This window comes from Hyperoodon ampullatus, assembly GCF_949752795.1.
Source record: "Hyperoodon ampullatus genome assembly, chromosome: 19".
NCBI classification, from domain to species: Eukaryota; Metazoa; Chordata; class Mammalia; order Artiodactyla; family Ziphiidae; genus Hyperoodon; species Hyperoodon ampullatus.
In genome coordinates, this window is record NC_136932.1 from 24,002,091 (window position 1) to 24,146,064 (window position 143,974).

Here is a 143,974-nt window from a genome sequence, read left to right on the forward strand (position 1 = left end):
CCTTCCCCTGTCAGGCTGGGCAAATCGTTTCCCGGGTCTCATTTTATTTCAGCATGAATAGATTGCACACCTGTTGGCGACCTGGCCTTTTGCTCTCCACGCTGATGAAAGTTTTTAAGTAGTAGATATTCTCTCTCCACTCAGGAGATTGCAGTCTGCTTGGAAAAGCCAGCATATATACCTGGAATTATTAGAAGTCACAAGACCCTATCGGATCAGTGGAAGACTGTATAAAATCAGTTGGGAGTAAAGAGGCACCTAGAGAATGGACAGGTGGATGGATGGGTGGATGGGTGGATGGATGGATGGGTGGATGGATGGGTGGATGGATGGATGGATGGGTGGATGGATGGATGGATGGTTGGGTGGGTACATCGATGAATGAGTAGATGGATGGACAACTGAATATTCTCTGGACCGAGAATTGCTTTAAGTTAATCAGATACGTGAGAAAATTTTAGTGCTTCAAGGTGCCAGTCTTTCAACGCTCCAAGTTAACACAACGGTTTAGCCCAATTTAAAATAGTCTATATTACCTTAAGGAGTGACACTGATGAGTGTGAGATGTGAGAATTTTTGGAAAGTTGCAGGTATTGACATTTTTTTTGGTCCCCAAATGACACCTAATTTGCCTGCAGAAAATGCTAGTCCTGTCAGGAAGTCCCAGCAGCTCATCACCACTTAGGAATGAAAATAAGCAGCAAACAGGAAACCACGTTTATTTTTTACTGCAAGTCAGCCAAACTCCCACACCTGTGCTTTGCATTTCCTCTGTTGGGTGTCACTAAGTGCAGCAAGAAAATGACACTTGCTGGCTCCCTTTCTCCAGGGAAGCTGTCTTACCGTCGCCCTGCTGGGTTCAGAGAGTGTGAGAGAATGCAGGGGAGCACAGCTGGGGACAGAACAGGGGAAAATGCTCTGTCCTCCAGCCAGGATTCCTCAAGAGAGTCATTTTGCAACTCTCCCTCCCAGGGAAGCATGTAGCTCCTTAGCGATGGCTGTGCTTCTGAGTACAAGGTAGCATTTGATAAACCGGCCCCTCCCACCGACAACATGAAAATTATTCTGTAATGAAATGATTTGGAAGGAAACAATCGACCCTGACAGCCATGGGCCATGCTCCATGTTTCTTGCTCACCAGGACAGGGAAAATTTGCCTTCGAACGATTATCTTGCCCACAATGATTCCTTCAGTCAATGTACTTTATCCCAGGGAGTCTCTTCCTGACGTGAATACCTTTTCTAAGTTAGACTGCTCTTTCAACTCCGTCTAAATTACTGTTATCATGCCTCGTCTTCCATAATGATGCACCTCGGGAGGCCAAAATGTCTCTGAGGTGCAGGCCTTCAATGAGGATCTTCATCCAAGAGATATAATTTGACCCGTCGGCTGTGCAGCAATCACCAGCTCAGCTGGGCCTTGTCCCCACTTGCCCTGAACTTCTCTTGCCCTCTTAAGAGGCCTTCTGCTTGGCTCTCTCCTGTTTTCTCATGGCCTAGGCACCTGAGGTGTCTTTCTGCTTGGATCTGCCTGTGCAGTCTTCATATAGCAATAGTATCATATCTGAACACTAACAGACAGATTGGAGAAATATCCTTCTTCATATTCACAGGAGTAAAAAAATCATCATCAGGTTGTTCAGCTGAGAACAAAGTTGCTTTCTTTTTCTAATTTTAATTTTTTTATTGAAGTAGACTTGATTTACAATGTTGGATTCGTTTCTGGTGTACAGCAACGTGTTCAGTTATACATATACATACACGTATGTATATTCCTTTTCATTATGGTTTATTACAGGATATTGAATATAGTGTCCTGTGCTATACAGCAGGACCTTGTTGTTTTTCTATTTTATATATAGTAGTTTGTATCTGCTAATCCCAAACTCCTAATTTATCCCTCCCGCCTCTTCCCCTTTGGAAACTGTAAGTTTGTTCTCTATGTCTGTGAGTCTTTTTCTGCTTCATCAATAAGTTCATTTGTATCATTTTTTTAAGATTTCACACGGAATCTATCACATGGTAAATGGATATCATATGATATTTGTCTTTCTCTGTCTGACTTACTGCACTTAGTATGATAATCTCTAGGTCCATCCATGTTGCTGCAAATGGCATTATTTCATTTTTTATGACTGAGTAGTATTCCATTGTATACACGTACCACACCTTCTTTATCATTCATCTGTCGATGGACATTTAGGTGGCTTCCGTGTCTTGGCTATTGTGAAATAGTACTGCTATGAACATAGGGGTGCATATATCTTTTTGATTAGTGTTTTGTCCTGATATATGCCCAGGAGTAGGATTGCTGGATCATATGGTAGCTCTATGTCTAGTTTTTCAAGGAACCTCTATACTGTCTCCATAGTGGCTGCATCAACTTACATTCCTATCAACAGTGTAGGAGGGTTCCCTTTTCTCAGCACCCTCTCCAGAATGTGTTATTTGTAGACTTTTTAATGATGGCCATTCTGACTGGTGTGAGATGGTATGTCATTATAGCTCCAATTTGCATTTCTCTTATAATTAATGACGTTGAGCATCTTTTCCTGTGCCTATTGGCCATCTGTATGTCTTCTTTGGACACATGTCTAGTTAGGTCTTCTGCCCTTACAACAGAGTTGTTTTCAAATGTAGTTGCTCTCTACCTCACACCCATTAGGATGGCTACTACTTTAAAAAAGAAAAAACAGAAGATAACAAATGTTGGCAAAGATGTGGAGAAACTGGAACCTTTGTGCACTTTTAGTGGGAAGGTAAAATGGTACAGCGGCTGTGAAAAATAGTATGGCAGTTCCTCAAAGAATTAAAAATAGAATTACCATATCATTCAGCAATTCCACTTCTGGGTATATACCCCCAAAGAATTGAAAGCAGGGTCTTAGATGTTTGTACACCCATTTTCATAGTAGCATTATTCACCATAGCTAAAATGGGGAAGTGACCAAGTGTCCATCAGTGGATGGATGGATAAGCAAAATGTAGTCTATAAATACAGTGGAATATTATTTAGTCTTAAAAAAGAAAGAAATTCTGACATATGCTATAACACGGACGAATCTTGAGGAAATTGTGTTAATGAAATAAGCCAGTCAAAAAAAGACAAATACTATATGATTTCACTTATATGATGTACCCAGATTAGTAAAAATCAGAGACAGAAAGTAACTGGTGGTAGCCAGGGGCTGGCGGGGGGAGGAATGGGGAGTCAGTGTTTAATGGCTTTAGGGTTTCAGCTTTTCAAGACAGAGATAATTCTGGAGACGGATGGTAGCGATGGTTACACAACAGGGTAAATGTATTTAATACTACTGAGCTGTACGCTTAAAATGGTTAATGCAGTAGATGTTGTGTGTATTTTATCACACTTAAAATTTTTTTAAACTCTTTATACAATGTGTGTCTGAGTTTTTGCACATATTGAAGAATCTAGACCATTCTGACATTTTCCCAGGTACAAAAGAGTCTGAAAACTCTTCTAAGAGTTTCAGGAAAGCAAACTGCCGTTGCTTTCAGTGTAGGAAGGATCTTGTCCTGAACTTAAGCTGTGTTTCGCTGAGGACTCAGGTATGAGCAGGAATCACTAGAGGCCTCTAAGGTTGATCAAATAATGATGCCTCAATCACTGGGAAACAAGAGGCCACTTTTGGCCCTGCAGGGGGATCTGTCACTCAGAACAACCCCTCGTGGACTTAGGACTGAGTCCCGGGAAGAAAGGGGCTACAAGTAAAATGATGGAAATATTATGGGCTCATGGAGGCCATGACAGTGATGGCTTGGAACCGAGACACGGTAACACAAAATGGGAAGAGATGGGGGATCCCGAGCAACTCTGGCACCTCATAGCCACCAGCCAATCAGCAGCGCCCAAGGCTCCAGCACTGAGAGTCTGAGCCCCCAGAACCCATAGCTAATTGGGAAGCAGGAAGAAGCACTGGCAACTCTGGACCAAAGTCAGTGCCCTCGGTGGAGATGCCAGGATTTTTAATCATGGGCCCCTCCCACGGCAGTGCTGTGGCCAAGTCCTTGGGTATAGCTCCACGGACAGAAAATATCATCAAAGGAGACAAGGCAGAAGGAAAAGAACATGGCAGAGGCCAAATGAAGCACAAAGATTTACGTATGAACACATATGAGGACACCCTGAGGACACCCAGGAATAACGGGTGGGGATATAGAAGGGAGCCCTTCAGCCTTCAACAGTGAGCAGGCACATCCAAAGTCAGGATCCGTTATTACTATTTTTTTTTTTTTTTTTTTTGCAGTACGCAGGCCTCTCACTGTTGTGGCCTCTCCCGTTGCGGAGCACAGGCTCCGGACGCGCAGGCTCAGCGGCCACATCTCATGGGCCCAGCCGCTCCGCGGCATGCGGGATCCTCCCGGACCGGGGCACTAACCTGTGTTAGCCACTGCGCCACCAGGGAAGCCCGTTATTACTATTATTAATGTGAGCCCATTCTGACCCCCAGGCAGGCTGGAGATACCATGAGTTGCATTAAGGTTCTGAAATATATTTGCTAAGTGAAAAATTCTCACCAGGCTATGTGTAGAGATGGGCATGTGGACATTTGGAGTATGAACTACCTGTCCTAGGATAGGAGCCCTAGGACACAACGCTGAGGTGGAGATACCTGTGGCTGAGGCTCGCTGGTGGGTGCTCTTAGGAGCCGTACTTGTAAAGGAGTAAGGGACATGGGACGGGGAGAGGGAGGCTTGAGCTTTGAGGCAGTTGCAACTGCAGCCTCAGTCCCCACCCCATGGGGGGTCTTGAAGCAGAGATGGTCCTTCTTTCTAGAAAGCTGAGTCTTTGGACTTCTGCATCAAGCAGTCACTGGACAGGGCTACCCCGCGGGAGGACGTGCTTTGAGCAAGGATGCTCTGTTCAGTGAGGGGGGTGCTGGGGGCTCAACGCGAGCCAGGCAACACTCGGGACATCTGTAGGAACAGCCTCTGGTCCTCAAGTGGGATCTCGGTGGCATATTTCATCGTCCACTACACTCCATTTCATGTAACTTCTTTTTACTGCCGTGCACCCCTAATCCTGAGTTATTCTGAGAAGTAGAACACAAAGACCCAGCTGAGCCTTCCAGTATCCCTCCCCCAAACTCACTTGAACTAGAAGAGGGAAGTAACGGGGTAGAGGAGGGGATATTAAGCAGACACCTAACTTGTTGAGATTAGACTTTGGGAAGGAAAGGAACCAGCACCAATAACCCTTAGAGACCATCACAGCATCTGCCTTTGGTGCCATCTGACCTTCCTTTCTTCATTCTACCCCTCTTCTTCCTCTTCTTCCCTTCTCATTAACGATTGAAGTCCTTCTCTTGTACGGACGGGCAAGACCCCAGTCTTCATGGAACTTCCCGTCTAGTTGGAGACACGGGTAAATAATTACAGCAGGGTAATGAGAGGTTATGACTCTTGCAGCACAGCAGGGCGCAGGGGAGGGGAATTCAGCACCAACATCAGGCAAGCCTGGAGCTGGGAGGAGGTCAGGAAATGCGGGGTGAGCATGCAGAAGGGGAGAGCTGGAGGGCTACTCACAAGCAGACAGGACAGAGGTGCAAAGACGTCAGCGCACACCATCTATGAGCCCTCTACCTGAAAATTACTGGGATGCTGTGGGCTGTCGTATGATGAAACAACACGATAAACATGTTTTAGTTGTCATGGTCTCTGTTGTTGTTTATCACATCATTCAGACTTCCATCTAACAGCCTCCCCACCCCAGCCCTGCCTTTCAACTTCAAGTTTTTCTTTTTTCTCAATCAAAACTCCCATTCCAGGAGTGTTGCTGCCGGTAACTACGTGTGGAGTTGACGGCCAGGTTACAGCAATCGATACGAAGCTGTACCAGTGCTCACAGCAAGCAGCACTGTTTACAGCAGCCAGGACATGGAGGCAACCTAAGTGTCCATCCACAGAGGAATGGATAGAGAAGATGTGGTGTGTATATACGATGGACTACTACTCAGCCATAAAAAGGCATGAAATAATGCCATTTGCAGGAACATGGATACACCTAGAGATAATCATACTAAGTGAGGTAAGTCAGAAAGAGAAGGACAGATACCATACGATATCTCTTATTTGTGGAATCTAAAAAAAAATGATACAAATGAACTTATTTATAAAACAGACCCACAGATGTGGAAAACAAACTTACGGTTACTGAAGGAGAAAGGTGAGGGGGACGGAGAAATTAGGAGGAGGTTGGTATTAACATATACACACTGCTAGATATAAAATAGATAACTAATGCACTTCTCTGGTGGCGCAGTGGTTAAGAATCCGCCTGCCAATGCAGGGGACACGGGTTTGAGCCCTGGTCCGGGAAGATCCCACATGCCGCGGAGCAACTAAGCCTGTGCGCCACAACTACTGAGCCTGCGCTCTAGAGCCCGTGAGCCACAGCTACTGAGCCTGCATGCCACACCTACTGAAGCCCTTGCGCCTAGACCCCGTGCTCTGCAACAAAAGAAGGCACCGCAATGAGAAGCCGGCACACCACAATGAAGAGTAGCCCCCGCTCGCTGCAACTAGAGAAAGCCTGCACGCAGCAATGAAAACCCAACGCAGCCAAAAATAAATAAATTAATTAATTTTAAAAGATAGATAACTAATAAGGACCTGCTGTATAGCACAGGGAACCCTACTCAATACTCCGTAATGACCTATTTGGAAAAGAATCTGAAAAAGAGTGGATATATGTATATATATATATATATATATATATATATATATATATGTATAACTGAATCACTTTGCTGTACAGCGGAAACTAACACAACGCTGTAAATCAACTATACTCCAATAAAAATTTTTTAAAAATAAAATAAAATAAATCATAAAAAGATAAATCATAATTGTTCTGAAAAATAAATAAATGGGAGGGCAGCTTGCAGTGGATCTCCGTGGGGTCCTCTCTGGGTCTGGAATTCATTCTTTGAAAAGGTAATCAGGGACTCCAGACTCCGGAAATACCCACATGTTCCCCGGGGGCGACAGCACAGGAGGGTGTCAGGATGTCCAGAGACCCGCTGCCACATAGAAAGATGACAACCAGCTGCAGACACTGGAACAGAGACAGGCCAACCCGGGCATCATTGCAATCCACCACCTGGCTAGTTTGTCTCCCACCTGGATCCACTCTCAGGTCTGACTTCTCGAGCTTCTGTTTAAAACGGAGAATTTAGCACCTGCAAAGTGAACGACCAGAGCCTTCAGGAAGGTTTGCCAGCTGTTCTTTGCAGTTTGTCAAAATCGTACCACCTCTAACCCCTTCCCTCTGGCCAGTCTTTATCTCTTCCCATCCCCCCTGAAGTTGCAAACGCCACATCTTCAGAAGCTAAGTAACAGATCGGTCCACTGTGATGACTGAATAAGAAATAAAGCCGTTTGCCTTGAAGGGAGTGACATCAGTGTGGAATGGGTTCAGTAACAGTGAAGCCCAAAAGCAGGGACGGGTGAGTGGAAGGTCTATCCTTCCTTCATTTAATCACCTCCCATTCTTACCACTGTCCTGAGATTAAAATACACAAACATTTGTTTAGTCGAGATGACATTCACCCAAAAACAAAATCTCTCACATCTTGGTCCCCTAGATACTGACCTCATATCCAAACCAAAGGAAATGCAGGATGAGAAGACAAAGACAAGGCAGGGTTTGGACCTTAATGGCCGTTTCCTCTCGCCAGATGGGTCTGTCCTTAATTTCACTGTCCTACTAATTGGTAGGTCTCTGCTGTTATGGACTTGCTGGCATTCGGGCCCAGTCTGGTCTTGATTTAAGAGAAGGAAATAAGTCACAAATCTTTGTGGACAAAGATAATTGCCATGGGCCATGCATTTCCCAACCATAGTCTTTTCCTCATTGCCACTGGATTCACGAGGACTCCATCTCGCCAGCCTCGGCCACAGTTATTCCCCCAGAGTGGGCGTCCGGGTCCCTGCCCTCTTGGCTTTTAATGTAGCCATCAGCTAATCATTGAATTTCTCCTCTTCCACCCTCTGCTACCCATCTCCCGAGGCTTAAGAGAAGTTTCCTTGAGAGCAACAACTCTCAATTGTCCAGAGAAAGGCTTTTGTACTTGTCCATTTGCAATCTAACTGTTCGATTCATAAATTGATTAATGAAATGGTCTATTATCTCTCCGTCTACGTATGCTGTGAACTGGCCTAAGGGTCATGCATAACTTGTAAGCTGTTTAGGGAGATCATGGCAGCTGCTAAAGAAGTTTAGGGTGGGGAAAATTTAGCTATTCTCTTATAACCTTCCTGCCAGGGCGTAAGGAAAGAAAATCTCAGACCAAAGTCTTCCAACCACATGGACATTTACTCAACAAACGTTTCTTGGCAAGCAGACACAAAACAGTTCACGCAATCAGTTCTGCAGACTCAAATGAAGTCCCAACTCTCTGTCTCTTGGGAGCTTTGAACAGTTCCTTTATTAGAAAGGTTTGGTCAAGACAGACACAACAACTCCAGAAGCAGGATTCAGTTCTCTCAGCTGGATTCAGGCCACTGGAAATGTTCCAGGGTGACAAGCTGAACACAAGATTCCTCACTCTAAGAGTACCGGCTACAGGCTTGCAAGATTTTCATACCCTGGGGTTGGAAGGTACAGGTGTCTCCAAAACACTTTAGCCAACACCCAAAACCTGAATACTTTATTTTCTCCGATGAAAGCTGATTTCTAACAATCATCATGCTAGTTAACCAGGTACTATTTTCACCAATAAAAGTAATTCTAATATCACTCTGTTTCCCAGCAATGTCTGCTGTTTTCAGCCACCAGCCTGTAGTATTTGCTACAGTGGCCCCAGGAAAATAATACAGCATCAAAGGGAGACACTGAGCTGTTGGCTGGCTTCATGGATCTAGAGCTCAGAAGACTAGTACACGGGCTGCAAGTTGACAACAAATGGGTCACAAGAGGAAAAGGATGAAGCTGCCTGAGGAAAGCAGGTAGAGTGAGAAGAGAGAGTGTAATGCAGAACAATGAAGAAGACCAATCCTCCGGGTCAGAGGAAGAGCGGTCTGCAAAGCACAAGGACTTTGGAAAAGTAACAAGAGAGGAATGCATGGTCTTCAGTGTGTTAGACAAAGCTCCAGAAGGAGTCGACTTCTGGAGAACTTGCAAGGTGGAAATGAGAAATTGGGTGAGGATGAATTTTCGACACTGGTGAAATCAGGGTAGGGGCTGTGACTGGGAAGATCAGAAAAATTAATTAAGAGAATAAGATCAGGGCCGGGGTGTGATGGAGGGAGAACAACAAGATAACACAGAGGATGCAGAGAGTGCAGGGGCCAGGATGCTGCAAGTGACACACTGAGAAGACTGGCTGACAACCGAACAGCAGAGAAGCACCCTCTCAGGATGTGTGCAATCACAGCAAGCCTACATCGAGGTACATGCTCCTGAGGAACCAATCAGAGCAAGCCTGGGGCCTCCAGAATAGTCATTCTTTTGCCAGTGTAGACCTTAAACTCACGGGGGTGAATGATGCCCTAGAATTCAAACTATGTATGGACTTGCAGGAAAGGCCCCTAACTCGGATTTCCCCTCACTTCTTTTCAAAATAGAATTCCTTTGACTTGACTGAATCTAATTCACCAGTCATTTGTATTAACAAGCCCACACAGATTTGGGAGTTTTGCTTTATTCTATGACAGTGTATAAAATGCTAATGAACACAGTCTCCTAGCTACTTTTGAAAAAAAAATAGAAAAGAAAAAATTCTGTTGCAAACAATCCTCCTTGAATTTTGACGCTGCTCCTACAACTTTCCCTCCGGTAGCCAAAAGTAATTGTACTCAGTTGGAGCAAAGAAATCTTTGTTTTCTCATTATAGAACAGATGTTTTACAGAAGCCATTACCCGTATGCCACCTGTAAAAAATAATCTAACAAACTGATCTTTGATTTAGATAATAGCTGTGTGATTCTGCCAGCAAAAAAAAAAAAAAAAAAATCTTATTAGGAAAAAAAATGAGTTGTCATTTATATGGACCAGATGTATTTCAGAGCAGCTTTCCTTGATTTCCCAGGATTCTGAGAGTCCAGGAATTGGGGACAAGTGCCTGTCACTTGACAGCTGGTTCCACGGAAGTAGGTAAGGGGGGTGGAGGTTAGGGGAGGGGGTACAACACAATTTATTTTGGCAGAAGAGGTATTTCATGAACATGCTTCTGTTGGCTCTCAGGACCGAGGTCAATCTCAAGTGATACCTGCTCTGTAAAGGTAACTTTCAACAGGATCCTTGTGACCCATCATTCACGTAATATTCAACTTTACGGAGCATATACAGTCTCGGGCAGGTACCACTACCCTGTTCAAGAACTTTCAGTTGTCCCCCTCTTGCCTACTAAACTAGGCATTAGCGCTTCTCCTGGAAGCTGGAGACCCACTATGGATGCTCCTAAAATCCTTTTCCAGCCCCAGTTTCCTCTCCTCTGTGCTCCCACCAAGCTAGACCACTCACCTTTTCACCATCCCTCTCAGCTTTCCTACCCATCCCAGCTGGACCTTCCCAGCTGGAGGTGGGTCCCATTGTATGCAAGGAATGTGTTTCTTCAATTCACACATCTTAGGACCAATTAACCTGCAGCAACACACATAAAGTTTGGCGTATATATTCTCTGACCAGCCAAAGCTACAAGCAAATTTGTTCTTACAGATGTGTAGCCGTCAGTTTTTCCAATTTCCAAATCTATAAACTATTTTGGGACTTTTGTTAGCCACAAATATATTTTATAAAGCATCCATTTGAAACTGTATATTTCTAATATTACCCTTTTCTTCTAAAATGTGAAAATTACCTTGTATGTTGTCCAGTAGCCTCCTTTCTTTGCTTGTTTCCTTATCCACAAATACAGAGCCACCTTTTCATTGTTAACAGTTGTTTAGCATTTCAGTGAATGAATACACCACAATTTATTTAACTTATTTTTTCAGTCTTGCCAAATCATTTCTTCGGGTGTAGCCTGGAAATGTAACTATGTGTAATCTGGAAGGGAACTGTGGGCCAAATTTTATTACCAGATTTCCATTCATCCATTCTTTCAACAAATATTTACTGAGCATGGACTATGAATAAAACCTTGTTTAAGTACTGGAGATACAGTGGTGAAGATGGCAGGCACCGACTTTGCCTTCGTGGAGCATCCATTTCAGTAGGAAAAGACATAAATGTATAGACAAGTAAATATATAAATAAGCAAGGTAATTTTAGATGGAATTCAGTGCTTTGGAGGAAATAAATGGGGTTTTGTGATAAAGAGCAACTGGTAGGTGTGGGAAGAGGGATGTGTCTTTCAGGGTCAATCAGAGAAGAGGACCAGTACAGATATATATCACGAGATTTATTGCAAGAAACCGGCTTACACAATGGTGGGCCCTGGCTACGCAAGTCCAAAATCCATAGGGTAGCCTGTTGGGAAGAGCAGGCTGGCACTCTGGACATGGACTTAAAGGGCTAAGCACAGGTGAGATTTCTTTTTCTTTATGGAAGCCTCAGCCCTGCTTTTGAGGCCTTTCAAATGGTTGAATCAGGTTCCCCCAGATTATCTAGGAAAATCTCCCTGTGTTCACATCAACTGATTATGGACTTCAATCACATCCACAAAATATTTTCACAGCAGTGCCCAGATTTGTGTTTGGCTCTAGAACTAAAGACTGTAGCCTAGCTAAATTGACACATCAAAAAGACCATCGCAGTGTCCTGGATGGGATGGTCCCAAAGAGTGACATTTGGACAAAAACTTGTGGAAAGAGAGAAGCCAAGCAGGAGAAAAAATTACCTAGGCCCTAACACTGGAAAGATCACAGTGGGTTTAAAGTACTGCCGGGAGGCCAATGTGCCTGGACTGTTATAAGTCAGGAGGAAGAAAGAGCAAAATTAAATGGAGGATACCCAATTACGTGGGCCTTTTAGGTCACCGAAAAATGTGTGCATTTTATTCTAACTCAAATAGGAAGTCATAAAAAGTTTTAACCAGCAGAGTGATCCAAATCCACACCGTTTTAAAGAGATTACAAGGAAATACCCTGACGGTCCAGTGGTTAGGACTCCGAGCTTTCACTGTCGAAGGCCTGGGTTCGATCCCTGGTCGGGGAACTAAGATCCCACAAGCCACAAGGCACGGCCCAAAAGAAAAAAAAAAAAAAGAAAGAAATGTGAAGCCATTTAAAAAAATAAACTAAAAACTACAAAATAAATAAAAATAAAAAGATAACCAGTGGCTGTGTAGGGAGATCAGTTAGAAGGGGATGCAGGTGAGAGTGGATTGCGGTACCACTGGGCTGCTGGAGGTGAGATGCAGGAAAGCACAGAGGTTTGGGAAATATTTTGGAGGAACCCCAAGACAGACACTGCTACTTAACTATCAGGATCCATACTCCCCTTTTCACTTACGAGTCTCACTTTTGTTCGAGGCAGGAATATTGTAATGCTTATTATCCTCAGCTATGTCTACTGCTGGAGTTGTCCAGGGACCTGTAAAGGATTCTAGGAGAGCTTTTCTTAAGGACAGACTCAACTGGCTTGATTTTTGCCCTTCCACCTTCTTCCTGCCTAAATAAGAATGCAATTTTAGGTACAGATGTTATCTTGCCATGATGAATACAAAAGCCACACTCTTAGGGGTGTGCATCTGTGCGTATATCTGTATGGAGACAAGGGTGCTTATTTGCATATACATTAGCATTAAGAAATGGAATCCTTTATAAATGAACTAATTTGTTGAGTCTGGACTTGAGTTATCAGAGGTAAAAGTTCTAAGAAGTCTCTTCTCTTGTCTTGACAAACAGAGCATCCGTTTGTCTTTTCCTAACAAGACCCAATTAGGCCTTGACGTAGAGATGGCAGGTTGAAATATTATTATTCCATCCATCATATTCATAATTGATGCATTTGCATCTCTAAGGAACCAGATCAGAATAAACAAACTCCTGGCATTTTCTCAAATTTTGGTCTCTGTCATTTATCTCTTAATAATTTCCAGAAGATGCGGTGGAAAAAGAAGCAATGGTTCAGCCGGGGTCAGCTTCCAAGCAACTGACTGATGTTAGCATTGGAATCTTTCTTCAGTGACATCTTCAGAAGAGAGAGGAGTGTGGAGGCATAATGCGTAATCCCCACGTATCCTGAAAGGATTCAAGACACTCAACAGAGATGCTTACAATCTAGTGCTTTTGGATTTCTTTCTTTTTTTGGCTTTGCTGGTTACTTTTGTTAGGAAGATACCTCCACCTTGTTTCACTGAAGTAAATGTCAAAGTGGCCTTTGGAATAATGGGACCCAAGAGTTTATTTGTAGCATCTCTTGTTAGGAAACTAGAAGAGTGACCCTAGAGAATCATTTGCTGCACCAGATGTTTTGTTCTCACAGCTCTGGTTGCCCAATTGTCATCTTATTTACAAACGAGAGATTAGCCTGCAGAAAGAGCAAAGGCCTAGCTTTGTAAAGGTGCAGATTCTAGGGCTAAACCTCAAACCAATAAACTTGGGGGGGGGACCTGGGAACCTGTATGTGACCCTGATAACCTATGACTCTTCCCCACTCCTAAGATTCCAGCATATTGTGATTTCTCCTGGAAGCAAACAAGAACAAGGTTGAAAGAATAATCCAGAGGCAAAGTCTGTTGAAGGTGGCTAAATTCAGAGCTGGGGAATATGCAGGAGAAAAAGCTACCAGGCTCGCCACCATTTATTGGGGAAATCAAGCCTATTCACAAGGTCAAATGTTTCAGGAGGAACACAAAGTACCACACCAACAGAAGGAAAACCAGCCATAAATGCTAAAGGTATGAGCAGTAAAAGAATAATCAGAGGTAGAAAGGGATTGTTTCTTGCAAGAAACTTAGTTTGTTTTGATATTGGGGAAACTGCACATCTGCATAAGCAATACTGATTTGGTGACAGTTATATACTAGAATTAATTATTTTCAGCCCAGAAACAAAAGCATGACTGTGTGGGCATATAGTATAGGATGTAACATTTTCCAAGTGGAGGGGAAAAGAAACACTATGTAACAATTGTGTTGAGATTTTCCATTTTGCAAAAGGAGTTAGATCCCTCCCTCATACACAAAAATGAATTCCAGATGGATTAAATACCCAAAGATAAACCACAAGCTACAAAAGCATTGGAAAAAATAGACAAACTTTTTATAGTTATAAGGCTAAGAAAGCCTTCCTAAGCAAGACATAAAACTGAGGTCTAATTGAAAAGATCTGACAGATTTGACAACACAAAAATGGAAAATCTGCACTACAAAAGATACCATAAACAGAGTTAAAATCAAACAAACCAATAACGGCCTGAAAGAAAATATGCTCAGCAAATAAAATATAACGAAATAATATCCAGAATGTAGAGTTATTGCAAATCAATGAGAAATGGGCAAACAGCACAACAGAAGACCAACAAACAAATGAAACCAGGTGAACGGTAAGAACAGACAACAGGAAAGGAACCCAAATCATGAGCAAACATGAAAAAAATGCTAAATCTCATTGAAACTCTAGCGGGATAAAAATTATTACAGCAAATACTTTCATAATATTGATGACATCCACTGTTAGCAAAAAGGCAAGATCAAAGACACTGTCATAGGGCTTCCCTGGTGGCGCAGTGGTTGAGAGTCCACCTGCCGATGCAGGGGACACGGGTTCGTGCCCCGGTCCGGGAGGATCCCACATGCCACGGAGCGGCTGGGCCCGTGAGCTGTGGCCACTGGGCCTGCACGTCCGGAGCCTGTGCTCCACAACGGGAGAGGCCACAACAGTGAGAGGCCCGCATACCGCAAAAAAAAAAAAAAAAAAAAAAAAAAAAAAAAAAAAAAAAAAAAAGACACTGTCATACACTGTTGGTATGACTGTAAACGCACAAATATTAATTCATTAATGCCCATGTCCCGGGAATCAGAAATTCCATTTCTAAGAGTGTATCCTCAGAAAATACCAGTGCCAGTACTACAAAGATGCATGTAGAAAACAAAAAAGTTCACTTCAAAACAAAATGATGTGGCATATATACATATAGACATACACACACACAATGGAATACTACTCAGTCATCAAAAAGGACAAAACTTTGCTGTTTGCAGCAATATGGATGGACTTGGAGGGCATTATGCTAAGTGAAATAAGTCAGACAGAGAAAGACAAATACTGTATGATACCACTTATATGTGGAGTCTAATAAACACAACAAACTAGTGAATATAACAAAAAAGAAGCAGACCCACAGATACAGAGAACAAACTGGTGGGTACCAGTGGTGGTGATGGGGGCCGGGGGAAGCCACAGTACAGGGGTGGGGGAGTGAGAGGTACAGACCACTGGGCATAAGACAGGCTCAAGGATGTATGTACAACACGGGGACTATAACCAATATTTTGTAATAACTGTATATGGAGTGTAACTTTTTAAAATTGTACAAAAATTAAAAATTAAAAAATTAAAATTAAAAAATAAGTTAAACATTAGAAACGCCTGCAAATAGAATTCTTGATCAAGGGGTAGGAAGATTTTTAAGTTCTCTATTTTGTTTTTTTTGTAAATTTACTTATTTATTTTTGGCTGCATTGGGTCTTCGTTGCTGCACGTGGGCTTTCTCTAGTTGCAGTGAGCAGGGGCTGCTCTTCGTTGCAGTGCATGGGCTTCTCATTGCGGTGGCTTCTCATGTTGCAGAGCACGGGCTCTAGGCGCACAGGCTTCAGTAGTTGTGGCGCACGGGCTTAGTTGCTCCGCAGCATGTAGGATCTTCCCAGACCAGGGCTCGAACCCGTGTCCCCTGCATTGGCAGGAGGATTCTTAACCACTGACCACCAGGGACACCAAGTTCTCTATTTTTAAGAGGCATATTTCAAAATACTCTGTACATTTTCTACACAGGACTCAGGATAAAAATAATTAAACTACCCTATAATTATTTGTTCAGCAATATTACAGTTCTGCCGCTGTAAGCTACCCAAGGGCAGAGACCATGCCCAGCCTGTGCCTGATGGTCATTATGGAATGAGCGAAACTTTCCAAGCCTTGATCAAACACCAAATTCTAATGAAATAAACAACTTCAGCTATTTATGAGAGTGTGAAACTCCTAAAAGGACCCTGCTTTGTCTAATGAAGCTGGCATGAAACTAGGAATTGGATGACTTAAGTCAAATCACCTTACGCAAGCCATTTCACCTCCCTGATCTCCAATTAACATGTTTGCAAAAGAAGGATAATAACTCTCCTTCTAAAGGGTTCCTGTGAGGATTCATGAAGTAACCTAGGAGGTCAAGCTCAACGTAGATCTGGAGTTTTATCAAGACTATTTTGTGCAATAAAATGAAAATTGAAAGATACTTATGACAGGTAATTGCTTCCTTCAGGAAATGGTTTCTTCAGGGAATGGTTTCTAAGAAATACTGATTTACCCCATCCCAGCACTGGTGTTATCGGCAGAGCCAAGAGTACGCAGAATGGACAACTCATCCTGAGCTCTCAGGAAACAGGGTTATGCTTCAGGAAAAGAAACAAAAGCTTCTTGTTTTGTTTCAGTCTCAAACTGGGGTTTTGACATACATCTAATCTTCACATCACTTCCTGAGCTTGTGTGGTGGATACTTGGAAGAGGATAGGTCCAGTACCCTATGACATGTCATTGTGTCCCTTTGCAAAGTCATGAGCCCCTGGAATCCATTCTGTACACGGTGACCTCAGCCCCTGGTCACAGATGATTAGTCTAGAAAGGGGTGGCTGCCCAAGCTGGTCCAATCAGAGTATCTCTTCTAGAAACTTGCAAAAGGCCAGCCTCTCTGTTGACCAAAGCTGTTAACTTTAACCCTGAAATGGTATGGCAACTTTTCTCTTTACAGTTATTAAAAGTGGGATTTTTGTACCCCACTGACTAACCTCAGAGAATTTATCAGTAGAGGTAAGACTGAAATCACAACCTGTTATGTAGTTTTGGCTTTGATCTCTCTGTCTCTCTCCCTCCTCTCTCTCTGGTCATGCACATGCACAGGGGCGAGGCGGGGGGTAGGGAAATTCACAAAACATTAGTACTTGTCATGTAGTTCCCCCCCACCATGGTGCAAGTTTATAAAACAGTAACAATAGTAGGCTTCCTCATCCACAGCCCCACTCTCCTCCAGCTGTTGAAATCTTATAAGCCAACAAGACAAGCTTGTGGCTGGATGAAACAGCACACAGAAAACAGACGAAGCGCTTCCTAGGCCACAGCTCACTTGGATGCATCGGAGGACGTGGTGTGGCTTTTCCTGTGCACCGAGGCAGGCTTTTTGCGGCCACTAATACATGCAGCAGAAGCCATGTGATCCGGAGCACACCACTCAATATGAGAAACAACTTTGAAGAAGACCTGTGTCACCAATAGGGAAAGGCCCCAAACGAGTATTTTAAAATAATGACTTCCGCAGCCAAGTTTATACAGATATCCTCCCAAACTCCCCCTCCCCTCATAAGTAGTTTAGAAGCTGGTCTGGAGGGTGGGATGGGAGAATGAAAAAATCGGCAAGGGAAAAGTAGAACAGAAAGAAGAAATTCTTGTTCCGGGATTTCCAGTGGCTTTCCTGCTCCTGGTTTCTTTTTCTTTTCATAAGTTACATGAGATAGATACAGAAGCAGCCTTAAGATAAATTGCTGAAGTTGTTTTGGGTGAGGTTCCAATATTTGTAACAAAACAAGTCTCCGTTTTACTGATAGATGTTACTATCCCCCTTTCTCAGTGAGGAACCTGAGGGTTAAAGAAGGCAAGTGAGTTGGCCAAGGTCAAACGTTCTTGCCCCAGGTTTATCTAACCCCCAAGCCCACGGTCTTTCCATTGAGCTGATGAGGACAGGATGTGCCCCAGCCGATAGCAGCCTGAATTAGCCTGAATTATCCGGGTACACGGCCTTGTTGATTTCCTTCTTGGCTCTAGGCTACAAGTTATCTAACGAGAGAATCTCATTCACTCCCTGTTCCTATGCTTCCTATTTTCCTGGTCAGGACTAGAATTCCATCCCCACCCGCAGCCCTTGAAATCTCTAGGTCATAGCTGGTCAGGGAGAGAGGAATCTGGGAAAGAAATCTTTGTGTACCTCTCCTCTCAGACTGGAAGCTGGAAAGGGTGGCTACTGTTTACCCTTGTATTATTTGACGGTGCTCTTAAAAATTAAAAGGCAAGAGGTAAATTTAAGTCCTTTCAAAGGTCAGCTCACTCAATCTTCCTCCCACCTTGCCTTACACACAGGGATTTCTGAAGGAAGTGGGCCCTACAGTTGAACAGAATCGATGCCTTTGAATTTTCTTTATTTTGGCAAAAATTAGAGGGACAGAAACATGTATCACCCAGAATCCTACCATCCTAGCAGTACCAGTGTTAAGGGATTTGGTACCTCTTTCCCATCCTTTTTCTTATGCATCTGTTTCAAATAAAGTTGTTATGAAGGGGTCCGATTTTGTAACATGTTCTTTTTTAATAAGCATTTTCCCTGTTGCTGCATGTTCTTTACAACCATAAATTTAAGGATAGACAAATTTTAAGGATATAGCATAATTAAGATGGACATTTACAGGGGGTTCTCTGCAGGGAACTGAATCATTGTAAAAATAAACTTTACTTCAATTTTTTAAAAATTAAAAAGGTAAATAAGCATTAGGGATGTAATGCACAACAGGATGACTACAGCTACCACTGCTGTATGATATATCGGAAAGATGTTAAGATCCTAAGAGCTTTCATCACAAGGAGAAAATTTGCTTTCTTCTTTTTTTTTTTTTTTTTTTTGCGGTACGCGGGCCTCTCACTGTTGTGGCCTCTCCCGTTGCGGAGCACAGGCTCCGGACGCGCAGGCTCAGCGGCCATGGCTCACGGGCCCAGCCGCTCCGCGGCATGTGGGATCCTCCCGGACCGGGGCACGAACCCGTGTCCCCTGCATCGGCAGGCAGACTCTCAACCACTGCGCCACCAGGGAAGCCCCTTTCTTTTCTTTTTATTATCTCTACATGAGACGATAGATGTTAGCTAAACCTCTGGTGATTTCATATATTTCACCACATATGTAAATCAAACCAGCATGCTGCACGCCTTAAATTTATCCAGTGGTGTATGTCAATTATTTCTCAATAAAACTGGGAAAATATATATACAGTTAGTGAATTTTGAAAAACACACACATCTGTGTAACCACCACCACAGTTAAGATGTGGAACTTTGTCTTCATTCCAAACAGTCCTCCATGTCTACCTTCAGCCCCAGGCAACCACTAGACTGGTTTTGTCTGCTGTAGAATTTCATAGATACCATTTACTCTATTTCCTTCCACGCATCATAATGTTTTTGAGATACAGCCATGCTGATGCAGGTATAAAGTAGTTTTTGTTTCTTTTTATTGCTTTATATCCACCGAATGGATATATCACAATTTCTTTATCCATTCACTATCTGGTGAACGTCTGGGCTGCTTCCAGGGTTTTTTTTTTTTTTGTCGTTGTTGCTGTTGTTGTTATAAATAAAACTGCAATAAACATTTCTGTATAATTCTTTTTGTGGATGTATGTTTTCATTTCTTTTACGTACACACCTAGGAGTGAAATTTCTGGATCGTCTGGTAAGTGTATAAACTTTATGAGAAACTGTCAGACTTTCTCTAAAATGTGTTTCTACAACTTTCCATTCCCAGCAGTAATGAAGTCGGTTCTCATCTCCCCACATCCTCACGGGCGCTGATGTTGTCAGCCTTTTTAATTTGAAATGGGTGGAGGCAGGACCAAAATTCCAAACTCTTTCTCTGGGAAGAGGTAAAGTATTACACTACTGTGCCACACAGCCAAGTAAGCCAACTTGTGCCTTACCAGATGATACTGGTTAATTTCTGCGATGCTTGTTTTGGTGGAGAGCAGGCTAGAAAGAAAAAAGCAAAGGGGGAGGTAAGGGGTGGGGGAATATTAAAGAAGTGAAGGAGCGTGTGTAGGTGGGCAGCGGGGCTCCAAGGAGACATCCCAAAAGGATTAGCTGGGTGACATAACAGCAGCCAACCTGAGCTGGAACTCAGAGGTTGGCAGATGTCTGTCATTCCCAAGCTTAGGTTCCTGGATAGAAGGAGTCCATAAAATTGGCGCAGGAGCCCAGAAATCACACTCGTGGCAGCAGACGGAGACTCCTGCGTATGTATGAACTCTCCGATGATAAGACTCAGCTTAGAGCTCTGTGAATTTTATCAGTCCTTTGCTCACGGGCTTGTGAACACCTGTCTAGAGTTTTGCAACCTGTGAATATCCAGCCCCAATTACTGAAATGAACTGTGTGTTTAGGGTGAAAATACCCTTTCCTTTGCCAACTCCAAAGCATGTGTCTTGCTTCTTGGACATGACCAGTCATGATGTCAACAGGTACAGCCTAGTCTTCCCACCGCAAGCATCTGCGAATGTGTTACAAGAGGCCATGCTTCAAATCTTGTATAGGAAAACCAGGGTCTTAGGTTTGCTAAATCAACATATGCTCAAAATAAAATATGTTAGAGCCATAATTCCCATGGTGAAAGAAACAATGGCTAGTGTACATCAGAGGCTTTGCCTGCTTTCAGACTCATGCACAGTTAAATAAAGGTCTTGGTGCCTCTTCGGTTTTTCCATCTTCATAAACAAGGACCAAACAATGGACCTCCTTGATGCTAACTAAAAAGGGGAAATTTTCAGAAAACCAACCCTATCTGTATGATGATTATCATAAATTAACATTTATTCTGTGCTTGCCAAAGGCCAGGCATTCATTGCACTAAGCTCTTAACACGCATCTGAGTGACTCATTCAAACATTTAAACAGCCCTATCCCGTACAGCCGTCCCTTGACATCCCTGGGTGACGGGTCCCAGGATCCCCTGCCGATACCCCAGTTTGCGGATGCTCAAGTCCCTCATATAAAATGCTGTCCTAAGCGAGTGCAGTCGACCATATCCGCGGGGTTTTGCATCCGAGGATTCAACCAACCGCAGATCGTAATTTCGCGATTGGAAATCCTCCATGGGTTGAATCTGCGGATATGAAACCCGCGGATACAGAGGGCAGGTGCTGTACTCTTCTTATCCCCATTTTAAAAACTGGCGAGGTGGAGTCGCTTGCCCAAGGTCAACAATGTGAAAAGCACCAGAACCAGGAATCGAGCACGTGCTTTCTCACTCCAAAGCTGATGTCTGTAACTACCACCCAGTCACAGCACACGGTAAAATGAACTTGCCACCAGTACTATCTCAATGAATGGAACTGAGTTAATTAGTTTATCTCACCTTGCTACAAACGCACATAGGTTGGGCCATTAGTATAAGCCACGTTGTCCAAAGCGTAACCCAGCAAAGTTTCCAGGAGGGTTCTCTTATTCTCCTTCCTTCTCCAGCTCCGGAGCTCCCACCTCTCCAGGAGCCACACGTTTTTAGCAGACATCGGGTGAACCTTAAGAAAGAAGGCCAAACATGAAGAGTAGCTTCTAGGAGAATTATAGTATCATTAAAATGCCTACAGGGTGGAAAAAATCAAAACACACTTAGATCTACACAAATTACATGGCAGTTCACCTGGGGCATTAGATTTTGTAGCAAGGTAATATATTTCAAATACTATTAACTTGTGTTCTCTCCTTGTGGGCCCTTTTCTGTTTTTAACAGCAAAGATATTTCATGCTTATTGGTTCAGGGGATGATGTAAAGAAGGAAGCAAAGGGAAAAAATAATACTTTCCCGACTGTGATGTTTGAAAAGCCCAGGATGTTAGGGCCCTGGAAAGGACTCTCAGCTTAGACACAATATTTCTTGGAAAACAACCTGAGTAAGAGTGAAGCCAGGTAGGAACCGTGCAACAGGAACAAGGAAATCCCTACGGGGACATGCTTGGGGCAATGAAGGAAGACCAAGTTGGGTGGCCGTTGTCTCATCCAATGCCCTTGTAACCTCATTAAAGAGCAGATAAGCCCGTGGGACATTTGGTTCCCCCAAATTTAAATACAATCCTAGAGCAGAAAAAGAAAAAAAAACAATTAACCGAGATTAAATGTTTTCCACTCTGGTGAAATAAGGGTTTGAAATAGGAGTTAGATTGAATTTCAAAAATACATTGTAAGTTGTTTTCCTTGTACACTCAGGCTTCTGGGCTAACATTCACACCTATGACAATTTATACAATTGAATGCAAAGCAGGCGAGCATTCCTGGCAGGCTCCTGTCTCAAAGGGTATCTCAGGGAAGGATGGAAAGGAAGACTTTACAGGCCACAAGTTTGGGAAATTTCTGAACAGCAAAAGGGACAGGCCATGCTTTCCTGCCAAGTCATCTCGTATTAAAGGACAATTTGTTTCTTTATAGACGTCCCAGAGCAGGGACGTCAAACAATTTCGAAACACTTCTTCTTAGGGAAAGGGCCCAAATGTTACATAAAGTTAAATGCCAATGTGCGGCCCAAGGCCCAAGAGGATTAGCGAACCTCTCCAAATGTACTAGGGAACCCTGTTTCCCTGGCAGGGGCAGCCTCCACCTTTGTGCCCTGTGGACTTGATGCCACTGCTTGCTTTTCTCTTTGAGAGGAGATAGACAGGCTACATTTTTAGCCAAGAAATAAAGGAAGGGAGAAATCCACAGAAAAACAGGTGCTGCATCTGGTTCCCTTCTGATTGGCAAATATCCTGAGTGTGGATCCAATTTCATGCACACTTTTAACTCAGTTGCTGCTTTACAGACAGGACAGGTACAGAAATGACAAGAGAGGCACTTTCTGCAGTCACAAAGGATTCTGGGTCTTTATATGCAAAGTGTGGTCCAAGGATCCACAGGAATAGCATCACCTGGGAGCTTGTTCCAAATGGCTCTTGGGCCCCACCCGACAGTGGAGCACAGAGGACTTTTAGGGCCGTGAAGATACTCTGTGTGACATTATCATGATAGGTAAACGTCATTATACAATTGTCCAAACCCATAGAATATACAACACCAAGAGTGAACCCAAAGGTAAATGACGGATTTCAGGCAATGAGTTAATGTAAGTTCATCCGTTGTAACACACGTCTGGCTCTGGTGAGGGATGTGGATCACGGGGAGGCTGTGTGTGGGGAGGGGGCAGGGGGTATATGGGCCATCTCTGTGCCTTCCTCTCAATTTTATCTTAAACCCAAACTTCCCTAAAAAATGTATGAAGTTTTTTTTAAAAAATGAGACCCCCAACTGCTCCAGCTCACAGTGGGAGCTGTGTGAAACCCTATAATAAGCACAGAGACGAGTACAGGCCTGGAGGGAGTCGGCCTGAGATCGAACCCTGCCCTCTTTATTATCCGCTCTAGAGCCTTAAGCAAAGCGCTCTCTGGGCCTCAGTTTCCTAATCTGTAAAATGGGGACGATGATGCTAATAATGGAATTTAGCTTCCAGGATTGTCGGTCGAAAGGATTAGATGGAACAAAATACATCAAAAACATTTAGAACAACACCTGACACAGTGAGCTCTCAATAAATGTCAGCTTTTAGCATTTGTAAGAGGAGGTGTTTTGTGTGTTGATACCTAACAAAGGAGCTGAGACCATCTTGGAGATTTCTTCCCTGCTCTTCCTTTTCAATGGCAGAAGACACAGTAAATGGTTTTAACTGCTTCTGTCGGGTCCACACTAAATGGTGGGCAGTGTAGTCAACTCTAGGAAAGAATGGCTTACATCACTGTTTCTCAAACTAGTCATTCTAGAAACATCTTCATTTTTTTAAACCATTTCCATATACAACCCTTATACATTATTTTTACATAAATCAATTTACAATGAATTCGGTTTTTTTAGAAGCCGCATCCTAGGCAATAAATAAGACCTATGAAATCAGTACTTTGATGTGCTAAGTTGTATTTTTTTTCTAATCCATGTGAAAGGGAAACCATAACTATGGAAATAAAAACATTCACATATGCATAGAAGTGTGACTGAGAACTTGAGGAAGTCTCTTCATTCCTACGTGAGCATTTTATTAGCTCCCAGAGGCAGTTCTAAATGTTTTGACATTAAATCTCTCCACCCAAGTGACTTGAGCAAAACCTTCTGGCTTCCAGCTTATCCAGCTCAGCCGGGGACCAGAATCACCAATCGATTTGCCCAAGATTTACACAGCCGTTGCAGGGCGGAATAGACCACAGCTTTTCTGAAATACAGAAGGGGTGAGCATCCTTCTTTGCCCCAACAGCACTGAGACAGCAGCTGTGCCTCCAGTCCTATTCCAAGCCTCCCCACTTGGTGACTTTGTGTCCCATTCCTGTGATTGTTTAGAACGCTTTCCTTTCACATCAGGATGACTGGTGCGTTCATACTGCAGAGCTAGAAGTAATTATTTCTAAATGTCATGGCTTTCATTTTGCAGTTTTCCAACGTTCGAGGGGCCCAATTTCTTCCAGAGTCACTCATCAAAGTTTTTTTCACAGAACCAACGCAATGGCTTGGTGTTCCTGCCATCCTGCTTGTCACAAAGCATATTTCAAAGGCTGAGTCTCCTGGGTCTCAGATTCCATTCTTCTTAAACATGTAAAAAAAAAAAGCTAGTACAAAAGGAATGTGCGAGCAAACTCCCATGAGTGACAGCCGCCAGCCCAATTATTTCTTTCCCACATTTTTTCCTCTGTGAATTGCCTAGCAATATTCTAGCGATTCCTGACAACATTAATTAGGTATGAGGAATGAGGACAAATTAGTAGTGTCTCTCTGCTCTGCTTTAGAACAAGCGTGAAAACATCCTTGGACATTGTTACCATCAACATTCAGTTCAGTTCAGTAACAATTTTTTGAGGGTTCCAGGCAAGCCACACGTGCTAAGTGCTTCCCGGTGACAAGACTTCGATGTGACATCCTGCGGTCGTCACAAAAGAGGGATGTGTCTTTTCCACCCAACAAAAGATGTTTTCAGCTTGTGTTTATCTAAATCATGCATTCTCGGTGGGAGGAAAATCGGTTCTTAGAGGTGAAAATACCTTGGCCATGAGAATGGTGTGCGGCCCTCCGAAGCTCAACTGTACCCCACAAAATCTTAGTCCCTAGAATTTCTCTCATCAGAGACACATTTAATTTTAATTAATTGAAGTATTTAATTGCATTTAATAATTTAAATTTTTTTCTCAGGGGCAGTGATAATGGGGGAAGAAAAGGTCGAGAAACACTGAAAATGAAATGAAACTGTACTTCAAATGTACTTCTCCTTTGACCTAGAAATTCTGCTTCTCTTATCCTCCTAGAGAAAAGGTTCCTAAAAGAAGCACGGATACAAAGTTGCTGACAGCACCATCTTTTTTAATAGTGCAAAAGTGCAAAAACCTAAATGTCCATTAGTTGAAATGGTTAAGTAAACCAAACTCTCTGTATTATGAGAGACTATGTACTAGCTAAAAGGAATAAGGTAAGTCTAGATACAGAGAGCGAACCATGTCATATTACTGGGTAGAAAAAGCAATCTGCAGAATTCATATGCGTGATCGCATTTATATTAGAACAAAACCAGAAGATCTACATGGTTTTATATGCACATGTTATATATGTAAATACAAAAGAAAGCGAATGGTAGGATACACACAAAAGTAATAAACCCAGGTTACCTCTGGGGAGAGGAATGGATGTGATGGTCGAGGGGTGGTGGAAGAGGTCCATGGGCTGTTTATTTATCTCTTGCTTTGTGCTTTGTTTTTGCATTTTTTTCACAAGAAAGAGTCGTGAACAACTTGTAGAATTAAGAATAATAATAAATATTTACACAAAAGTAAACCCTACCTCAACCACCTGACTACTGCCCTGAAGAAAAAGTTAGTCACTTTATTTCTAATAAAACTAGAAATCAAAAGCCTGCAAGCTCCAGTTGGGTTAAAGTTGTATCTGTTTAAAAAATCAAATTATAGAAAAACATGACAAAAAGATATGCCAAGGCTTTGAAAAAAAAAATGTTTACCAAGATTTGATTAGAAGAAATCAAAAAGTAAAGAGCTCGATTTTACTACATAAAAATGAAACAACAGTGAGCAATATTTCTCCAGGGTGGCTTGGAAATATGTATCAAAGTGTAAACCAGCATACCTTTTAACCAGCAGTCACAATTCTAGGAATTACACAAGGATGTTTATCGCTGCGTGCTTTATTATGCAATAGAGAAAGATTAGAAATCACTTAAAAGTCCATTGCTAGAGGATTGATTAAGCAAAATATGGCAGATACGTACAAAGAAACACCCTGCATTCATTCCCAATGATGGTCTATTATTTACTGACATGGAAAGAAATTTCCAAGACATTACTGTATATTTTTTAAGTTGCATCTACCAAGGAGATTTAATGTTGATTTGCAGATACAATACAAATAAGGCTTTCACTAACTTGCCAGAGAGGAGAATTCTAATTGTTAAAAAAAAAAAAAAGTATTGATGGTCAACCAAAGAATTTTGGTGGCCCTCTTGCAGGTGTAATGATGACCCACTTGCAAGGTCAAACAAACAAACAGATATTCCCATCTATCAAGTTATCAGATATAAAACATACATACAATGTAAAAAAAAATTAAGAAATAATATACACATAGGAAAGGACAAAATCTTCAATGTAACAGTCAATGAATTTTGACCCCGATGTTCATACACACACGGTGAAACAAGACTTTACTGTATTTTAAAAAGTAGGTTATAGAAAAACACAAAGAGGACAATCTGATTTTCATACATAAATACTTACAGCTGTTCTGGCTCTTGGCAAGAGGACTCTGTTCCTCCCCATGTGTACCCTCTCTCAGGACTGCTCCAGTGTCTTCAGTGACAGAGTAGCTGGTTTCCCTCAGAGTGAGTGACCTATGAGTAGGACGGATGCCTCAATGTTTGAATGACCAAGCCTCAGGAGCCATGCTCTGTCACTTCTACGATATCCTCTCATCCACACATGTCAGTCCCATTCAATATGGGAGGCATGAAACCAGGAGGCAGGAAACACCGGGAAGCCTTTTGAAGGCTGGCTACCACCAGTATATATTTTTCTAAGTTTTTGTAAATCTTATGGAGGCAAAATGGGACAAAAATAACTCCATAAAGGCTATGGCACTGTGCCAAGAGGGCTACACGCATTCCTGTGTACATCAAACCTAGATGTAAATACTGCTATTCTCTATGCCACCGAAAAGGAAATAACACGCTCCAATAAAGTTATGGCGTGAAGCTTTCTTATCACTTTGAATTTTTACTGTCTACTTATTGAGAGAGCTGCTTTAGACATATGGCTTGTGATTGTTTATCATAGAGCCCTTCTGTGTGTGTCTTTTTTTTTTTTTTTTTGGCGGTACGCGGGCCTCTCACTTTTGTGGCCTCTCCCGTTGCGGAGCACAGGCTCCGAACGCACAGGCTCAGCGGCCATGGCTCATGGGCCCAGCCGCTCCACGGCACATGGGATCTTCCCGAACCGGGACACGAACCCGTGTCCCCTGCATCGGCAGGCGGACTCTCAACCACTGCGCCACCAGGGAAGCCCCGTGTGTGTCTTAATGAGAAAGAAAATATAAGACATTTAAAACGTTGACTCTGAACGTTCTAAACCGTTTTTCAATCTGAGTCATCAACATCCACATTTTTCCACACAAAATTCAGGCGACCAATGATTCTTCTCCAGGATTTTCTTCTAACACTGACACCTGTTCTCCAGCTTTTGATGTTGGTGCTTTCTTGATCATACTACAATCAATCACAACAACCTCTCATTGCTTTGAAATTTCTTCCATCTAGTCTGTGGAACTTCACAATTTCTCCTGCCTTTAATCACAGAGCTTAGCAAGGGATAAAAAAAAAATCCTTCTGTGTGTATTTCCAAAATAAATAAATAAATAACGCAGCTTTATCTACTCATCGATATCGAATGAGTCGATATCGGCTCACTTTATCGAAACCCTTCCTTAGGGTCTCATGAAACCGTCATTGTTTTGCAAGAAAAAAACATGGAACTGTGGTCATTTCTCCACTGATGAATGCTTGCTTCACAAATATCCAATTTATGTGCCACCTGTCTGGCAATAATTGTAAGATGCATCCTTGACTTCAGAGATGTTAAACTATGGACAATATACATCCTAGAATTGATGACATATGGTGTCCTATTTGAACCTCCCAACAGCCCTGTGAAATAGTTAATGTTTTTACAGATGAATATGCAGAAATGTAACTAGAGAGAAGAACTTGTCCAAGGCCACACAATCAGTGAGACAGAACAGATACTCAACTCCAGGACCTTCTGATGCTATAACCCGAGCATATGACCTCCACACTCTGCTACGTCACGAGTCAGTAGAGTCATCTTCGTCCCTAGCATCATGGATGAGATTGCCATCACCATGTCTCTGTCATGGTCATCATCACTATCAGTCATCTTTGTCATCGTCCTCATCATCACTGTCATAGTGAGACAGGCTGGGACCTGGGACCCTTTGCTGCAGCGCCCACACCTGGACAAACGTCTCCTCAAGCAACAAAATACAAAGAAATTATAAGGGACTAAAAATAACTGTGCGCATGCCCAGTTGGGGCAAATTCTGGACGACAAGATACAAAAAGGCCAAAAGAACCCAACTGCCACTTCCGAAGAGCCGGGAGCAACAGCAGGGTGCTGCGCAGGCCCCCTGCACTCAACACCACCAAGGGGTGGGAAAAGCACGTCAGCCACCACTCCTGTCTGACCCCCGGATGCACCCTTACCCTCACCCCATGTAAAGAGCCAGCTGCCCCCCGCCTCAGCCAGCGAGCAAGGGGACCTGTTACTTGTTCTCGGTCCCCCCTGCTGTAGCAGAGGCCCCAGTAAAGCCTTGCCTGAATTTCTTGTCTGGTCTCTAGTCAATTTCTATTGATTAAGGAGGCCGAGAACCCCAGTCAGTAACGACAGTAATCACCAGCATCGTCGTCATCAACACAGCTAATATTTATTGAGCATGTATTTACCCTGTGCTAGGCTCTGTGCTAAGGTTTACATGGTTTGCCTCATAACTACCCAACAGATAGGGTTTTTTATAACCTCATTCCACAAGCATTGATAGTAAGATTCAACAAGATCAAGTAACTTGTTCAAAATTATTCATCTGACACCCGAATTCAAACCCTGGCCATCTGACTATAGATACCACACTCTTAACTACTACAGGATTAAGTACAGGACGCAGCAAACTGTAGGCACTCCATCAATGACATGTATACTGTGCCTATTCCAGGGACTGGTATGCAGGAACTAAACAATTATGACAACAGTAATAGCAGCTAGCATTTACCAAGCAATTATGACATGCCAGGCGTTATGCCAAGGGCTTCATAGAGTTTATTTCTTTTAGTCTTCATATGAGCCCTAGGAGGCAGGCACTGTTTTACCCTCATTTTACAGGTGAGGAAATTGAGAACTGGAGAAATTAAGAACATGTCCAAGGTTATACAACCAGTTAGTAACCCAGCACTAAATCAAGCCCAAGAAGCCTGATTCAAAAGCCCATGTTCTCAAGTACTACACGATATTGCCTCCTACAAAGAGCATTATGAGTGAATTTGTTTCCACTGACTCACTCCACAAATACTTCCAGGGCTGTGTGTTGTGCCCAGTGCAATGGATACAGTAAAGAATAAGAGAAAGATCGACTCTGCCTTCATGGAAATTACATTCTGGATGAAACACCAATAAAAATGAGAACACTGAAGACCGAATAGAAAGATGGTGATAGAACACTCGCATTTGCACCCTACCCTTCCCAAAACTCTGCTAAGAAGATAATGAGATTATAATGAGGATAACTAAAATTTATCATGATGTGTCAGACATTGATATGAATGTTTTACAGGTATTATAACATTAAACTGTAATAGGAAAGAACAAAACTGACTCCATATTGGATCTGTTTCTTTTACTTTAACCTTTGTACTCTATTGCTTTTGCTATAAGTTAATCACTAAAAGAATGTTGCTTAAAGAGGGAAGAGATATGGGAACATATGTATATGTATAACTGATTCACTTTGTTATAAAGCAGAAACTAACACACCATTGTAAAGCAATTATACTCCAATAAAGATGTAAAAAAAAAATGTTGCTTATAGCCTGAAATATACAGGGTAGCCCATTCTCAAGGCCCTGACCTTTATAGGTATAACACTTTCCCATTCATTCATAGAGAAAGAGTTGCAGAACAGAGAATAACATTTGTCTTGTTGGAGGTTTACAGGAACATCATGACCTGCCCTATGGGGACAGCTGCAAGAACAAAGGATTCTGACACCAAGAAGTCTGCAACAACCAACCACACCCCCTCCCCTTTTAGTATAAAAGAAGCCCGAATTCTAACTCGGGGAAGAGGATTCTTTGGGGCACTAGTCCACCAGCTTCTTGGTCTGCTGGCTTTCCAAATAAAGTCACTATTCCTTGCCCCAATAACTAATTTTTCGATTTATTGTCCTTTCATGTGGCAAACAGTATGAGCTTGGACTTGGTAAAAAAAAAAAACAACCTTTTAACAACCTGTTTTACAGATGAAAAACATCTAAGGCTTGGAGCAGTCAAGGAATTTGTCCAAAGCCATACAATTAGTTTGTGGCAAAGCAAGTGTGAGAATCTAGAGCTTGTGCTTTAATGCACCTCTTTACACGGTAAAGGAACAGAAATATAAATTCTCAAGGACAGAGACTTCAGGAGAAGGGATATCCTTGAATGGATCAATAGAATCTTCAAGAATGGAAAGCAGGGCAGGAGGAGGAGCTTGTTTAGCCGGGCAGAGAACACCATGAATAAAAGCAGAGGACTGAGAAAAGAACCGCTTCTCCCCAGTGCTGGACTTCACAGAGACACATAAACTGGGGATATCTGATGTCACAGAGTGTGGGAGGGGGTCACAAGGAGTCACCCTAGAGTATGTGGTGGAAGCCAATATTCATCACCATCACCTTCACCTACTCCTGTGCAGGCAAGGACCCTCCCCGCACGCAGACATCAGCAGGGAAACGTACCAACTTCCGGTGTCTCCTTCTGAATGGAGATGTGACTCACTCTTGGCCTCTCCCAAACTCTCACCTGCTCCTCCCACAGGGCAAGAATGGTTAATCTGGGAAGATCTGGCCACGCTTAGTTCAGCGCCCCTGCCACCACCACTTCTTCTTGGGAGAGAGTCTGTCCAGGAGACAGCATGTTTCCTTCTGATCTTCCCTGATACAAGTCTCACCATGAGAGGAGGCCTGTCTGGGTCCAGCACTGCCCATGACTGGGTATCTAAGTCTACAAATTCTAGGGTTCAGGTCACAGGCCCACTTGGCTTTCACTCTAAGCCACATCTCAACCTGAGCTTTTAATAGTTTAAGAAAAGTGGTGTTTTGATCTCCCGTCTGCCTTAGGTTTTTGTCTTATTTCTCAATTTTCTCAGAACTTTGGTTGATTAAGAAAAACAGAGAAAGAAACAAAGAGACAGAAAGAGACAAAGGAAGAAGGAAGGAAGGAGGGGAGGGAGGGAGGGAGGAAAAGGAAAGGAAAACAGAAAGTGCAGGATTTTAAAAAAATGTTAAATAACATCCTTGGAGAGATATGAGGAGAATGATGTATCCATAAAACAAGAATTTATTAATCAGAGAGCAAAGAAGAGTTCTCAAAAAGTAAAGAGAAAGCTCTCAAAATAAAAATTTATCTTGATGAACTTGAAGATAAAGTTCTTCCTAGTTTCTCTCCCAGAAAGAGAACAAATAGAGAGATAAGGAGATGAAAACTATTGGGTGGAGGGGAGAGAGACATGAAAGAAAGGATCAAGCCAGAAGGTTGAACAGCCAAATAATAACAGGAGCTCTAGTTCCAAACAGAAAACAGTAGGTAGGAAATATATATATACAAGGAGAAAGGAGCCTCCAGGTTGAAAGAGCATTCTAGGAGCCCAGCATCAGAAGCAAAAAGAGACCTACATCAAAGGCACGTCATCACAGAATTTTACAAATCAGGGATAAAGAGCCAGAAAAGGCATCCCTCCAACAGTGCCCCCTGTGACAAGGTACTGTGAAAGCCACACTTTGAGGTTAAGACAGCAAACTTTCAAAATCTTCACACCTTCAAACCCCTTGATTTTCTGCCACAGCATTTTTTATTTTTTATTTTTTTAGCAATTCCTGACCCTGAATAAAGCCAACCATCCATTTTCTCTGTTCCTCTTCCCAAATGTTGCTAGAGGAAGTTCTAAAACTGTGCTGATTGTGCTACAAACAGGACTCACAGCTTCCACTAGGCACACCCTCTGGCTCACCACGCCCAGCGACAACCTTCCCATCCCTGCATGGCTGTAAGAAGACAGTTGGATGTGAGTGTATATTCACATGTGTAGATATGCTGCTTTCATATTGTAAAGTATATTACATACTATATAAAATATAAATAATGTATATAATTCTGTATTACAAACTATATTATTACATAATATATAAAATATCTAAAATATTTTACATATAAAATATCATTACATATATTACCATATATATACACATATGTATATACCATATATATACACACACATATGTATATACGTATATATATAAAAACTCAGGTCATGATAAAGGCTGTAAAATCCACGTTCCTCTGTGAACGAGACCCTCACAAAATGTCACCCTGTTCACTATGTTGTTACAGGGGACCCTTTTGCCTGGACTATTCCTACCCATTAATTAATGTTCATTCATGATAGTTAGTGTCTTCGTTCAAACCTCCCTTCACGCAGAGGCCTCCTTTGAGCCCCCTACCCCAATGCATTGTGATACCCTGGAGCATGGTAGCAAATTCACAGGGAACTCTCTGGGGTATTTTTTAATTTCAAAGGAAATCCTACGGTGGTTGACATCTGTTGGACACATAATTCCTAATTCAAGGTCTTTGGCAGTTTCAGCATTGGATCACTGCCTTCTTTTTGATCAAATTTGAGCAAAGTTGGGATTAGGGCAGTTGGCGTGATCAAAAAGCAAGAACCACCTGACAGGGCTTCCCTGGTGGCGCAGTGGTTGAGAGTCCGCCTGCCGATGCAGGGGACACGGGTTCGTGCCCCGGTCCGGGAGGATCCCACATGCTGCGGAGCGGCTGGGCCCGTGAGCCATGGCCGCTGAGCCTGCGCGTCCGGAGCCTGTGCTCCGCAGGGGGAGATGCCACAGCAGTGAGAGGCCCGCGTACTGCAAAAAAAAAAAAAAAAAAAAAAAGAACCACCTGACAATCACTGTGGGAAAGGACCTGAGAGTGGCGGGGTCTGATCTGATGCCAACATTTGAGAAGCTATCCCCAACAAGCACACATGTAACGTTAGCAAGTAATCATTTTTCAAAACAAAATAAAAGAGTTTTCTCTCAATTTCTGTGTATTGTTTTTCAAACTTCTACTAAATTGTTAGGACATAAACCCTAAGTTTTTTGGACCTGATCACTTAACAAACAGAACTTGGGTATTTCTTTTGGCCTCGCGTGCTGGGGAAGAATTACTAAGGCACTAAGGGCTCTGTGAACCCGGAAAGTTTGGGAATCTCTGTCCTAGACCATTAGATCCACTATCATCTGTCTTTGTAGGGCTCTTTACTTCCCTTCACACAACAGTCACTGTACTTTCTTTTAATATATAAATTTATTGATTTTATTTATTTTTGGCTGCATTGGGTCTTCATTGCGGCACACGGGCTTCTCACTGCGGTGGCTTCTCTTGTTGCGGAGCACGGGCTCTAGGTACATGGGCTTCAGTAGTTGCAGCACGCAGCCTCAGTAGTTGTGGCATGAGGGCTTCAGTAGTTGTGGCATGCAGACTCAGTAGTTGTGGCTTGTGGGCTCTAGAGCGCAGGCTCAGTAGTTGTGGCTCATGGGCTTAGCTGCTCTGTGCCATGTGGGATCTTCCAGGACCAGGGATCAAACCAGTGTCCCCTGCATTGGCAGGCGGATTCTTCACCACTGCGCCACCAGGGAAGTCCTAGTCGTTGTACGTTGTTACAAGTACTTGAGAAGCAAAGTACTTTGATCTGCCTGCTGCTAGTACAGACCACGCGTGCGCACATGCACACACACACACAGACACACACACCTCTATCTCCTTTCACATGCATGGGAGCCTCCTCCATTTGTAATTGGCATTTGAGAGACGAAATTTGGAGAACAAACCAAATGAAGATGAATGAAACCGTGTCCATGCACGGGGTCCCTTTCAGGTCCGGCAGGAGGGAAGACAGTAGAGGCAGAAACCAGGGCAGCTGTTGTAAAACTATAGACAGAAAAAGGGATATTTTGCAACCTCAGGAGACAAAGCATAGACAGAGACCAGTCCAGGGTGGCACCCTTGCACTTGACATTGATGCTCCCCCGAGCACAGGTTTTTCAGGCAGTGGGAATGGAACAGAGGCATGGGAGCTGGAACGGGAGGGTCCAAGCAGGACAGATGCACTGCAGGGGACAGACTGGTTTCTGGACCCATCCGTTGAGAGAGTCCCCTCAGCATCTGGGAAATCATTTAGATGAGGGCTGAGAGCCTGCCCTCAGGGGATGGGAAGATTTTGGATCAACGGTAAGCTGTATGAAGACAAGGACAAAACCTAACATCTTTACCCTCGTGTCTCTAATACCTAAGACAGGGCTGACCCCACAGTAAGCGCTCGTTCATTTGTTTTCGTCTATGTGTGTTTCTTTGTTTACGTCTAACTCCCTGCTAAAAGAGCACAAACCTTTCCAACCTATCCAACTCAAAATATACAAAGCCAAACGCAATGTCTTCTCCTCATTTGCTCCTGCCTGTCTTGGAAGGTCCTTTAACTGTCCCACATTCTTCAATACCCACAGACCAGTCCTCCGCTATGGTTTCCATCTCTGGCCTCTCTCTTGAATTCTGCCTGAGTCAGGTCTTCACTGCCTCTTCCTTGAGCCTCTCTTCCATTCTAGCCCATCCTGCACACTCCTTCCTAAAACTCTGGCGGGGAGGAGTATGTCTGACTCCGTGTGGATCTCTTTCTTTTACCTCTGTGCTCTGTTGCCTGTGCTTAGTCATGCTGACTCTGTACCTTTTGCAAAAGAATGTTGCCTATAGCCAGAAATATACAGGACAACCCATTCTCCAGTCTCTGACCTTTAATAACACTTTTCCATTCACACAGAGTTAAAAAGTTGCAGAACAGAGAATAACATTTGTTTTGTTGAAGGTTGACAGGAACACCACGATCTGACCTATGTGGACAGATGCGAGAACAAAGGATTCCAGCACCAAGAAGTCTGCAACAACCAACCACACCCCTCCCTCACCTGGCCTTTAAAAAGTTTTGCTGAAACCCTTTGGGGAGTTTGGGGCTTTGGGGGCAGGAGACACCCATCTACTTGCATGGCCCTGCAATAAACCTTTCTCTGCTCCAAACTCCGATGTTTCAGTTTGTTTGGACTCACTATGTGTTGCGCACAGGAACTTACGTTCAATAACTGGTAACAAAACCCAACTGTTCGTTCTGCTACTCAGAAACTCTCCATGGCTCCTTAGTCCTGTCTAATAAAGACCAAATTCCTTAATGAAGATTGTGACAGCCCCTTCTGGCCCCTTTCAATTTCAGTTTCTCCCATTTCCCTCACCCTGTACTGAATGCCCTACACTCTTGCATCTCTGTATTTTTACCCACTGCATCATGCTGTATCTTCTCTCTCATGCTGTATTATAAGTTCCTTGAACCCTAGGGCATGTGTTATTTGTCTTTATAACCCCCTGTGCCCCTGCACCCAATACAAGTGCCTTGTTTGGGGAGGGGTACTTAATACACAGTCTACGGGAACAATATTCATTAGCATGATACTCAGGGCTCTCCCTTCCCCCCATAATGACTCCACCCCAGGGAAGGAGAAAATGACGTATCTGACTCATGAGTTTGGCAAAAGGATCTGAGTTTGCTCAACTCAGCACCCAGCCCCCTCCATTCTCTCTTTGAGCAGCCAGCCACCTCTAGTTAACCTGTATTCTCACTGAATTCTCATTCCTTCTTGGCCACCCAGAAAGTTTGGGGCAGGATCATTCCAGCAAAGGAGGCCTCCAGTTTTGGGGAGGGATGCAAGTTTGATCCAGGGGCGTGTAAACAAACCTATTGGCCAGATTAACCCATGCCCTACAATATAATGCTTTGTGAGTAAGAAAGGAGATATTTTTATCTCTATCTGTCTAATTCTTATGTCCATTTTCCAACTTTCCCAATTAAGGCAGGTTAGAAGGGTGTTATATTTTAGGCCCTTTCCAAACCTAGTGTCTCATACAGACAATGTGTATCCTATATGTAGCCTTGATTTAGCTGGCTTGAATTCTGTCCCAGGGACTTATTTTCAGCTTTCTCATCCTGAGTGAGATTGAACAAACAAAGCTTTACTTTATAAATAGTACAACAGCAACATGGCATCTCTCAACTGAGGAAATTGAAACATTTGGGTTTTGAGAAACATCATTTGTTATTGCACAAACAGCAGGCGGTTGGGAAAAGCCAAAAGTGAATTTTCCATGTCAAATTCCTCCTCATCTATAAATCCTCCCCTTCCCAGGGAAATTTATAGGATTCTGGCTCCCATTTCCCTTTGGTCATCAAATTTAATTTCCCAGGAGTTTTGTTTTTCCTTTTTTTAGTTTCTATTCTAAACTTGTAAAATTTTCCCGATTCTTGATGTTCTGGATCTTCTCCTCTCTCCTCAATCTGTCACTTCTAACCTATTCCTCCCCTCTAGCTCCACTCTCCACTTTTATTCCTCTGTAAGTTCTAGAAATGACCAGACCTCCTGCTTCTCTAAGATCCATTTTGAGCCTTTGCCTTTCTTTTGTTAACATCTCAAAACATCCACCAACATTTTTCACCCTTCTCTCCATTCTTTGATCATATGCCTCTCCTCCTCCAAAGCGAGCTTTTCACTTCTACCCTCCATTGAACCCAGGAGACCCACTTTTCTCCATTCCTTTTACATCCTTTCTGTTTCTTTTTCTCCCCTGGCTGCTTCCCACCTGCCTTTGAACATACCCAGATCCCTTCGTTTTGAAAACCCTCTCACTTTTCACTTCATTTGTTGCCCACCTCTGGCTGCCTTCCCGGCTCACCCCCCTTTCATTCACTGTCAAAGCTCTAAAAGCATCATTACACAGGTTCTACCTGTATTTCCACATCACTGAACTGCTCCAGGACTCCACGACCTTTTGCTTCCAACCCAAGCATTCAGTGGAAAGAACTGCTCTTAAAGTTCACCAACAATTTCTTCATTGTCACATTCTTCAGTCTTTACTCAGCCCTTTTTCCTCTTGACTTCTTTGGTTCATTCAACACTGATGGCCACTTTCTACCCGACCAACACCACCGGCTTACTTATCTGTCTTTTTGTCTTAGTCTCATATTCTTTCTCTCAAAACTGCGATCCAGTCCTGAGCCTTGGTAAACTCTATAGCAAGCATTCATGGTTGCCGTGCTCACGTGACCTGACTAATAGAACGAGGTGTTCAACCCAATCACGGCAAAATGTTCCCATTTGACAGTGAGTGGGGTAGGGATGGGCATGTGACCCATTTCTGATCCATGATAGAGGGAAGGCCTCTTAGGGGTTCAGGGGAACATTTTACTTCCTATAAGAGAGGCATACAAGGAGAAAAGCACTTCTTCCTGCCCATCCCCTTTTTCTTGGGATGTCATCACATAAGAACATGAAGTATCGAGCCGTGGCATCTTGTCACCCAGAAGAAAGGTCAAGAGAAGAACATAGAAGCCAAGACTGTCCCCAGACATCAAGGAAATTCCAAGCCAATGCTGAAACTTCCCATATGCTTGAATAACAATAGGTCTAGAGGTAAGTAATCAACTATTGACTGTATTTCTATTACTTGCACCCAAATACATTGAAGCATTCTTCCAAAATTCTACCTCATCCATTCTCACAGAATATATTGTGAGATCTATGCTGACCTCATCAAAATCCTTATCTCCAAATGTCTCTCCCACCCCCAGACTCCCCGAGTCCTCGGTGTTTCCACTCGGGTTTCACGCCATCAGCTTAAAGCACCATGTTCAAATCCAAACTCATCAGTTTTCCACTAAAGTCAGCCAGCCTTTTGTCATCTTCATAAAGATTGAGAAACCATTTGAGCTTTATTAGAAGAACATGAGTTTCAACCTTGCTAGAACTTCCCAGGTGGTATGGGGGGAGGGGGGGAATTATGCAGACAGGTAAGACAAAATTTAAGATTTATGTCTTAATGAGGCTTATCTCTGTCTGGGTATGCTAGGTATTTCACAGTGGATATGGGTATAAAAACATGGATGAGACACAGGACACATAGCAGGAAGTGGCCAAAGATAAAGCCAAAATGAGAGCAGTCATGAGACCATAAGAGACGCCTTCCTAAAGAGTTAGGCCTTAATACTGTAGATTGTGTAAGATTTTAAGCTATGGAACAACATGACAGATTTACATTTTGCAGAAGTAGCTTCAGCAACAGCATGAAGAATGGATCAGAAGATGAAAGCCTGAGATACCAGAGCTTTTAAGGCAGTTAACTGAGCCAGGCAGCGGTTGCCAAGATCACTTCTTAGCTAAGGCAGCCCTGACAATGACAGAGCAAAGCATGGTGCAAAATCCCCACCAACACAGGACTCCAGAGCTCTCCATTGGGCTGGTAGAGACTATCAGAGCTTCATCGCAGTCAGATGGCCCCTTCTGCCCAGTAAATCTTATGTACGCAGCATCTGTATCCCAGAGAACCCAACTGATGCAGAGGACATGAGTTCATGCCTATTATTTGATTTGTTTAAACAAGCATTTAATAGGTATTAAAGTAAAGAGGTAAGAGGTTAGTGATTTCCTCAACTAACCAAAACTACCAAATACAGATATTCTTATTCAAAGCAATTCACCTTCTAATTAATATGCTCAGTCCTCCCTGGTTCTTTTTTTTTTAATTAATTTTTATTGGAGTATAGTTGCTTACAATGGTGTGTTAGTTTCTGCTGCACAGCAAAGTGAATCAGCCATACGTATACATATATCCCCTTTCTTTTGGATTTCCTTCCCATTTAGGTCACCACAGTGCATTAAGTAGAGTTCCCTGTGCTATACCGCAGGTTCTCATTAGTTGCCTATTTTATACATAGTATCAATAGTGTGTATGTGTCAATCCCAATCTCCCAATTCCTCCCACCCCTCCCCCCTTCTCCCTTGGTATCCATACATTTGTTATCTATGTCTATGTCTCTGTTCTCCCTGATTGTTTATCTCTGTTAACCTAGAATATAACCATATTCCATCAATACTCTCTCCAAAATATCATCAGTTTCTATTGTTTTACTTTCCTCTTAAATTTTATCTTGCAACCAAATATTATGTAGGAAAAATAAACAAGGATGAATTAATAAATCACGTGTAAAAGAATTCATTCAAACCCCTTTGTGTATGTCATTACTGATTATTTTCCAGACTCAGCTATCTTATGACATAAACCACAGTCATTCAACACATAACTCCATATGGCAAAAGCTCTGTATAGTAAGGTGAACTTACAAGGCATGCATTAAATCTGTTCCCAGAACATCATGGGCAGAAGCATTGCCAATAGAATTAATTGAAAAGATTCTTGTTTCTGAGAATCTAACAATTTATTTCACAAAGACAGAGGTTCATTTTCTCTTTCTTCCTTTTATACCAATCATCACTGATCCCAGATTAATCTTCCAAAAAAAGCACATATAGCTACAAATATGTTGGCATTTCCTTCTTACAAGAAAAGCAACAGGGACTTCCCTGGTGGCACAGTGGTTAAGAATCTGCCTACCAATTCAGGGGACACGGGTTCGAGCCCTAGTCCAGGAAGATCCCACATGCCGTGGAGCAACTAAGCCCCCGCACCACAACTACTGAGCCTGCGCTCTAGAGCCCATGAGCCACAACTACTGAGCCCACGTGCTGCAACTACTGAAGCCCGCGTGCCTAGAGCCGGTGTTCTGCAACAAGGGAAGCCACTGCGATGAGAAGCCCACGCACTGCAACGAAGAGTAGCCCCTGCTCACCACAACTAGAGAAAGCCCACACACAGCAACGAAGACCCAACGCAGCCAAAAATAATTAAAAAGAAAGAAAAACAACAAGGCAAATAAAAATCTGCTTTCCCAGATTCTAGACAGCCAGTACTGTATTACTGGTATCCTATTGCAACTTTCTGATTTTTTTCTTTCAGGGGTCAGCAAACTACCACCCATGGACATAATCTGGCCCACCACTTGTTTTTGTAAATAAAGTTTTACTGGAACACAGAGATGCTGTCTGTTTATGTATTGTCTCTGGCTGCTTTCCTACTACAATGACAGAGTTGAATTAAAAAAGCATGGCATTTTCTCACATTTCAGGTATTTATTCATTCATCATTATCCATTCACAACATTTTAACTGATACCTTAACATGTTAACATCATTGTTAATGTGTCAATCTGAAATCAGCAATGATTTTTGAAGATCATAATGAATACTCTTCTTTTCTTTTGATTAATAGGTGATTATTATTATTATTATTATTATTTTTTGAGGTACGCGGGCTTCTCACTGCTGTGGCCTCTCCCGTTGCGGAGCACAGGTTCCGGACGCACAGGCTCAGCGGCCATGGCTCACGGGCCTAGCCGCTCCGCGGCACGTCAGATCCTCCCGGACTGGGGCACGAACCCGCGTCCCCTGCATCGGCAGGCGGACTCTCCACCACTGCGCCACCAGGGAAGCCCTATTATTTTTTAATGAACCTAATTTTAAAAAAATCTATCACCAAGAAGACATTTAGAACCTTGAGTATAGCACCTATATTCATCCATGTTTTAGGCTAGCTTTAAACTTCAAGCTTTAAAACAAAAAAAGATTAACCTCCACAAGAGACTGGAAATAAAACTATAGCTTTAAAAAAATTAGACGATAATTATGCCCTAACTGTTGTGTTTTCCTTTCTTTACTTTTGGAAAGATTGCCTTTCTAAACAAAAGAAGATGTCAGCCTTTTAAAATGCCTTTTATCCCCGGATCCTTTGACGTCACAGACCTTCCTATTTTAATGGTGCAACATCTTCCTAGGAATTAATCAATGAATCATAGCCTGAGAATGAGACGGAAAAGGAGGAGGAGGAGGTCTACACTGAAAGAAAGAGATGCAGGGAGATTCCAGACCTGATCTGCTGCTATAGGCGGTGAGGGCTGCCCAGGCCACAAGTCTGCTCAACTCAGGTGCCCAGGAGGCTAAGCGTGGACGTCTGGTTACCGACTTCCATGTCCAGCTTTGAGCTGGGAGCTCTTTAGGTTTGCCCTAGAGCATAAACGACACAGGTCTCTGCGTGATGAACTTGCCCCTCCACCTGAGCTGCCTGATTTCCTCCCCCTGTTCCCTTCTCTAAGTGGGTACAGTTGTTTGGGGTTTTGTGAACTGTGGGTTCAACCACATCTTCAAGAGGATGAGATCGGCATTTCTCAACGTAGTCCCTCATTTGTCATATGCCAACTATATTTTTACTTATTTCAAAAGTAATACAAAGATCTTTGCATAAAAATCATAAAGATACTGGTAAGCAAAAAAAGGACAAAGGAAAATTCAGATAATCCATAAATCCTACCACCCAGGGGAGCCACTGTAACATGTTGCTATGTATTTGGTCATACACGTAGTGGGTCAAATGTGCTCATCCACGTCCCCCAAAAGATATGTCAACTAGACCTGGAAACAGGAAAAAGTTTCGGAGTGACCTGGTTTGGAAAAAGTTTCTTTGCAAGTGTAATTACGTTAAGGATCTCAAAATTAGAGCACCCTGGATTATCCGATAGGTGCTGAATCCAATGGTTCGTGTTCTCATAAGGAGAGGAGAAAGTATGTGAAGACAGAAGCAGAGACTCGAGTGATGCTGCCATGGGCCAAGGAATGCCTGTGACCGGAGCAGGGCCCTATGGTCCTTCCCACCCATGTCCTCCACCTGCCTTTTGTCTGTAGAAAAACTTTAGCCAAAGAATAAGTTTAATCAGAGAAATGAGAAAATGCAGAAGCAAAGGAAAGCAAACAGGGCAAAATAATAACAGTTGAGTCATTAAACAGGGTCAAGGACCTTTGGTTCCTTCTCAAGGGCTATAGATAATATTCTGAGCCATGTCCTGTGAGCTGCCTTAGAGATACTGAAACCGTACCAGGTGGAAGAAGTTAACTCCATGATGACCAGACTGTAGCTGTGACATAAGCTGCCATAATTCCAAGGCCTCAAGAAAATGGGAACAAACCTACCCTGGAACTGAAGATTTAGTGTACTTAAAACTATCAAGAGGGGGCTTCCCTGGTGGCTCAGTGGTTGAGAGTCCGCCTGCCAATGCGGGGGACACGGGTTCGTGCCCCGGTCCAGGAAGATCCCACATGCCGTGGAGCGGCTGGCCCCGTGAACCATGGCCACTGAGCCTGCGTGTCCGGAGCCTGTGCTCCGCAGTGGGAGAGGCCACAACAGTGAGAGGCCCGTGTACCACAAAAGAAAAAAAAAAACAATCAAGATGATGCTGATGAGACACTGCATGATCAATTTCAAGATGACTGTCAAGCTGACTGCGCTGTCTCTACATGTAGCCCCCTGCTTCTGCCTATATACCCCTGAAGCTCCCCTTTAAAACCTCTCTCCCTGGTTGTCAGTCAGGAAGTTGGCCTTTGGACACGAGTCTGCCCTCCCTGCAGTTGCCAGCCTCGGGAATAAAGCAGACTTTCCTTTCCACCAACATAGCCTCTCATGCAGGGAGCAGCCACACCCCACTTTTGGTAACACCTGGAGCCTCCAGAAGTTGGAAGAGACAAGGGAGCATGGCCCTTGCTTTCAGACTTCTGGTGTCCAGAATTGCAAGAGAATAAATTTCTGTCGTTTAAAGGTGCCAGGCTTTTTGTTATAGCATTTGTTATAGCAGCCCTAGGAAGCTAATACAATACATCTGTTCAGTAAATATTGAACAACAGCTGTGAACTAGATACTATACTCAGGAGTTGAAGAATAAATCACCAAACCTTTCAAAGTCTTTTTCTACCCATACACAGAAATACATGTATAAATATATTTTTAATGGGTTATAATGTAAAAGTTGCTATTAATACATCTTTTTACCTAATAATATAGACACATGTTCATGATAATAAATACATAGAGCTTCATCTTACAGATTTTTCCTAAGCAGTTCTCAACTTTGGAACATTGATCTTATTTCCATTTTTTTTCTATGCTGCAATAACCATTCTTTATCTAACTACTTACGTACACATTTGATGATTTCCTTAAATTTTAAAAAATGGAATTTAGAGGTCAAAGTCTGTGCCAGTTATCAATTTCTTGTCTCAGTTCCAAATCCACCTTTCTTTCCCCTGCTTTGTGAAACTAGAGCTGGACCCTGTAAATATTTCTCCTCTACCAGCTGGCACAGTGTGGGGCTTTGTCAACAGAAGCTGCCGTAGAAAAACCGCAAGGCAACAGTGGCAGGAAGACACTTCCTTCTGGGTCCCAGCGCCTCTTTTTTTAGGCAGCAAAGAGGCCGCCCTCACAGACCAGCTCCAACCCCAGGCTCAGCCACGTGAACACCTCCACACTGTAGCTGTTTCCACTGCCACTCTGGCCATGGCCTCAGACATCTGTCTCACCTTCCATGGACACGTCTACAGATCCACACGGCGTGCTGTGTGCACAGTTTCTCCACTACCCGTGGCTCAGTTTTCCAGTAGCGGACACAGGAACTCCAAGGAGATCTAAATCTCAGCCTTGCGTAGGGGATGGGAGAATCCTCCTCAACCTTAATTCCTTCATTGTCCACTTCTCCTCAGCCTAGATGCAAGAGCTTCTTTTCTGCACATGCTACTTCTGGATCCTTGAAAAGCGTCCTGTCATTTTTACTAGCTAACAGTCCTTTTGATTAAATCTTTCTCATTCAAATAACCAATGTGCTTTCAGTCTCCTAACTGAGCCTGGCTGATGACCAAGTCTCAATGCACTGACGTGACCAAATTAAGCTCCAGAACAGTTGCTCCCATGTACGATGCCTTCCCCAGGCTCTAACCAATTCTGGATATTTTCATTCATTTTTAGCAATGACAATAGGATAAGAGAGAAAGTATCCCTCGTCGATTGCTTTCATTTGCATTTCCTTGATTACTAGGAAGGTGGAGGAAAGACTATGTGAGCATATGCTGTATTGGAAGGAGTTCTATCCAGCCAATAATATTGTCTCCTGGGAAGGGGCTGCGGTTAACGAGAGGGAGGTGGAAGGGGGCCGTCCATTTATTACTCTGAAAGCTTATATATTGTCCAAATACCATCCACAGATAAGATGGTCATGGATTACTTCTATAATTCAGCATATATCCATCAGGCCAACAACCTGCTGTCGCAACCTCTCTCCAGCTGGTACTAGTCAGAGTGGTTATATCTTCATTAGCAGAGCTGAGCAACCGACTTAGGAAGTGCCTTATCTAGACCTGTAACCTCAGACTCCAGCCCTCATCTCTCTAAGGCTGCATCTCGAACATGGAAAGGAAATGAGGGCCCAGCATGTGTGCTTGGTCACAGCAGCTCTACTTCCTGTATTTCGGGGGATGGGACGCTGTTAGAGCACATGTGAAACCATGGGCTGGACCCTAAGTTCAGATGTTTAGTTCATGAGTTATGGTCACCATACCTCTTGGGGAGAACAAAAGGAGAATATAGAGACCAATATAGGGTCCAAGTGCCTTTTCCCAACTATGGGGTGAACACAGTTGGAGATTTTGAATCGTGGGACTTAGTCTAGCCCAGAGAGAAGAGGACATGATTAGTTCTGCACAGGGATGGGCTACAGTCATCTACCTCCTTCCAAAATGATTAGTCATCTGTCACACCTTTCATCCCTGCTTCCCAATTAAAAACAAAAAACTGGGACTTCCCTGGCGGTCCAGTGGTTAAGATTCCACCCTTCCGCTGAAGGGGGCGTGGGTGGGATCCCTGGTCGGGGAACTGAGATCCCACATGCCACGGGGCGTGGCCAGAAAATTAATTAATTAATTAATTTAAAAAAATGTTTAAAAACCAAAAACCATGAAGAGTTAAGATGATGGAATTGTACTTATCACACCTGAGAATTGTATAGTTCTCTGTCTGATGGGGCTAAAATACGTTAATATTGTGTTACAAATATTTGAAATCCTCCTTTCAGGGAGGAAAGATTCTTTAATTACCCAGATGTTTAGAAAGGTACACTAATCATCAAAAACCCCAGTAAGGTAATTTTCACTTCTCCACCCCCTCAAAAGACATGGACTGAAGGCAGGTTAATTTTCAAAGCTTTTTGGACTCATTTCTATTTATTTCAGCTGTGTTGATGTTCTGTGGCTGAACTTTGAGCCGAAACAAGATATTTGTTTGTGTTACATTTGTCTAATGTTTGTCTCACCCACTAGCTGTGAATTCGCATAATGGGTTAAGAAGAGTGAAAAATACTTAAAGACCTGGCTTTCTAAAGACCCCCCAAATCCCAACTTCCCACCTTCTGAAAATAGCTATGCTATCAAAGTAGCAAAAAGTGAACCAGAGAAAACGCATCTTTTATTGTTCCGTGGGATTATAAAACTCACATAACACGCACAAGTGTGCTGCTTAGAAGAATTACATGATTTGGAAGCAGCTACACTTAAGTTTATGGATTTCTTCCAATTCAAAATAGAATTTAATATTATGCAGCTGATTTAAGTCAAGATGGTTCTCACACGTATTCTTTGCCCTCTATCATGTATCTCCTTTTTAAAGAAATGGTTCAAGTTTCTTGACGGTGGATTTTTATTAACCTGCTTAATCTGAATACCAAAGCCCAACTCTTTAGCTCAACTGTCTCTTTAAGAAGATTGAATACCCCAGGATATGAGTCACAAGGAAAATCAAGTTTTCAAGGAAATATTGTAAGTATACAAACAAGCAAGCATAGAGAATAATATGACTAACATCCATATACTCACCACCCAACTTTGTCAAATTTAAGCATTTTGTGATATACACTTCAGATCTCTTTTTCTAAGAAATAAATCATAACCAACATTATTGAAGACCCATGTAGAATCTTCCACAATCCCACTGCTCTCACTTCAATCCCATATATAACCACTATGCCGAATTTGGTAATCATCCCTCTCATAAAGGTTTTTATAATTTCACTAAATCTATATTTATCCATAAATAATATTGCGAATTGCTTTGCCAGTTTTGAAGTTTATTAAATAGCATCCTACTACGATACACACACACTCACACACACACCTATATATCATATATAAATATTCCCATCCTTTCTCTACTTGAAGATGTATCTATGTTCAGAAAATACAGTTCCTTCATTTTAACTGCTGTTTCCCATTGTATAGCCATACCACACAATTTATTTACTTATTCTCCTGTGGATAGACATTTAGATTTTTTGCACTTCTTTGCTATTATAAGGCAGGCTGCAGGGAAAGTTCTTTTGGGTAGATGTATGCATCTTTTGTTTTTTATTTTCTTTTGTTTTTAATGTATAGATAAGGGAATACTAGGACCAATAAAATTCACCTTTTTAAAAAAGGTACAGCTCTGAGAGTTTTAAGGCATGTGCACACTGGTGTGCCCACCACCACGATGAAGATTCAGAGCAGGTCCATCACTCAAAACAACTCTAACAGGCTCCTCCCTTGTAATCACACCTTTGTCACTGCCCCGATGCCTGGTAACCACTGGTCCATTCTCTGTCACCATAGTTTTTCCAACTCCAGGATATCATACTAACATGGCTGCTTCCTTTCAGCACTATGCCTTTGAGATGCAGCCATGCTGTAGCGCACGTCAATACTTTGTTCCTTATTATTGCTAAGCAGTATTCCATTGTATGAATGTACAACACTTTATCTATTTTGCCCATCGAAGGACATTTGCATTACTTCCGAACTTTGGCAATTCTTAATAAAGCTGCTCTAAACCTTCACAGACAGGTTGTTGTGCACACAGAAGTCTTCGATTCATCTGGGCAAATACCAAGCTGCGGGATTACTGGGTCTAATGGTAAGTTTGTGCTTATCTTTCCAAATTCTTGGAAATGTACAGGTATCTTTCTGTAATTGATTTCTAGTATAATTTTATTATCATCAGAGAACATAATTTGTATGATTTTGATTCTTTTAAATTTTTTAAGGTTTGTTTTATAACCCAGGATATAGTCTACCTTGGCGTACGTCATGTACACTTAAAAATAATACGTATTATGTTGCTGTTGAGTGGCGGATACTGTAAATGTCAATTAGATCCAGTTGGCTGAAGCACTGTTCAGTTCTACTATACCCTTGTCTTGCAGAGAAGAAAAAAATTGGTTTCTAGCTATAATTGTTGGATTTGTCCATTTCTTCCTTTGGTTTTATTAGTTTCACTTCAGGTTGTTAAAAACATACATGTTAACATACATCTTGTTAAAATATGCACATTAAAGATTATTATGCCTTCTTGGTGAACTGAGGTTTTTTAGTGGTCCCTTTAGGGATTACAATCTATGAATGTAACATTTCTCAATCTACTTAGCATTAATATTACCACTTCAAGGGGAGTATAGAACCCTTACCGGCTTTATAGGTTACTTTACCCTCCTCCTTTTATGTTTAGTGGCCATTAAGTCTGTAGATGTTGTAACTCCATCAGACATGCTTTCAACTATCACACATATTTTTTTTTAATTTATGAGGAGAAAAAGAATCTATTATATTTTCCCAGGTATTTAGCATTTCTGTTGCTCTTCCTTCACTCCTAACGTTCCAGGTTTCCCTTTGGTAGAATTTGTCTTCCATCTGAAAAACTGATTTAGCATTTCTATTAGAGCAAGCCTGCTGGCAATGAATTCTCTTAGTTTTTTTAATTCATATTTCATCATCATTCACGAAGGATAATAATTCTAAGAGGGGATTTTGAAATTGTCTAACTTAAAGTACTCATTTTACATATGAGGAAAATGAAGCCCAGAGGCATTAGATAATTTGCCCCTGTGTCACCGAGCTGCTTATTGCCTGAGCCAGGATCGAGGTTCCTGCTTCCTGACTCCCAGCTCAGTGCTCTTACGTTGCCTCAATTATTTACTTTACACTGGAAATAAAGTTGTGCAAAAAGAGCTGGATTATTGCATGATAGTACAAGAAAAAACTGTACAATTATCATTTTTTAGAACTGAGAAGGACCTCAGAGACGACTCATATCTGTGCTTCATGTTTCAGATGGGGAAACTGAGGCCCAGGGAAGATAATTCAGCAAAGCCGTGACTTTTTATAGCAAGATCACACTTGAAAAGAGCAGGCACTGGGGTTGCTTGTTTATTTGTTTGTTTGTGTTCCCTAGTAGTGGTGATGGATTGTGCTGGACCAAACTAACTTATACCCCTACTCTCTCTCTCTCAACTTTATGACAAGTCAGAACGCCAGCCCTGGGCAATGCATCCCAGCTGGACCGTTTGGAATCAAATCTACAACTCTGTTCTCATTAGCACTATCCGCTCAACCAATGATTCCCAAACTTCAGCGTGTATCAGAATTGGACCTCAGTGTGTGCAGAACCGTATGAGCTGGTAAGAATCAGCTTATTGAAACTGCACATTCCTGGTCCCACTTCCAAAGACCCCGATTCACTACATCTAGGGAGTGACCTTGGAATTTACCTTTTTACAAACACCCCAGGTAATTCAGATGCACAGGCTGCATTTTGAGAAATCTCTGGCCTGTGTTGAGGCATTATGTTTTGGTCATGAATAGAAAACTCTGGACTTTCTAGCTCAGAATAAGAGAAGAGTGAGTCCAACACCAAATCAGTATCAGTTTTCTGAATCCCGCTCCATTCTGGATCTGCCATTGACAGTAGTCTAATTGCTTCTCTCCTCTCTCACTGGTTGCTGAGACAGCAGGTAAAGGTAACATTGTCCTCATACACATCTATACAGTAACAAAATCTCTTAGGGACACAGATGTCTGCAGTTAGCATAGTTATTTCATTATATGTCTCTTACCTATTGCTCTTTCAATAGGTCCATCAAGATTCCTAAGGTTTAGATATTCTAACTAAATATAATATTTAACATATTCTGGGGTCAGATCTTAAAAGTCCCGATTTTTTAAATTTTATTTTTATTTTTATTTTGGACACGCCACACAGCATACGGGATCTTAGTTCCCCGACCAGGGATCCAACCCGTGCCCCCTGCAGTGGAAGTGTGGAGTCTTACCCACTGGACTGCCAGGGAAGTCCGAAAAGTCCAGATTTTTTTAATACTCTTTTTCAAACCACATCCTGGATACCTGAGCACACAGAGACCCACATATACAAGTATCATTTATTCCACAGGTGTTTGTTAATTTCAGCTCCATGCCTTCGACGTAAGAGTTCCTATGAAAGCAGGAAAAGGAGGGGGAACATGTCGGCCCCGTACTCGTGGAGTTAGCGCCTAGTGTAGAAAAACAACCACACAAACAAGAAACAACTAGTCGTGTTTTAAGTAACATATGAACATGTGCACAACAGAAATGAGTGCAACCTTCACAGATTGAAGAGCTCTTGTGTTTAAATGTTGACTGTTGTTTTCATGATGTAATTCCTGGAAATAGAGGGCTTGATATTTAGCAAGACTGAAAGGAAACACAAGTGCCCTTTGCATTTCCTCCTCCTAATGCCTGCCCGTGGCTCAGATTCCCTAATCTGCTCAGGGTCCTCTGTCTTAATTGTCTCCTGGATACAGACAGATCTGGTTTCTCTAATGACCGTAAGAGATGCTTGAAGGGAGGAACCATGTCTTGTATTTCTTCTTCATCTCCTACAGGGTCCTAAGTTGTTATTTTATTGTAACCAATAGTTCAGCCCCTCCGGGATACCAGGCTCTGTGTGAGAGGCTACAGCTGCAGAGGTATAGCCTGAGATCCCTGCCTCCAATGATTTCCCTTCATTCCTTCTGCAAAAACTTCTCAAGCATTTCCCAAGTGATAAACCCTGTCCTCAGAGCCCCCAGTCCTTAGGTAACAGTCTCCTTCTACACTTTAGGAGGTCATGCTCCAGCGAGGAATGCAGACGTGTACTGGATTCGATTGCAAGGGCTGCTGTAACTAAGGGCCACAAGCTGGGTGGCTGAGACAACAGAAGTATACTGCCTCACAGTTCTGGAGGCCAGAGTCTAAGATCAAGGAATTGGCAGGGTTGGTCTCCCCTGAGGGCTATGAAGGCAGATCTGCTCCATGCCCCTTACCTAACTGCTGGTGGTTTGCTAGCCATCCTTGGCCTTCCCTGGCTTGTGGAAGCAACACCCTGATCTCTGACTTCATCCTCACGTGGAATTCTCCTTATGTGCATACGCCTCTGTGTCCAAAGTCCCCCTTTTTATAAGGACACCAGTCATACACTCTACTCCAGTATGACCTCATCTTAACTAATAGCATCTGCAACGGCCCTACTTCCAAATAAGGTCACCTTCTGAGGTATTAAGAGTTAGGATTTAAACATATAAATTTGGGGGGGGGTACAAAATTCAAACCATAAAGCAAATAAACCACTAAACGCAACATAAGGGACACAGATGAGGCTGGTGAGGAAGCCAGGGCCCAAGACGTGGAGAGTCAGAGCAGAAGCCCAAGGGAAAGGCTCATTTCTGGGAGAGAGAAGGAGAGATTTAGACAAACCCTGAGGACAGTGACCCCTGCCTGGTCAACTCTGCCTGTAGGGTTTCCACTCTCCCACCCCAACCTTATTCACACTTCATATCTGACTTCCACACGCGGTTTTGCCCTTGACCTTTGTAGGGCAGGGGAAACACGTTGCGACAGTCCCTACTTGAGTCAGGAATACTGCTTCCTGAATTGAGCTCATACAAAAGACTCTACTGAGCGGGCAGGACCCCATGGGTGCCCAAGAAGTGAAGTCATAAGACGTGTGATGGCTTCATGGCCACGTCCTCTGCCAGCCCAGAAACGCAGCCTAGTTATTAGGGATGCAACACCGACCCACGCCTGACTTCTTCACCCTCTGGCATGGATGCCTAATTAGACACATCCGAAGCTGCAAAGTTTCTTAGAAACTGGAGACCAGTTCGAAATTAACTGCAGAGAACAAGAAGAAGGTGGTTCAAAAAACCCCCCTAAAAATCCTGCCAGCACACCCAGCTGAGTGGAGCAGCTGGCAATGGTATCACCTCGGGACTGGTCACTTGGACCAGGCATTTTAGGCCACTACGATGTGTTGCTGACGATGGTCCCTTTTTGGCATCTTCCTTTTCAGTACTTTTCTATTTCTGTCCCACTCACCACCTCGAACCTGTCCCGGTGTACGACAGGAACCAAGAACTAATCATATTTCTGCCAAACACATCTTTCGCACTTAACCACGTGCTCTTCAAAGCAAGTTATAGGCTTTAAGTGGCTCAAGCCACTCAATAACCCTGTGGGGTAGGTTCTATTACCAGGTTCCCTTACAAATCATGGGGACGGCAAAGGCCACAAGGATCTCCCGCCGAACCACAGGAGCAAGAACTCTGGTCTGAACCCACAAGTCCAAGTGTGTCTGAGGGTTCTTGACTCCAGCAGGGAAGGACGGGGTTAAAGACCGGGGTCCCCAGACGCGAGAGGGAACCGCTGCTGCCTGGGCGGGCAGGTCAGGCGAAGATGCCTTTCGCTCCACATCCAGCAGGCGGGGGGCGGGGCGGTGTTCGGTGAGCACTTCGCCATCCCACCAGGTCATTAAACAGAGGAGCCCGGAGTTCAGGGCCAGGCAACTGCCTCTCCCTCTTCCTCAACGGGAAAATGGAGTGGGGAAGTAGAAGTGACCTCACAGGATATCGGGAGAAAGCCTGATTCATGTGGGCGGACCCGCCTTCACACCCAGCTCACCGCAAAAGTTCGGAGTGGGGTCATGCGGGCGGGGGTGTACGCCCCCCTCCTTGGCTGCAAGACAGATTTCCTCTCGGTAGAGTGCAGGCGCAGTTGGCACCAAACTCCCTCCAAACAGGAAGTCGCCAAGATGCTAGGTGGAACCGGTGCCTTTTTTTTAAAGGTCAAACTTTTTCCTTGGCTAAGCGGCTGTTTCCCGAGCGCCTAGTACGTGCCAAGCACATGCACACGACACGTAGTCCTTATGGATCAAGTGGGTGCTCTGCGGGAAGATGCAGAGAGAAAAGACCACACACGCGCGCGCACACACACACCTGGCAAATCTCACAGGAGAAAGGCTCTCCGGGAGCTGTCTTGTTTCTAGGAAATCAACATGAAAATCGAAGGTCTCGCGCGCACACCGCGGGAGCCCCCTCTTCCCCGCACCAAACGCCCGGCCTGAGCCCCGGGCAGGGCAAGTGGGGGTCCCGGGCGAGGGCGGAAGGCGCGCGCGCGGCGGGGCGGGTGACCAGGTGGACCGGCAGGGCCGGAAGAGGGCTCGGAGTTGGCTGGCGGGCGGCGCCGGAGGCAGGTGCCAGCAGGAGTGGGCGGGGGCGACCCGGCGTCACCCTCCTCCGGGGGCCGGGCGCGCACACCAGCTCGGCCCGCGGAGCCGGGGGCACGGGCGTCCCCGCCGCCCGCAGGAGGAGCCCGAGCGGCCGCATCCTCTGGAGAGACGCCCGGGCTCCGCAGCCGCCCTCCCCCTCCTCCGAGAGGCGAGCGCCGCCCGTCCCCGCGCCCAGAGCCTCCACCTGCCGCGGACTCCCGGGCGGCCGGGCGCGGGGCAGAGAAGGCGCGAGAAACAGGGGCCCGGGAGACAGCGGCTCCCGGGGACCGCTCCGCGCGGAGAGGGGACGCCCTTCCACGCCGCCAGTCCCCGCGCGTTCGGCGCCCCGGCCCCGAGTTCAAGGGCCACCGCCCTCGGAGGGGGCTCTCCGCTCGGGCAGCGCCCCACCCCGGGGCTCCGGCGCCTCGGCCCCCCCACCCCACCCCGCGGCGGGGCCATGCCGGGGCTGCGCCGGGACCGCCTGCGGACCCTGCTGCTGCTGGGCGTGCTGCTGGCCGCCGACCTCTACTTCCACCTCGGGCCCCGGGTACGGCGCCGGCTGCGGCCCCGGGAGCGCCCGCCCGGCTGCCCGTGCGCCCGCCGCGCCACCCCCTCGGCCCCTCGGCCGGCCGCGCGCCACGTTCCCCCGGCCGAGCCGGGCGGCGGCGGCCCCGGCTCCAAGCTGCGGGCCCTCTTCGCGCACCCGCTGTACAACGAGCCGGAGGAGTCTCCGCTGTTGGGGCCCGAGGACTCGCTGCTGGCCGGCCCCGAGGTGCTGCGCTATTACCGGAGGAAGGTGGCCCGCTGGAACAGGTGAGACCCCGCGCCCCGGCGCCCGGCCCCGAGCCGATCTCCGCGCGAGGAAGAGCTTCTGGGCAGCAGCGCCAGCAGGAGGTGCTCCCAGCTCCTCTCCCCGCGAGCCCCTGGGGGTCCATCTTGAGCCCCTTCTGTTCCCCGGGCCATCGCCCCCCTCTTTCTCCTGGTCCTGATGTGGAAAGCCGCTGCCGGACTTCGGTTTTCCAGAATGAGGTTCCCCAGCAGAGCAACTCGAGAGAGAGGTGCTTCGAATCCGGCACCTACCTCTAGGCCTGGGCGCCTTCCACGAACCGAGGCTACACCCGCCACCCGGCTCTTCCCCTTTGCTTATTCCTCTGCCCGGGGTCAGAGATCACGAGAGGTCAGCCGGGTAGAAAGTCAGTGGTCAGTTCCCTGAAATGGTCGCCACGCTGTGCTGTTTACAACGTGGCTTGTCCCGTGAGTGTTACAACCTGAAGGCAGTTTTATTATCGTGGGGATATGGGCACGGGGGAGATAAAAATCTACCTGGGAATTTTTTTTAAATCCAAGGCAAAATATAGAGGAAAAAAAATACCAAACATATTTAGGCTAATATTAAGAAGGATATTTTGTGTGTGTGAAAGGACAGGGTGGGAGGGTCCTTTGGAGAAGCTGGAATGGTCAGTTCGGAGATCCCCAGCTGATGACAGAGGCCTTCATAGGAGTTAGGACTCTGTTTTGAAGTACACACTGGTTTACAGATCTCTCAGTCCACTTTCGGACCACACCCATCACTTTTCTTAATACAAGAGATTTCCAGATGAGATGTCTTCGCTGGCTTTATAGTCCCTCTGGAGGATGGGTAGACATAAATGTCTATGGAAGCTCAGCGCTAGCCCAGTTTAACCGCTTGTTATTCTGTAGTGCTGAGACTGACCAGGGGTGGAGGGGGCCTTCAGAAAGCAAAAAGAAAAAAAACTGAGAGTTACTGGCTGAAGTCACTGTGGTGCGTTTCAGTTGCAACTGGCTGATGATTTTGTATTAAAAAGAAAGTGGTTCTCGATTCTCTTGCTGATTGGACGCAGTAAAAAGGCAGTTTGAGATTGCTTCTCAGACACTGTCATTTTCGATATTACCTTTATTTCATCAATAACGTGCGGATCAGTGAGCTAGGAAGTTTTGCCCTTGGAAAATTATCTCCACGTCCATTGCGGATTTGAGGAAGGACCGTGGGAGAAGTTGCTTGCTTTTGTCAATGTCGATCAATATTCACTTAACTCACATTTCTGTGGCCTTAAACTTCCCTACATTACTTTTGTCCTTAAGGAGAGTCGAAGGGAATATTTTGGCAGAAAAGCAAAAGTCTTTCTCACCGATCTGTCCTACAAACAATTTTGAGCTTAATTTCTGTGCCATTATGTGTCAGAAAAACACATTTACTGACCAGGAATGATCTTGGGCATTTAACAGAGGTTTGATGGGGACTGGTGACCTTGCTGTATTCGGCGCTAACAGAGTAGTTTTGTGTGGTTGGTTGAACGTGACAGTTGTGATACCTACTCATCACTACCTTTTAATACTTGAGATCTCAAGTGAGGTTTGTGGGCTGTAACAGGAGGGGAGCTACACTTACAAGTGTTGAAACCGGACCCCAGAGGCAGAGAACCTTCACCCAAACTGCATTGTACATGTCAAGGCAAGGATTTTAATACGTGTATATATACCAGGGCTAAAAATGGAACGTGGAAGACTCATTAGCCAGGGGGCATTGGAATTGCACTCAAAGTTCTATTGTGAGAGATAGTCACTCATTACCTTAAGTGAGACAGCGCCCTGACAATGTGAGGACACATAAAAAGTACCTGCTTCGATGTGCAGGGCCAGCCAACGCTCCAGATTTCAGTGCAGACAATTAGAACGAACAGCAAAGGAAAAAAAAACAGGGAATGACCTTGCCAATTGTTTCCCTCTTGCACAGACAAGCCCCCCTTGTTTGTAGCCACAACCCAGCCAGTATTGAAAAGCCAGGCCTTTCTAGACATATGTGGATGCCACCCTACCAGTAATCACTTAGCATCATTAACTGCTATCCAGAATAATTGTAGCAATAAACCAAGCCGCCTCACCGGAGCGGCGCAGGTAATAAACTAGCCAAATCAGCATTTCCTCCCCAGTGACCCAGAGGAGCCCATTAGTCTGAGTGAATGATTTTTTTAAATTTTAAACCACCACACTAATAAGTACTGGTATGAAGTCAGAACGTATCTTTCTATAACTTGAGCTGGTCACTGATAGGAGTTAGGGCACGCCCGGCCTTTTCCTCCGCAGCACGTCTCTTTTTGATTTCAGTGGCAGATGGAGCTTATACACTGTTTTGAATGTTTCAGGTTCTCGATCGGTATTTGTTCACGGGATGTCAACATGTAGTTGACACGATGGGTGGGGTGTGCTATCCTCGTGCTGTCAACGAAGCTTTCTGCAGACCTCCTCAACGCGCTGCTCTTCCCTCCCTTCCTCTCTTTTCCCCCCCGCAATGTAACTCAGTGCGGCAGCAATCCAAGTTAAAAATGCAGTCGGGGAAAATGTCTCTGTCGGGCCGTTGGCCGCTGATCAGAGCGAGCGGTCCAACACATTTGGCACCTCTCTTGCCTGGAGAAGAGGACAGCACGCAGGGGGCCCGGGAAGTGGGGTCGTCACTATTTCAGACCTTAAACCAACAAGCCAGACGAAGCCTTTTCCTTTCAGAGCAGTGGTGGAGGGCGGCGCTTACCTGGAGCCCAGGTTCATGCTGTTGCTACCCTGACATCTTAGAGGCTGAGCTCTGGGTTCCTTCCCCGCCCAGCAGCTGCCCGAGCCAGACAGCATCTGTCCTTTGACATGTCAAAGCCGGTCAGCTTGGCTTGGCCGTTTGCCCTCATATCTTTGGTCGGTTCCTCTGTAACCCTCTGGTCTAACAGTCAAGGTCAGACAGGGTCATGCCTGGCTGGTGTAAGAACTCCGGCAGCTACAGCACAGATGCAAGTTTTCCACTCTCTGCTTTTCTTTCTTGACCTCATCCCCGGGTATCAAGAAGGTTATATTGGGCTTCCCTGGTGGCGCAGTGGTTGAGAGTCCGCCTGCTGATGCAGGGGACACGGGTTCGTGCCCTGGTCCGGGAAGATCCCACATGCCGCGGAGCGGCTGGGCCCGTGAGCCATGGCCGCTGAGCCTGCGTGTCCGGAGCCTGTGCTCCGCAATGGAAGAGGCCACAACAGTGAGAGGCCCGCGTACCGCAAAAAAAAAAAAAAAAAAAAAAAAAAGAAGGTTATATTTTCCTGCACTTACCGAGTCAGCACTTCTCAAACACGTGTGTGTACCTGTGTCTTTCCCTCCATCGGATGCCCCTGTCTTCTGCCTTCACACCTCCACCGCTTGCCTTCGCTGAAGAAAGCCTGGCCCTGAGTCTCCCTTTGAAAATCACAGCAAAGAGACAGCTTTGCAAAAATGACAGCTGTTTGAGGGAAGTAAATTGGCTCCGGTTCTTCCCAGAGAAGCTATGAGAAGATCCAGAAGCCGAAGCAGTTGTAGGAGAGCAGCAGCGGGGGGCGGGGCCGGGTGGGGGGGATGCCAGAAGAGACGGGCAAGAATTCAGCTGGGCATGAGGGTGGTCTGGTCTAGGAATTGCTGGAGAAAAAGCTTCTTCCCACCGTGGCATCCGGGGAATAGGAAATAAAATCTCTTTATTCTCACCCCCTCCTTTTTATCTCTTTCCTGCTTATCTCATGCTGGCCCCAGATTGTTTGGAGCGCAGAGTTATTGAGAACAGGCAGTTCAGCTCACAGAGCAGATAAAAGCCCGGGGTCTCACTCAGGGGTGCCAGCCATTTGTCATTCACCCAGAGTCAGCAGGACCTGGGCCCCTTGTTCGATTCTTCCACCAGTGATGCCAGGCTGAGAAAGGAAATGAGCCTCCTGGGATTTGAAGAGGGGCCTCAGCCACCACCTGTATGTGGTTAGCAGGAGTGGGGATCTGGACTTCCATTTCTCTTTTCTCCCAGTTAGAGCCTTGCTTGGCCAGTTGGGAAAAGCTATGATTTTCGTGGTTTCTGAATCCCTGGATTTGTAGCTGGAGGAAACCTCTCCACTCTTCTCAGAGCCAAAAGCTCCAAGCAGATGGTTTCAGAGAGAGCTCATCCAGGGGCTGTTTCCAGGTTCCTGTTCCCTCATCTCCGAGCTCAGTTCTCATTGCGGTCAGCACAGCAAAGACCTAAACCAGGGAGGGTACCAGTGTTCATCCAAGGAGGACAGCACTTCCAGTCTCCAGCTGCATCAGAATGAAGCCTGTCAGCCAAGAACTGGAAGATGCTCATCAGCTGTTCCATTGGTCCCTACCACTGACAGCCCCCTTTTACCCCAACCAAATTCTCATCCATCTGGGAACTCAACTTGGTAGTTCTTTGCATGCAAATCCTCCTACCTGAGACATGCTTGGTAGGTGCCGGGTACTTGACATACACTTGCTAACTCAGGCCTCACAATTTCCTGAGAAGTAGGTGCAAGATTCCAAGATGCGCCCCCTAGAGGCCAGGCCCTGGGTGTACACACACCTCATTATCCAATCCAATGCTAATCTAGGTACTGCAGTAAAGGGAATTTACAGATGTAATTAAAGTCCCAGACCGGTTGACCTTGGGATAGGGAGATTACCCAGGTATGCCAGACCTAATCACATGAGCCCTTTAAAAGCAGAGTTTTCTCTGGCTGGTCAAAGAAGAGGAGGTCAGAGACTTCACATATGATAAGGGTTGGATGTCCCATTGCTGACTTGGAAATGGAGGGGCCATGTGGCAGGAGAGATGAGTGACCCTCAGGGTCTAAGGTGGGCCCCAGTCGACAGCCAGCCATGAAACAGGGACTTCAGTCCTGCAGCCACAAGAAATGAATGCTGCCAACAGCAAGAGTGAGCACGGAAGCAGATCCTTCCCCAGAACCTCCAGGCAAGAACTCCACCTAGCTGATGACTTAACTTCACCCTTGTAAAGCCTGTGCAGGGAACTCCATCACGCTGAGCTGGATTTCTGACCTATAGCTCGGGGAGCTAATCAGTGGGTATTGTTTAAAGCCACAAGGTTGGAAAACTAATTCAGCACTGTGTTTACTTCATTTTATGGAGGAAACTGGGGATGGGAAGGTGGTTATAACTTGTCTTCTTAAGTCAGGCAGCTAGCAAACCTCAGGCAGCCTTTGCACCCAGAGGGTCTGGCTCTAGAATCCATGCTGTCTGACCAGCAGCTCTCGCCCTCTGCCTCCTTGGACGTCCACGGGGGTTCGCTTTTCCGCTCCTGGAAAGGCTTTTCCGACTACTTCCACCCACTCTGGTCCCTCCCTGACTAGACTCATCCTCTCCACATACCATCACGTTAATTGTTATGACCGTGCAGCTTCATGGCAGCTGTCTCATGTGAGCATGAATGGCCACTTGCTCCAGGCATGAAAAGCCCCCAGCTTGCACACGGTTGCATGAATACATCTGTTTCATGGTTCCCCGTAGGGGAGAGCCAGAGTAAACATCTGTGGGACAAATAATGGGGGACAGACGACCTCAGGATTTGGGGGCCATTAGTCAATGGCCTGCGCCCCTATGAGAGAGAAGAAGCCTTGAACAAAAACAATCTTAACCGTAAAATTATCCCACCTATAACCTGGCTCTTCCTCCCTATAAAAGTCAAAGGCAAAGCCAGCCTACTGAGACATCCTGGAATTTGGATCTGGGGTGCTCTCCCTACTGCAGTGGCATAAATAAAATCAATTTCCAAAAAAAAAAAAGCCCTGAAGGAAAGTTGAAAAGGTGCTGTTTGCCAAGAAGAGAGAATTTCCTCAGCTTCCTGAACTTTCTGAGGAAGAACAGCCAAAAAGTCATGCATTCAAGAAAAGTGGGAACCACAGAGAGACCCTGACTTAGCCAAAGCGATCCCCACTCACCCCTTGGTAGGTGCTGACCTGTGTTTTCCTTGTGATTATTCATTAAACTGGAGGGCGACGAGAACCTGTGGATTCTGCTGAAGTCGGCTTTTGTGTGGCTAAAAGCCGAGTGAGGATTCTAAACAGCTGCAGCTTTAGTGGAGCAGAAGTTCCTAGGAGTAAGGGCATCTGCGTACCTGTCATTATAGGCAGGCACACACATATATGCCTAAAGAAAACCATAGTACGGAAAAAGAAAAGGCCTAGTTCTTTTTATGGCCTGCCACTTGGCAGGATGTCCTGTGGCTGAAGCGTGAAATCAAGACAGAACTGAGTCTGAGTGCCTTGGAGATGCCAACATCCAATACTGTCGATCCCTGGAGGCTGAGCTTGGAAGCCAAGAACTGGAGACCGCCAGCATCATCGGGCTTGAGCAAGAGGCAAAGTTAAGAACCAGAAAAGGGCCTATTTTATCAGATTCTCTAGTAACAAACCAGGTAAATTTGGGAAGTCACAGGGGATACAAAATAGTGCAGGACTATGGTTCCCAAGAAGTCAGGAACCTGTAATAAAATTCAGCAAAATGTGGAGAGTAAAGAGAAACTTGAGGAGTCGTTGGCACAGGGGCAGATGAACTGAGGCGCTGGACCATAAAAGACAAGATGGCCTGGGGAGAGATGGGAATCTAGACAGCTTGGGAGAGGTGGATGGGTTAGAAAAGAGCTCTGCTGGCAGAAGAAGACCAGAGCTGTTCAGCCCTGGGAAGTCAAGTTCAGCTCTCAGAGAGCAAACTTGCCTTCAGCTGTCTGTACCTGGGTCAAGCTCTGTAGTTCGCGGGTAAGTACTTTTCGTGATGCTCACCAAAATGGAGCCTCTATGGAGGGACAGATTGTCTCTCCTGGGCAATGCAGTCGTCCCGGTTTCGTCCATTTCAGTGGACTTTCTATTTTTCTGATTCATTTTCTTCAGTGGCCGAAGAGTGACAAATCCTGTAGGGAAAGTGTGTTTATCTGCACTCACAGCCCAGCTCGTGTTTTTTCACTCTGAGTTAAAGAATTCTGCACAACCAGCGACTGCTTATTTATGCCTTCTGTGCTCCTCTTGAGCACTGAGATGCTAGGAGAAGTCACACTGACCAGCCACGACGATTCCATCATCAAGTCCAGCCCTGATTAGCCACCCTTTCGTTGCAGGGGTTTTTTTTTTTGTGTTTGTTTTTTTTTTAAACTGGGGTCATTGGATCCTACTGAGTTCAAGTGATGAGGTCTCTATTTCCCTTAAATTTTATGCATACTTTGCATTCTGTGCATATGTTTATTTTCTTAGGAAACAGTACATTGTATTTGCAAAGTGTGGCCTGCACTCTTCAGAGCACTTTGATGTCAAATGACAGAAAACCAACTCCAACCAACGCAAGCAGTTAAAGGAAATGTAGAGAATCAAGTAACCAAAATTCGGTGAAGTCAGCTGTCTCTACTCTCCCTACGCTTAGTTCTTCCTCTTGTTTTAATCCCCTCTTGCGGTTTCAAGCCCCAAAAACCCTGGGACCAGAGAGAGAAAAGGGCTTCTAAAATTTCCAAAAAGAAAGACCCTGGGCAAAGCCACTGATTGGCCAGGCCTGGGGATACAACTAGGCTCTAGAGGGTTATGATTGGTCCAGTTCTGAGAAGGATGCCCAGGCTTCAACCAATCACTGACGCCGGGGAGGTGGAGTCATTGGAAAGTCTCCACTGAGCTCTCCATTCAAGCCACGTGACTCAGTGTGGGAAGAGCAGTTCCCCCAAACCTGGCTCTCAAGTGACCCAGAAGAACTTATGTGACCAGAGTGATGCTAGAAAGTTTCTCAACTTGTGCTTGCTGCAGTTTCTGACTCTTAGAGCCACTGTTCTGGAGTTTTTTTTGTTTTGTTTTGTTTTTTGCGGTATGCGGGCCTCTCACTGTTGTGGCCTCTCCCGTTGCGGAGCACAGGCTCCGGACGCACAGGCCCAGCGGCCATGGCTCACAGGCCCAGCCGCTCCGCGGCATATGGGATCCTCCCAGACCGGGGCACGAACCCGTATCCCCTGCATCGGCAGGCGGACTCTCAACCACTGCGCCACCAGGGAGGCCCTGGAGTTTTAATAAGACTTTTTAAAAACAAATTCATTTGTAACAGATTCCTAATGTGCAGAACTTTTACACCAACCATTAAAATTACCACAAGAAGATAGGAATCTTTATTTATTTGGCCACAGATGCTCTGATTGAGTGGAATGAGTACACAGCATCCTCTCACAAGGATTTTAAAGCTTGTTTTATAAATTTTTAAACACTTTCATATTAACCAATCTTTTGTATTAACCAACATAATATTTAGAACGATTATGAAGGTTTGTTCTTCCTTATCAGGTGTATTAAGAGCCTGTATTTTATAAACAAATTTCCAAAGGCCATTATCTGTCCATTTATCTATAAGACATCTGTGAAAATAATTGTTAATATTGGTAACACCATGAATAAGCAGAGTGCTTTCTACTTCCTGAAGCTCTTTAAACAGAGTCTATAATTAGTTCATTACTGAAAAAGATTGGGCTTTACAGCCAGTAAGAGGTTGACCGACATATCCCCATGGAAAGATGTCCAGTCAATCCGTATTTTATTATAAAGCAGTATCCCCTGGCATTGCCCCAGGCTGGCGAGGCTTCAGTGAGCTCCACGTAGGAGCCCTGATGAAAAAGCTCGGCAAGAACCACAAGCGCTGCCTTGTCCTGAGACCCTCAAGAGGCCAGACCTCTCAGAAAACTCTCCACTGAAATGGACAAAAACACCATCAGTGCAACTCGGTGCCCTCAAAGCAACACAGGGAAAAGTGTGTGCTCCCTGTTTATTATATCCGTATGTTATTATAATATAATGGTGAGAAGCTGAGAGCTTCTCATGTAATTTGCTATTAAAAAATTAAATATGCCATCCAGGAAGGGTTTTCTACGACAAACTTTTCTGCCTCAGTAACCTGGACCCCTTTTGGAGATCCCTTTATGAGCTGCACAGCAACAGCTGGATGCCTGAGACATCCCACTTCTAGGAAGTTGGAAGTCAAGTCTTTAAGCCATCGGATCTCTTGGCATTTCCTGAGCAGGGTCTAAAAAGGGAATTCAGTCACTGTATTTGTTTCCTAGGGCTACCGTGACATATTGCCACTGTTTAAGTCACTGTTGGTGGCTTGAAACAATGTAACTGTATTCTTTCACAATTCTGGAGGCTGCGATCTGAAATGGAGGTGTGGGCAGGGTAGCAGGCCTTCCAGAGTGTCTATGGGAGAATCCATTCTGTGCCTCTTGCAACTTCTTTGGCTGCCAGCATCCCTCGGCTTGTGGCTGCATCCCTCCAGCTCTGGCCTCCTTGATCACATAACCTCCTCTTCTGTCTCGGTCTCTCTCCTCTAAGGACACACGTCGTGGATTTAGGACTCACCTGGTAATCCAAGACAGTCTCATCTCAGGAGCCTTACTTACCTCTGTACACACTCTTTTTCCAAATAAGGTCACTTTCACAGGTTTCAGAGATCAGGTCACAGACATATATCTTTTGGTGGAGCACCATGCAGCCCACTACAGTCGTGTCTCATGATGACCATAAAGGCCATGCAGGTGCCATTTTATTTTTATTTTTTTAAAAAGACTTATCGTTTACCTAAAAGATTTACATAAGAAGAGTTTTTTTTTTTTTTTTTTTTTTGCGGTACGCGGGCCTCTCACTTTTGTGGCCTCTCCCGTTGCGGACCACAGGCTCCGGACGCGCAGGCTCAGCGGCCATGGCTCACGGGCCTAGCCGCTCCGCGGCATGTGGGATCTTCCCAGACCGGGGCACGAACCCGTGTCCCTTAGCATCGGCAGACGGACTCTCAACCACTGCGCCACCAGGGAAGCCCCTAAGAAGAGTATTTTATCGTTTACGTTACAGCTCTTGCTTTCTCTGCTAGAGCTTCTGATAGACACTGAGGGGCAGTGCATTTAGAATGAAATGCTTGGCGGTGCCTGGAATGTAGGTCGTCAGGGTTGTCATTCGGAACAGAGAAATAGATCTAGTAATTAGCTGAACTTGGACATAGGAACAAAGGTTCTTTATGAAGGTCGCAGAGTCAAACGGGATCAGTGAGTGAACTCAAGCCACGGACCTCTGTCCGGAGAGGGGCCAGAGGGACGGGAGCAGCCTGGACTCTCCTCGGACAATTCTTTTGGACCTGCTGTGACAGGTGAGCCAACGGGTAATCAGTGCCTCAAAGCCATGTGCCGTGGAATGTGACTGCAAAACGTTTGGCTGGAAAAATATTAAAAATAGATGATAAGCCAATGCCCACCTTAGGTATTAAAAACCCATCAATAAAGAAACCACTGGATGCCTAATGTGAGCAGTGTAACTTACCAGGGACCCCTCTGGGTTAAACTCATTGCAAACTGTACACCCCAGGTAACTGGATGAGGTGGCGTTCTGTCCTGTTATGAGCTGTAAATCCATCGAAAGGTCTGGGGGGTCGGCCAAAAACGATGATCTTGGATTTATAGCAATTCATCTGCAGCCCTTCTTTTTGGCAGGAACCAAGCTAGCGGTCTGTTTAGGCTACTTGTAATTTGTGATATTACAACCACTTTATCTGCATCTATGAAAATGCTTCTTCCTCAGTCTCCGGGCAGGGGACGCTGTGCCTAACGCACCCAAAATGTTTTCTTATTATTTATTTATTTATTTATTTATTTATTTTTGGCTGCATGGGGTCTTCTTTGCTGCACACGGGCTTTATCTAGTTGTGGTGAGCGGGGGCTACTCTTTCGTTGCAGTGCGCAGGCTTTTCATTGCGGTGGCTTCTCTTGTTGCAGAGCACGGGCTCTAGGTGTGCAGGCTTCAGTAGTTGTGGCTTGCAGACTCAGTAGTTGTGGCTCGTGGGCTCTAGAGCACAGGCTCAGTAGTTGTGGCGCACGGGCTTAGTTGCTCCGCGGCATGTGGGATCTTCCCGGACCAGGGCTCAAACCCCTGTCCCCTGCATCGGCAGGTGGATTCTTAACCACTGTGCCACCAGGGAAGGCCCCCCAAAATGTTATTTACTCATTAAGGTATAAATAAACAACCAGGTGGGCCAGAACATTGGGCCCCACTGGAGATGATCTGCTGACTCTTTTCCTTCAGGTCAACTTGCAAAACTGCCCACTCAGAGAGATCTTTCCTGCCCCTCCAACGTAAGGGATCCCAGGACCCTCTTTTACCAACTCCTGCTTTATTTTCATCGGGCTCTTAACACATGCTCTTGTTTATTGATATGCTTTGCGTATATCCTCACTAGGTTGTCAGCTTTTTAAGGATGGATTGAATCGAGTGGATATAGCCATGTCCTGATCCCCAGAACATGTCACCGTTACCTCTTTGGAAAAAAATTCTTTGCAGATGCAATTAAGGATCCTGACATGAGGAGATCCTGCTGGATTGTGTGGGTGGGCCCTACATCCTATGACACGTGTCTTTGTAAGAGAAAAGCAGAGCGAGATTAGACACAGACAGAAAAGGAGGAGACTTTGTGACCAAGAAGGCAGAGGCTGGAGCGATGTGGCCGCAAGCCAAGGACCGTCAGCAGCCACCGGAACAGGAAGAAGCAGAGAATGGATTCTCCCCTGCAGCCTCCAGAAGGAGCAGGGCCTGGCCCACGCCGCGATTGCAGACTCTTGGGCTCCAGAGCTCTGAGAATGGATTTCTGTAAAGCTCCCAAGTTTGAGGTCATTTGTTAGGGCTGCCACAGGAAATGAAAAGAAAGCGGGATGCTTGTTTGCTTCTTGGGCAGTGCAACCCCGGGGTCTAAAACACTGCTTGTGTTTAGCAGGTGCTTACTGAGTGTTTGGTAAACGAATGAGTAAGGGAGCATCTCGGAGGCTTTGCAGTTGGGCAGCTCTGGGTTTCGATCCTGACTCTGCCGCTGAAGCACTGGGAGGCCTGAAGCTCATTTCCTCCCGCCTCTGTTTCCTGCCCTGTAAAGTGGGCCGCATACCTACCCCTGGGGGTGTCGGGAGGGCAGATTGAGGTCACGTGTGTGACACACGGGGCAGGACGCCTGCTTCCTGTGGCCCTGAGTCGCCAGTAGGTAAGGGACCACTAGTTAGTTATTGTGGTACGCTCCGTATGGGTTATCTGATAGCCACCAACAGCCAGCCGCGTTCATCGATGTCTGATGCCCAGTTGGGTGGAGGAGAGGAGGAAGAAACAGCCTTTGTGGTCCCCAGACGCCAGGGAGAAGCGCCCGTGCTTCTGGCCCAGCCCCTGGCCTGCCTGGCCTCAGCCTCAGCTGCTGCTGCCAGAAAGTGCACATGTTCATCTCTCCGCAGTCACTTTGACGTCAGATACCCAGAGCTTGTGGGTGGGGGAAGACACAGACCTGGGGCAGCCTGAACTTAGTCTACTGACGTCAGAAATTATCCCCACGTACGTGCATGCGTGCACACACACACATGTACACATGTACACACACATGTTCACACACGCCTCCACCACACACACATCCACACGTACACACACACGCCTCCACACGTACACACACACGCCTCCACATACACACATACACGTGTACGTATGTATCCACATACATCCACATGTACACACATCCTCTCACACATCCACACGCCTACACATACACACATACACGTGTACACACATCCACACGCACACATCCACACACACGTACACACACACGTACACACGTACACATCCACACACACACATACACGCACATCCACATACACGCATACGTACACGTACACACACACATCCACACGCCCACATCCACACACACACGTCCACACGCACGTCCACACGTCCACATACACACACATGTACACATACACACACCCACACCCACACCCACACACACATACACACACGTACAAGTACACACACACGTACATGTACACACACACACATCCACACGCCCACATACACACACACACACACACACACACACACACACCCTTCTGAGGGGACACCAGCAGCTAACGTTGCTCACTGACTGGACAGGAGCCCTCCCTTCCCTTCCTCTTCTCTCCTTTTCCCAAGGCCGGTACCAAGCCAGCTAAGCAGGGCGCTCCCCGCTGGCTGGAGGCCTTTCCCCTGGCCCCGCCTCTGCTGAGCTTAGGTCAGAACCCTGGCTGTTCCTTTCTCCTTTTCCACGGACCGTGTTGCTGCTTCCACTGTGCAGACCTTCCTTTCCTCCTCTGTGGATTGGAGGGGTGATCTAGTCACAGGGCTTCGACAGCACAGGGAGAGAACCCCCAAAATACATTTGCAATAAGCTCTTCGCAAATGCAGAGATCAATAGCATTAACTACAATGATGCCTCCTACATTAAATAAGCACCACAAGGCTGTGGGAGAGGCATCGGGATCCATGGGTGTCCCAGCCCCCTTGCAGCTGGGGGGACCATGTGCCGAGTTCCAGCCCATGCGATGTGAGTTGAAATGATCTACATCACTTCCTGGCCAGAGCCTTTAAAAACCGGGACCTAACCCCTCCAGTTCCTCTCTTTTGTAGCCCTGCTGGCTGGGAGACCACAAGCGGGGGTCTTGGTGCGTCCATCCAGCTGATCCCCGAGTCCCTCTGTGGAGCAGAATCCCTACTGACTGACCTTCGTTAGAGAAGCAGCACAACTAAGAAATAAACCTTTGCTGTGTGAAACCACTGAGCTGTCAGGACCATGTTGTTTCTCCCCAGAACCTGATTTTACTCTCCAAATGCAAGTGTCAAAGAGATGTACCGAGGATTCCTATTTCTAAAATCACATCCACTGGGACTCTAAGCCCGTTTCCCGGGAGGTTGGTTGGAAATTCAACCTCAGTCACTGGAGTCACTGGAGTTCCTTTCCCTAGACCCCCGAGTGTCGGGGGAATGTCCTTAGGGTCTTAGGTAGCAGAAGGTGTGAGGTCCTCATTCTGTCACCTGGTCTCATGCATGAGGGTGGCAGTGCTACTTCTGTGCCGAGCTCGGGCACGGGACTGTTTGCTGGTGCCTGAAATGCGCCTTCCCGGGTGCACCACACAGCCGCTTCCCGCCACCTAGGGTCCCCTCCAGGACTCACCACCCCAAGCCAACTTTCCTTTCCTGATCTTGGCGAATCTGCCTGTTCCCCCAAAGCGTGTGCTCCTGCCTGCACTTCCCTCCTCTCTCCCCTGTCTAGCCTCTCCCTTCGCGGAGTTTAGGCTTTCCGAAAATAAAACCATTTTACAAGCCAGAGAGGGAGTGGAGAAGCCTGTCTAAATGTCTGCCTGGTCCTGGACCATAAACACCCCCTAAGACAAGGAAACACAAAGTCCGGCCCCTTCTTAGAATAGGGGCGGGTAAAATTCCACAAGAACAAAAACCACATTAATATCTCAATAAATTATCCTACCCCACGGGTGACTTCTCATGCTCGGGAGGAAAAGAGGCCAATTATCCTCTCCGTGTGTAAATCAGATGGAAAAATAACACCATGCAAATTAGCACCAGCGCATGGGCCAAGGACTTGAAAGGATTTAATCTGTGGGGAAGCCACAAGGAAATTTGCCTACAAACCATGAAAATACATGCCCCCAGCCCCTGCAGTCAGATCCTTCTCTCCTTCGGATGCCCATGCCTGGTGACAGGCCGTAAGGCAAAGTTCAGACACTTTTGACAAGATGTATATTCCGGTCAACATTTGTTTATCGAAGGACCCAGCGTGTGGATGTTTAGTCTCCTCCTGTTCTCAGTCCACGCTGAGCGCTGCCTTTAGACCTCAGCTCTGCTTTTTGCACTCGGGAAAATGGTGGAGGAGAGGGAGGGTACACAGCCAACCAATTCCAATGTCAGTGTCATTTGCTAACTGTGTGTGTGTGTGTGAAACATATATTCGTCTATTTTAGGTTGCACAGTTGGAAGAGGAAGGAACCAGAATTTAGTAGTGCATCCTTTGCAAGTAACACGTGTGTTGGTATTCTATCCATATGCTTGTTAGGTCAGTATAAGCCTGACAACTAAATGATGGCTGACTCACATTGGTTTTTTTTTTTTTTTACACAATTAAATAATAATTAAATTTTTTGCTGTGCAGAGGATCTTGGAGGAGTGTAGGAGACCCTGAGGAAGGCTTTTATGCTGTCTATGGAAAATATTAAATTGCGCAGAGTCCAGAATCCATCATAGCAATTTTCAGGTCATTATCAGAGGATTAAGTGCCTTCTGTGCTCATGATTCTGTAACTCCAGCCAGGGGTTTCTTGACCTCAGCACTACTGACGTGTGGGGCAGATGATTTTCTGTCGTGCTAGGCTCAACAGAAAATTAAATAAAAGAGGAGAGTGCATTAGAGGATGTTTAGCAGCATCCGTTAGCACCCCCTCCACCAACTGTGATGCAAAAATGTCTCCAAATATTGCCATCCGTGAGGGGTGAGGTGGCCCCTAGTTGACAACCTCTGGTCTACACCATGGAGGCTGTATTCCATGGAACAATGTAGCTCACAGCTGTGGGACCTCGGCTCTGTGAATGGTCACGTCGTGATGAGGTTGAGCGTTCAGTGTTAATATTTAATGTTTCTCAAAATGCGTTGTGCGCTGCACAGAATCCAGTGCATGTCGTCATGGGCTCTGTAAAGGAAAGGTTTAGGAAGTGCCCTCTGCACAGGAAGCCTGACTGCAGGACTTCTCAGAGCCTTTACTGTCTTTATGTAACTGTGACTCTCCCAGAGAGGTTGCAGTTTGCAACTCTTTCCAGTTTTATTTGCACAGAGCAAGTGATGTGTGTTAGTTGTGCTGGTGCTTTGCTTTGTGCCCAGGACCGGAATCTGGGAAACATGGCCCAGCTAGAGGTTCTCTGCTAGGTCCCTACCTCGACTCTGGGGATCCCTTAGACCAGGATCTAAGAAGACCTGCCACCTTCTCCAGGATGTCCAGTCTGCCCTCATCTTTGGCGATAGGTCTGGAAGTTGTTGCAGGGGTGGAGATGCAGGTCTCTCACTGAGACCATAGCCCCTGCTCCAGGAGTGTCCTCACTCTGTTAGCTCATCCCAAATCAGCAAGGTCTGTTGACAGTTGCCAAGACATGGAAACAACCTAAGTGTCCATCAACAGATGCATATATGTATATGTATACACAATGGAATATTACTCAGCCATTAAAAAGAACGAAATTTTGCCATTTGCAGCAACACAGATGGACTTGGAGGGTATTATGCTTAGTGAAATAAGTCAGACAGAAAAAGATAAACACTGTGTGTCATTTATATGTGGAATCTTAAAAAACACGACAAACTAGTGAATAGAGCATAAAAGAAGCAGACTCACAGATACAAACTAGTGGGCACCAGTGAGGGGGACAATATGGGCGGGGAGTGGGAGATACAAACTGTCGGGCGTAAGACAGGCTCAAGGCTGTATGCACAACACAGGGAGTACAGTCAGTATTTTGTAATAACTGTAAATGGAAAGTAACCTTTAAAAATTGTATAGAATGAAAAATAAGTAAATAAATAAATAGGAAAAAAAATCAGCAAGGTCTGAGCAAAACGGGCAAGACTAACCACTTTGATAAGACCAAGAAAAAAAAAAAAAACAAGATCACATTTTGGGTCATGAGGACCGAGGTTCCTCACTTTGTCTCGGATTTCTGTGTGAGTCCAGCAAGTCCCTTTGTCCCTATATCCCCGACTCCACTTAGTAACGTCTTCCACAGTAGCCAGCCCCCAGGTGAGTGGAAGTTGTCTCCAGCGATGCTCCCCCTCTGGATGGAGCACTGGTGGCATCACGTGCCTATGGATCCCTCTCCCTGGGGATGAGCTGGGAGGTCAGAGGGAGCCTGGGCTCGGTGCTGCTTCCACGTGACAAGCGGAGGGCGGGGCGTGGGCCCCAGTGCCGGCCTCCTTGTCTGTGAGATAAGGCCAACAGTGTCCCTGCCCCCTCCGGCCGGGGAGGAGGGTCCTGAGCCGGTGGGTGTGGGGTGCTCACGGGAGGGGCGGGCCCGGAGCCCCGTCGGTGCTGGCGTGATGACTCCACGTGAGGGCAGAGCTGGGGACAGCCATGAGGAGTGGGCCAGACGGCTGGCCGGCCATTGCTGTGGCTCTCGTGTTCTCCTGGGAGCTTGTTTCGCTGGCCAGCCAGGTCCATTTAAAGGGCTCAGTGGGCAGCCACGTTGCAGAACTTGGGATGGGATGGAGAAGCAGTAGCCTCTCTCCAACCTATTAGCATCCACTGCCCCCCACCCAGTGATAGCTCCTGGGCATGGGGGAGTCAGTTCCTTGGGGGGAGCCCCGTGGACTTGTTCTCAGGGGCAGCGGTGCCCCAGGACCACTCCCTGCCTGGTGGTTCCCATCGGCTCCATCAGCTGTGGCCCCAATGGCTACTTGGATTCGTTTCCTAGAGCTGCCATCACAGGTCACCACGCCCTGCGGGGCTTAACACAACAGAAATCCATTCTCTTACATTTCTGGAGGGCAGAAGTCCAAATTCAAGGTGTAGGTGAGGCCATGCCCCCTCCAAAGGCTCCAGGGGAAAATTCATTTCTGGCTTCTTCCAGCCTCTGCTGACTCTGGGCCACTTCTCTCCAAGGTCGGCCTCTGGGGCCACATGGTCTCCCGCTCTGCTCTGTGTCCGCCGAGGGCCTGTCTGATGAGGATACTTGTGGTTACCTCCAGGGCCCACCCAGATATCCGGGCTCATCACCCCATCTCCGGATCCCAACTGCATCACTTCTGCAAGTCCCTCTGGTCATGTGAGGAAACGTTTGCAGGTCCCAGGGTGAGGATATGGATATCTCGGCCCAGCACTCAACCCACCGCAGGGATGCAGCATAGAGCAGAATTCGGAGAACCGGGAAATGAAGCAGAGGTCACAATAATCCTTCACGGCCCTCCTTCCCCGCCCTATACAAATGGAATCTTAGAAATCATAGTAATAACTCACCTATTAATTAATTTAATCCTCACTAAAACCCCCCTGAGGTAGTACATTTATTATTCCTACTTTTCAGAGGTGCAGAGAGGTCAAGGAACCAGTCCTAGGTCACAGAGCCGTGCATGGCAGAGCTGGGACTCTGGATGAGGGACCTGCATCTCCTACCCTCCCTGTCTCTCTGGATGTGCAGGCTTGGCACTAATAGTGACTCTGAGTTACAGATACAGGAGCATTGTCACCTGTCACCTACCCCTAAAAGTCAAGCTGTGGCCCGTGGGCTCAGCGAAGCAGATATTCCTTCGGGCTGAAGGACAGACTCCAGGAGGTGAATGCATTTCTGTCTTGGGAAGTGAGATGAGGAGGTGAGGCGGGGTTGGGGACCTGCTTTGGGGTCTGACAGGTGGTGGCAGATCCATCTGGCTCACAGCTTCCGTGGACTTGCCTTGGCCTCAAGGGCACAGGGGTAAACAGAGAGGGAGGCGGGTGAACAGAAAGGACTGCAGTGGGGGCTGTGCTCTTGGAGCCCGTGGGATGGAGCAGTGGGGAGACGCCCGTTAGCATCCCAGGCCTGCTTGCGAAAAGCCACGGGATTGTTGGTTTTTTTTAATTGAAGTACAGTTGATTTACAATGTTGTGTTAATTTCTGCTCTACAGCAAAGTGATTCAGTTACACGCATATATATTCTTTTTCATATTCTTTTCCATTATGGTTTATCCCAGGATATGGAATATAGTTCCCTGACGCCACAGGATTTTGATGGTGAGCCCACCAGTCCGCTGAGGTGTATTTTTGAGGAGAGTTGGCTGTTCCAGATAATTCTGTAGTGAGGACATGCAGCCTGCAGGGACCCGAAGGTCTCAGAAATAGAGTCCATTCGAGTAATAAACAGAAAAACCATTTCCAGAAGCCCACGGCCTTCTTGGCCTCCATCACTTGTCCTCATTAGCTGTTGTGCTAATGTTCTCCTATCACGTGTTGGCTAGGAGAAGCAAGGACATCCTTTACGTAAAGCCCTGAGTTCCCTAAAGTTATGTGCCTGCCCGTGATATTCATATCAGGTATTCAGTCAAAAGCGCTGGGTTGTGAATTGTGTAATTGCCCATCTGAGGCAGACCTACCACGAAGCTGATAAAGCTTCAGCCCAGGGCCTCTTGCTTCCCCTGTGGGTGCAGGAAGCTGTAAGCGGGGTGAGTGGGGTGCTGGCTAGGAAGAAGAGACAGTTTCTACGTTAAGTATGAAATCTCAGGGAAAAGGGATCTAAATCCTCAGGGCACCAGTGATTTGCTGATATCTTTTCTCATTCCAAAGAAATAGTCACTCGCATGTCTAATTTAGTAGTCACAGTTTTGTACTCTTTTTTCCTAGAAGTGGTCCTCCAAATGTGTAAGCGTCAGGTCCCACTGAACCCAGCTCCTTCTTATTCACAGGAGAAATAGGACAAGACGAAGGAACACTTTTCCAAACTCGTCACCACCCAAACGAAGCAACTCTGGGAAAATGTTCTTTCTAAGACCAATGTCAAGGCTAAGAATATTGAAACAGACCCATGGATCAAACAGATGCACAGATTGAGGTCGAAAGCCGAGTCCCTTAGAGGCTCACTGTAATGCTTTTATAATTTTCTTCATGGCAGAGTGCTTTTGGAAATTCATAAGATGAGTAAGATAATAAATAAGTCAATAAGTAACCTTATGAGTCCCCTTCTAACAGAGATAGAGTTCTAGTGCAATTCCTGTGTTCAAGAGATTCTTGCTCCCCCCACCCCAAGTTTTGGTACTAGTATTTTGGAGTCTGATGGAGTTTTTGCAGCAGGAAAATTGTTCAGGCATCTAAGAATCAGTTATTTATAGAACATTTCTTGCACGCAGAGCACTTTGTCAAATGCTAAGGAAGATGTAAAAATCTTAGGCAGGCTCCGGCCCTCGAGAAACGTAGAGCTTTGTTGGGAAGGAAACCCACATGGCTCTGAAATCTTTCACTGTCGCCCCATCTCCTTCCCGATGCTACAGCACAATGACCACTCAACTCAGTTTCCAAAAGAGGGAATTTTGCCTGAGTGCCTGACAGCCCCGCCTCCCTCCGGCCGCTCAGGATGCTGGGAGCAGATGGTCTGGGCTCTGTGAACCTCCACAGATGATCTGTCCTAAGCCAGGTGATGGGGTTCGGGTAGCCCCATCATACTTCTCCACCAGGCGCGGCATCTCCCAGCCATGCTGGGAATGAACAGCTCTAAAAAACAAGCAGGGGGTCAACCAATTAGAAAATAATTAATGGATTATCACCAGATTCCTCCCCAGGGGAGCTCAGTGTGAGCCCTTAAAGCAGAGAGTATGTCATCTCTCATCACAGCTTAATAACGAGAGAATGTAGCAAAATATAAATTCTCAGGCATGCAGCTGAAATAGCTCTGCTTGCGAGGGCTTGGCATCGTTGCTTTTGGCAGGGAACGTGTGTCCAAATGCCAAAGAGAGACTAGTTATTTCAGCCGGAAAGGAGAGAAATTAATTCCCAGGATCAGTTCAGTCTGTCCTGACTCAGGAGAACCAGGAAATTTACGAGATGCTACGGTTAAAAAGAAGGAAGGACGGCAGGCAGGACTTCTGGAAACTTAAGCATTAGAGTGAACATACGCTATCCAGAAAGCATGCACATCAGCAGCTCTTGAGTAAGCCTGTGATTCCCATTAATTGTCTTTCCAGAAAAATACAGAGGGTAGTTCTTACAGAGCTGTGCACCCACTGTGGGTGAGATATGGAGTGCATTCATTGGTTCCCCAAACTTTATTGAGCACCTGTTGCATACAGCAAGAACAACAGAAGAGATAGGAGGTGTATACGGATTTGCAGGAGCGAGAGAGAAAGCTCACATCCAGGTGCAGAATTGGAGAAGCTTCAAAGAGGACGTTCCTTGAGAGTTTGACCCTGGAATCTGGAGACGAAAATGTGGAAGTAGGCATTCCCATGGGAGAAACAGCACGAGGTGGGGAGGAGGGTCTGGGAGCATTAAACATAGTGCTTAGGTAGGAAGGGAATGGGGGCGGAAGACTAGAAAGGGTCAAAGGGGCTCCTGGGGGATACCAGAATCAGGGCTTTGGACCAGATTTCACCGGCAGCAAGGACATGGCGAAGAATTTTGCAGGAGGGAGACACGTGCTTGGAGCTCTGATTTCCAGATAATTTGGCCGAGATCGGAGCCTGGAGAGACGAGGGGGAAGACGTGAGTCCTGACCATCAGTTAAGAGGCCACTGCAGGCGAGGTGTGTGGGCTGAGGTGGCAGGGCAACAGGAGGAACGTGAACATTGGAGAGGTTGCAGAGGTGAAACTGCAGCTTTGAGGAATGATTTGGAGGGGACAGGAGTCAGAGATTTGTGCGCTTCGCGGCCAAGTCGCCTGAGCTGTGACTAGCTTGTTCCTAGAACTGATGGGGCCTCGACTGCCCGTCCTGGTCCAGCCCCAGCCTCTCCACTTTGTGGGCCATCAGACAGTATTCCTTCGTATTTCTTTGCACGGTCTGGTGCCAAAATTATCCCCAAAGGGCCTGACCCCGCCCCATGAGGAACCTAAATACAGTGGAGGCATCTACGCCTTGAAACCAAGTGTGGGGAGGGGGTCTATCCTACCCCTTGTCTTTCCTCCAGACCGGAAATCGAGGAACCGAGGAAGTTTTTCAGGCCTGAAGCCGTGCGCTCAGCGACTGGGAGCATGGCGCGGGGGAGGGTGGCACCCAAGCCTCTGAGAACCTTCCAGGTCCTTCCTGAACCCTCTGAGTCACAGCTGTCTCCCCTCCTTGCCAGATGTGTTCACAGCACCTGGTCCCTGAATACTACACCCCAGGGGCTCTGCCCTGACAATCCCAGGAGGGACCAGAGCCCGGGATGGCATCCTCCACATGCTCTTAACTCCCCACACCCCAGGAAGAGGACCCAGGCCCTCACTTAGCTGGGCGGCAGCAGCTGAGGTGCCCGGCTCCAGGCTTCCCACCCAGCCCCAGGCCAGACCTGCCTGAACAGTCAAAGGATGGAGAAAGCATTTTTCTCTAATGCCCCGAAGATAACTTGGCTACTGCTTCCTTAGCACACCTAGAGACCGCAGACAAGCCACAGTGGGATTCCCGGGTCCCTGGGATGATCCGTGACCTTGCAGACGTGCCAGAGCAGGCAAAGGGCAGTGTGTAGCACAGCAGTAAGACAGAGGTCCTTCCCTTCTTGCTTACAGGGTGTTCCGAGGATTTTGCTGTGGCTTGTGAAGCCGGTGGTTTCTAGTGACTCACTGCAAATGTGATGATCTACCTGCTCTCTAGTTTTTATAAGCAGTAATAATAGTTAAAAATGGCAACCATCCTTGGGCAGCTGCTGAGTCAAAGGGTAAACTCATTATAAATTTTGAAATGGAAAGTTGCCCTCTGAAAAGATGTGCCAATTATACTTTCATCAATAATGCAAGAAAGCATTATACTCGATGCTACTCAGTAAGCCTGTTTAAACCCTTTTAAGGTTTCCATTTTAAAAGGATCTTATAATTGTAAAATTCATGTAGGTAACTACACAAGTTGGTCTACATAGGAAAACTCTTAAAAAGAGCAATACAGGGGGACTAGCCCTACCAGCTATTAAAGTGTTTTATGAAGTTTTTTAAAAGTTCAAACTATCATACCGGAGCATGGCTAGACAGAACATGAAACAGAATGGAAAGCCCAGAAATAGACCCAAAAATATAAATGGAAATTTATTGTGTGAAAAAAGATGATGTTTTTAATCAGTGAGATTTTTTTTTAATGGACTGTTTAATAAATGATTTTTAGAGAACTGGCTAGCTATCTAGCGGGGAAAAAGGTGCATGCCATACTAAATATTTTTACATACCTTTTACTAAATATTTAAATGGAAAAAATGAAACCAGAAAATACTAGAAGGAACCATGATTTGCTTTGGTTTTGTATTCCTGTCACTTCAAAGTGAGACTGGCTTTTCTAAGTATAATGTAGAAGTCAGAGCCTGAATAAAAGGAGTTGTCATTTCAGCTTTATAAAAATCAACATTTTTGCATGAAAAAGATCATCCCAAATAAAGTCCAAAAATTGGGGTGGGGGAAATATTTGCAAATCATGGTAGGGAAAAAGAGCTGATTTTCTACATGTGCACAGTCAGTAAGAAAAAATGAACAACCCAGCACAAACATGGGCAAAGGAAATAGAAATGACTCTTGAACACATGAAAAGATGCTCAGCTGAGTGATCAGCTCAGCTTCACTCCTAGCAAGATAGAGATGCACATTTAAAATACACGGAGATACCATTTTTCACCTATTAGGTTGACAAAGATCAAAAAGTAACACTGTTGGCAAAGCTTCATGAAAATAGTCTCAGACAGTGCTCACCCTTGGAGGAGGGCAGCTTGGTAATTTCTGTAACAATGACAAATGTATTAATGTCTACCTTTGACCCATCGATTATGCTTCTAGAATTTCACTGTACAGACATCCTCCCGCACAAGGGAAACGTCACAGGTACAGGTTAGACTTCACAACATCGCTTGTGGTAACAAAAGATTTCAAACAACCTAGATATTTACCAATAAGGAATAAGGTGAATTCTGTGATTCCCAAACACTGGAATACTATGCAGCCTTACAAAGGAATAAGGAGCATTCTGGGTGCTGAATTGGAACAGTTGCCAAAACCTAGTGACGAGAGCAAAGCAAGTTTCAGGACTGTGTGGATTTTATGCTACAAAACCTATAAGGGTAAAAGCGGAGAGAAACAAGGGAAAAAACTGGCCACATCAGTTACCTCTGGAGACGGAAGTCGGTGAACGGGCAGACGGGGGTGGAAGGGAGATTTTTGAAATTTAAAATTTTGAACCGTGTAAATATTTCCTATTCAGAACAATTTTTGTGGAAAACTCCAGTACTTCTGAGGGCAAGGAGCAGAGTGGATTTTACCCCTCACCTCAAGGTCATGGGACTTGTAACCGAGGTTTGCTTTTTATGAATGAAAGCAACATCCCATCAACACTTTGTGCTTTATTTTTTGGTATCGACTTTATTTCTTCCTGTAAAAGTAAGGCTAGTTTAAAGACCAGGATTATCTTGGCTGATACTGTACATAACAATCCCTCCCCCCATATATATAATATATTTTTAATATAGTGATATTTACTTTTGCCCCATTGAGCTGCGTTTTTAGAAATCTACTTTCTTTTTTTTCCTTGGGTATAACAAACAGGTAAAAAAAAGCAGGTAATTTCTGTGTTGGCCATATTTTTTTAATTTTTATTTTATATTGGGGTATAGCCGATTAACAATGTTGTGTTAGTTACAGGTGTACAGCGAAGTGATTCAGTTATACAGATACATATATCCATTCTTTGTCAAATTCTTTTCCCATTTAGATCTTTATTACAGAATATTGAGCAGAGTTCCCTGTGCTGTACAGTAGGCCCTTGTTGGTTATCTCTTTTACCATTTTTATGTTTGCAAGCGCACAACCATAATCAGAGCACAGGCCAGTGTGCTGCAGAATGGGCTCTCCTCTGGGGGCCAAAAAGCCCCGACCTGTCACATTTGCCAGTTTCCATGGTGTAAATTCTCCCACGACGGCAGATGTCAAGCTACCTGTCCAAGCCAGCTCCAGCACACCCCTGCTGGTTGTCCCCAAGGAACAAAGGGCACACAAACAACGTTTCTGATTTTTAAAAAAAAGAAAAAAAAAATAGACAACTCTCAGCAGCTCTACCTTAACCATTAAAAAAAAACCCAAAACAAACAAACAAACAAAAAATCCCGTGAGAAGGAAGGTGGGAAGGACCCCGTGATGCCCTTTCTTTGTGCTCCCGCCCCCGCCCCGGCTGTGACACTGGCCCTGGGAGGAGCGGAATGGCTAACCAGAGAGTTATGCATCCCCACCCAACAGTAAATATGAATGTTTTAAAGAGCAATTTGTCCTCCTGAGGAAGTTACACTCAATTTGCCACATTTGTTTTTCTATTTGGAGGCTGGAGGCCCGACTGTTAGACTGTTGTTGTAGCTGGAACCCATCAGCTTGCAGCTCCGCTTAAGAAAACTCCACCTCTTCCCCAGCCCTGCTCCAAATCCCAGAATCATTGTTTCTCTTTCTGCTGCTCTAGCTCAGTGTGACTAACTCAGCTCAGGACTTTGCAGTCTTTCCACCAGACTCCCAAGAGAGTCGAGCAGTCCCAGAGTTTAAGCCTCAAAGTAGCCTTGGGAACTAGAGCCTGGCCTGGCTCTCTTTTAAAATAAAAATAAATGTGAATAAAGTAAGGAAAAGCTGGCCGGTGGCCGGCAGACCTAGTAAACTGCTAGGACTGAAGCAGTTTAACATGAGACACTTCGGATAATTATACCAATAGTTCAAGCCTCCCCTCCACCCCCAGCTGGAAGGCTGCCTGCCCAGAGCTTGCTGTCTTGGGGGGACGTCCCAGCCATCTTTTCTCACCTCCTTTTGGAGAACAAAGATCTGCTACACTTCTAGTAAATTTTAAGCATACAGTACAGTGTGATTAACTAGAGTCGCCATGCTGTATATTAGATCCCCAGGGGTTATTCATCCTGCACAACTGAAACTTTGCACCCTTTGACCAATATCCCTCCATTTCCCCCTCCCTCCAGCCCCTGGCAACCACTGTTCTCCTCTCTGCTGCTATTAAATTTGACTTTTTCAGAGTCCACATAGAAGTGAGATCACTCGGTGTCTGTCTTTCTGTGTCTGGCTTATATCACTCGGCTTAATGTCCTCCAGGTGCACTGATATTGTTGCAAAAGGCAGGATTTCCTTCTTTTTTAAAGCTGAATTATCTTCCATTGTGTGTATATACCACGTTTTCTTCATCCATTCACCCATCGACAGACATTTCGGTTCCTTTTGCTACCAGCCAGAGAAAACTCTCTGCTTTCAAGAGTCATGTAACTACATTAGGCCCTGCTGGTTAGGTTAATCTCCTCATCCCCGGTCAACTGTGCCACAACATAGAATAATCCTAGGAGTGACAGGTCATCATGTTCACAGATTCTAGCGATGAGGGCGTGGAACCTTGAAGGACAGTTCTAGAATTCTGCCAACCACAACATCTCTATTTTCTCAGCGATATGTGATGTGGTTTCTCCACATTTATTCATTATTTGGCTACCTTAATAGAAAGAAAACATCTTGAATGGGGGTGGTAATTATCCTCTTCTGCTCTGCACTGGACAATCCATGTTGGGCTCTTGCATTTCATTCTGGGTGTCAGAAATAAGAGGGAAGTGGGACTTCCCTGGTGGTCCAGGGGTTAAGAATCCACCTTCCAATGCGGGGGACGCAGGTTCCATCCCTGGTCGGGGAACTAAGATCCCACATGCCGCGGGGCAACTAAGCCCACACGCCGCAACTGCTGAGCCCGTGTATATGAGCCCGGAGATGTGTCCTCAAGAGAGGAGACCGTGACAGACAACAAGACAACAAGAAAGAAGGTGGCCGTCTGCAAGCTAAGGAGAGAGGCTGCAGGAAAAACCAAACCTGGCGACACCTTGATCTTGACTTGAGCCTCCAGACCTGTAAGAGAATAAATTCCTGTTGTTTGAACCACCAGCCTGTGGAAGTTTGTTTGTGTAGCCTGAGCTGACAGAGACAGTAGGTCAGGGATCTTCATCCATTTACAATGTGGACACGGTGCCTGAGACATACAAAAGCTTTGACAATGCTCTGAGGCCTGAACAAAGAAGATGGATTGGCTCAGAAATGGAAAAAAAAAATCCCAAAACTCCCAAACAAAATGAATTAATATATAATTAAATGTCCACAGAACAATGAGCCAGTGTTGACTTGGTTATATTACTAGATACTATATTCTTTGTTGTTGTTGTTTGTTTATTTTGATACTTTATTCTTAACAGATTCAGAATGATAAAAGAAAACTTTCAAAAGGGATAGCAAAAAATATTGAATGAGGGGTGGATTTTAATATGTTTGACATGATATAAGGTGAAGGTCTCCAAAAGTAGGGGCACCCAGAGGCCACCAGGACCCTGGAGCAGGTACCAAGAAGGCTGGGACCAAGAGCTGCCAGACATCCATCCTTCCACATCAGTTTATAAACCTGAGCCTCTTCCTCAAGACAAATGACTTTCACTCAGGACAGCATTATTATTTGACTGTATTCACACAGGGTGAGGTGAGTGCAGAGCAAAACAAAACAAAAGAAAACTCCATTCCCCCCTGAGGGTCTGGACCCTTGGAGGTAAAGTCTGAGGTGACCAAGTGAAATTTTCTTGGAAAACTACTGTTTTTTATTTAAAATGATTGTTTCATTTTCCTCCCCATAACGTGTCTTTATTTATTTATTTATTTATTTATTTATTTATTGCGGTACACGGGCCTCTCACTGTTGTGGCCTCTCCCGTTGCGGAGCACAGGCTCTGGACGCGCAGGCTCAGCGGCCATGGCTCATGGGCCCAGCCGCTCCACGGCATGTGGGATCCTCCCAGACCGGGGCACGAACCCGTGTCGTCGGCAGGCGGGCTCCCAACCACTGCGCCACCAGGGAAGCCCTATATTTATTTTAATATAAAAGTAATTTTTAAAACTATTTACCAGTGAGAACATTTGACATGCCAAGAATATAGGACGTGTTTGTTTGGTTATGTACCCCCTCACAGACCTCAGAGGTAAGGTATCATGGTTTGATAAATACGGATGTATAGGGACACCCAAACCCTGCCCCATAATCCCACCTAGCCCGTCCCGGTCAGCTTCACCTTCACCCGGTCAGATGACATGTGCCGACTTGCCTTGCTTTCCAGTCAGAAGACCTCCATCTTTTCACTCAGCCATCTATTTTATCCATCCTTCCTCTCTAATCCTCAGATATACCTGTCCCTCGCCTGCCTCTCGTAATGTCCATGTTGTCCCCAATCCAGGAGCACACCCCACATCTCCCCGTCAATCCAAACACCACCCACGTGGATCCAGCTGAAGTCCACTTTCTCCCATCGGAGTCTTCCTCTGACTACTTCACCATAGAATCGTCTTCCCCGTCCCCAAAATGTTAAGGCGTTTTTGTCTGAACCCATGTCCAGCAGTTGATTACCACTGCCTTATATTTTGCTCTGATGATTTCATAGACGTACCGCTTGTCTCCCAGACTGGGCTCTGAGCCTCTGCATGGCAGTGGCATTGTTTTCCAGCTTTTTCTTTTTATCCTGGCAGAAAAGTTTCCTGAGCAGGACCAACAGTACATGGCTAATTAATTCTTCTTTTCTCATAGGACGTATTGATTAATCTCACTCAGCTTCCAGCTCTCCTTATCAATCCTGACCCTCATTCTTCTCATTCTCATCAATTACCTTCTCTCTCCTGCCTCCTGACTCCTAAGGTCAGGAAATATCGGGAAGTATAAAATACAGACTTTTTCATGGGAAAGTGCCGGAAGAGGCCCAGGATCACTCCCTGAGATCCCAGATTATACGAGGCCCCTAATTTGACTCTTAACCGTCTGCACTTTTCCTTCACAGTATTCGTCATGGTCAGTGGTTAGGTATTTGTGGATGTGTGTGTGGCACTGTGTAACTGTCTGCCTGTTTCGCTCACTGGATTGTAAACTCTCTGAGGGCAGGGAAGCCCTGTGGCCACTTTGTCCCCCATGGTACCCTAAGCACAGCCTCAAGCCTCATTCATATCAGGTGCTTCATACTCTTGCCAAATGAATGAAAGAACGGAGAGTCCAGACAAGGCGCTTCGGCAGGTCTTTGCGCTCTTGTTCCCGCAGCTGAAGAAAAACTCTTCCTGCTCTTTCAGGCGACACAAGATATACAAAGAGCAGCTGAATCTCACTTCCCTGGATCCCCCACTGCAGCTCCGCCTGGAGACCAGCTGGATCCAGTTCCACCTGGGGATCAGCCGCCACGGCCTGTACTCCCGGTCCAGTCCTGTCGTCAGCAAACTTCTCCACGACATGAGGCACCTTCCCACCATCAGCGCTGGTGAGGGTCACAGGACCAGACGGGATGGACTGACTCTCTCCCAGAGAGGCTGGGTAAACCAACCAACCAGGCCAGGCTCCAGGGTGAAATAGTAAAGGGTTGATTCTGACACCCAAGAGGGAAAGAAGAAAAACAGACAGTGATCTTTTTCCCTTTGAAAGAGATCTGACAACCGTGATCTCATCACAATCCCATAACGGAGTCACAGGAGGTGTTCCGTAGCTTACAGAAAGGTGATGGCCACTACTGATCCTGTGCTCCTTTTGAATCTCGCGACTCTCTCTTATACAGTGATCTCATGATGTAGACATTATCACTGCCGCTTTACAAATGGGAAAACTGAGGCTCGGAGAGTTTAAAAGTGACCTGGCCGAGGAGCCAGTGGTGGCCTGCTGCCTGAGGCCTTGAGCACTACGCCAGCCTAAGGGACACACTGAGGGATTTGCAGACACCAGCCAGCACCGGTTTCCCCACCAGCTGTTGCTGGAGCGTCCACGGAAGGGCTAGAGAGCATGGGGCCTGGATGGAGCAGGTTGGGAGGCTGCGGCCCCAAATGGGACTCGGGGAGGTCTCCTATTGAATGCGTAAGGGCCCCAGGCTGCCTTCAAGGCTCCCCCTCTGGTGTCTGAACCAGAGTCGAGGGTTCTCAGCGCCCTGCTCCTCCTTCGCAGACTACAGTCAGGACGAGAAAGCCTTGCTTGGAGCCTGCGACTGCACCCAGAGTAAGTGGCCTGGCCCCGCCCCCGGGCCCTGGCCCCGCCCAACCCCGGCCACGCCCGTGCCCCACCCCACCCCGGGCCGGCCCCGGGCCCTGGCCCTGGCCGCGCCCCATCCCCGGCCCCGCCTCACCCCCCGGACCCTGGCCCAGGCCACACCACGCCGCGCCCATGCCCTGGCCCCGCCCCCGCCCTGGCCCCCACCTCCCTCCCCCTCCCTCCCCTCACTGCCCTGTGAAGCCCAGTACCTGGCAGCAACGAGAAGGTCCAGCTGCCCACTCCATGGGCTCCGTCAGCAGCTGAGGAGCATGAGTCCCTCATCTCTGAGAACCTACATTTCTCCCCACCTTCCCGCACAAAAGAAAAGGCATTTAAGAGGAGCTCTTGGGTAGGACCCTGCTGGGCGGCAGGTGGTCCTTGGCCCAGCATCTTCCGTACCATCCAGGAACTTGTCAGAAATGCAGAATCTCAGTCCCCGCCCTGATTTTCTGAGTCAGAATCTGGATTTTCACAAAATCCTCAGGGGACTAGAGTACATTTTCAGATTTAAGAAGCAATGGTGCAGGATGGTGGTTCTCAACCCGGCGGCAGAGTAGTCACCCAGGGAGCTTTAAAAATTGCTGCGTCTTGGTCCCCACCCCAGGGGTTTTGATTCGATTGCCATGGGGAAGCCCAGGCACCAGCATTTTATATTAAAACACTTCAGGTGATCCTCATGCAGCCAAGGTTGAGACCCCCTGGGGTAAATGATGAGTAGAATCAAAAAGATAGGCGTGAGATTCAGCACGGTCCCTGCCAGGGCGCTGTGACTTAGGTACAGGTGTGCCTGGACACTGAGGTCCCACCAGTCACTGCCGGCCACGAGGAGCCCCCTCCAGTGACCTCGATGAACTGAGCACACGTCAGAGATTTCCGTGGGTCACGACTTGTAAAGACACAAGTTTGTAGGGCCTGGGGCTTCCGTTTTCTTTAGTTTCACCCCTCCCATTTGCCATTTTTTAGAAGACAAAGGTGAGGGAGGCATTATCCCGCCCCTCGCGGGGCTGACGGCAGGGCAGGGGCAGGGCCAGGCGAGTGAGGTGCCCAGGACACACATCAGGAGGCAGTACCCACTGTCAGGACCATGCACGTGCACCTCAGGTGTCACCAAGCCCCATCACAGCCCAGGTGTCCAGTCTTACGTAGGAAGAGATATCAATAACCAAGTCTAATGCCATGTAACAGGTGGCATAGTCAGAGTCTCTAAGCCACAGCTGAAGCAAAGAGGAAAGGGTCAGCTCTTCTTAGGAAAACATCCTTTGGGGTTTTCAGCAAGTGTCCCTCTGGGGAAACCTGCACTGTTTTGCCCTTTCCCTGTAACAGCAGAGAAAGTTTTCTCTTGAGTCGCTGGACACACTCTCCACGGCCTGACCCGATGGACTGTACCCTGCAGGCTCTGAGAGCAAATCCTACTCTTTAGGGTCTCGAGTAAGAAGGGCGAAGAGAAGAAATGGGCTGGGTTTATTGAATGAGGAAATGATCACAGCCCGGAGCTTGGGCCCAGAAGCATCGTTAACTCCCCCTTCTCCCCAAACAGTCGTGAAGCCCAGTGGGGTCCACCTCAAACTGGTTCTGAGGTTCTCGGACTTCGGGAAGGCCATGTTCAAACCTATGAGGTAAGTGACTGCTCTCCTCACCTCCATATGCACAGCTATGGCAGCCCTGGGGGAGTTCTGACCAAAAATGAATAAAAGTGGTCTAAAATCTTTAAGTCAAGCATTTATAGACTCTCTTTAGGGCCATCTGCACAAGCATACAACTGTTTTGGTGATAATGATTCAAAATAGTAAGAGCTGGGTCTTTGCTAGTATTTCTGCTACACACTTGACATGCATTGTGCCTTTGGATCATCAACCATCTTATGAGTCTGGGACTGTTACAGTGTCCACTTTATGGTGAAGACACTGAGGCCAGGAGAGGCCAGCTCGCCCCAACCTCCCAGCTGCAAGCAGTGGAAGCAGGATTCAAACCAGGCAGCTGGACTGCCAAATTCACACTCTACCTCCAGAAATGAGCCTCGCTTTTTTCCAGGGCTAGGACCCTCAAAAAGGTTAGAGATATCTACATAATAATACTTGTTTTGACTGAAAAACTAGACCATGAAGAAAGGCTACCCTGAAGCCAATCACACTTTTTTTTTAAATTTTATGTATTTATTTTTTTATACAGCAGGTTCTTATTAGTTATCTATTTTATACATATTAGTGTACATATGTCAATCCCAATCTCCCAGTTCATCCCACCACCATCACCCCCCTCACCACTTTCCCCCCTTGGTGTCCATACGTTTGTTCTCTACAGCCAATCACACTTTTAAATTAATTTCTATTTTATTCGTAACAACAGCAAATACATGCCTTTAAAATTTTGTAGTGTGTCTATGTGGGCGAAATAATATGTATTCAGTCTACGGACAGAGCTTGGTGTGCGTATGGGTTCCTGGCCCCCAAAGGGTCTGCAGCAGAGGTTTGAGATTCCTGAATCAGGAATGGTCCCCTGGACACGACACGCCCAAGAGAAAAGGGCCCAGGAGGGGTCCCATTACCCAAGTCATGCTTTCTGCCAGAAGGCACGGTCTTCCGGTGGAATCCCATTCGGCTGACTTAGATTCCAAAACTTCCGTCAACAGAGAGGCATACTGAAGGCCCTGAAGGTGGGTCTGATGGTCGAATGAGCACTAAATAAAGAGTCTTAGCTCTGATCCCTACACTGCCCTAGCAAAACCCCTTATAAAGCACTAAGCACTTACATACTTAGGCGTATAAAGTACTAAGGAGAGCTTTATAATACATCAGCTGCGCGCTGAATCACTTGGGAAGCCTTGAAAAACCCCGATGCCTGAATCCCACCCTCAGGGGGTCCAATAGGATTGGTCTGGGGGCCCCCTCTAATCCCAAGGCAAGGACAGCCTTGAAAACCACTGCCACACAAGGAGATCCTCCATTTTTCCATGTGAAAATCCAAAAATCTAGTTATTTGGTCCATTTAAATAAATAACGATGTATTGGGAGATTGGGATTGACATATATACACTAATATGTATAAAATAGATAACTACTAAGAACCTGCTGTATTAAAAGAAATAAAATTCAAAAAAGAAAAGAAACAGATGGAGTACTACAAAATAAATAAGTAAATATATAATGATGTACATGAAACGAGGGAATGTCTGCCTGTATTTAATTTACCGATGAAAAAAAATCTCATCATATAAAACAATACAGAGATTTGGAAATATTGCTCCCCGCCGCCCCAGTCTCACATGTCACTTGTCCAAAATTTTTGACATTGGTCCTCAGCATCGCTGGAGTCGAGTTTGGGGTCAATGTTAAATCCATGTTAAATTCTGCCCCTGTCACCACCAGCAGCCTGTTTTAACCAGTTCAGTCAGGTAATAAAAGCAGCATCTCAGCTGAATGAATCTGTCCCAAACAAAATAAAGAAATTGAGAGGGAGCCCTTGAATACGTTAAGACTCCCTTTTCTGAGGGACAGTTTGGGGAGGGGGGGGTCTCATCTTATATTCAAGCCTATAAAGTACTAAAAAGAACTGTGTACCTTTTAAAAGAGAGCGACAGCTTTGCGCACACAGGGCAATCAGCCCAGGTCCAGAAGCAGGCACAAGATTCTTGGGTACCACGCAGCTGAACACAGAGCCACCGTCGTGTCTGGGCCATTGGAGAGTTTTAAATGATCGTTATGGTTAGTCGTGCATGTTTAATGTATAGTCCTAACTGAGCATCAGTTAGAGAGGAAGCAGAAGGAACACTGATGTAGAAACACGAGATGTTAAAGAGAAACGTCAAAATAACGATAAATCTGCGAATTCACCATTTATCACCAGATCCACGAATTGCATTCTCTGAGCAAAATTTATATGTGGCACATTAAGATGTCTGTAAGTTTTAAAAACTGGAAGCTAATAGAAAGTGGATGAGCTCTATTTGGGGGAGGAAAAATCTACTCACACTTGTGGTGTTTTATTTGCAAGAAACCCCATGAAGTAACAGCCTGAAATCTCTTCTCTGCCTTGTCAATTACGAACAAAACGCAAAAAGTGCTCAACTGAACCAGCTGTTTCCCTGAGTATAATGCAAAAGCTTCCAACATTAGGTCACAAAAGCCATTTGATCTACGCTCACACCATAACACAAAGTTTAATCTGCATTTTCTAACATTTAGTCCCAAGCCAAAGTATCATTTTAAAATGTATTTCTTGAAAAAGCATGCATTTTTTTTCTACAAGTAATGTAAAGTAAACAGAGTTTGTCCCTTTTTAAAAAAGGAAAGTAGAAATTTATCTTTGGGTAATACAAATTATGACCACAAAGATTATATTTTTAATGTGATATAATTCAATAGATGCAATGAGAAATACATCTGTGCTTCTCAAGCTTTGGGAAGTACCGACGTAAAGGAGAAATGATTTTCAAATTTAAAATCATGCCTAAATATGCCATACAAAAATGAAGAAATGATGGCTTAGAAAATTCTAAAGGGAATCCCAGAGACTGTGTATTCTTTTAAAAAATTTTTTTTTTCTTTATCTTTTTTTTTTTTTTCCTGGCCAGGGGTTAAACCCATGGGTCGCAGCAGTGAAAGTGCCGGGTCCTAAACACTGGACCGCCAGGGAACTCCCAGACTGTGTATTCTTACATACAGAATTCAGGAACGAAAACGAGCTGAGGACACATGGACAGTCCTTGCTGACCTGGACATTCGGCGATGCTATAAGCAGCCCTGGGTCAGGCCTGGGCCGTACTCTAAGTGCGGCTGCACCTTTTAAAGGAGAGCGCCACTCCAGGCAGCCCCTTGCTGTGGTTTCCAGGACTGGCTGGTGTTTGGGACGCAGCGCCCATCACTGGTTCCATTTTGGGCGCCGCATACTTACAGCTCATTACACAACATTACGCCGATTTACATTTACGTTGCTTTCACAGCCCTCGTGCAGCCCCGCACGGTGGATTATAAAATTATTTGAAGATCATCCTTCTTCCAAGGATTATCAGCACTGAGGCCAGTCAGCCTGGGGCCAGCAGCCGGGATGCCCTTCATATTACTGGGAGGCACGTAAACATACATACCCAGCCGGCCCTTCGTGACCAGGCAGGATGGTGCTTTTCAGGAATCTAGTAGGGGTTCTTTAATGTATATAAGTACATATCCTCTGCATTAGCCTCCCTTCAATCTCTGGCAGGACCCGCTCTCACGACCCAGGTGAGGTGCCTCTGAGTAGACGGTCGATTCACAGACCCAGAACTTTTCGCTCTTCCGTGTCAGTCATGCTAAATTGCACCTGTAGGGCACTTTTCCTTTTATAAAGTTCTGTCTCGTATCCCACCTCTCTTAATCCTTGGCCCCCGGGTGTACACAACCTCTGGTGTGTTAGCCAGTGCCCTGTCTTCTGTGTATCTGCGGAAGAATGGATTTCTTCCCTCCAACCACTGGGCTTTTCAGAGAATCAGCAGCTGTCACCAGAGCTGCTCGAGAAGGAGGCTTGGCACCGGGGGGCCTCCAGCATGGTCCGCATCTTGCAAGAAGCTTCGCTCCTCCCGCCTGCGGTCTCCCCGGCCGAGGGAGCCACGGGCTGTTCCTGATGTGCTGTCCCATCATCCGTGCATCCCTGAAAAGCATAAAAGCGTGTCTTCCTTTCCGTCTGGTCATGTGTGTCAGCTCTTTTCTCAGGCTCCCAGCTGAGGTCTGAGTCCAGGGCGTGATTCCTTCCTTCCAGACAGCTGCGAGATGAAGAGACACCCGAGGACTTCTTCTACTTCATTGATTTTCAGAGACACAACGCTGAGATTGCAGCTTTCCATCTGGACAGGTAGGGTCTGGCCCCAGGGAGGTGGCGTTGACTGTGGAGGCCAATCCCCAGAGGGTGCTCCAGGGAGACCCTGCCCCCCCCACCACTTCTTCCTGGCACTTCATCTTCTTCGTGGGTCCCAACACCTTCAAACCCAACCCGACCCATCCAACCCCATGGATCAAAAATCACAAGGCCTTTTTTGTTATTTACTTATTTTATTTTTGGCCAAGTTGGGTCTTCGTTGCTGCGCGCGGGCTTTCTCTAGTTGCAGCGAGCAGGGGCCTCTCAATGCGGTGGCTTCTCTCGTTGCGGAGCACGGGCTCTAGGTGCACGGGCTTCAGTAGTTGTGGCTCATGCACTCTAGGGTGCAGGCTCAGAAGTTGTGGCGCACGGGCTTAGTTCCTCCACGGCATGTGGGACCTTCCCAGAGTAGGGTTCGAACCCGTGTCCCCTGCATTGGCAGGCGGATTCTTCACCACTGCGCCACCAGGGAAGCCCCACAAGGCCTTTTAATGTAATGAAAAGAGTCACTTAGTAAGAAAACTAACCCTGCCAGACTGCCCAAGCTACACCTGAACCTGACATTGTGATTTGGCTCTAGCTTCCTGCCCTGAAAGTGGGGAGAATGTTCCCACGGCCATTTCCCCAAAGGGTCTCAAGGTTACAATATTAAAAGGTGAGAGCACCTTCCTCAATTTCCTAGCTCCCTCTGTTTGCCTGTCGCTGCTACTCGAGTGTGATCTGGGGACCAGCAGCCTGGCCACCCCCTGGGAGCTCTTCAGAAATGCAGACTCTCAGCCTCACCCTGGACCCGCTGACTCAGAGCTGCATCTGAACAAGATCGCGGGTGACTCATGTGCACATTGGAGCGTGAGAAGCACTGAGCTAGGACACAGCTTGGAGGGTGGAAGCTTTGCCCAGGAGGCCTCATGGGATAAGGATTCCTTTCCCTCCCCTTCTCCCAGCCCCTTAGATGCAGGCTTGCCCTCGGCACGGTCAGCTCTGCACTGCGGAGACCCCCGCCCTCGGCTGGGTGTGGTCAGAAGGCCGATCCATTTCTTTTTTTTTTTTCTTTTTTGGATCCTGCCACTTGGCTTGTGGGCAGGATCTTAGTTCCCCGACCAGGGATCGAACCCGTGCCCTCTGCAGTGGAAGCGCGAAGTCCTAACCACTGGACCGCCAGGGAATTCGTTTCTAATGGGCGATCATCCGCCAGATCTGAACTGGGCTCCCCCTCTTTCAGGATTCTGGACTTCCGACGGGTACCACCGACAGTAGGGAGGCTAGTCAATGTCACCAAGGACATCCTGGAGGTCACCAAGAATGAGATTCTGCAGAGTGTTTTCTTTATCTCTCCAGGTAGGCTTCTGGCCAAAGCAACACTCTGGGTCTAAGAATGTGGTTGGCCAGTGTGGTCTGACCTCCTGCTGGTGGCCCCATCCCCTATCAGGTGGCTACATGCTGCCATCAGACACTCACACCCTGGGCCACATGGGTGTCACACAAGGTGACCTGGGGATGGGAGACGGCTGGACGTGAGATGCTCACCAGCCTGGGCCCTGGACTCTGATGCCGGCCACCCCAGAATCAGATGCCACCCATCCGAACAAAGGCCGGGTTTGTCGCGTGGGCGCGATGCAGCGAGGCTGGTCCCACACTGTCTCTACTCTGAGACATTTGAGAGCTGGTCCCCAGGATGCTCAGTTTAACAGCACCCACAAGCCCCTACATCGGGAAAAGGCGCTGTTTTCTTCTTCCCCGGCCTTTTCCCCCCGAGCCGTGGCCTCAGGGTTTCCCTTCCCTCCTCATGGATTTCGTGTGGCAGGAGGACAGCGTGCGTCCTCCTCTTACTGCTCTCCTTCTCCGCCTCTAGCCAGCAACGTGTGTTTCTTCGCCAAGTGCCCGTACCTGTGCAAGACGGAGTACGCCGTGTGCGGCAACCCGCACCTGCTGGAGGGCTCCCTGTCCGCGTTCCTGCCGTCCCTCAACTTGGCCCCCCGGCTGTCCGTCCCCAGCCCCTGGATCCGCTCCTACTCGCTGGAGGGCAAAGAGGAGTGAGTGGCCCCTGGACCAATGACTCGCTCGCCTGGCTTGGGGAGCCCTGACGCTGCCTCAGTCCTCCTCTGCCTCGTCTCACGTGGATCCTGGTGTCCGTCCTGTCCCTTTCGTTCACGCGTTTGGTTATAAAGAGCCCACTGCGTACCCAGCACTAGATGCTGGGGGAGACAGAAAGGACAGACCTGGGCTGTCCCTTCAGGAAGCTCTGCGGTCCAGCGGGGCGGCAGACAGTAGCCAGGCTGTGAGAACGCAGTGCCCACCTGCTGTCCCGCAGAGATGCCCACGGGGAGGCCGCGGGAGGGGCCGGGTTTGCTGAGTCCACGCCGTGAAGCCGGGACCTCACAGTTGTTCCCCAGGGCATGGCACACTCCCGGGCACAGGGCAGGTCCTCAGTTAATACGAGGTGACTGAATGAATGGGCTCGTCGATCCAGACGCCCCAACCGTGGTGGGAAGAGGAGTAACCGGGCCAAAATTTCTGGGGGACGTGACAGATCCTTAGGGACTCGTGAAGGCTGAGGAAGACCCCCCCAGACGAAAAGGGACCTGGGGGCATTCTAGGCGGAGGAGCCCATGTGGCAGAGAAATGGCAGAGGATGGCTGGCGGGGGGCTGCGAACGGCTCGGGAGACCAGAGGGCCAGCGCCCGAGAGGCTGGACGAGGGCCCGCAGAGGGAGCGGGTGCCCGCCCGCACACGGGCAGTATGGCGCCCAGCCAGGCGATGCGCGGGAAACGCGCGGAGAAAGGGCCCCACCCCTTCTCACCCAGAGAGTCTGCCGGTCCCGCGGGTCCTTGCCCAGGTCCTCGTGGGGGCGCCTGCCGCCAGCGGCCCGGGCAGGACCGGGGGGCATGGATGCGGGGCGGAAACCTTGCCGTCCGGGCTTCTGCAGCCCAGGCCCTGTTCTCCCCTCAGGTGGGAAGTCAACCCTCTTTACTGCGACACGGTGAAGCAGGTCTACCCGCACAGCAGCAGTGGCCGCCTCCTCAACATCATCGACATGGCCATCTTTGACTTCCTGACGGGTGGGTGCTGCCCGCGGGGCCCGGCCGGGCGGGGACCCTGCGGCCTGGGCCACCCGGCCTCCATAACCTCGCGCCATCCACGGGCTCCAAGTGGTAGAAGCCCCGGGGACAGGAGTGAGCGGGCTGCCCTCCTGCTAGGGGGCTGCGGGGAGGCGCACAGCGGGCGCAGCGGTGCGGCCCAGGGAAGAGAAGCCTCGGCCGGAAGGCCGCTGTGCGCCCTGGGAGGCGGCCCGGAGCCGCGCCTGAGCAGGGGCGCCAGCGCGGGTGGGAAAAGCCCCCGACTGGACAGCAGCTCACACAGGCTCTGCCTGCCTGCCTGGCTCCCTCCGCGATTCCACCGGCCACCTGGGGGCGCAACAGCTGGCAGCCCGGGTTCCGACTCCGGCCTCTGAGCAGCTCGCAGGCCTCCGTGCCCCGCGGGGGCTCACAGGGCGGGAGCCCGCGCCCACGCCTCCCCTCCTCCACAGGAAACATGGACCGGCACCACTACGAGACGTTCACCAAATTTGGGGACGACGGGTTCCTGATTCACCTCGACAACGCCAGGGGGTGAGCGTCCCCACGGCCCTTCTCCGGCGGCGGCCCCGCTGTGCAGCGGCCCAGGGGCAGCGGGGCCCGAGCCAGGGCCTCCACGGTCGCGTCCCGCCCCCTCCGGGCCCTCCTGGCCCCGTTTCCTCTGCTCCTGATCTTTGTTGAGTACCGCCTGACTCTCCTCCAGCCTAAGAGCGCTAGGAAGCAGATCCACGTTTTCCGTAACTCGCCCCACGGTCCCCTCCCGGAGACCCAGCGCACGGCTCATCCTCGCGCTCGGCCTTGGCCCTCTGCGGCCGGTGCATAAATGAACGAACGGATGCTTGCTTTTGCCAGCTGTGGACAGAGGATCTTGTGACCTGACGGAGAAGGGCTGGAGAGGCAGCCGCCGTGATCCCTGGCATTTTACCCCAAGCTGGGATTCAAAAACGGCCGAGGGGAAGGCAGGAGGAAGCACTGAGGCGGGAGGTGGTGCCTGCCCCGCCCCCGCCCCCGCCCCCACCCCGGGCGCCCCCGTGAAAGCCTGTCCCCTCCCTGCAGGTTCGGACGGCACTCCCGCGACGAACTCTCCATCCTCTCGCCGCTCTCCCAGTGCTGCCGGTGAGCTTTCCGTTCAGGGACGGGTCACAACTGTGACACTCCGTCCTGCTTGCCACCAAGCTGCGCAGGTCTTCATCAGCTTTCACTGGCCGAGGATGTGGGTGGGTAGAATGACAGGAACCACCTCATTCCTTATGCTACAACCACAGAACTGTCCCAGCACTTCTCACACCTTCATCTCTCAGCAGATGACTTAGGATCTAAATCTTTTAAAACCTCTCGGTCGCCCGCTTTAATAACACACTCAGATCATCACTCACTTTTCGAAGAGCCCGACGGCCTCTGACAGGACTAACCAGACCTCTGCTGCGCCCCGCACTCACGTAAGCTCATAAGTATTACTGCCTGATCACCAGCTAAGCAAAATCCTGACTGAAGTCCCATAAACTCATGTCAGATTAAAGGAAGTACTCAGGCCTCTGCCCGGCCAACATTTCTCCAGAGAATCTCTACCCTGCTTCTACACCTCTCTGGTGTTTCAGCCGAGCTGGTCAAGATGGTCCACCTGCTCAGCTGCAGTGTCCAGAGCTAATTAGAAATACGTGGCCCACACATAGCAAAACGGTGTCTATTTCCAGCTGGAAAACTCAGAGCAGAGCCTGAACTTTCTTTCTCCACCTCTTGGGGTAACTTACGTGTGCCTCCCTCCCTACCCCCTTCCTCTCCTCCTGAGTAGGAAAGGCAGGATTGTGTATGATAATGCGTGGACACCTAAGCTGCTTACACATCTGAGTCCAAGTCACATTCCCACATAAAAAGAAATCAAAATCCTAAAGGCAAGGTTGGCCCTACCCCATTTCCATCCCTGATTTTAGAATCTGACACAGAGAAATCAGAATTACAAAGTCGAGCAGAAACAACTTGGAGCCCGGCGGTACCCGCAGCCTCTGAGATGGCAAACATCTTCATCATTTCACCTACTGGAAACTTCTCTCATTAGCTTTCAATTTCCTTGAGAAGTCATTATTACATAGCACTTCTGTTTGGATTCCCCGAGGAGCAGCCGATGTGTGTGGCGTCACAGCTGTTAGAGTACAGATGCTTGGCAGGACTGGGCCAAGGTCTGCAAAGTCCTAGCTGTCACCCTTCATCCATTCCCTCCTTACCGGGTTTGCATTAAGACGTGCCTGAGAAGACACTGGGGGCGAAGGCTCTCCCCACGTCAGCCCCCACCACTGTCGGCAGGGAAGGAAGTAAGTTCGAGAAGTTTCTTTCTTTACGTTTACTTACTTGGTCCCCCGACTTTGTCCTTCCAGAATAAAAAGGAAAACACTCTCGCACCTGCAGCTGCTGGCCCAAGCCGACTACAGACTCAGCGACGTAATGAGGGAGTCACTACTGGAAGACCAGCTCACGCCTGTGCTCACAGAGCCACACCTCCTCGCCCTGGATCGCAGGCTCCAGACTGTCCTCAGGACTGTGCAAGGCTGCATAAAGGCCCACGGAGAGCACAGCGTCGTGGCCAACGGCCCCACGGGACAGTCAGCCCCAGACTCCGGCCCCAGCTAGGGGCTGGATGAGTCCAACCTCGGAAACTACGCCTGGAGCCCGCGGTGGACTCTGGAGTGTGGACCACAGTGTCCTTGCGGGCCCCAGCCAGGCTGGGGTCTGGGTCAGGAGCTCACGAAGCAGGCAGGGCACTGGGATGATTCCAAAAGAGCAAAAGAAGTGGGACCCACTGCACTTTCCTCCTTGGAGCACTGCCTTGGCTCCCTCCCTCCCCAGAAGCCCTGCTTCAAGGCCACAGACCACCTGTTGAGCCCACTGGGAAATCTGGACATGGACCAGCCTGGAAGCCTGGCTCCCAGGAGAGAGCATTAACTGTAACAAATAAAATTACGGGACATCAGATGGACACCCCCAGATCTTTATTACATCTACAAGGATAATTCCCGATCCAGATTAATAAACATCTGGCATCTCACAAGCAGACCCAAAAAAAAACACCTAAATATGGTAACTCCAACTGGTTCAAAGCAGTCTGCACACTTTCTATTCATATTCTAAACACTGTGGCCCAGTCTGAACACAATCATCCCTACTGACTGGTCCTAAAGTAATTTCTCAGAAGTGTTATTACAAGAGGTGAAAATAACATAGGGATTTGCTCAGAGTATCAGAAAAGGGGTATTTCGATCCGAAGAGTAAACATCAATTGAAATAACATCGAGGCTGTCAAAGCTAACATCCAGTAACAATAGAAGGCAAAACAAGGGTGGCCCTGAAGGTAGGACAGTGGAAGAATGGATCCAGCAGGTACGTGAGCCTGGACTAAGACAGCAGAACAGCCAGGGCTGACTGGAGCCCACCAGTGGCTCCTCCTTCCCCTAAGATTCAGGAACTGTCCCCCACCCATCCCCAAGAGCAGCAAGGCTATCTGGAGAGGTCTGACACTCTGGATGCCACTCCCCTCTGCTCACTCAGAAAGGACTAAGTTTACTTTCCAAGCCTCCCTCAAAAGTGGGCATCTCAGGGGTTTCCTGTCTCTTCAGCCTCCTCCCTGCTGGCCTGCTCGTGTCTGAATAGGAGGCTTTGTTTCTTATTCAACAATCCATGAAAACACACAGGATAGGCGTGTATTCACATTAATCACTCAGCAAGTAAAAACGGCTGATTTCATCAGCTCAGCTTTTCTGGTACAGGCCAGAGGTGCAAATACCAGTACGAGTGGGGTGGGAAGAAGCTGTCGCTAAAGTGGGTATCAGGTCAAGATGCCTCTAGACGTCATCCAAGACTTCTGCCGTGTGCCCAGAGACAGAGGCGCTTCCGGCCCAGCCTGGCTGCCCCCATCACTGGTACGCTGCCCCAAACCTACGTCCCCATGATAGTGATACCACTTCCATTCACGGAGCTCATTCTCCACGTGCGAAAGTCAAACGCAGGCTTCCAATCCTCCCCGACAGACAGAATCCCTGACCCCCAATGTACCTCCAAGAAAACTAAGGCTCAGGAAGGTTAACTAAAATCACGCAACATAATGATTTGAAACTATCCCAAAGCGTTCTTTCCACTGTAACACAAAACTCAACAGCATCTCACCCAATTTATGCAGTTGTATTTCTTGGCTTTAAAACAAAAATCAGTCTTCAGTAGAGGAACCTCAATCCCAGAGCCTTGTGTTACTGAGGCATCTCTACTGCTGCTCAAGGCCTCCCACTTCACAGTTTCTTCTACTTCAAGCCTACATTTCCTCTTGGAGGGGGAGCCAGGTAATCACACACAGCGGAGCAAGAGGAGAATATTCAGGCGAAGGTGTTCAGAGACTAGCACAAAATGGTCTAAAATTCCAAACTGCAGAGGCTCAGGAAGGCAGGCCCAGCTCCACCTCGACCCAGCCTCTTCCGTGACAACAGACTAGTTTTCAGATGGCCTATAATAAAAATGCTGGCGTACTTTACAGACTGAGAGTAAGAGAACTGAGTTTGACCACAGTATGTCACGTACCTAGATATCTCATTATTCACCCATCCATTATTTTTTCACTAATACCAAAATTAAGCCTCTACCATTGGTCAAAGATACCAGAAAACAAAAGACCCCAGTCTTAGAACTATCAAGTTCTTCCAACACGCTCATTTTGGACCACTGTTCAATTTTCCATGACATAAAAACTCTCCTGTCTCTGTGTAAGAACTTTTCATGTTTTCCTGTCAGTACTACTGACAGCAAACTAAAAAATGAAAGGGAACGGACAGCCCATGAGCTGGTGGAGAAAGGGGTCTGGAGGAACTCACTTAGCCTCCCCCGAGGTCAGGAGAACAATCTGAGTTTGAAGACGGTAAAAAGGGTAGTTGACTCTCTTACCTGTGGTAGTTTTATGGCTGTGAGGTTGCCAAGGACACGGAATTAGCAGAGACAGCCGTCTGCCCCTAGAAGCAATACAGGGCTGTAGGTTCCTGTGAGAGCCTCTGGTGACATTCCTGTCAACCTACCAACACACGATCTTCACTCCTGTGTTATGGTGTGTTGAAGACACCTCAGTTAGTATCCACTGTTGCTTCACGAACGCTGAGCTCGGCCAACAGCACTGCCGCTCACGCCTGAGAGAAGCTGGCTAACACATACCCCTCTAGAGGCCCACCACAGCCTTCTCACCCTCGGGACCCCCAGCCAGGACACGAGCACTCCTCTGGGGGCCACTTTAAATAGAGAAATCACCAACAGGAAGTACAAAAATGCAAAAAAGTGGCACTAAATAGACCAGAACAAGGGCATCTGATTTCAGCTGAAACTAGAAGGCAGAGTGTGCCTGGTCTGACCTCCGCCAGGCACTTGCGTGTAGGGAGACGCGGGCCCCTCTCCACTCAAGTCCAGGAATGACTGTGACAGTGCCGGGAGTACTGATTTGGGGGTTACAAATGAATTTCAGCAAGTACGCAAATTTGCAAAGTTTGCAAATACAGCATCCGTGAACAATGAGGACCAACTGTAACTGACTTTGAGGCTAACAAAGATGATAAAAAGCCCTCCATCTAGTGGTGACTTAGAAAACCACAAAGCTACTTAATCTACACTGGCAGAGAGCTTTCGCAAAACAAACAAATTCTGTTCATTAGTGGTCTGGGTTTTTAGGCAGCATCAGGATGAAGTCACAGCTCTGGACTTCTGTCAGTACACAAATTTTAACCTTATATGTACACAGTAACACTGACTGCTGTGTGAAATTCCTTAGGGTAAGAAGGGAGAGATTTACCATTCTCCCTTTTATGTTCTCCTCCCCACAGTCTTTACTGATGGCTATTATGATGGTGATCAACACACTGCTTCTCCATGTTGTTTTAGTAGTTTTAGTCCATCTAGAAATACACTGCCAGGGCCTAACAAAAATACAAAAAGGGTTCAGCTGTTCATCTGTGGTTGGAGATAAAGCAATATTAAGAAAACTAACATCATAATACTACTTCAATTTTACACTGTCAATATTTAAGTCATTAAAATACAAAAAGGGATTTCACATAAGCCAGTGTTTTAGAGGGAAAATTAAACTACAACCAGTACAGTCAACCCAGGAAAATTTTCTTCAGTTATATTCTGTTGTGACTCAAAAGGTTCTACTCCAGCGGGTTGAGGGAGGGGATTACTGAATCTGGACAAAGTGCATGTGTTACAAAGCAGCACAACTTAAGCAATGTTCTAGGCAATACAACATTATCTCCAACTTCACTGGATGTAAAGAAATTAATTCCAATATGCTAATGAATTCAATTTAATCATCCCCGCCTCAGAAATCTGAGAAATAAATATTAGAAATGACTTTATATGTATGCAAGATATAGAAGCATACCTAAATATATGAATGCACGTATTAAATTTAAACCAAAGAGTATGCTGACCTAGAAATGACATCCCCCATTAAGTCTGGGAAAGTTCCAAAGCCAGAGAACCAGTCTACCCTCAATAAAAAGGAAATCTTTGACCTCTGATTTAATGTTTTCCTTCCATTGCTCAGTACAGATCTGCTACATCTCAATTACCCTTAAAGAAAGGTTTTTAGATTCATTCTTTGACAAACTGAACTGGAAAACAAACATATTATTCTTTCAAAACACCAATCCCCTAATTCACTTTCGATTTTCATTCGTGCCCACCGGATTAGCAGCTTTGGGGGGTCGGGGAGAGAGGGAGAAGAGAAGCAAAGGAGAAAGGGAAGAAAAACTGATTCGTTAGAGAATTAAATTATTTAATCTTTTTTATTACTTGACCTACCATTGAGACAATCTATAACAAAAAGAAGAGGGTATATTAGCACACACAGTATAATCAGACTAGTGACCAGGAAACAATACAAAATGGTCCTTTGGCCATCTCTGCTTTCTAGAGCAGTGGAGCTCATAAATCCACTTACCAAGCCCAGAAATAATGACTTCTAAAGCCCTGAATATCCACTGAGACAAATGATGCCAGTCGTGATTTCTCATATAGACTACACAAAGATAAGGCTTTAAATGTGATCATTTTTAAATTCAGACTTAAATTTTCTTAGATTAAAAACTACAAAAGGGAGTAAACAGCAAAGCCCAATGACTTAAGAACAAAACTCATTTAGAAATCAGTGTTATGAATCTAAATATACATGAGCATGATTATATACATATATGAAACTCTGCAAATTTATGGCATTCTAAATAATTTAGTTAAGTAGTTTTGGCATTTAAACAAAGATCAAATCAAGCTTTAAGCTAATAAGAACATAATTTTTATTTTTAATCTTTTAAATATAAAAAGCTAAACACAAAATACAGACCAGAAAATCCTCATTTAGTAAAGATTATTTTGAAAAATAAAAAATTTGAAATAAGGTGGCTTTCTATCCCACACTAAAATGTAAATAAAATCTCTTTCCCAGATTTATACTCCAAACTCAGTAACAACCCAAAAGCTGTTCAAATCTATGAAAAAAATTTACCATGACCAATTTAAATTACCTGGGAAAGGGGAAGGAGTGGGGATTAAAAATCAGAGCCAGACGCACACAGATGGAAAAAGTGCTTGCAGTCACCCCAGTATAACCCTATGTATTATATAAATCACAATGCAAATAAAAGTGCCTACATTATGGAACTGTGAAATTTTGTTTCAAAAAATAACAATAATAAAAATAAACAGTTGGGTATCATTGGTGCACATGGAATAATGTAACAACACATAACCTTGATAAGGCTGGAAAATACTGAAATAAAGTTAAGACTCAAAACACTCGTTTACACAAAAAAGTTTGCCAGAGAAATAAGCTGGTAGATAGGAAAGCAGAACTTTTCAGAAGGATGGCCTTTTAGACCCATTTGAAACACAGACTCATCCTACCCCACCCCCAACCCACCATAAATTCTAGTTGATGTAAAAAGGGGAGGAAAGGTTAAAGCAAAGTAAAAAACTTCTTCCTAAATCTCCTGCCCCAGTGAATTTAGTGGGGCAAAGCTCCCAACACTGAACTGTGTCCACCTGCCATTTCTCCCTTTAGCAAGCCCACCTCCATTTTGCAGTTACGACATTTAGTCTGTCTATTCCCAGTAAATCCAATCTCCTGGAATCAGTGCTTAAAGAGCATAAGAGATTATTATCCTGGACTCAACTGAAGGATATACGTTAACCAAAAACTCTAAGTTAACAACCAAGAGTGCAGACCTCAAATTCTTATTCTCAGTTCAGCATCTGACGGTCAACATTTGGCACGAGCTGCATAAAGGAAGGTGTAATCAGAATTTGTGAGCTGAGGCAGATGTAGTTAAATCATTACCCAATATTTGCAGCTTATGATTTGGTGTGAACCTTAAAAGGCAGGTAGGTATAGACAGCCACACCTCAACATATTTTAGAATTGGAGAGGAAACATTAAGAACAAGATATAAACAAAACCAGGCAAAGTTGCTTGACAAATAAAAATTCTTGTTAAAAAGAAAAAAAAAAAAGGACTGATCATTTCCACTTGATAATTAGCAAAAATGGGCATTTTTCCACCCTTAAACTAGTTTAAATACAGGCAGATGTCTTTCTACTATACTAAGATTTTTCTATAGCTGTTTTTCCTAATCCTCAGAGCTTAATGAGAAATCGTTTATTCTATAAAGAAATATAGCATATATGGCCACAGTCTAGAATCTGCTTATGATAACAGGAAACTTCTGTCACTTGAAAGGCAATCTTGCACGGTTACATCATGACTCTACGGTAACTCATGTGGCGCAGGGTCTGCCCTCACCAGAAAGCATGGCACGCGCGGCCCAGGGTGAACACTAACACTGCACAGAGAGAAGCAGGAACAGCCAAGTCTCCACAGAACTCTTTCTATTTATTTAACTGTGTATGAGCACTCAGTTAATGCTCCAAAATAAAAACGGTGCAATAAGAGCAACTTTTAACAGAAACCGACAAGAAGCTGCGATGCCAGTGGCCACGTGGCGCTGCAAAGAGGGGCCAGAGAGCAGTCTGCGTGGGGAAGCCTGGACAGGGAGAGGCGGAAGGGAGGCACGGGAAGCAGGCTTCAGACGGACAGGGACACAAAACTGTTGTACTGCTGGATGTTCCGCTTGAGGATGTCCGAGCACGGGCCAAGAACACGTTCAAACCTCGGGCGGTCCAGCTTGACGCACTTCAGCGGGCCACGGGCAACCACGGTGGCAGCGCGAGGACGATTCATCAGCAGCGCGATTTCGCCTGGAGGAGGGGAAAGGGCCGAGAGTAGGCTAGCTCCCTCAGAAACGCCTCCTGAGGGGCGCCCTCCGGGGAAAAGAAAACCCGTATCTTCCCTCCTAGTAACTCAGTACAGGCCACACTACATCTGCACCTCGGGAAAAAACCAACTGACAGATATGAGACAATCAATAACTTAATTACTAACTGAGTCAAGGTCAAAATCTCATCCTCAGGGTCGAAAACTAAAATCAAAAATAAAATTCAGGAGAAGAAAAGACAAGATTATGAAAGACTGTGATAGCTCACTGAGAAGTGACTTACAGAAACTATGTGTTTATTGTGAGGAAATCCACATACCAAAATAATCAGAAGGCCCCAATCTTCCGACTTCAACAAATTCTTCATTTTCTGAACGACGCTGTAGCACAGCAGCTGAACCCTGTAACAAAATCACCAAAAAGCAAAACACATTAATACTTTCAAATACTGGGTGGCATTTTAAATATCCTATGCAATTTTAGCTACTCTGCAAAAAAAAAAAAAAAAAAAAAAAAAGGACTCAACAGTTATTTCAAATCCTGTGTTCATGTGATAAAAGGTAATTGAAAACAGTCACTACAGGCTTGATGCTTATTTACCCCAGCAGTTCCTGCTAGGAGGTACTTCTCATCACACTGAGGTACTTCGAGGGTTCAGACTCAGGTTAGCAAACTGTAGAAGGAGGGCCAAATCCAAGCTCACTGCTTTTATAAATAGAATTTTATAGGAACAATACACCAATTCATTTAGATACTGTCCATGGCTGCTTTCCCACTATGACAAGAGTTGAGTCTGCAACAGAAACACTATGGCTCATAAATGCCTAAATTACTTACTGTCTGGTCCTTTACAGAAAGAGTTCCTCGACCCCTGGTTTAAACAACACCGATTAGCATCTACTGAGCCACATTCACAGCAAATCTGCTCTGTGGATCTCCTTGGCTGGCAAGAGTATCTGCTATACATTTCCATGGATTGTGACGATATAAAACATGGTAACATTTAGAATTTAAATACCTGCCTTTGATCCTTGTTTGCCAAATTAGCCCAAATGCATGATTTTAACAAGAACGGTGTAGTACATCACAGCCTGTGTGTTAAATGGCTGAGTTCTGTTTGGCTTCTGTGAGGAGAATTAATTTAAGTAGGTCAGAATTCGGCTATTACTTCATGCAAAGCCCTCATTTAAAATGTGGTGGCCTGGCTGAAAACGAAACAACGACATTTCAAAGGGAATGATAATTTTTAAATAAAACTGTTTATCTTAAGAACGGTAGCTGTAAATGAGAACTGGTGTCCCCCTATTCCCCGCCCGGTGCTGCCCCATCTTTACCTCCAAAATAATGAAGAACTCATCTCCCGGCTCCCCCTGCACCACAATCTTCTGCCCGTCTTCAAACTGCACTGGTTCCAACGCATCAGCTACCGTGAGACGCTCCCACTTGTCCAGAGATTCTAAAAGACAGGAATCAAAAGAATTTCTCTGCATTATTTGGTATTGCTAAAAAAACAAAAGGTATAAAGAAGTCAACCAAAATACTCTAGTAGTGGCTCTAATCCAATATGGCACCTGTCTTCAACTACCTCTCGTCTCACCAAGATCCTCCTGTTACTTACAGATGACCCTAGAGCTTTCTTTCAGTAGCCCAGTGGCCAGGTTAACCTATACCAACTGCATCTGATGGTACAGGGGTAAGAAAAATGTAATCGTTAAGTATTCCTAAAGACTGCCATCAATGCAAATCGAACCTACAATTACAGGACCCAAAAGTAATAGTTCCAGAGATTCAGAGAAATAATTTATCAATTTAAATCCTCAGTAGAATTAATTTACAAAACCAACAAGAGTAACTAGAAAATAACTTTTGTTCCCAAAGGCCAAACTAACACCCAAGACACTAAACAAATGTAACCATTTCAGAGAAAGGACAAATAAGGGCAAAAAAGTCAATTCACTATAACAAAGCAACGACTCAAGACTATATTACCTTATAAAAATCGCCATTTCCCCTCCCGATGAAGAACAGCTTGTAATAATGTCTCTAAGTCCACATAACAAAATATGTAGAAATGCCTCCAATTACCCTACTTTACTCTAAATTTCCCCACACTTCTAGCATTTTTTCAGAGAAAGCAAGCAAATGACACCTATTCTTTCTACAGAGGAAATGCATTCTTGGAAATACTCTTTCCTGAACCAATAAACTCACTGATGGAGCAACAGAGAAACAAGTCCCAGGGGGAATAACGGTGAAAGTCCACTCAGGAGAACACTTCCAGTCTTTCTGTCTCTCCAGGAGGAATAAGTAACACTTATTTCTAATTTAGAGGTCTGTCATATACTAGCAAATTAAACACACTTTAAAATTACTTCTAACTTAGTCAAACTTCAACTCTGCATTCCATGTGGGTTTTGTTACCATTAAAAAAAGAAAAAGAGTTGATAACTGGAGTAATCTTTATGAAATACAATCAGTTTCCTTAAGCATTACTAACACTTCAATTTAACAATTCTCCATGCAATCTTCCAGAACTTACCTAAAATAGACACTTTACTAAGAAACTCCTCATACATCTTGCGCTTTCTCAGTGTGCTTCCCTATAAATGAAAAAAGAAAGTGTAATTCACATAATGCTGTGGAGTAAGAAATACTGTTTCAAGTAAATGAACAACAACAACAGAGAAGTCAAAGCTTGCTGCTGCTGCTTGATACATGATTGTTTTTTTCCTGTTGAAGATGGTAAGCCCTCTGTTCAGTTCAATCAAAAGCTCTTAGTAACTTGCTCCTAAAAGAAACACCAGGTATATGCCCAAAGAATTCACAAATTAGTGAAATGTCAAAAAAGCAAACAATCAGTTCTAAATAAAACAAAAAAACAAAAACCCAAGTAATATATGTGACTACAGTCGAATATATTTCCAGCCCAGCGTCCTTTTCCACAACCTTGATCCTCCACAGAAGGAAGGAAATACAACTGCTACCATATAAACAACATCCCACCCTGACAAAAAAAAAGTGCCGTAACCCCAAACTAAACCAAAATGTCTTATCTTCAAGGTTTGCTAAATATATCTGGGGGACAGAAAGGGGGAAACACACAGTTCCTCTATAATAAACATCCCTAACACAGTAAATTGCCTTGGCAATTTATATACTTATAAATATATATGTATAATATGTATTTATATTATTTGATATTTATAATATGTATCTATTACATAAGTATATACACAATAGATATACATATCTCCATCCCCCAGTCCAGAAAATTTTCTAAGTACGTCCAACCGCGTACTGTCAAACAGCCAGACATGTAATACACAAATTTAAGAAAGCCATTTAAGATGACTAATGCCATTTACTGGGACTTAAAACACCCAAGCTACTCCATAAATTTGTCAGAAAGTTCTCAGAGTCTAATTACATCAGCAGAACGTTCCAGTGCTTTTATTACTTCGTTTATTCCTTTACAGTGAGAGGGGACATGAAACCTGCATCACTGCTAATCTCCTTTCCATTTAGAGAAGCTGATCGCTTCTGAGTGGCCTTCAATAACGTCATGCACTCGGAAGCAGCACCTCTCAGGCCAACTGTAATGTGTAAAGATCAGCTAAGGGAAGATGCACTGACTGACAAATGGAGAGATTCCCAAACATAAGCTGACCACTGCGTATACACATTTGTTTCCCATGTTATTTCTGGCCAAAGTTTTGCTCTAAAAGATCACTGTCTCAAACGGTATAATGAATAATGCTAAGTTGGGCTTAATACAAGCATTCAATCGTTAAAAGTAAAAAATATTCTCATTTTAATGTGGTGATACTATTTAAACATCAGTTACACAGTCTGGATTGTGAGCCACACTCCAAAACCTATGTATCTTACCATAAGGATTCTTCTATAGCTGTCTCGGTCGATACCCCACAATTTCACATTTGTCTTTGCCTTGACAGTGGCTGCTCTGGGTGTTCCATAAATCAAAGCAAGTTCCCCAAAGCTCCCTCCTTCCCCAACACTGGTTGCCCACTCATTGTTGACATAGACCTAAAATACAAAAGCATTGTTTTTTTCTACATAGACAAACACGTAAGTATTAAAAACCTGCAAACCTTTTTAAGAGGTCAGAATCCTGAACTTTGTTTTAAAAAATAAAATGTGTTACATTTTCGGTACACAATGGAGCAAAACAGCTGACTTCTGACAATGAGTTAAGTTCAGAGTGTCTGTAATTTACCTAGTTTAATTATCTGATACGAAAAAGGTCCTCTGTAAGGATGACCAGGGCAAAAAAAGTGAACTAAGCATTAATATTAACCGTATGTATTTATAGAGCACTGTGCCAGGCACTGTGCTAAGCAAGCAGTTTACCTGCAGGAGGTACCGAGTTTTCTAATAATCTTATGGGAGCAACAAGACTTCCAGAACCAAGAAAGCTGTACCAAGTCTCCCAGCTCACGACCGGTCTAGACTCTCCCTGACACCTGTCTTATTCCACAGCACACACACACGCCTTAACCACTAATCTAGCAAAAGTTCTGAACTGTAGGTCTAGCTAAAGAAATTACCTTTAGAAAGTATCAGTGTCAGTAAAATATTTGGCAAAAGGAATCGAACATACAAGGATGTAACAGCCCTTCAGAAACGCTTAGAAGCAATAAATATCAACAAGGTGACTTTTAAGATTATCAACATATTTTTGCAATTATTAAATCTTACATCCATCTCTCCTTGATCAATCACATAGAAGTTATCCCCTTCATCACCTAAAAATGAGGAGAGTAAAAAAAAAAAGTTAGAAGCATATTAATTAAAGCAGCACAAATCAAACCAAATTAATGTAAAATAATGAACTTATGTTAGAGAGGTGCTGTGAGAGAAGAGTTTACAAAGTAACAGAACCTTTCAAGAAAAAAAGTCCAGCAATTTTAAAAGTCATAAAACTGAGTTTTTAGTCATCTCGTGGCGAAGAATGCCTCTGGAAAAAAAAAAAAGCCACTTGTGTGTACAAAGACATTAAACATTACATCATCTATAACAACAACAAAACAAAAAACAACTCAAATAGTAAGCAACAAATATCAGATTGTCACTAAACAAGAAAACATATGGATTATGAAGATCCATGAAAATATCGAGAGTAAATAAGAAAGGAAAAAAGAGAGGATACCAAAAGATGAGATCCATGTCACTATATATGGCCAAAAAAGGTAAGAATCAGCAGTAGAAGGCATAGAACCTTATAAAGAGATGGGCTAGATGATGAAGAATATAAGTGTTTTGCTTATTTTCTACTTTATTTTACTTCGTAAGTGGTTAATCATCAATATAAAGGATATATGAAATATGTGTGGTTCTGGAATTCCATACAAAGTAAAAATGCATGAATTCCCTTTAACAGTTACCATAAACAAAACTATATCAGATGTTAGGGAAATATTAGTCCCTTAGGCAAGGTGTGCCTTTTAGCTCAGAAGATTTTAATTAAAAGAAATAAGAAAATCCAGTAGTATAACAGAAGGAAAATGGTAGGCTTAAAGAGAAAAACAAACTTCAATAATAATAGTGCGTGCCATAAAAGCAGCAACCCTTACCTTGCTGAATAACAGTCTCTCCAGCAATAAAGGAAACCGGAAACATGGCATCAAAAATATCACTGCAAGGGAGAGAAGGCCTCGCGTTACATTTCATGTGCTGCTTCTGTGGATTTCAAACATTAACCTTAGAATTAAAGCTCCCAGATTTTCAGCCTGGATTGTTAATCAGGTGAACAATTACTAAGAGCCTTAAAACTTGCAACAGTGATGAGACTAGTTTGGGACACCAACTGTACTGAAAAATAGTATAACAAAGTACCTGTACCTACCTTCTCTCATTATCATCAAGATGTGAAAACAGTACATTCTTTTCAATGGCTTTGGCTAAAGCAGCCATTGTCTTATAATCTTTTGGTATAACCTAAGAAAGAACAGAAAGTCAAAATGACAATTCCATAAACCAAGACCACTTCATGTTTGCAACCTCAATTACAATGAAATGTCAAGCTACATTACGGTATTTAAACAAGGCTGCTTTGAATTAAATATTTTCAACACAACACTCTCACACTGTCTTTGATCCACAAAGTACTCAACAAATATTGACTCAATAATCCCCTTTGCCTACATCTAGGCCTGTGTTTAAAGGCTAGTATTTGGTTCCTAGTCAACAACTAAAGGAACAAACCAAAATCACCTTGCCCAAGGTGATTAGTGAGGCAAAACTAAGCATTTTATGACAATTGGTCATTTTCTAAACTGTGATCACGTACTGTTAGTCTCACAACCTCTTGCGAGCACAATTCTCTTCCCCCTTCAGGCTAACAGCGTAACTTGAAATGGCAGACTGGCTCTAAGAGCCAACTGAGACAAATGATGCTTGGGGGTAAAAGGTTGAAAGCCACAACATGAATTACAGGATGTCAAGAAACCGACACCATGATTCAAGAGAAAAAACTGCCTGCTCTTCTACTGCAAAACAACAACATGCAAAAGAAAACCCCCAAAACTCACTTATGCACTGTTTTATAATTACTGTTAGTTATTTCCTGTGATGGCATGCTGTTACAGAAACCTGTTCCCCAAGTACCCAGGAACTGTCCAGGATAGAGTACGATCCACCCTGTTTGTGTTTTACTACTCAAAACAGTACACGCATTCATCAAAGGAGACTGGATGACTACCACGTGGGTCCCAAAACCATGTCCTCAGTGTTCAGATATCAAAACTACCTTCCTCACGTAGGATGCAGCATCTTCCTCCGTGTAGACCTCGGCACTGATGGCACCTCGTCGCCTCCGGCCCTTTACCGCTGGGTTCGGTGGAGGAGGAGAGATTTCATCCTCCCTCGAGTCTGCACGAGAGCTCGCTTTCTGCAGAGTCTGGATCTGTTTTGCCTCCTCCTGAAAACGATGGTAAGTTTATAAAATGAGACCCTTCAGCATGGCATTCTTCAGCTGGTATTCTCATACTCCAATGACGGTCCTTCTCAGTCACTTCAAATCTCTCCCTCTATTACCAAGGTGAAAGTTAAGGGGCAAAGGTCAATTACAAATGGGGGAAAAAGTGGAGAGTCAAGCTTGAAAAGAAATACTCTGGAAAGACTTTACTGTTTCTCAGAGGGTAACAGATGCTATATTTATTAATGAACAAAAGCCACTGGTACAGGGCACGTAACATGCAAATAAAAAATTATATACTCATTATGATAATATACCGACAATGATTTGTAATGCACTCAACAGTAATGAACTGCAAAACAAAAGGCTGGTGAATTAGTGTGAGATCCCTGCCCCGCCCAAGAATGCCATCTAGGAATAATCACTCAGGCACAGCAAAGTGATTAGAAGAATGTCTAGATTACTGTGTTACTCCATTAATTCAATATGTATTCTCTGGATCTGCCACGCCAAGTCTACACTAGGCAAGGGGAATATAAAAACCAATAGGAGGGTTTCCCTGGTGGCGCAGTGGTTAAGAACCCGCCTGCCAATGCAGGAAACACGGGTTCGAGCCCTGGTCCCGGAAGATCCCACATGCCGCGGAGCAACTAAGCCCGTGCACCACTACTACTGTGCCCTAGAGCCTTCGAGCCACAGCTACTGAAGCCCACGCGCCTAGAGCCCGTGCTCCGCAACAAAAGCCACCGCAATGAGAAGCCCATGCACAGCAAGGAAGACCCAACGCTGCCATAAATAAATAAATTAAAAAAAAAAAAAAAACAATAGGAGAGAGTCCTGAGCCTGTGGAGCTCATATTCTAGCTGGAGTCTCAGGTATAAACAAATAATGAAATGTGATGGTAACCTAGAATTTAACTAAGATCGGATGTAACAATACTTCTCCTAACAGAGCTGGAAGCATTCTTTATGGTCAGGGTTGACACCTGAAGTTAAAACAAAAAAAAGTTTACCTGCTTTTAAAATCTTATTAAACCAATCCGTTTAAAACTGATATCAACTACTTAACGTTCTTATTTTTCAGATCTAGGGCCTTAAAAAGAAATTCCTCTCAGGTCTTCAGTGAAGAATGAGTTATGCCTGACGTAAAATCAGAATGAAAAAAGCCAAGAATGGTGAGCTATTTACATTCTCATTCATCTGACTCACCCTCCATTATTTTTCTAAGCCATCTTTCAAATTCTAAATGAACTCAGCATTTGCTATTTCTGAAAATTTTTTGATAAAAAAGAAACTAAGGAGCTGCCTACTTTTTCTCCTGCATGGTACTCAGCTCTGCATTTGGCATCAAGACAAAGAAAAAAACATATAAACGCAGCAAGGAAAGTCTAGAACGATAACAATCAAGGCAGTAATAGTGTTTATCTCTATTATAGACTCATGTTTGATTTTTATTTTTTTATTTTTTGGAGGGAGGAATTGGCTTTATTTTTCTCATTTCTCTAGATTTTCTAATTTTCAATTAAAAACACAGTAAGAAAAGCCTGTAACAAAAACAACTTTAATATATTTGCATATTTAGTTACAAATGCACTTACCTGTTGACCAAATAATCCAGTTAAGTCTACTGCCAGGAATTTATTCTAAAATATGCATGTGTGTGAAATGACAGCTATATAAAGTTACTTATTATATCATTGCTTTTAATAGTAAAACACTGGAAACCACCAAAATGGTCGTCAACATGGTGATTAAATAAACTGTAGTACATCCATACAATGGAATACCATGCACATGCTAGATATGAATTTGTAAGTGCCCATATATTATCCCTGGAACACAGGCTGCACTCTAGGAAGACAACGAAGTGGGAAAAAGACTTTTTATTGTCATATCCTTTTGTACCTGCAGAATTTTGAACCATGTGCAAATATACAACCATTTAAAAAAAATACATTTTTAAAGAAAACCCACTTCATTTTCATTCCGGTAATTCCAGTAAACAGGTAAGGTTTTCCCATTCCATATTAACAGAGAACTTTAAAACTCAAGTCTCCCCCAAAGTCTAAAGTTCAAGAGTATAAATGAAAACACAAATTCTACCCCCAAAACCTGTCACTGATATTTCACAAAAATTTCATGGAAAGTTTCACAAGTAATATCTCATTTGGAACTGTCTTCTATCTAACTGAATTTTTAAGACCATTTTGAAGTACCAAAAGCATTTTGATTTTAACACTGTTCCATGGGTTTTCATCTTCAATAGCAATCAGCTAGAACCTAATCCTGGTGACTCAGAGCCATTACTCAGATCATCGATTTCTATTACACGTTTTTACGTCCTTTTTCTTGCTGTTGTCATTCATCCTATGGTCCTTCTCCTCCCTCCTCAGTTCTCTCACTTATTAAAACAAAAACAGACAAAAGAACCCCTCCCAGTCCACTTACTGTCAACATATCCTAGAGTATTAAGCTCCGATGCTGTGCCCACTGCTTACTTAATATGCTTTCAACAATCACTATTTGTCCCCTCCCTGCCCCTGCCGTTCCATGCTTCCCTGTAGGTGAAGTCAATATCCCGTCCCACGGACTTGGGGCTGGGCATGTGGCTTGCTTTGCCATAGCATGTCCTCTTGTAAGATCTGACTCTGGCCCCCGCAGCATCCGATCCCCCTCGGCCTTGGGAGCAGCTCCTTCCACCCGACCCCAGAACAAGACACATGGAGCCAAGAAGAGAAGGTCGCTGAGCCCACAAGAGCTCCACATGACCAAGAAATGAGGACTTCTGTAGTAAACGAATGAAATGTGGGGGTTGTATGGTACTACAACATACAGCTACTACCCTGTATGACCACAGCCAAGTTACTAGATTTCTCTTGGTTTTACCTGCTACCTCTGTAAAATGGTGATAATCACCAACCTCACACCTCTGAAATAATGAGTATGTATGTATGTATGTATGTATGTATGTATGTATGTATGTATGTAAAGTGCTCACACAGCACCTGGCACGCAGAAGACACTCCATGGTCGGAGCTGTTAAAATTCCTCTGATCTACCAGACAGGGAGGTTCTAATAAATATATGCAGAAAAGAGGATTCAAATTACAGGTAACAGTCTGAAATAAACCGCAGAAGCTTTCAATGGAGTTTTTTGGTGCATTTCTTATTGAGCAGTTGAGGGTACCAGAAACATGACCCCTGGTTAACACAGGGAAAGAGGTGACAAGAGTGTGACCATATTTTTCACACATATAACCTAACACCTAATGCACAGAACAATGACCTGTTGAAAAGTTGAAAACCTAGTTACTTGAAAGTCCAGATATTTACATTCAACCCTGGCTAAAGGAATGTATGCAAGTGAACAAAGATCCTTGAATTATAGGAAAAAGTGTTAAGCTGTGACTTTCATTAAAAGGCAAAGAAGCCAACACACATTAAATTAAAAAATCCCACGTGCAAACTACTTTAATGATCATTTCTTGTTTTCCCCTTGGTCAGTGCTTAAACAGGGCTATGAGAGTACAGGCTCTGAAATGAGCACCACACACTCAACACTCCCTATAAAAAGACACACCCTTCACGTCTCACCAACCTCACTCCTCATCAGATGGCTTCTATTGATGTCCAAAGAGAAGAGGGATCACCTTACGGTGATCAATTTCAGAATCAGGTCTCCAGGAACACACTTCACTTCAAAACAGGGAAGGTCCACAGCAGCCTGGCGCTACAGTACTTCACTATCAGGAAACTGCTTAAATAAGAGAAAACCAGACTTTCTACCACAATTCCAAGACAGCAAGGCTACATTCATCGGGACTGGTTAGGTTTGTTTTGTTGTTGTTGTTTTTGCGGTACGCGGGCCTCTCACTGTTGTGGCGTCTCCCGTTGCGGAGCACAGGCTGCGGACGGGCAGGCTCAGTGGCCATGGCTCACAGGCCCAGCCGCTCCACGGCATATGGGATCTTCCCGGACCGGGGCACGAACCCACGTCCCCTGCATCGGCAGGCGGACTCTCAACCACTGCGCCACCAGGGAAGCCCCTGTTGTTGTTTTTGATTAATCTAATCATGGTAATAGACACCAATTTCAACAAACAGCTTTTCAAGAAAACAGTAGAAAATTCCTGATCACTGAGCCACCCATTTTTTTAAACATTAGTAAAACAGACTCTTTTACTAGTAAATAATGCTGGTTAAGAAACTGTCCAAACCAGTGGGATATATTACAAATATTTCTGCAATACAATTAGATAATTAACAATCATATACCTAAGAAAATGCCTCCCAACTGGTTCACAATTATGAAACACATAAAAACTTCAATATGCTTAAGAAAACCTGTAAATTTATCTTGCTGAATTTCAGAAGCAAATCAAACAAACTACTCAAAACGTTCAACAATCCAAACTTTCTCATTCATCATTTTTTGAGGGAAGTGAACTGAAGTATCCACCTTGATGAAAAATGATCATTTTGCTTAGAAAAGCACACACCACATGCTTAGGTCCCACTGACATACACAGAATGAGGATGAACAACGACTAAAAACTGCACTCATTTTTTTTCCAGAGGAAACAAGTCCTGACCAGAACTGTAAAGTAAAAATTTGACAACCATCAATCTTGATCTCTCTGCTCTAGAGTCGATTCACCTGAGACATATTCTACAGTAAAACACACTTCACTAATTCAGAGTTTCTGAAATATCAGTCACAAGCTAGACTCAACTGTTTCATTACAGTGATTTCAAAAGGTGGGATAAAACTTATAAGTTACTTGCTTTGCTGAAGAAAAAAGCATTAAATGCTTTCAAGTACTGTAGAATTTCTCACTTCATACCACTGCTGTACTACTTTTAAAAAAATTTTTACTGGAGTATAGCTGATTTACAATGTTGTTAGTTCCTGCTGTACAGTGCCGTACTACTTCTGATCAACTGTATCTAGTCAGTTATTTCATTTAGTCAGTTTTACGTACTAATTAAAATAGTTACAAGGAACTATGTTTGGAAAACGAAAACCTGTTAGCCAAGTAAACTTAGCATACAGATTGGTTTTGGTAAGTTCTACTGATTACAAAGTTAAAAATTACTTCAAGTGCGTTAACTACACTTCTTTCCTGAGGTTCTATTTTAGATGATGATGATTATGATTATAAATTATGATTTGGTCAGAATTCCTTTTCTTCCAAAATATACAAATCAGCGACACTCTACAGCATCCCCTTTAACAACCGTCAGGGTCATCTCACGCTCTGCCCATTTATTTTTACCTTCTCCAACCTCTCAAAGTATTCCCTGAGGAATGCCATGGGCCTCTCGGGCCGCGCGGTGCACAACTGCACGATGGAGTCCTTGAGCAGGGCCTGGATGTTGTGCTTCTGCACGTAGAGCTCGCATTCCCGGAGGCTGCGCTCCTCCTCGCTGGCGGTGCTGCCAGACGCCATGGCTTGCTATGGGGAAAACACACAGATGCTTGTGAAAACTGTTTACAAAGAGCAAATGTCAATTTGGCCTTTGACCTAACAAATTCACTAGGCAACTGATTCACAAAGATTTCTTTCTAAGTAGATTTTTTTTAAAACAGGGAGGTGAGGGCTAGGGAGTAAAGTATGTACAGAAATAGCATTCTCTCAAAGTAGTGTTTCACTGAGGTCCTGCTGCACAGGATCTAGGCTCTGCAGGCAGCAACAGTGAGAAGAACCTCAGCTCTCGGAGGAAGTATGAGCCACTTATCCCCGGCAGAGGCGGGGTGCTGAGGAGTCAGGCCCTTAAGGGAATTTCATTCAGTTCTCCTCCTACAAAAGAAATCATGACTCCATGCGAAGTGTGTACATGGCAAACGGGACAGAGAATTACAAGGGCACACAAGTCGGCTCTAAGTGAAAGCAAGAAAGCACAAGAAAGAACATCTGACATTCCCTATACGTAACCTGGATCCCAGGGGAGTGTCCTAATCTCACCCAGCAAACCACTGGAGCAAAGGCTCTGGTTAGCCAACTACTAGCGCAATCAACATTTTTTAAAACACAAAAGAAACCCCAGATGAGTTATAAAAGCAACTTTTAATCCTAGACTCTTTTTACCAGATTCCAGCTCTAGATGATAACACACTTACCCACTAGTAACAGGGCAAATCCTTAATAGAAAAAAAAAAAAAAAAAACCCACATAAACAAAGAAACACCTTACCAAGTAAACGATAAAAGATTTGTACAGGAAAAAAAACATTTTATTCATCTGGACAGGAAAATGTTAAAACATTAAGTTTTAAACTCACATGAAGACTCAATAGATAAAACTGCATTTAGTGAATTTTAGAAGGTTCAAACTACCTCGATGTGAAGTAAAATAAACAAATATAAGAATGGGCAGCTAACCTTACCCTGGAATTAAAAGCTTACTAATTTAACAAAAGAGCCATAAACTGTTTTCCTTTCAACTCCTAATTATAAAGTAATTAAGATTAGAAGATAAAAGTGAGGTCTCCTCCACTTTGCAACTGAATTCAATACTAGTTGGTCTTTTCCAAATGTAATGTCACAAAACCACTGAGATGACATTGTAAATTTCAAAGGAGAAACAATCAGCAGAGTAAAGAGCTACCGTGCTGTTAGGCATCTTGTTTTGACAACTTTCATGGCAAGGGTCAGTAACAAGTAAACTAATTAACAGACCATGAGAAAGTCTGTAGCTCCCTGACAAGCACGTAAATTAGAGGCCACAGAAAAAGACTCATGCTGCTACTTCAGAAATAAACACTCTAATACAAACACAAAAAACAAAACAAACTCAAAAAAAAAAAACAAACACGTTACTTTCGGATAGATTTACACCAGCCTCTTTTCCAGTTCAGACAACCACACGAACTGAGAATCCACTTCAGTAGGATTTTCTGCATTTGAAAAAATACTGTACTGAAAGCCACCGAGAACAATGATCAACCAGATCTTTTTATGCTTCAAAACATTCAGATCCATCTCAGGAATATCAATACATGTATTCAACGGATCAGAGAAATCATTCGAAGATCAGGTCTGTGGTAGAAATGAGAGAACTGGGACTAAGCGGTGAGACTGGTTTGTTGTTTGCAACAATGTATTTAAAACACCGAAAGGAGGACACTGGAAATAAGGTAGCATATTAACATAAAGGCCCCAGGACTGGCGCAGTCAGGTCACCGTGTGAACGCCGGAATATCCGTATGTCACAGTCTTAATTTTTTAATCGAATACACCTAGATTAAGTCCGTCCTCGTACTTGGTTGTAAAAGCCTAACAATTTAGCTCCCCCCGCCCCCAATTATTTAACTGCTGCAAAACGTACACTGCATTGCCTCTCCTCCTAAAAAAACACTGAGATTCTTTCTTTCGGAAAGTCGGTTTTGACACAATTCCGTTTCAAAGGGATCACATGCGAGGCGTTATGCCAGACACCTTGAGAAACTCGCTGATTCAGGCCGCAGACCCTCAGACCAGCCAGGAGCCCTTCCTGGGGGTCATCCTCGGAGCACCGAGAAGACCCATCTCTCGGGCATCCCTCCGGTGGTGACGCCGTTCGGCGTCGCACCTGCACTGAACTGCCGGGGGAGGGGGGCGGGTCACAGGTACCGCGCACGTTTCGGGGGCAAGGACACGGAAGTGCCCTTCACTCCACTTAGGCCACAGTCACGGCCACGAGCGGAAGGGAGACCCATCCTGCATCCCGCTCTGGTCGGAAGGCCAAGAGGAGACCTGGGGGGCGGGGACCAGGAAAGGGGGGCAGAGGAGAGGGAACAGAAAGCCACAGAGCGGCCGGGCGACGACCACCGCGAGGGCGGGGCGACAATCCCGGGAAGGAAGGGGAAGCGCCCGCGGGAGAGGCCGGGGAGGAGGCCGGAGGGAGGAAAACGAGGACCGCGGGGTCCCCAGAGCAGCCGGAAAAGCCGGGGGGCGATGGCGGATTCCGGGGACATCTCGCCACCGTCCTTCAGGAGACGCGGGAGGGCGAGCGGGGAGGCCGCAGGGGCGGGGCGGCCGGAGCGGGCCCCGGGGGCCTGGGGGGCGCAGACACGGGCCAGGGAGCTAGGCCCGCGGGAGGCCCTCTGGAGGCGCCGGGCCGGGAGGCGCAGGGGGTGCGGCCGTCCCCCGCCGGTCGCTCCCCGCGACGCCATCTTGGATCGGCCCGGCGCCTCCAAACGGGCGGCTGGCGGCAAAACTGGGCGCGCGGGGGCCCCCGCCGAGGCCTCTCACCTGCGGGCGGGCGGCGGCGGGCTCGGACTGCGGTCGAGGCGGCGGCCGGCGGAGCTACCTTAGCGCTCCCCTCCCAGCCCGAATCCACTCGGCTACAGCTGCTCCTCGGCGGCTCCACCGGAAACGGCCGCGCCGCAGCCAATCAGCGCCCGGCTGCTGACGTCAATGCGCCTCGCTCTGGCCAGAGCCGTCGCCTTGGCAACCTTAAAGGGGCAGCGGCCCCGGGTCCTCCGCCGCCGCTCGTTGAAGGACCCTCGCCCCTCCTCCGCCTAGAATGGTCCCCCTTCTACTCTTCTTTCCGTCCTACCTCGTCCCTCGTACGCAGCTCTCCTCGCGCTTGCCTCTGGTCTTCTCACTCTCTCTAGCCCGGGGCTTCCCTCGTCTGTTCACCTGCCGCCCCTTACCTGTTCCAGTCTGGACGCCACAGGTCCTCTTTTTTCTCTCTGCTGCTCTTCGCTCGCTCTCCGCGCGGCTGTGGGCAGCTCCCCTCTCTCCTCCTCTCCTCTCTTCTCCCCACCCTCACTCCCACCTCCCTCGCCGCCTCCGCCTTTTCTCCCTGCCTTCAACCCCCGCCCCCAACCCAGGCCGACCCACGTGGGGCGTCTCGGATGACAGGTGGGCGACTCCGCCCCGTAGCCCGGGCCGGAGGGGGACGCGGGGACGGGGAGGGGGAATTCCTGCCGCTTCCAAGCCCCGGAGGAGGTGGCGGATCCGCGGCAGCTGCGCCAGGGGCCGAGCGCGGGCGGATCCCGGGATGCGCACGCCCGCCGCTTATCCTGTGCTCGGCCAGCGCCGCGGCCTCTGGGCTCCGGGCCGCCATCCGGTCCAGGAAATCCGAGCCCTGCCAAGTGTCTACTTGGCCAACCGGGCCGCTCTCCCCTCCGGGGGTGCTGTCGCCAGTGAAGGCCACACAGTCCCTATAGGCACAAAATGCTGGAAAGGACTTTGTCGGGGTCCAAGAGAGGCCTGAGTCCTTCTAGCTCCTGGAATGCCCCCATCCTCGCCCCGACCCCGCATAATGAGAAGTACAAAACGTGCAGGTGGGCACAAACCGTCTGTGACGGAGATTTCTGTGAAATCTCAACCGCCTGTAAAACCTGCCCTCATCGGGGATGATGGAGGGGAGGGCGGGGGAGCGACTTCTTTACTGCTTCAGCCATTTTTTTTTTTTCCCATGCAAGTATCCGCCCGTGGAAGAGGAAAGGGGATGAGAGGCAGGGGACGCTTTCGGACATATGAAGTCGCTGAAAGAATAAAGGCCCTTGGAACACACGTATCTTTGTGTCTGGCTGGTACCTGTTGTACCCTTGGGGTATATAGCTCTAGGGCAGTATGTGTAAAATACACAATGGATTTAACACATAATACACAAAATATAAAAATACCTCTAATAATTTTTATACTGATTCCAGTCCGAAACCGTAATATTTTGGATATATTCGGTTAAATATTATTAAGATTAATTTCGCTTTTGTTTTTTACCTTTTTAATATAGCTATTAGAAAATTTTTAATTTCCTCTATGACTCGTGTTTATCGTATTTCTGTTGGACATCACTGTCCTAACAGGCCAGCTGCTCCTCTAAATCCACCAGTATGATAAGGCCCCTGCTTATCAGAGTATTTCTTTTATTTAGTTGTGGTTATCCCTCCCCCTATTCCCCCCCCACCCCCCCCAACCCCCTACCCGCCGCCACGGGCTTTCTGAAAGTCAGAGGAAGCATAGGCAACATCAGAAAGGCCAGATTAGGCCTATAAGAGGGGAATGTAGGGGGGAAGTTTCTTCTCCCACCTATGCCCCCAGGGACTTTCGCCAGGGATGGGTGGAATGGGAGATTCAAGGCACAGCCTCAGTCGTATATAAGATTTCACCCTTGTCAGTACAAAGAAAGGCTAATTAAACTGAACCCTAAGCTGGCAAGCAGGAGAGGGAATTCAATAACCCTGAGCAGGCCCGGTCGCGTTCTGAGAAGAAAACACTGCGGTCGGATAAATCTGAGTTTGGTTTCAGGTTCTGCCATCTCCGGTAATTGACTTAATCCCCATGAGCCTCAGTTTCCTCAATCATAAAGGATGAGCAGAGCTGTGCTAAAATGAAGCAATAAAGATAATACCGGCACACAGGTCTATAGCACTTACTGTGTTCCTGGCAGTGTTCTAAGTGCTTCACTCATAATAATTAATTGAATCTTCATAATAAGCTCTAGCATCAGTATTATTATTATGTTATTGTCATGGAAGGAGAATGAGGCCTGGAGCAGTTAAGTGACTACTGTGTTTCATACCTAGGCAGTGAGCCTAATCACTCTCCTTTGCAGCATGTGTGTGAAGAAAGTGCCCAGCACAGGGCGGGATACAATCAATAAATATTAGTTTGCTTCCCAGTTGCTCTCCCCTTCCTCAGGAGCTACCCACACTACTAGGTTAAGACTGAGTTGCACTGTGTCCCATTCTCAGTATTACCTTCCTAAGAGAGTCAAGACACTTAGTTAGAATAGGGAAACCAGCAAGCTGGTGACATTGAGCCTGGTGCTTTGAGTGGCAGCTGACTCCGTGCTGAGGCCTGGCTGTGTGTCCCCATTCAGCTGCATTCAGGCGCCAGTCCAGCCACGGGCCGTCGTTTCCTGTGTCCGTCGCACTCAACCTTGTTCTAGCTGCCAAATCCTCCTAGGCTGGGGCTTTGAAAGACAAAAAGGGAAATGTGCAGCAGATAGTTGAGCCTGGGGAGAGTTCACTGAGACAGCTGCTGCGAAAAGCCACACAGCCTCGGTGGTTTCCAAACGCTGCGAATGCTCTTTCAGTGCAGCCGGCCGTGCCGCTGCGAGAATTTCAACTCATCAAATTCATTTCAGAAATGACAGTGGTTCCACCCTAGTTTGTGTGGTTTCCCCTTCTCCAGAGGCCTTCTGCCCTGAATTCCAAGGTCTGTCAGCCCTTTTTTTTTTTTTTTTTTTTTTAATCTGTGTCCTTGGAAAAGCTCCACAAAATGAGTTTCTATGGTAGTCGGGTTGTAAGTAAATTTTTCTCTTCAAAACAAAATTCCTTAATTGCTGTTACAATGTTTGTGAAACAAACAGCAGCAAACAATTTTAAAAGCAAAATAAACATCAGTTATGCATTTAGTAAGCAGAAGTTGAACTAAGAAAGCCAGTGTACAGAAATAGAGACACAAATGTAGAGAACAAACATATGGACACCAAGGGGGGAAGGGGGTGGTGGTGGGATGAATAGGGAGATTGGGATTGACATGTATACACTAATATGTATAAAATAGATAACTAATGAGAAATTGCAGTATAGCACGGGAACTCCACTTAGCTGTACAGTAGAAACTAACACGACGTTGTAAAACAACTATACCCCAATAAAAAAATTTTAAAAAAAAGAAAGCCAGTGTATAAAAGGAAGGAATATTTTGGCATGCCATTTCTTAGTGTTTCTTATGTTTAAAGTTTCCATTGGGTGAGGCCAGATGCACGTATTTCAGGTTTCCAAGGAGTAGTTTTCAGACTATCACCACCTATTTGTGCTGAGTATATATGCTTCCTGTGGAACCCAAGATTGTGGTTTCAAAGATAACCTAATTCCAGCAAGCATTCCAATGCCAAAAGTCTTTCTGCTTTTCTCACTGGCAAATGTCCAGGGAGGAGCTGATGTTGCAGCCTTGACTCTGAAGAGGGTCTGGAGACCCAAATTCTTCCTCTGGGAAACTCAATCTTTTCTCTTAAGGCGTTTATAAAGGGTAATGTGCCTTACTTACAGACTACTGTTCTAAAGGTGAATCACGTCTAAAAAATACCTTCTCAACAACATCCAGACTAGTATTTGACCGAAAACTGGGTACCAGGGCCTAGCTAAGTTGACTCGTAAAAATTAATCATCACAGGGCTTCCTTGGTGGTGCAGTGGTTGAGAGTCTGCCTGCTGATGCACGGGACACGGGTTCGTGCCCCGGTCTGGGAAGATCCCACGTGCCGCGGAGCGGCTGGGCCCGTGAGCCATGGCCACTGAGCCTGCGTGTCCGGAGCCTGTGCTCCGCAATGGGAGAGGCCACAACAGTGAGAGGCCCGCGTACCACCAAAAAAAAAAAATTAATCATCATAAGCATGAGTCAAGTCTAGCCCAGATATTTGTATGAATCTCTTCTAAATATTCTTCTCCCAGATATTTATCTCCTATGCCTTTGCTAGTTTTAACTCATGCTAACCCGAAATCAGTAGTTCACAGATTTAGGGCTTTAAAAAAAAAATAGTGATGGGGCTTCCCTGGTGGCGCAGTGGTTGAGAGTCCGCCTGCCGATGCAGGGGACACGGGTTCGTGCCCCGGTCCGGGAAGATCCCACATGCCGCACAGCAACTAGGCCCATGAGCCATGGCCGCTGAGCCTGCGCGTCCGGAGCCTGTGCTCCACAGCGGGAGAGGCCACAACAGTGAGAGGCCCGCGTATAGCAAAAAAAAAAAAAAAAAAAATAGTGATGATAAACAATCAGAATTTACTGTATAACACAGGGAATTCTATTTGATATCTTATAATAACCTATAATGGAATATAATTTTTAAAAAAACAACTGAATCACTCTGCTGTACACCTGAAACTAACACAACATCGTAAATCAAATATACTTCAATAAAAAAAATTTTAGTCATGGTCTCCTCAGAGAAGCTCATGAAAATAAGGGCTTTCTTTCTCCCCAGAAAATATGCCAAGCATACACACATATGACATTTATCGCCTGATTTCAGTGGGTCCACAGATACTGACGCTCATCCATGCCTGGACGTCAGGTTCAGAAGCCTTAAAAGGTATTTCCTGAGCATACACAGGGCAGGCCCTAGATGCCTGGGATGCAGAGAAGGTGAAGGATGAGCTACGGCCCCGCCCTCGAAAGCAAGGAGTACGATTGCTGTATCATATGGTACGAGTATGTTTACTTTTGTAAGAAACCTCCAAACTGTCTTCCAAAGCGGCTGCACTATTTTGCGTTCCCTCCAGCAATGATGAGAGTTCCCGTTGCTCCACACCCTCGCCAGCATTTGGTGTTGTCAGCGTTTTGGATTTTAGGCATTCTATCAGGGATGTAGTGGTATGTCGTTGCTGTTTTAATTTGCAGTTCCCTAATAGCCTATGATGTTCAGCTTCACTTTGTATGTTTATTTGCCATCTGTGTATCTTCTTTGATGAGGTGCCCGTTAAGATCTCTTGCTGGGGCTTCCCTGGTGGCGCAGTGATTGGGAGTCCGCCTGCCAATGCAGGGGACACGGGTTAGTGCCCCGGTCCGGGAAGATCCCACATGCCGCGGAGCGGCTGGGCCTGTGAGCCATGGCCGCTGAGCCTGCGCGTCCGGAGCCTGTGCTCCGCAACGGGAGAGGCCACAGCAGTGAGAGGCCCGCGTACCGCAAAAAAAGGAAAAAAAAAAAAAAGATCTCTTGCCCATTTTCGAATTGGGTTGTTTGTTTTCTCATTGTTGAGTTTTAAGAGTTCTTTGTGTATTTTGAATAAAGTTCATATAATTTTCACGTCACATTCTTTTGCTTTCTTTCAACAATTTTAAAATGTAAAAATTATTTGTAGCTTGTGAGCTGTACAAAAACATATCGTGGGCCACAGTCAACCCACAGGCCATACTTTGGCAACCCCTGCCTTAGAAGTTTGGGTTTTCTTCTTAGAGCCACTGGGGAATCATACAATGGTCACATGCAGGGAAGAGACATGGTCAAGCACACACTTTATCACTCTGCCTCTAGTGAAGCAAGGGCAGGCCCAGGGTGTATGAGGGAGCTTGGAGCAAAGACACCTGCTGGAGTTTGTTGCCAGAATCAGGTGAGGGGTGGGAATGGCTTAAACTAATAAAATTTTGATGCAAGTGAGTAGAGCTGGGCCTATTCCAGAAATACTAAAGAAACAGGAGAGACAGAACCTAGGGATTGATGTGGAGCTTCAGGGGGAGGGGAGACTCAGGGATGACCCCTAGGTTTCTGTCGCAGCCAGTGAATCCATGCTGCTGCCTTTCACTGAGTCAGAGAAGCAGGGAGGAGAAGCAGGGGTGGGCGGGGTGAGGGGTCGCGAGTCATCCACGAGAGGCTGTCAGTTGTGTGCTGGTCGGAAGCTCAGGAGACAGTTAAGGGCTTTGAAATCATCAGCTTATTCATTTCAAACCCGTGGGCGTGAATGACATCCTTCCCGGTAGCAGGTGTTGAGGGAGAAGCAAAGGGAAGAAGGAAGATGGCATGAGGAGGACCAAGAACAAGCAGTTAAAGGGAAGAAGGGATGTTAGAAAGCAGGCAGCAAACTAGGAGAAAATGGGGGTCGCGGAAGCTGAGCGGGACAAGTGTTTCGAGAAGAAGGCAGATGCTGCAAAGACACAGAATAAGAAGTGAAGAGTCAGGGCAATTCACAGCACCGGGAACCAAGATGGCACTTCTGACCTGCAATCAAGGGGGAAAGGATGCTCAGAGCTGGTTTTCCACAGGGACTCCTTTGCATGACCAGCCAGCAAGAGATTAGAGAATAAATAATCATGAGGCTATTGCGCTGATGAAAGCCATTTGAAACTTGTATCCCTCGAAAGGCACAGGGAAAATACACAGAGTGTCAAGGCTGCATTGTTTCCATTAACTGCTTTCCTACTCACATCCCATGGATGGAATCCTGGATGGTGTTCTCACCCAACCAATTCTACACTGTGATTTCGGGTGTTGTCCCCAACTGGCACATTGCCGGATCCTGGTTCTCCTGCCTCCCCAGAAGTCCTGTGAGTCACCCAATAAACGTTCAATAAATTCCTTTTCTACTTATGTCATCAAGGATTTGTTTCTTTGCTTACATAAAAGAGCTCTGAGTGATATGTCCCTTATCCTGTCCTGGAAAATAACAGTATAAAAATCTCCAGGCTCTTTTTGGATAATAAGGGAGTGACCTATTCGTTAATGTGCAGTCTTCATGTCAACCAAGAGGAAAAAAAAAAAACAAACCACTGGACAGTGACTGTGGTCACCCAGCCAAAAGTCACAACTGTGTGGAGAGTCCAGGTTGGCCGGCCACACTTTGGTCAACCCTTGATCCACCCATGCCTGAAGGTGGAAGCCAGAGAAGCGAGCTCCGATCAGGGGCCATCACTGAAGAACTCCTCACTCTACAGTGCAGGGGCCATCTCCACTGTAGAGGACAAACACAAAAAAATTCTCCTCTCTAAGCTGGAGAAAAGCATGAAAATTTTTTCAACGCCTACGCTGAGAAACCCTATGTACCTTTTCCACTTTGAAATAAACATTCTACCCTCTTAAACATGGTTATGGGTGAGTTATACTAAGCAGCTCTCATGGCTGGCCCTTCTGGACTGAATCCTCGCTTGCTTCCCCAGGCCTGCCTGCTCTTCGATTTGGATTCCAGGATGGAAATCGGTGCCCCGTGTCTGAATGTTTTCTTATCCCTTCTTGCTGAATTGGTCGTATATCCTCAACCATCTCCTTCCTCTCTCTCCTGCCCCCATGACATCCCTGCCCCCTGCGCTGAGTTTGGGATTCTGGATTTGCAGCTAGCTGGCCTCCTGGCCCATGTTCTTACAGACCCATCTTATCCTCCCATCCCCTTGATACAGTCTGAGATCCTGTCCTGGCCTTCCCTTGCTCTTCCCTATTTTTCTACCACCCATCTCTCTTCGGCCGTAGTTGGGAGTATAAGGTGTTAGCATTTTATGCAAAGCACAAATTCCTGAAGACTGATCCTGGGGAAGGCTGGTGGGTGTTGTCGGGTACCAACTAAACGGGCACCAGCAAGTGGCAATAGTATAAACAGAGCTTAGGATTCACTCCAGCTTTGAAATTATGCGGCTGGAACTTTAGGTCATTTTATTTAGATTTGCATCAAACGAACGCATATATTTTTGTCTCTACTATGCTTTGCCTTGACCACTCATTCAATGACAGTTTAATGTGAACCTACTCTGCCAGGAACTGTGATCGTCCTTACAAGGGTCCCAAACATGGTCCCTGGTCTCTAGGGGGAGAGACAGAAAAATACACACGGGGGCTTCCCTGATGGAGCAGTGGTTAAGAGTCCACCTGCCGATGCAGGGGACAAGGGCTCATGCCCCGGTCCAGGAAGATCCCACATGCCGCGGAGCGGTCGGGCCTGTGAGCCATGGCTGCTGAGCCTGCGCGTCCGGAGCCGGTGCTCCGCAACGGGAGGGGCCACAGCAGTGAGAGGCCCGCGTACCACACACACACACAAAAAAAACACACAGGTGAGGGAGGGTGGAGAGTAGGCAGGGAGGGCTTCCCGGAGGAGGTGGCATCTAAACTGAGATAAGAAGAATACGGAAGAGCTGGTGAACAGCAGAGAAAGAACACTTTTCAGACAGAGGAAACATGTACAAAACACCCAGAGGGAAGAGGGAACGGGCTGGAGGGCATTTGGGAAACTGCAAGTAATTTAGGGCGCGTGGATCCAGAAACTGTTGGGGGGAGGACCCAGCAAAAGATGAGTCTGAGCAGTTCACAACAATAAGGCCGACACACACAGAGGGCGTACTTTGTGCCCCAGACCGTTCTCGTGTTTTACACAGGCTGACTCGGTCGATCCTCATCACAACTTTCTGGGGTGGGTAGTACTATTGTTATTCCCACTTTACAGATGAGCAGGCTGAGGCAGGAGAAGTTAAGGAACTTGCCCGAGTTGTACGTATAGCAGGAAAGGTAGAGCTGGGGTGTGAGCCACAACGTTGAGTCAAGCTAATGCACCGGGGCTTTCACCTGAGTCCTTTAGGGAGGAGAGGGACACGATCAGGGTGTGCTTTAGAAAGAGTATAGGATGCCCTCATGTTCCCTGATGCCAACAACAAGGCTGAAACCAAGGAGGTTTGGGAGTTAACCCTCAAAGAGGACGCCAGCAGACATCAGAGCCAGCCCAGGAAGCAAGGGGGCAGTAGCACGTGACGGTTTGGGGGTCAATTGCCAGGTTTCTAAGAACGGAGTGGCGATATGCCCGGATGGCAGCCAAGGTTGCAGGGGATTGACCGGGCTGGCTCACGGCTATTTCTTCAAGGCAGAAACAGCCAGCAGCCTGCTTGAGCCTGACTGCCGGGGGCCTGACACCAACTTATCTTTTCCAGCTTAACTTTCTGAATTCACCTTCTATCCTCATCCAGCTAGGACCTACTCTGTTATTTATATCCAGACACATTCTTGAAACTATTGAAAGAGCATCGCGACAAATAAGCACATAACAAAATTATGTTAGAACATAAATAAGAACAAATATTAAGATCAGAAAAAAAAAACATAATGGGCAGAAATCAGGCTGGGTGGGGGGAGAGTGAAGATGAAACACAAATATTCAAGCTGTAAGATTCTCCTACTGCTGCTATTGTCAAATTCAAGTTTGACGCTAAACTTCCAGTCAAAGTGAAAGGAAGACAAGGTCATTTACATGGCTGTTATTGATAGAAAAGAGGAAGTGCACCCATCTGTCGAGAAGCTTCTGTGGCCCTTGGCTAACGAAGTTCTGACATGGGTTTTTACAGCGGCCCTGCCCTCCAGGCCCTTAGCGCCCTCTGCTTTCCCAAGGCCACGCGCTGATGTAGGTCATTGCCTACAAGCACACAGCTATCAGTCAAAATCCTGCCCAAATATCAAAGCTCAGCTTAAGGAGCTTGGCACCCATGAAGTTGCCTCTTTCCTCGCTGGTCAGATGTTCTTCCCTCATTTATTTCCCTGCCTTGTTTTTCCCTTATTTCATAGCACTCAGCACATTCCACATTATAATTCAATGTGTACATGTCTCATCTTACTGAGGTGGCTTTGTGGTTAGAGTGACAACTTCACAGTCAACCTACCTGAGTTCTACCTTTGACACTGACAAGCCATGTAACCTTAGGCAGATCACTTCCTTTTCCTTAGCTTCAGTCTTCTCATCTGTAAAATGGGCATTAGAAGGACATCGTCCTTGTTCTCTTAGTAGGCTTCCTGGCACCTGAATTATCGGCATCTTCATCCCCATTATCGTCTCCTCTTCTCCCAGCTCTGAGCCATCCAATGCAGTAGCCACAGGTGGCTCTTTAAACTGAAATCAGTTATAATTAAAATAAAGTGTAAAAGTCAGTTCTTCACTGGCACTAGCCTCATGTCAAGTGCCACAGGTGGCTGGTGACCACCATACTGGACAACGACAGATATAGAACATTTCCATTGTCACGAAAGTTATATTGGATGACATGGGTCTAGAGTGAGGATTGGCTTTCTTTTTTTCTGTAAAGGGTCAGACAGTAATTATTTTAGACATTGCAGTCATATGGTCTCTGTTGCAACTACTCAACTCTGCCAATGTAGCATCAAAACAGCTACAGATAATGCGTAAATGAACAGGCATGGCTATGTCTCAGAAAACATTATTTATGGATGCTTAAACTGGAATCTCTGGTTTTCACATTTCACAGGATATTATTCAGATATTTTCAATCACTTAAAAAGGGGGAAATCACTCTTAGCCTGTGAGCTGTTCAAAAAGGATAGACCGGGGCTTCCCTGGTGGCACAGTGGTTGAGAGTCCGCCTGCCGATGCAGGGGACACGGGTTCGTGCCCCGGTCCGGGAAGATCCCACATGCCGCGGAGCGGCTGGGCCCGTGAGCCATGGCTGCTGGGCCTGCGCGTCCGGAGCCTGTGCTCCGCAACGGGAGGGGCCGCAACAGTGAGAGGCCCGCGTACCGCAAAAAAAAAAAAAAAGAGGCTCAGCATGGACCTCATGGATCATAGCGGGTTCAAGAACCTATAAGAAGTCTGATATTAGCAGAAAGCTCAGGAGGGGAAGGGAGAGAGGAGGGGAAACGCAGGTGGAGCCAGATGTGGGAGGACCTCAGCCCTGCTGACAAGTCTTTCTTTGTCTTCTGGAATTCTAGTTATTGATCGCCACCAAACGAATTAACCCAGCACTTAAAGCAACAATCGCAGTATGGTATCTCCTGATTTTGTGGATCAGGAATTTTGGCAGAATGCGGTTGGGTGATTCTTCTGTTCCATGTGGTGTCCACTGAGGTCACTGGGTGGTGTTGAGCCAGAAGATGGGCTGGCCTGAAGGATTCAGATGGCCTTGCTCACAGGACGGACGTCTCAAGATGCCAGACTTCTTCCATGAGGGCCCAGAGCTCCCGGAGAGAGAGCAACCCGAGAGAGCCAGGCAAAATCTGCGTGGCTTTTGATGACCTAACCGGGAAGTCCTAGAACTTAATCCTGCCACAGGCTCTTGGTCAAACACAAGACTTCATCCAGCCCGGTTCCAAAGGGAAGGGCGCTGAAACCTATCTCTCAATGGAAGGAGAGTCAAAGCTCCTGGGCCATCTTCAATCTGCCACATCTAGAAACAGGGAGCTGGTAAAGGGCTTTTTTTTTCTTTTTTGGACTATGTGGGGTTTTTAAAAACAGTTTTAGTGTGGAAAAATACAAAAAAGAACATTAGAAATCACCCGCAACCCCACTACCCAGAAACGATCACATACCATTGAGAAGAATTCCCTTTTAATATTTTTGACGCTTCACCTTTTCAGACTCTCCATTTATTTTTTTTACTTTTCCACTGAAGGACTTTAAATAGGAAAGAGACAATATTAAATTTGCATGTTGAAATGTTACTTTGGCTTCAGTGTGGGAAGAGTCTGGCAGGGAGACAAATTGGGCTGCTGTTGACGTAATGGAGGCTGTGACCCCCCAGGCTGGCTGCAGAAAGCAGGGGAGGGGCAAGGGAAGGGCCCACTGATTCCAGGAGCTTCTCCCCACTTCGTTTTTGGGTTCAGACAATATAACTTTTTAAAATGCTCTACAAAGTGCTTTGCAAATGCAACTTCAGGACAAGCCCAATCCAAAAACAGCCTGGAAAAAGAGCCATATGAAAGCTTATTTCTCACTCACACTACAATTCTACCAGGTGGCCTGAAATATGGTTCCATATTATCTTCACACCAGATCTAAGTTTTTAAAAGTGGCGTCTTTCTAGAACATCCTGGCAGCGGGACAGAAGCATTAGCTCCCAAAGCTTCTGTAGAGGAAAGACCCATATCGGTTCCTCTTGCGTTTCACTGGTCAAAGCAGATCTCAGGCCATTGAGGTTGGAAATGGGGCAGAAAAGACTCACAGCGCCTGCACGGCCCTCTGATCTCAGCCCTTCTGCTTTCCCACCTGCACACCCTCCGGCCACATCGTGGTCCTTGCTGCTGTTCAATGGAGACAGAGCCTCCTCGGTGCTGGCTGTTCCATCCACCTGAAACACTGAGTTACCCCCCGCCCCCAGCCTCAGGGCTCGAGCCCCAGCTCCTTCGGGTCTGTGCTCAAACGCCAGCTGACTGTCTTATTCCAAATGCAACCTTCCACCCACCTCCAACACGAAGCCTGTTCTACACACGATTACTCCATTTTTACCACCGTGTGACTTACATATATTTTGCTAGTTTGTTTAGTCTCTCCCCCCTTCTTCTCTCTCACACACACACAGAAATGTAAGTTTCACAAGAGCCAAGTTTTTGCTTTGATCCCTGTTGTGTCTCCGATACTTAGAATAGCATCTGTTACACAAAAAGTGCTAGAAATACCTTTGAAAGAGTGTGATGAATGAATGACTACTAGAAGGATGATTAGCTCAGGAGAAAGTCAGAAAACGTTGACTAAATTGTAACTACATGCCTCTCACTACATAGCAGAGTGTCTGGCTAAATAAATATTCATTAACTCATTTGGTTGACCTTCATTTGAAAACCATAGATGGTAAAAGTGTACCTGCAGGTAAAATGTATTTCCCAGCTATCGAATTATAGGTAGCTTTAGTTGTCTGTGTTTTTTGGATTTTTTTATTGATAGCACAATATTTGGAGCTCTCGCTATGTGCCTGGCACATATGTGTGGACATGAACGTCTGGTGAAATCCATATGACGTCAGCTCTGGGCTGTAACTAGCCTGAGTACACCCATTAACATCTGGGTAACTGGGGTGGATCAGATGCATGACTTCTGCAAGGTGACACAGCTCGTCAACAATGGGACCAGATTTCTAACTCAAGCTTGATTCGGGAGCAACAGCCATACCGTGTTGTTGCTTTCCGCGGTGAGCATAATTTATCCTTAGAATATGAAGAGGGAGGGGGAACTCTTATTTAAAAGAAGAAGAAAGAAAAAGAGGAGAAGGAAGAGGAGAAAGGGGGGAAGGAAGGGAGGAGAGAGGAAGAGGAAGAGAGAGAGGAAAACAGAGAAGAAGCATCTCCTTAAAATCAAGAGCGTGCATCTCCTGACATCATAGCAGACTACAGCCCAGTGACCTTCACAGCACAGTCCCCTGGAAAGCCACTGACACTCTCAAGACTCCATACTCATGAAGACATTCCAAAACCTCATGGGGTCTTCTCTGCCCAGTCCCAACGTCAGCCTGACGAAGGTGAAATTGATTACAAAGTTGGCCGGTTCCTGAGAGAATCTTTTCTCTCATGCTGATCAATCAGCTGTTCACTGAATCACTAAATATGTCGGACTTGATCGCGGAGCTTCAAGAGTGTTTCCTGAGAATCAATGGAATGAACACAATTTTTGCGAATGAAGCTCTTCTGTCTTTGCAAGAAGAATCAGAAGGTTTCTTCCTTTATCCCCACAACCTCTCATCTCCAAAAACATGTGGATGCAAAGTGAAGTCTCTCTTTCTGTGGTTCAGGCATTATCACCATTTTACAAACACAGAGAGGAAAAAGTGGGGGAGTTGAAAAGGCCCTATATCCAGAGTAAAAGATCAAAGGGTCAAAAGAACAAGTGGTCACTAAAAAAGAAATATTTTTAGAAGGCTTAACTCACTAGAAGTAACAGATGTCTTCTCCTTTTACTCTGCCCTCCCTCTTTCACAAAGCAAACCCACTGCTGTATTAATACAACATAATCCACGGACATGCAGTCGCTCTGAGGTCTACGATGATATCCTGGTGCAGACGGCAATAGCTGGTTTAAGAGGTCCCCCGGCATCCAACTCTTTGTGGAAATGAAGTTGGTCATGGTCTCCCACTCTCCTTCTCTGTTGAGCTTACCTTTGCCTCTAGACAAATAGTACAGTGTGCATAAGCTACTGCTCTTCCCAGGATTTCTCCACGATGATTTGGTGGGTAAAATAATCTAATTAGCAGAAAGGCTGCCCATGAATCCAGCAAATCATAAAAGTTCAGGTTGCTCTTTGAGTCCTTGGCAAAACAGATGTATCTGTGATGTCTTAATACATTTCAGCAGTCTCTTACAAACTAGACCACTAATTTGTTAGTGCTTTGCTGCATTCTGGTGAAGGACAGATTTATTTTATTGAAGTAGAGTTGATTTACAATGTTGGGTTAATTTCTGCTGGACAGCAAAGTGATTCACTTATAATATACATACGTCCTTTTTCATATTCTTTTCCATTATGGTTTATCTCAGGATATTGAATCTAGTTTCCTGTGCTCTACAGTAGAACCTTGTTGTTTACCCATCCTATATATAATAGTTTGCATCTGCTAATCCCAACTCCAAATCCATCCATCCCCCACCTCCCCTCCCCCTTGGCAACCAGAAGTCTGTTCTCTATTGGAGGACACTATTCTGATGATCAGCCCTTTCTATCTAAGTTGATGAGCTTCTGAAACTGACCCAAGTAGAGCATCCTCAACCTGATAAAACATAATGCTGAAAAACCTATAGCTGGCACATAGTAAATGCTCAATAAATATCAACCATTATTATTTTCATATGTAAATTTTCAATTGTATGCAGTCAAAACTGTTAGTCTCTTTCATTATGGCTTCATCGTGCAAATGGCCACTCATTTTTCAAAATTCAACTTAAACATCTCCTTGATGACCTCTTCTCTGCTCCCCTGGCAGTCTATGTCTCCCCACTGGAGCACATGGCCCATGCCACACTGCCAGGACCTATTTCCTCAACCATCTCTGGCTCTCTCCACTCATTTAGAAACTCCTTAAAGGTAGAGCTTCTCTCCCATTTTGTACCTCGGCACCTAGAACAGCACCAGGCACACTGAGCACTCAATACACCTCGGTCTCCTTTCCCTTAATCTTCACGGTTCAGCTTAAGTTCCACCCCCTCCAAAAAGTTTTCTTCGTCAACTCAAGCTTCTATCATCTTTTTTTCCCCAGATGCATTGAGGTATGATTGACAAATTTAAAAATTGCATATTTTTAAGGTGTACAATGTGATGTTTTGCTGTAAGTATGCCTTATATAATGATTAAACAATCAAGCTAATTAACCCAGCCATCAACTAATATAGTGACCGTGTGTGTGTGTGTGTTTGGTGACGCTGGGTTTTTTTGGTTATTTTAAATTTATTTTTTGGCTGCATTGGGTCTTTGTTGTACTGCGTGCGGGTTTTCTCTAGTTGAGGCGAGCAGGGGCTACTCTTTGTTGTGGTGCGTGGGCTTCTCATTGCGGTGGCTTCTTTTGTTGTGGAGCACGGGCTCTATAGCGCGGGCTTCAGTAGTCGTGGCACGTGGGCTCAGCAGTTGTGGCTCGCAGGCTCTAGAGCGCAGGCTCAGTAGTTGTGGCCCATGCGCTTAGTTGCTCCGCAGCATGTGGGATCTTCCCGGACCAGGGCTCGAACCCATGTCCCCTGCATTGGAGGCGGATTCTTAGCCCCTGGGGTTTTATGTATTCTTGTCACCTTTGTACCACCAGTGCCTGGCACATATTAGGCACATGAATAAATGAATGAATGGCTGGATGGATGAGTAACTACCAAGATGGAAGATTATGATAAAAGGGAAAATTTCTGATTATCATCACCCGGAAATTTTGGATCCCATATAACAATGTTTTTAATGTATGACTAAGTTCTCAATAAGGACAGGGAAACCTCAGGAGCCAAAACATGACACAGGCAAACATGGCAAATAAAAAGTACAAACAAAAAGAGCAGACCTAGAAGGGGGCAAGCTGATGCTATGACTGGCAGGGAGAGACAGGCTATTAGACCCGGTAAACAGCAGGCTTAGATTGCATAGCCTACACAGAAATGGGAGGTGAAGCCTCAGACCTACATGAGGCAAGGAACTGAAACTAAGACCCCTGCATAAAAGCGAGGTCTTTGAAGGTCTACCCGCACTGTAAAAGGGAGAAAAACTATCCATTAGCTCAGAAAGACAACGCTTGTCTTCCTCTGAGTTCTGGGTAATATGGAAAATTTCCCCTGAAACCTCCAGCCTCAAATGGATTTGGGCCTCAAATGTATAGTAGCTGGGTTGTCTGGGAACTCTTGAACTGATCAATTAACCTTTTAAATAGTCCCAGAATAATGTTATCTGTGGGGTGAAGTGGTGCAGCCACTATGGAAAAGAATATGGAGTTTCCTCAAAAAATTAAAAATAGAACTACCTTATGATCCAGAAATTCCACTTCTGAGTATATATCCAAAGGAAATGAGAAGACTAACTTGAAGAGATATCTGCAACCCCATGGTCATTGCAGCATTATTTACAATAGCCAAGACATGGAAGCAACCTAAGAATCTATCCATGGATAGGTGGATAAAGAAAATAAGGAATATTAACAGAGAAAGACAAATACTGTATGATATCACTTATGTGTGGAATCTAAAAATATGCAGCAAACTAGTGAGTATAACAAAAAAGAAACGGACTCACAGATATAGAGAACAAACTAGTGGTTACCAGTGGGGAGATTGAAGGGAGGAGGACAATATAGGGATAGGGGATAAAGAGGTACAAACTATTAGGTATAAAATAAGCTATAAGAATATATTGTACAACACAGGGAATTGAGCCAATATTTTATAATAACTAGAAATGGAGGATAACCTTTAAAAATTGTGAAACACTATATTGTGCACCTGTAACTTATATGATATTACTGTACATCAACTATACTTCAATTTAAAAATTTTTTAAAAGAGGAAAATAAGGAATATTATTTAACCATAAAAAAGAAGAAAATCTTTCCATTTGCAACAACATGGATGGACCCTGAGGGCATTATGCTGAGTGAAAAAGTCAGACAGAAAAAGATAAATGCTGTATGATGTCACTATATGTGGAATCTAAAAAAAACAAAAACAAAAAACTCATCGATACAGAGCACAGATTGGTGGTTGCCCAACCAGTCAAAATGGATGGAGAGAATCAAGAGGTACAAACTTCCAGTTATAAGATAAACGCGGAGTGTACTGTACAGCATGGCCATTATAGTTAACAGTGCTCTAGTGTACATTTGGAAGTTGCTAAGCAAGTAGGTCTTAAAAGTTCTCATCACACACAGAAAAAATTTTGTGACTCTGTGTGGTGATGGATGTTAACTAGACCTACTGTGGTGACCATTTTGTAATATATACAAATATCAAATCAAGCTGTATACTTGAAACTAATATAATGTGGATATGAACCTAGAGATGATCATACTAAGTGAAGTAAGTTAGAAAGAGAAAGACAAATACCATATGATATCACTTATCTGTGGAATCTAAAATATGACACAAATGAACGTATCTACAAAACAGAAACAGACTCACAGACAGAGAGAAACAGACTTGTGGTTGCCAAGGGGGAGGGGGTTGAGGGAGGGATGGAGTGGGAGTTTGGGATTGGCAGATGCTCAACTCTTATATACAGGATGGATAAACAACAAGGTCCTAATGTAGAGCACAGGGAACTATATTCAGTATCCTGGGATAAACCATAATGGAAAAGAACATGAAAAAGAATGTACATTTATATATCAGTATATAGTGTGTGTGTGTGTGTGTGTGTGTGTGTGTATAACTGAGTCACTTTGCTGTACAGCAGAAATTAACACAACATTGTAAATCAACTATACGTTAATAAAAAATAAAATAAATAAAAATATATAATGATAAATCTCGATTACATCTCAATAAAAAAAAGAGGTATACCTAAAAATAACACTAAAAAGTTGAAAGCCAAAAATGGGAAAAAGATATATTAGGTAAATACTAGTCAAAAAAAAACTAATACAGCTCTATTAATACTGGAGAAAAATACAGTAGTTAAGACAAAAAGATAGTATTAGAAATAGGGATATATTACATAATGATAAAAGAGCAAAAAAAAAAGAGAAGAGGTAATAATTCTGTACTGGTACATCCCTAACCACATGGCCTGAAAATGTATGAAGCTGCGTGACAAAGACATGAAGGACCTGCAGATCAATTTAACAAGAAGCAAGACAGATCCACATGGAGAAAACTAGAAACACCCCTGAAGGACCCCACAGCAGCTTTGAACAAATGGAAAGCATCTCACTGTTCTGCAACATCACAGCAGTGTTGATGACCCCTAAATAAATTTCTAAATTTAACTAATAAAAACCACAAAGTTTTATAGTTTTGTTTTATGTTTTGATTTTGTTTTGCAGAAGTAAACAAACTAATTATAAGGCTCATTTGGAAAAATTAACAATAGTCTAGCAAATAATGAGGGGGGACTGCCTCTCCAGATATTAATTTATTACCAAGCACGGCCCATCAATACCCACACACAAATACACACAAACACACATATCAGGGGCTCAGGATAGAAAAATATCAAAACAGATGCAAACATATAGAAATTTCACTTACAATAAAGACAGCATTTCAAATAGTTGAGGGGAAAATGAACTACCCAGTAAATGATGTTGAGACAATTGGCCAGTCGTCCAGAAAAACTTAAGATGTTCATGCCTTTGATATGCTCATATCATAGAAATGCTTTCTCCAGATACACACAGGAATGATATAGGTGCAAGAATATTCATTAGAAACACTACAAATAACCGTTCATGGGAGATAGTTAAATAATACCTATAAGATATGACATATAATAACGTATATAATATATAAAGATATATTTTTTTCTCACAATGGAAAAAGCAGCCATTCAAAAGATGAGGCAATGGGCTTCCCTGGTGGTGCAGTGGTTGGGAGTCTGCCTGCCGGTGCAGGGGATACGGGTTTGTGCCCCGGACTGGGAAGATCCCACATGCCGCGGAGCGGCTGGGCCCATGAGCCATGGCCGCTGAGCCTGCGCGTCCGGAGCCTGTGCTCCGCAACGGGAGAGGCCACAACAGGGAGAGGCCTGCGTACTGCAAAAAAAAAAAAAAAAAAAAAAAAAAAAGATGAGGCAAATATGGTGAGATTTTTTTCCCTGAACGTCTCTAAAGGATTTAAAACAAGGTAGGGGGACTTCCCTGGTGGCACAGTGGTTAAGATTCCATGCTCACAATGCAGGGGGCCTGGGTTCGATCCCTGGTCAGGGAACTAGGTCCCACATACTGCAGCTAAGAGTTCGCATGTCCCAGCTAAGGAGCCCGCAAGCCTCAACTAAGAGCCGGTGCAACCAAATAAATAAATAAAATAGAATAAAATTAATATAAAAAATAAAATGTTTTTTTAAAGTAATAAAAAATATAAACAAGGTAGAGACGAGAGAATCATCTATACTATAAGTGGTAATGACTATGTAAGACATGGAGAAAGGCAGACAGACAGGCAATCTCTGGAATTATTCACAAGAAATGGGTAAGACGAGATGCCCCCAGGGAGAGAGACTGGGGTTCTACATGTCTTTCTGTACTTTCAAATTCTGAACCATGTGCATATATTATCTATTCTCCCCCAAAAATCTCTCTTATAATCAAGAAGGGAGAAAACAGAGACTTCTACTTTCCCCAGTGTGACAGACTAGATGTCCACAAGTCCTTTGGGCGACAAATACCTGGTAATGCTAAATAGAATGTGATGACAATTTATAGCCATAGCAAGTGATTTTTTCACATCCTGTCTCTTAGTATTTGTTGGATCAAGCAACCCAAAATATTAGCAAGAAAATACAAGGTTTGAGCAATTTCAAAGATTGATCTGATGAACATATGGAGAGATCTCTGGACCCAACGATGAGTGCACTCAGATTATTTTTATTTTTTTATTTTTTATTTATTTATTTTTTTTTTTGCGGTACGCGGGCCTCTCAGATTATTTTTAAATGCTATAAAACATTTACCAGAATTGACCAGGCCACACACACACACACACGCGCGCGCACACGCACACACAGATGCATTAGGCTAGAAGAAAACCAAGCAACCCCCAAATAAACATGACATCATCACGTTCTCTGTAAAATTTGAAATCCACTTTAAAGATAGCAACAACAACAAATAAAAACTTGACATGCTTAGAAATTTTTCAGTATTCCTAAAATATATATATATACACATATATAAATAATAAAAAAGTAAAATTTTTAGCATTCTTTTAAATATTTATGTACATATACACACACACACACATATATGACCATAATGGAAATTAGAACATGTTTTGACACGAGCAGGATGACAAGAATACGTATCGAAATGGCTGAGCTGAACCTAAAGCAGAATTTAGAGGAAATGTTTCATGCTATGACCATCCTTCTGTTGCCTGTTTTATTTGTTCAGTATTATGTTTCTTGAGGTTTTATTGACTGATGAAGTTTTTCTCATCTATCTAACTGCTACGCAGAGACACAGGGCATGCAGGCCTGACTCCTAGGAAATTCTTGCCATGTTTATACCGTAAGTATGCTATTTGTTGGAAGTTTTTGGTAGATACTTTCTATTAGGTTAAGGAAATTCCCTTCTATTCCTAGCTAGCTGAGAATTCGTATCCTGAATGAATTGGAATTTATCAGTCGACCAGAAGATCTATCGAGAGGATTATGTTCCCTTACTTTGTCCGTTAATATGTTAAAATTGCATTAAGTGTATTCACTGATCTTTGAATGTGAAACCATCCTTTCATGATAGCAATAAATCCAACCTACAAAAACAAATCCAAAACAATCAACACATGGCACCAAGAACATACATATCGATAATTACCTTAAATGTAAATGGAATAAATGCTCCAACCAAAAGACACAGATAGACTGGCTGAATGGATACAAAAACAAGACCCGTATATGGCCCGCTTCTGATCTAGAGACACATACAGACTGATAGTAAGGGCAAGGAAAAAGATATTCCATGAAAATGGAAATCCATAGAAATAAATCTGACTTGGATTTTGTAACTTTTTTAAAAAGGCACTTTAAATGTTTTATTTATTTAAGCACATAGGAAAACTCAGGGGTTTTGATTTTGCATGTCGGTGTCCTTCGGTGTTTATTTGAGGAGCTGGCAGAGAGGTCTTGACAGGGAGCTGCTATGAGAGGAAGCACCTTACGCCCTGCTGAGCTGTCCCTGCTTCACGTGACCGGAGGCTACCCTGCCTGCCCGCCTGCCCGCCTGGTGCCAGCCTTCTCGCTGCGCCTGACATCAGGCAGCCGGAGACCAAGCAGCCCCTGGGGTACCGCTGTCCAGAGCAGCCAGTCCTTGACTCTTCCTGTATGCACACACGGAATGTCTAGTGCAGGAAATAACCTTCTGGTGGCATCCTCTTCATTCGTTAGCAAACACCTCTTCTCTTTTTAAAAAACACCACCAAAATGACAGATGACTGCCTACCTTTCCAAAAACTTAGCCCCAGGAAAAAGCAGACTTGATCTGACAATGCTCTACAGTTGGCAATTTTTCAGACTTACCATTTTTTAGCTGAATTGAAGATGCTGAACTATAGATACCTACGTCTAATATAAAAAGAGTACTATAGGGCTTCCCTGGTGGCGGAGTGGTTGAGAGTCCTCCTGCCAATGCAGGGGACGCGGGTTCATGCCCTGGTTTGGGAAGATCCCACATGCCTCAGAGCGGCTGGGCCCGTGAGCCATGGCCGCTGAGCCTGCACGTCTGGAGCCTGTGCTCTGCAACAGGAGAGGCCACAACAGTGAGAGGCCCGCGTACCACACACACACACACACACAAAAAGTACTATAAAAATGTAAACATTCAAGGTGTTAGAAAGACTAGCAAGAATCAAAATATTACCAATGAGCAATCAAGTACTGAGATTGTAAGTCACCGCACATTTCTTGCTTAAAGAGTTCCTTTTCTTGTTAACGAGTTTTTTTATTGAACAATTAAGATATGCCCATGTTTAAAAAGCCAAAAATTTTTTTAACTTTTTTAATTAAAAAGAAAGAAAAAAACCAAGCAGTGGCAAATCCTACAAATAAAAGAGTAAGCTCCCTTTCACTCCATTCCTCCTAATCTCCAAGGCTTTGGGAATGGGAAGCAAGCTGGAAATCACCCCCTCTTTCCAGAAATCAACAACACATATCCAAGAAAGATAGGCCAACTGATGGGTAAATTTATGTTATAGATCAGCACCTAGATCAATAGTTCTATCTCTTCATGCTAAGCATTTCTGAGTATGTCTGAATTTAAGTTTAAATGTAAATTTGCACAGTAAGGATTTCAATGTTTCATCTGATGTCTCCTGTAACTTATGGGGATCACACAAGCAACTGAAACTTGCATCCACAAAACAAGCCTTCTCAAAATTAAAAATTATATTTACAGACAGGCATTTGCCAAGAGTAACTGACATCACTTTCAATTATGTCAATTAAAAATGAAGCTACTAAAAGTATAACATTTGATGACTTAATAAATTAATTTGCAGAAAAGTGAGCCAGAAAATCCTAATGATCAATCAAGATATCACATTAGCAAATTATTACATTAGATAAAATTATGACCCCAGAATGGTATTTTTTGCTATTTGTAAGTTACATTACTACTCATGTAGCTTTCTTCTCCCCGTTATGATTTATAACTAATAAAACATTTTTAAAGGAATAAGTTTATAGTTTAGTGCCATTAACCGTACTTTTTCTTGTTTTTGGAACAAAGGACCCTGCATTTCCATTTTGCACTGGGTCCTGAAAATTAGGTCACTGGCCCTGGTTGGAAGCTTGGTTGTGCTGGGAAAACTCTCAGGACCAACCCAGTGTGGATGAGCAGAGAGAGCGGGAAAGTTCTTGGGAATTTGGCCTGGGTCCCATAGAAGATGGGAGAGAAAGATGGAGACATACAGAGCCTAGTGCCTGCTTCTTACCAGCAGGGTGAGTAGAGGGAGGGTAGCGGTGGGGAAGTCTCTACACCAACCATGTCAAGGTGAGGACTGGTGAGCTCCCGGAGTAAAGGAGGCTGGAGGAGTTGTCAAGACAGAAGCCATCTCTTCTTTTTCTAATTTAATTTTTATTTTATATTATAGTTGATGCACAATGTTGTGTTAGTTTCAGGTGTACAGCACAGTGAATCAGTTACACATATACACATGTCCACTCTTTTTTAGATTCTTTTCCCATATCGGTTACTACAGAGTATTGAGTAGAGTTCCCTGTGCTGTTCAGTAGATCCTTGTTGATGATTTATTTTATATATAGTAGTGCGTATGGGATAAGAAAGGCAGAAGCCACTTGAAGGGCTCCACCTGCCACCTGACCATGCAACAGAAGAGAGAGGCTGTGGATGGGTGCTGGGGGAAGAAGCCAAGGAGGAGAGCCATGGGAGGTCTTCTAGAGAGCACATCACCCAGATCAGGAAGGAGGTAGTGCGGGGGTCCCATGAGAGGCCCTCTGAGTAACCACAGATGGGGCCCTTGAGAGAGACAGTCTTCTGGAGGCAGTTGTAGATGCTGCCCTAATGGGCGAGGGTTGGGGGGTGGGGGAAACCTACAGGGATGTCTCTGATGCAGGCTTCACCCCAGTCCCCTAATCTCTCCTGGTCCCAACTCAGAAAAAGATGGAGATGGAGTGGGAAGGAGGAGGTGGGGAAGGAGAAAAAGCAGAGATGGTGGTTTTTAACTGGCTGTGAGAGGGACACTTTGTACTCTCTGAAAGGACCTGAAAAGTTACGGATCTGCCCATACAATACCTTGAGGTGTGCACATGGGGGAGAAAGGGACTAGAATCACAGAAAAATAAGCCATCTCCTGTTGGTACTCTCGTTGAGCTCATGGAAGACACCAGTGACTTGTGCACGTTAAGACACACATTTTTAAAATAGAAGCAGAACTTGCACTACCTTATTTTTTCATAGAACATTTCTCAGAGGTGGTTCCGTATCAGTACCCATAGAGGTGCCTTCCTCCTTCTCATGACTGGATCATGGTCCATCTATCCACAGACCACAGTGAATGTAACCTGTCTTCTATTGATGGATATTTTGTTGCTCTTCAGACTTGCTGTAGATGTATTACTTTTCAAATCAGAGAAAAAAACATTGACTTCTTTTTAGTTACACATCATTGAGAGAGGAAGAAAAAACTGTATTTTTAAAATTCTTTGATTCATTTATACAGTGAACTCTTCATTGCTTCAGTGTTTTTTCTCCCCATGTGATGGTAATCTAGTATTTGATGTTAAAAAACTAAATGCTTTTGGCGTACCAGAGTCAGCACTCTGTCACTCATTAGCTTGCTGACCTCGGACACATTGTTTACATTTTCTGAGCTTTCCTTTCTTTGTCTATAAAATGAGGTTAGTAATTCCTACATGGAAGTGTTGTTATAAAGAGTAGAGACAGTCTTTGGAGAATATGGAGCATGCAGCAAAGGCTCATGTTTTTATAATTGATGTTTCTGTTTCTGTGTGAATGACTCAGAGTGCAATAAACATTGACCTTTGGTTCGCTTTTCCATCATTCATCCCTCACTATGCATCCTGGCTGCCCTTGGCAATGATACATTTTTGAGGAATACAAGCAGTTTAATACTAACCTAAGCCACGGATGTTGAAGAGGAAGATACAGTGTTTAAAGGTGATGCAGTTCAAAGACAAAGAAAAGTATCCCTCTCCATTAATATTGTTCATTTGTTCTCAAAATGTGCTTCAAGGATCCCTGGGGCCACTCAAGAATCTCTTGAGGCACCTGTGAACTCAAAACTATTTTCAGAATAATACCAAGGAATGACTCACCTTTTTCATTCTTGTTCTCTCATACGTGCACAGTGGGGTTTGCTGAAGGCTACACGATATGTGATGTCACCACACGCTGAATGCAGAAGCAGCTATGATAATCCAGCTGTCTCCTATTAAGCCAGACATTAAAGAGATTTCTAAAGATGTAGAACAAAGCCCCTCTTCCCCATTTTTTGTTTGTTTTGGAAACAGAAAAAAGTATGGTACTAATGTCAATATATGATGGGTTTATTATTTTGTAATGAATGAATTAATAAATATTTTGAACTCTTCTCAGTTTTCATTTCTATTGCACCAAATAATGATAGATATAACCCACACAAACAATAGCCCTTTGGAGTCCTCAATAACTGTTGAGTGTCAAGGGAATCCAAAAATTTTGAGAGCCACTAATATAGTTAATTGACATTTGGTCATAATACCAATTAAATTTGGACAATATCATTGTTTAAGAGAGACAAAAAAAGACACTGGGGCCTCCCTGGTGGCGCAGTGGTTGAGAGTCCGCCTGCCGATGCAGGGGATACGGGTTCGTGCCCCGGTCTGGGAGGATCCCATATGCCGCGGAGCGGCTGGGCCCGTGAGCCATGGCTGCTGAGCCTGCGCGTCCGGAGCCTGTGCTCCGCAGCGGGAGAGGCCACAGCAGTGAGAGGCCCGCATACCACAAAAAAAAAAAAAAAAAAAAAAAAAAAAAAAAAAAAAAAAAAAAGACACTGATGATGAGTTAATGGATAGTTTAACTTTAATTTATAAATTTATAAATATAATTAATAAGTTTTATATGATTTTAAAATTATTGATTCTGTAAGTCAGTCATTCAGCTAATATTTCATGAGCTCCTACTATGTGGTCAAGCATTGCTCTAGATGCTGGGAGAAGACACTGCTCTCATGGAGCTTACCTTCTAGATGGAGCAAATAGACAGTAACCATATAAACAAATAAACAAACAAGATAATTTCAGGTTGTGATAACTGCTTTGAAGGAAATACACAGGCTAATGTGATAAGAATCCCTGGGGGGTGTAAGGCATTGGGCTATGTGTTCATGAGAAATTTCAGACTTGGGTCAAGAAGATCTCAGAATCTATACTATGTTCATGGATCAGGAGAATAGGAGAATGGAAATGAACAGCCTTCCATGCAAATAGTCCATGCATAAAAGGGTGCAAAGTAAATGACTGCTGTCCTTGGTGTGTGACAAATCTCTTTCTAAAAAACAGCTCTCCCACCATTCTCTGGGAGTTGCTGAAGCAGGATTCTTTCAAGAGCTCGGGAGAAAGAGATCCCGTCAGGAATGCCATCGGAGTGCATGTTGACATACCGTGAAAGTCAGAGGCAGGCAGAGCATTCCAGAGAGTGAGGTCAGACCAGGGTCAACTGTAGTTAGAGGCTGACTTAAACTGGCAAGTGTGGGAGCAGATCCCTGGAGAGAGACCAGAAAGGGAAGAACTGAGGACCTAGGAAATTGCCACTTTCAATATTTTAAGATACATCTTATCCACTTGATGTCTTTCCTAAAGGCTCTTAAATAGCTTCTGGAACCAAACTTCCATAAGAAATTAGACCCCCACCAAAGGATGTTTCTGGTGTCAGAGAAATCATGAAACATCTAAATTACACCCACTTCAGATACGCAGCCGTGAAAACTCTCAGTCGTGTTTTGGGACAACACACCAGCTTTTTATTCCCTGCGTGTATTTGCAATCAATAAGGAAAATAGGCGATCCTGTGCGGCACGTAGTTTCAGCCAAGGACCGCTTGACAGTTCACATTTCCATTTATAACAGAGGTTCTCACTCATCAGCAATGTGTGACTTAGAGCTGCCCTGACCGGCTCAGCATGCAAGCCAGCCTCTCTCCTGATAGTGTAACTAAAATTAAAGGAATACTCCAAACATCAAACCAGGACATTTCATTCCAGTTCTTCACCAACTGACACATGTTCCATTACACGTTACCTGATCTCATGGCTTCAGCCACTACCTCTTCGCCAATGATCTGGTTCCCTCTCTCTCTCTCTCTCTCCATCCATATTTCTACCCTATGCCTGGGATACAGGTGGCAGCTACCTCTAAGACGTTCCTTCTTTGATGTCACGCACCATCTTTACAGTCAAAGGAACGAAAGGCTCTGGTTCCCAAAGCGATTTGTCCTCCTGTATCAGCTGTGATTGTCACTACTTTCCACCCTAACAAGAAACCTACAGAGCAGAGATCCCCGGGCTGAACCAAAGCTGGGATGCAACCATACCCCAGCTTATCTGAGGAGTGCGTCCCAGCATATCTGGAGAATCAGTGGTGCATCAAGAGGATTTACCTGGAGAATCAAAGATCAGAATGGAAAGAACAGGCCAGAGGTGGCAGCGCAGGATCTGCTTCAGATATTGGTCCCTTGACTTGGCCCCTTGGATTCACATTTGAATTTACATGTTGAAGTTGAACAACTTTCTATATGACACAAAGCTTTGTTGCCCAGAGTGTGAGCCAGAATAGATGTGGGAAACTTGAGAATATAGAGCAGCTTTGGCTCAGCTAGGGGATCCAGCACTACTTGGACATCCCAGGTGTTTGCAATTGTGCAGACATGGCACAAAACTTCAGTGTTTTTCACATCCACAGGGCCTGCTACAGTAATTTAAAAAAAAAACGGAGAATAACAAGTGTTGGCAAGGACATGGAGAAATTGGAGCCCTCGTACATTGCTATGGACTGTCAAATGGTTCCACATCTGTGGAAAATAGTTTGGCAGTTCCTCAAAATTTTAAACATAGAATTATCATATAACCCAGCAACTCCAATCCTAGGTCTATACCCAAGAGAATTCAAAACAGGTACTCAAATAATTACATGTACACACATATTCAGAGTAGCACTATTCACAATAGCCAAGAGGTGGAAACAACTCAAGTGTCCATCAGCTGATGAATGGATGAACAAA

General features: G+C 45.2%; 2 protein-coding genes across 2 annotated transcripts; one reads left to right on the forward strand and one right to left on the reverse strand.

Moving 5' to 3' along the window:
- Positions 1-52,925: 52,925 nt before the first annotated feature.
- Positions 52,926-94,722, forward strand: FAM20A (FAM20A golgi associated secretory pathway pseudokinase; the record flags this gene model as incomplete). The annotated part of the gene is made up of 11 exons (XM_079725749.1): positions 52,926-53,281; positions 81,891-82,075; positions 82,747-82,797; positions 84,368-84,446; positions 88,561-88,653; positions 89,879-89,994; positions 90,509-90,689; positions 91,606-91,715; positions 92,183-92,264; positions 92,787-92,846; positions 94,103-94,722. 11 exons carry the CDS (start codon positions 52,926-52,928, stop codon positions 94,353-94,355), a joined length of 1,566 nt encoding a protein of 521 aa, XP_079581875.1. The 3' UTR covers positions 94,356-94,722.
- A 5,894-nt stretch (positions 94,723-100,616) lies between these two features.
- On the reverse strand, positions 100,617-113,402 carry PRKAR1A (protein kinase cAMP-dependent type I regulatory subunit alpha; the record flags this gene model as incomplete). Its single annotated transcript, XM_079726247.1, has 10 exons — positions 100,617-101,000; positions 101,337-101,418; positions 102,352-102,473; positions 103,557-103,617; positions 104,906-105,064; positions 105,737-105,783; positions 106,612-106,673; positions 106,884-106,975; positions 107,787-107,957; positions 113,229-113,402. 10 exons carry the CDS (start codon positions 113,400-113,402, stop codon positions 100,828-100,830), a joined length of 1,143 nt encoding a protein of 380 aa, XP_079582373.1. The 3' UTR covers positions 100,617-100,827.
- Positions 113,403-143,974: the final 30,572 nt, after the last annotated feature.